At 40.7% G+C, this 144,179-nt stretch overlaps 3 protein-coding genes across 5 annotated transcripts; 2 read left to right on the plus strand and 1 right to left on the minus strand.

Moving 5' to 3' along the window:
* Positions 1-10,864: 10,864 nt before the first annotated feature.
* Positions 10,865-51,208, minus strand: pdgfc (platelet derived growth factor c). 2 transcript variants are annotated; one of them, XM_079268447.1, is made up of 6 exons: positions 50,540-51,208; positions 27,029-27,221; positions 22,609-22,789; positions 13,357-13,564; positions 12,941-13,158; positions 10,865-12,123 (listed from the first exon to the last, which is right to left on the minus strand). In XM_079268447.1, exons 1-6 carry the CDS (start codon positions 50,649-50,651, stop codon positions 12,010-12,012), a joined length of 1,026 nt encoding a protein of 341 aa, XP_079124573.1. In that variant the 5' UTR covers positions 50,652-51,208; the 3' UTR covers positions 10,865-12,009. The 2 variants fall into 2 exon arrangements, with proteins under 2 accessions (XP_079124573.1, XP_079124572.1); XM_079268446.1 differs by having other exon boundaries at positions 12,941-13,161.
* A 7,471-nt stretch (positions 51,209-58,679) lies between these two features.
* Positions 58,680-82,310, plus strand: glrbb (glycine receptor, beta b; the record flags this gene model as incomplete). The annotated part of the gene is made up of 10 exons (XM_079268489.1): positions 58,680-58,783; positions 61,992-62,130; positions 65,361-65,467; positions 66,829-66,896; positions 71,747-71,973; positions 73,224-73,306; positions 73,733-73,873; positions 76,351-76,503; positions 79,189-79,481; positions 82,014-82,310. Exons 2-10 carry the CDS (start codon positions 62,009-62,011, stop codon positions 82,308-82,310), a joined length of 1,491 nt encoding a protein of 496 aa, XP_079124615.1. The 5' UTR covers positions 58,680-58,783; positions 61,992-62,008.
* Positions 82,311-89,631: 7,321 nt separating this feature from the next.
* Positions 89,632-130,854, plus strand: gria2b (glutamate receptor, ionotropic, AMPA 2b; the record flags this gene model as incomplete). 2 transcript variants are annotated; one of them, XM_079269022.1, is made up of 14 exons in its annotated part: positions 89,632-89,734; positions 109,777-110,016; positions 117,274-117,470; positions 119,219-119,272; positions 119,377-119,535; positions 121,192-121,359; positions 122,948-123,052; positions 123,200-123,307; positions 123,702-123,908; positions 123,996-124,363; positions 126,112-126,310; positions 126,791-127,038; positions 128,343-128,457; positions 130,609-130,854. In XM_079269022.1, exons 1-14 carry the CDS (start codon positions 89,647-89,649, stop codon positions 130,852-130,854), a joined length of 2,502 nt encoding a protein of 833 aa, XP_079125148.1. In that variant the 5' UTR covers positions 89,632-89,646. The 2 variants fall into 2 exon arrangements, with proteins under 2 accessions (XP_079125148.1, XP_079125149.1); XM_079269023.1 differs by lacking the exon at positions 128,343-128,457 and adding an exon at positions 128,964-129,078.
* Between the last annotated feature and the right edge of the window lie 13,325 nt (positions 130,855-144,179).

Consider the following 144,179-nt stretch of genomic DNA (forward strand, 5'->3'; position numbering starts at 1 on the left):
AAGTGGCCCGGGAGTTTACTGTCAGACCGGCCCACTCAATGCATCGCACGTATCGATGTCAGTGGCCTACTTGGAAAAATACCCATACACTTAACATTATTTTTGATGATTACAAAGAAATTACATCATATATGGTTTTTTTTATAACATTTGGATCCACCAATTTGCCTGGATGGACACATTGAATAAAATAATACTCCAAGGTAGTAGTTTGCTCGATGAATATGCTGAACTTTGGGCTAGTATCAGATGGTTATACGTATAACTACAGAGCCTTAAGGAATGAATGTCAGCAGAGAAAGACCACACAATAAAGAAACTGGAATCAGAGGGTAGAATTAGTTTGAACTATATTGAAATGAACAGAACATACGATGGGGTGTGAACATCAGTGGTATCAGTAGTGTTGCATGCTGGGTGTGTGATTGTGTGTGTGTGTGTAGGGGTGTTGAAGGTGCATAACAAAACAATAAGTTAAGTAACAGAACCTAAACTAACTCTGCCAGCCCAGGTGCATTATAGTCACATAGTAATAAAAAACAATATCAGTATACTCATGTGTTATTATTACTTCAGTACACGAGTAGTTTTTGCAGCAGCTCACTCTTTTCTGCAACACCGTCTATGATTTTCTCACTGTCCAGCAGCTGCAAAACATCTGTCTGAGTAGCCAACATAAAAGCCTCCAGGTGCTGTTGAGAGCTGGTTAACTTAAACATTATTTGACATAAATTATTAGAAATGATAAGATTGCCCTCTTTACAACTACCACCATGGATAGCTTGCTCATCGATTGTAAGCAAGTAACTACGGCTAACATGTTAAATTAAATAATCTCGATGATGCGAACAGCGCCAGCTTGCTTATTTGACCAGATCATAACGGTCTCAATTTTGGACATTTATCATTTATCTAGCTAACGTTAGCTAGGCTAGCTTGTAGCCGAACACTACCTCATCTGTGAAAAGCAAGCTAACATTGGCCAAGTCAATGCCACAACTTACCATCATAACACTGTCACCAGTCGGTGGTTTCCCAAATAAGTCAGAGATTTTTAAATATTTTGATGCACCTTCCTCCAGATATCTCTTCTTTTTCTCCCTGAGCTTTTCAGCTCCACCTTTAAAGGATTTACGTTTTGGTACCGGTGCCATGCTGCTAGCTCGCACTCAAAACGGCTTGTCTCCGAGCGAGTGACGCAAGCTGCAGATACATGAATCCGTGACGGGACGCTACGTCAATAACTGACAACGCATGGACAAATCAACGTAATTAACACAATGACAGCCACAAAGTCATAAGAACCAGTCACATATATTCATATGACAACAAAGCACATCAATCCAGCAGACCTGCAGCGGATCCACGCATTCCACCACACAAGAGCACGAGCCATCAAATATTATTCATAAAAACGTTACTGCAGATGTAAAAAAACAAACGCAGTTTGTCACTTACCAAATTCTTTGTTGACAAAGAATTTAATCCCAGTACATCGTTTCAGTTCCAGTAAGAAGTCCTTCTCGATTCATGGACGCCGTGACAGTAAAGCCGCCCCTGTATTTCGCCGGTCTACAGCGGCCATTCGCACCTCCGCGGCCCCGCTCCGACCGTCGCCCGGCACGAGCGCACGGCGCAGACCGCGGTTATGGAGAAAAGTTTTTAAAAGCACCGTCGTGTCCAGCCGTGCTATGGCGTCTCAGATCGCGAGGAGTAGTATAATGTCAGTCTATACTGTTGATACAGTTTTCACTGATTATTGACTTTCGGTGTTAGAGTCAATTGAACGTGTTCTGTGAAGCATATAATATAGTCGGGGCCGGCGATGTCAGAGACCGGCCCAAACCCCGTCGGCCTACCGGGGATTCCCCCGGTATCCCCGATGGCCAGTCCGCCCCTGAATGAATGCAAACAACACTTGTCTCACCCTTTAATGAGCATAATAATATTAGGCTGATAGGTCCAGCAGTATGTGAGATCAGCAGTGTACAAACAAACAGACAGACACAGAGATGCACAAGCATGCACGCACACACACACTACCGAGCACATAATCTCCTCCGGTGATAATAATAACAAACCATCTGTACAAATTTAGATAATAGTCAAAGAACAACTAAAACGATTGACTTGGCTTTAAATCGGCACATGAATGAAGAGAGTGAGGTAAATGAGTTCACTCTACAGACTCCTCACAACCTTCAAATGATCACAGCTGAAGATACGTAACAAGTTTGTCTCCCCTGACAACTGCTTAGAGGAACACAGATGGGGATCAAAGTCAAGAGCACCCATCGGGACCAGACTGGGCATTTGTGGATAGAAATGCAACCAGAGAACATGATCTGAACAGGGACAATCTAAGCAAGCAAGAAGAAATAAGTGGTGGTAGTACTGAGTTAAAAAATGTAAAAACCCGAAAGAGGCTGAGTTAGTTTTAGAGATTGGCAGGAGAGCAAAACACTTGGCATCTAATGTTGTATTTGGTCTCCCTTCATAGTACATGTTGCCCACCATTATGTTTCAGAAATGGTGGTATGTTCAAACAGTGTTCTTCCCTCCTTAAAAGGACACTGGCCGGTCTATGTTTGTAAGGTTATGTGATGGGAGAGTTTACTTTAGCTTCACTCAGGACTTCATTTGGAATACTTGTCCACATTGTTAACAGAGAGAGGAAACACAGAGAAGCAGCAGAGCTCTCCTTCGGTGTGTGTGTCTCATTAAATAAAACTCAATATTTAAGGTCTGCCTTTAATTTCTAGATTGTACAGTGTGCTCGACTGATTGAAGCAGAGAAAACATTTGCTTCAGATCAGTGCTGCGCTGATGCTATCAGCACCGATGTTGGGTGTTCACCGGTACCTCGTATTATTGTGTTGAGATTTTCCAGAAGCCGAATGACTGGAAAGTCTGCAGGAAAGAAGACGCCCCATGTCATCAGCAGCCAAATGCTGGTTTCCTAAATTTGTACACCTTCGCTACCGGACGGAGTGTAAACTGACCCCGTCCGTTGTGGTGTTTTTTCCGAGTGACCACATCAGTCGGGTAGATTTTTAAGAACTGGCTCAGCAGTGCCTGGCCATGAATGGGACATTTAGAGGACTGCTGACTGGGACCTCTGTTGTGCCTCACATGTGGTCTGTGACCCTCATTTCAAACAGTGTCGAAAAAAGAAAACAGGATGCGTAAACCATTTGACTCGGCCCATTTCTGTGTGTGACTAAAAGTGAGGCAATGGGGCAAGTCCAGGCGTGTAGAAAAGAAAACAATTGGGTGATGGTCTCCAGTGCCTTTCCGCACTTGATCCATGATCTAACGCTCAGCTCCTGAAATGCAAAGCAAACTTTAAACTCAATCCTTCAAATCCTGTTTCTTTTACGACAAAATGTCCATGCCAGTTTCTCAAAGCCCAAGGTTATGTCTTTAAATCTCTTGTTTTGTCAGTCCAACACTCAAAGATATTCAGTTTACTTGGATATAAAAGAAAAGAAAAGCAGAACATCTCTACATTTGGATGACTGTAAACAGCATTCTCTGGCATTTTTGCATGAAAAATTGCTTGAACTGTTGGTCGATATATGTCAAGATAGTTGCAGATTAATCGGTCGACTAATCGATTACGCAAGTCATTGTTGCTTCTCTTTTGGATTATGAATGTATAGCTTACAAATAAAAGGAAAACTGTTACAAATAATCGGAAAAGAAAAACGCAACATTTTCAGGGACGAGGGGTTCTTATTACGGTGCATCTAAAACTAGAAATTGTACTTATATTATGATATGCTGCAATTAGAAACAGTTCCTCTTCATTTAACTTTGTATGTCATCTTTTTATGTCATCATTGTTATGCAAAACTTTTCTCACTTTCAAGAACTTTGTAGATAACAATGAAGATTAGTTCTACTAATGCTTTGTTTTATCCTCAAAAAAATTAAGGTTGTTATGTTGTAATGTTATTGTGCATATTTTTCTTGATTATGTCCTTTCCCCTCATATCTGTTTTCATGATCGAAATCAAGAAGTCCCCCATGCAATGCAGCTAAAGATACTCTTACACATCTCGAAAACAACACGACCTGGAAAAGTCTTGTTTACACATGCTACCATGTCACCCTTTCACCCTCAGGAAGAAACATGAAGTGTCATTAAAAACCATCCATCTATGTCTGCCGTGTGACAGAGAGCCCTTGTGTTTAGCTAATACTCAGATGTAAATGCTAACTCGGACAAGCAGTCAGTGCTCATGTCCTGTTAAAAAGACGTGACACTGTTGGAGCAGAACGACGAAACTCGTGGTTTTATTTTTGTGAACTAACTCTGTAAACGAAAGTTGTTGGATGAAATTACAAGGCATACATTTTTTTTTATTATTGGGACGGAAGAACGGATATCTAAATATGAACAACAGACTCAAGGTATTATGCTTGTCAACCGGGTACATCTTTGCCAAGTCAAACCTTGGTACGATGGCAGCTGAATCACACAAAGTGAGATTTGTGCATTGATGCAGAAGTTATGACCTTTTAATTTCGGGTGAAAACAGGTTGAAAATGACTGGACATCAAAAAAGAAAATAAATGTATATATACTACTTGTATAATGGGAGAATTCAGTTAACTAAAGCAGAGAACATATATACAAAATGATTCCCAATAACATAATAAGAATAATAAGAATCTTGTGCTGATTCCATTAATGTGTGCCTGACACATACCAGTAAATGCATGTGCTCAGCACCAGAGCCTGAGTCAAATTTTACACAATAAGAACTGTCTATTACCTTTATCAACATGAAAGGTTTATTGTAATAACTAATCTAAATTTGCATTTCAGTAATCACAAGGTTTCAGTGGACGGAAATCCTCCCCTCCTCATTCCCACTGCCTTTTGTGGTTGTTAGTATGAATATTTTTCCATTAACTCCAAGATATTATCTGTAAAACAACACAAATAACAACAACAACAACAACAAACATTACTTAAAAAAAATATTGAACACCACATTTCAGCTGCATGGAGATCACTAAATTCAGTGGCTGATGTTATTTAGTGGTCCAAGTCTTATTTACCAGTGTCAGGGAGAATCCACTCTATCTGTCAGTGTCAGGATTGTTGGGATCCAGGTCCCCTGGCAGTCACATCATGTGACCTACCACCTCAGGCCATGTGGAGCACACATGTGTCTCCTATGTGTCAACAACATATCAGTCACCTGCCATGTCCAATTCCAAAAGAGTAATCAGTGAAGCACTCTTATCTGATAAGGTAACTTCTCTGTTGCAGGCCCGTAAATTCAGGCTGATGAAAACTGTGTATTTTAACATTTAACAAAATTAGTACAACTGTATTGCTAAATTTTTTAATATTAATATATAATATTGGTAGCTGTATAGACTTATTTTCCACAGAAGAAGGTTTGACTTATCAGGAAAATCAAAGGTGTAATCAATACCATTAACAATGCCTGTCAATGGTCCAGCATGCACATAACACAATGCCTGTCAATGGTCCAGCATGCACATAACACAATGCCTGTCAATGGTCCAGCATGCACATAACACAATGCCTGTCAATGGTCCAGCATGCACATAACACAATGCCTGTCAATGGTCCAGCATGCACATAACACAATGCCTGTCAATGGTCCAGCATGCACATAACACAATGCCTGTCAGTGGTCCAGCATGCACATAACTTGGGCCCAGGCACTGGCAGCCATAATGATGTTATTAATTACACATGTGCTTTATCTGCCATGGCATCTAAAAATGTCTGCTGTGGCTTGTGCATAGTTGATGACAACTTCACCTTAATTACCACGTGTTAAGCTTTCTACTTCAATGTCAGTGATTCATACTTATTAACCATTCCCAAACCCTTTCCCATTCGGTTGCAAAGCCTACTGAGGACACAACGATTGCTGAATAGGAGAATCTGTGTTTATCCAAATACATTCTGCTTGAATGCTCAGGTTTGGAGATCAAGCATCTTACGTTTTACTCCAAAAACAGCCACATTGCTTTCATTCCCTGGAATTTTATTGAATGCTTTTATTTCTGCCCTTCAGAATATTAAAATAGCAAGCCGAAGACTAAAAACAGAACGAGCTGTATTCCCCTTTCGTTTGAATTCATCATCAGAGACCCACAAAGTGTTCCTCCAGGGTCAGCAAAACACACACTGCCAATTAACTGGATGAAACAGGAGTCCGTGACTTTTGACCTCGCTTCCTATTAAAGATGCATTTCCCTTATGGCCGTCAGCGGGGTCAGACGTCTGCGACTAATAGCGTCAGCTGTCAGAGGCTTGTCAGAGCTCATCAGTCCTGTTCCCTCGGCAATCTACAACACTGCCACCGTGTCGTGTGCGTGGATTGTAGGAGATATGCTATGACGTGAAAGCAGCTCACACACTATCACTGGCCCACATGTGCTCGGGGATAAAGTCTCAGTCTGATGGCATTTGCTGAGCGATTTAAATCAGGGGAGGGGACAACTTCGATCAAGTCATTCAGTCAACAGAATGTACACCTGATGACTTTGCTTTTAAAAATTGTTTATTGTTGCAATAGAATTTAAATGTTGAACCTTCTAGTAGATTCAATACACACATGTATAGTGCTCTACTTTGCCTGTGGTTTCTCTGTTTGGTAGAATTGCTGTGTACTGTACAGTTTCGTATGTGATTTATTGCAGGATGTGTAATGTATAGTGCATTATAGCGTTCAGAGTAAAAACCTTTCATGTTGGTGTGGTAACATGGAGTGGTTAAACGTTAGACGTAATGAGGAGATGAAGGCTGCAATGAGAGACATCTGTCAAATGATTCAACCTACAGTATATTTAATGTGGAGCTCTCCTCTGTTGGGCTGCGTAAATGATTTCCTGACCCAGGATTTATACTACACTAAAGTCAAGGACCTTACATTCCCAGCAACAACAGCCGCTTCCCAGAAAACCGCTACTGCAGCACCCTATAATTATCAAAACATAACATGCACTCGTCAATTTGGCCTTTCCCTCCATATACTGTGAACCAATTAGGGATGCTGGAGATGTCATCTCCATGGAGCTGTTATATTTCCCCCATCAGCCAGTGCTCCAAGACCCAGCACTGTTATAAATAACCTCAAGTTACGATCGATTCCCAGACCGCATGACGAAATTTATAGTCATTTGCCCGTTACCGGAGATGGATGGTTGCAAATGCGAAGGCTCTGTAAAGGCTGTAGTGAATCTTCCAAGATTTCCCTCTTGTAGATGCAACTATGTAACTTGAAGGAAAATAGGACGGGAGTGTAACACATCCTTTTCTAGATCACATCTACTTTTTTTCAATCATAGATGCAGCCCAGTTGCCAGGAAAAATGTTGGCAATATACGTTTATGCAAACCATGGATGTCTTGAATATGAACGTTTTTGCATTCGGTCAGAGCAAGTGACGTAGTACAGCGAGCGGTGCGTAACGTTTCGAACTGATTAAGTTTTGGCTGGGGAAAGAAAAGTTTCTTTATCTGTGCTTTATTCTTCTTAAAACGTCTAGTTGGCATTATTAGCATTCTACATACAGGCACAGCTAAATATGCACTTGCAGCAAGCTGTGACCCATGCTTGTATTGGGGGCATGCTAACAGCACTTCCAAGTCACTTCAGAGAAAACACTTGGAGATTAGATACAAAGACATACAAATGTCACAATATCCCTTGATTGTTAGAGGAGTGCGAATTGAAATGTCAGTTTTCTTTGAAGGTAAATTTAGATTCATATTTTTGGAGGTAGTGCATAACGCATATTTAGCAACAGAGTCTAGGAACAGTTTGCAGTGATGGGAAATGATGGAGATAAGTGAAAACTGCAAGACCATAAAGTTCTGGTGGCTGATATTTGAGACAGGGCCAGAATGATTTTTTTAACTCTTGGGAATAGACAAGTATGACAGATGGAGTTTATTCTCAATATTCTGCAAAACAAGCAGAAAAAAGTAAGTGAGCAAACTTGAATCTAAAAGGGATTTCCCCCTTAGGTCCATTTGCAAGTTCCCTATCAGAAATCACTGACTAGTCTTATGACAACAACTGTATGTGATGGAATACCGTCACAGCCTCCTTTCCAACTTTCTTTTTAGCAAAATGATTTATTCTTGAAATGCATATTGGTGCAAAAACTGTCCCTTTATGCTGTGAGATACAGTACAATTAGAACTGAAAAATAATATTATTATATTCTTGATCCGTGCAACACTTTTCTATATCTAACATTCACTTTGTAATATAGCAAAAGCAATACATGTATATTATTTGATTTCCAAATTGAGATCTGTTGGATCTGTTGTAGCAATATCTTCGAGTTTACTGGAACATTCACGGAAAAAATGTTCATGAGTTCATTGATCACCTCCCCACAGAATGTCTTAATGTTGTCACACTCCCAAATGTAGTGTATACATGTTTTTTGAGCACACACTTGAATACTGTGTTCAGTTTAAATTAAACTGTGACTGATGAATTCAAATTTGTACAAGCATAAATTAACCAGATCATATAAAAAAGCGATGCAATTTCAACACCTTCCATTGAAAAATAAATGTCGGGGACGACTCTTACACCTATGAAGCCTTGTGTTGAGTTTGGATTCACTTTATCCTTGTAGCCTTGTGATTTGAGTCTTTGTAGGAGGAGATGTTGGAGCTGAGTGTGTTGCGCCCCTTGTAGAGATGATTCATGCGAAGAGGAGTCAGAAAGAGACTGTCATTGTGCATCAGGCTTTGATCAGAGCAAGAGTCAAACTCCAAAAGCATTGACAGACTTCAACCAGTGAGATTCTGTGCTTTTTGTTGTATTGGCAACATCTGCTGTGCTGAACAACCACTGGCGTAGTGTCTCGGCTGTGAGATGTACTGCACAGTGACAGTGCAGGATGCATTTCTTGTTAGAAAGGTTTGAGTTTCTATTCACACTGCCTTTTCTTTGTCTATTCAGCCCGCAACTTAACCAACACTTCTGTGTTGGGTGCAGGTTAAGAGTTTATTTTTCCTCAGAGACAAAATGAATTAAAATCTAGTTTCTTGTGTTAAGAAAAGACATTTAAATTGCACCATGATGCTGTGGTTTAGTCTGACTGAGGCTGCCTTGGTTTCACAGAGGAGGCAATGAGCAGGGGGTGGGGGGTGGTGGACTGGAGTTGTGCACGTGCACGCACACACACACACACACACACACTCACTCACACACATACACAAGCACACTATGAACCAGACAAACTTCCCATGCTGTGTCACATCTTGTGCCAGAGCAGTGAGGTTTCCTCTGAAAAGAAACACTGCACCAACTGAGGAAGGCAGTCTGTTTAATCTTACAAAAACCACACTGGGAACTGGGAGCCGGTGGGTTTATGCAGTGGCATCTGGCGTCACCACACATGCCTGCCAGGGCGCACATTAGATCAGAATAATTGGCCAGGACAGCAGCGGGAGATGGACAAATGAGAACCTCCTCCTGGGCGACCTGATGGCCGATGGGGAGAAGGAACAACGCTGGTCAGTGTCTAATAAGGAGCTTGTGATATACAGAAATATATATAAGGTTTAATGGGGAAGTGCTGCCTCTTCAGGTTTTTATTACTTTTAATATTAGGCAATAATAGCAAGTGGAGTAATTCTCTCAGAATACTGTATCTTCACACACAAACTTTAACTTACAGGTTCACCCATTCACGCATAAATAGATAACTTTGTGTGCCAAGTCTCAACTTCTTCACCATCACACTGAAAAAACACTTTGGCAATCTAAAGGTTTCCTGATCTTTAAAAAACACTTCCTGGTGGTTCTTTTTTAGCTCATTGTATAAATGAGCTGAAGGCTGAGATTAATCTGTGACTGTGTGCGATGATGCAAAATCAGAGTCAAGTGGTTGAAGATTGGCACTTGCCCCTTTGTTGAGATCATCGTATACAACTGAAGCATTGAAGAGTCATATCACCATCAGAATAAACCTGGATAATTAATTCAGTGGGATACGCTGAATTGGAAACATCATACATTTTTGATGTATTTCTATGCAGATGATACCATTTTAAAAATGTACCTGGTGGCTGGTGACACACCGCCGATCAGCACCGAGTCGTTTTGCATGTTGTGCTGCTGCACTTACATGAACCAAAATAGAAGTTGCGCATGAAGATGTCCACGCACTCCGTACACCTACTACCGAACACTTGGCTATTAATATTACAATTTCAAGTCAGGGTGCAACATTTTAAACCTTGGAGGCAATGCAATCTCATGCATCCTCGTAGAACCGCACCAGTCTTTTCCTCTCCCTCAGGGCACAGTGAAGCACGCGCCCGAGGCGATATTCACCTCAAAGCTCAAAGTGAATTAAACACTGTTCACTCTCTGAGCACTGTTGCCGTTGTTTAGCCGTTGGTAGCTGCCAGCTCAGCCATCATCATGTTGCGTGGAGGCAATTCCTCAATCACAGATATGCTCAGATTTCTTAAATTCAGTACCTTCGAGGCATTGTTGTGGATTTTCTACACCTGTAAACTGCATTAGGCTATAAAGAGCAAATGTGTTACTGTTACGACATTCACTGTTTTTGTGTTTGTAGAAAATCTGATTTATAATTGAAGGCAACAACCATATGATCATTTTATGCTCTCCCACCGCTCAATCACTCAAACCTAATACAGTTAAGGCTAACTTTGTTGTTTTGCTGAGAGGAATATGTTAGTTTCACAGAGAACCCCTCAACCTTATTTATTTACCAATGTTCAGAATTTATCCCACATAACTTCCACTAATAGCATGCTGGAAACAATAATATTGTTTTTCCAAATACAACCATCATTTCTGTCATTGACGTCTTGACGCACATATCCATCTTTGGGTGTTTTCGCTTTAGGACTCTTGAAAAACAACCATTTGGAAAATGTTTGCTGTAGTTTTGGATTGTCTACATCTTCTCTGATGAGCTTAAGTACTGTACCTCCAATTAAAAATGGAAGCATTTATTTTTGATGTTCAGTACAATGATACACACAAACAGTTATTGCAAAGGTAGAGATAAATAACTTTGGCATACAGAAAATTGTAAAACATCCATGACACGATGGCAATCTAAAATAGCAAAGAATGAAAACTGGAGGCTAATACTACTGTACAGTGACACATGTAACAAACAAGCCATTTTGGACCTAAGTTTCCCTTTCGTTAAACAAATAAATATTGACTATGAACAATCTCAAACGGAGCAAGAAGTGCTTGATGCTAGGCATTCCAGAAGGCATTCCTGAAGCAAGCAGATTTGAGACAGAACGAAGAGTTGTAATGAACAAAACCCAACTGATTCTACATGTGCAACTTGTATCTTCTCCTTGAGAATCTTTGGTAGAAAAGACATGATAGTACAGAAAGAAAATGTAGATGACATATTTACACATAATACGGTCTCATCAGCAAGACGTTTCAGCATTACCGTGGCTGCTGATTAAATCTGTAATGAAACAAGAGCAAAGAAAAACTGCTGATGAAAAAGCACCTTTCTTTGCCTTGGTGGTAATAAAAGGAGGAGCAGAGGGAGTAAATCAGCTGGAGCCAGCTCTCGACATAAAAAAGTACTTGAACAAAGAGGCTCCCATTTTCCGTGACACTATCAGCCCCCACTGGCTTAAAGAAGAGGCAAAAAGACCGATATGTTCTGATCTGTGAGCTCAAGAAAAGAGTCTTAAGAGCACACAGGTAGTAGTCCAGATCTTCTCCAGTGCATTTGTGTCTTTCTAAAATGCACTCTGAGCACACTATTGCTATTTCACAGCAGTCCGATCAGTTTAGAAGATTTATTAGATTCCAGTCTGTTCCGCTTCATCCAATTAGCGTAAGGACAACAGGATAAAGGGGCGATCTAGTTTGCTCCGAAGCGGATGAGATACAGAACACTGCAACAGCGGCAGACGTTCATTTCAAACATCCTGTGTGATTCCAGTGGCAGGTATTACGCTTGTCTGAGGTCAGTCCAAGTCATCTTTGCACACACAGGCACACTCCTCATGGTGCTCCAAGGGCACATCCGCCATGGACTTCTGCAAGCCTCGAACACCGCTTCGGTGTTTCAACAGCAGAACCTGTCAAAGAGAAGGAGGCTTTAGTTAACAGCTGTGCTTCACCAAGGCTCAATCTCAATTTCTCAGCCGTACAGTTGACTGCCTTCACATTTCATCTGAAGACAAGTATGCAACCGACGAAGACATTAAAGTACATTAAAGTCCTCACCTCTTTAAGAAGGCCTTCCACTCAGCACTTACTTAGCATATATTGTATTCATACTAGCTTATTGCACTTATTGTATTCATATTAGTTTGTGGCACTTATTGCATTTGTTTGTTTGTGCACTGTACGTTGGCGCTGGTTTATGCTCTTAGATGCTTGTTTGAAGAAAGGAGATGCACTTATTTCGAAAACCGATGTTGAATACACTTATTGTAAGTTGCTTTGGATAAAAGCATCTGCGAAATGACTGTAATGTGATGTATAGTATATTGCGGTGTAGTGTGAAGATTGCTTTTCTGAGAGCCTTGCTACCACAGTAGGTGTGTGGTTAAAAATGTTAGGTCAGCCTGATTGTGGTCCATGAAATCACCAAATTGAAGTATGAATGTGCTCAGCAAATGTCATGTTTATGACATTATGCTGTATCTTGTGTACAATTGGAAATACTGTAAAGGGTGGAAATGATGAGGACAGCAAATTCAATGTTTTTTCATGAATACTTATCTCCTATATATAGTTGATCATTTGTCTGAGGTTGGTGCACAGGAAATATATTGAACCATATCATTTTTGCTGCTGGTTAATTTAAACTTAAATGTTCGATTTTTTTAATAATCCAAAGACTATACAGGTTACATGTTCCTCGCACTTCACAATCACGTGGATATTTACCTCATGGTATTTCTTCGTCACCCTGGCGGGAACACACTGGCAGTCGTAGCAGCGGTGAGAGCAGCAGGCACAGTTTCCACCGCAGCGCTTCACCAGTAGGCAGCTTGGCCAGAAAATGGCGTCTGTCCTCTTCAGCTCCTCACGCAAGGATACAGAGAAGTTACGAGGAGTGCAGCTGTACAGTCGAACTTCCTCCCTCAGCAGATTGAGATCAGCTCCTCCTCAAGAAAACACAGAGAAGTCATGATCAGAAAGACTTCCGATCGAAACAAACTCACATTTTATTTGTGACACAAATAATAAAGTTAGAGTTCATATTCAGTGGCTTTGCTAATACGACATGTTTACGTTAAAAAATTCATGATCACTGTAAATGATCATGTTTTCTAAAATGTACGAGTTGAAAAGCGTCCTACCTCTGGCCTTCTTTTTGTGGATAAAGGATTTCCCCAGCAGATGCCATGTAGGTTTGTACAACTCCTCCATATCCAGCTGCCATCGCTCCGGCTCCAGGTACTTCATGACCTCCTCCATGGTGCCCAGCCCTGCCACGGCATCTGACAACTCCTCAATACCATGCTGGGATTGGGGCAGAACTGTAGGGACTTGGGTTTCTGATACACTCTGTGGGAAAAACAGCAGATGAGATGGAGAGAGAAAGGGAAAGGAAAGGTCATTTACTCAGTAAATACAGTATTTATCTATAAAGTTACAACAGGGAAATGTATCACTTTCATATGCTTCATTTTTTGATGGAGCTGTACACTGGGAAAGTCTTCTTGAACCCTGCCAGAGCAATACAATGCTTGTGTCACAGACACATATTCTAGCTTCCACACCCAAAACCGCCTCATTGCACAAACTGCCTCAGGATACTTACAGAGCAGACACTTTCCGTGACATTTAAGACCTCTCTTGGTTACGAATACTTGAACAGGAAAACAACACAGAAGGAACAAATTTATCAGCAGTGACAAGATGTGCTTTATTTCTACTGTGTGAATATAGAAAGACGGGGAGTTTGACTCTGCTGCGGTGCATTGTATGTCATGGTTTAAATTGGATCCGGGCTCATTAAATGCTACAGTGGTTTGGACTTTCGTTAAGTTAAACAGAAACAATGACTGTCCAGGCCAGCTGGAATGTAACTCAAGCACTATGTGCTAGAGCTGATAGTGTAAAGAAGAGTTGTGTAAAGCTCCTGACGATTACAGACACACCGATGTATTTTGCAAAGCATTCCCACAGCGGCTTTGGACAAACACTTTGCCACCCAGCTGATTCTGTGAACTGATGGGAAAGTAGAAAACTTCCACAGAAATGTGTATCTATCAATAAATATGCATTTGATATCTGTTAATAATGTTCCATCCTTGATATAAGACAAACACAGTAGGAATGTTGGGCGTGTACCTGCCTCAGCTAAAGTCTTGTCCTGCATATAAGGCTGGGACTCCAATGGGAAACAATGTGCACTCCAACAAGACACAAATGATAATAACTGTATCCAAACTGTTCAATGCACGGTTCAGTTGAGAAGCAAATGTCAATTGATGGCATCATTTGTTTACGTTGTCAAATGTGATCACATCTCCGTCAACTCCTCTGCCCACTTTGCACAACAACATTTGTCCTTTTGGCTCCCGCAGTAGTATTCGTTTCAAGCTCCCAGTCACAGAGAAGATTGATACCTGGAGTGTTGGTCTTCCCAAGAGAGAAGAGGCTAATCTGTGGAACCTTTCAGTCCTGTGACGCTACGTTTGTCCAACATGTCAGCTCGCTGGTCTCTCTAATCTTTTGTGACTGACAGGTAGAAGACAACATTGTGACACTTACTAAAGAAAAAAAGAAGCTTGTGGAGCATTGAAAACATCGGCTGCTGGCAGCTGTGCGTCTTTAAGCTTCTTGAGAGGCAGAAATATTTGAAAAGAAAAAAAATGATTCCAGGAATCTGCCTCATCTTGCCTTTGATGACTTATAGGGCTGAATTAGGAAGGAATTCAGTAAGAAATAGGGGCTAGAGGAGGAAAAGTTTTCCTTTCGACAGAGACCTTGGCACCAACAATGCAAGGATTTGTGGTTTTGATTCTTATTTATTACTTATGCAAGAAACATTTGCATATTTATGGAGCTGTAAAACCACCTAGACAAAAGTTATCCATCCAGAGGCTTATATAATTGTATTCCAACGGGTTTATTCATACCAACCACCAGTAGAGCCAACAGATAGAGATATATATATATATATATATATATATATATATATATATATATATATATATATATATATATATATATATATATATGTGTGTGTGCGTGTGTGTATGTGTGTGTGTGTATATATATACACACATATACATCATACATCGAATACACCAGTGGTCCCTTTTCAACTGACAACCCCTATTTTCAATTGATGACAATAACAGTACAGAACAAGTGATGAACTGTACAATTAATCAAAAAAGTTAAAAAGGAATAACTGCAGGAAGATTTCAAATGAGTGATTGGGCTGAATTTAGAGCAGAATAATTCTTGTAAATATCGTATGAGATGATTTCTAATACAACTCTCTTCCTGCACGATGTACTTTGTTCAATTTTTAACAATCATGCAGAGTGGGAAGGCTCTGTGACTATAGCTATTCAGGTCTTCACCGTGATTTTATCCTGTGTGATTACATCTTTTATAATAATCAAAATACAAAAACAGTTCAGTCTAGTTTTCTTCACAGCAATAAATGAAATGCTGAGGTATAAGCCAGCTGAATATTATTCGTTTTCCAACCCCTTAAAATCAAAAAGGCCTTGCGACCCCCCTTGTGAAGCTTTAGTGACCCCTTAGAGGGGTCGTGACCCTAAGGTTGTGAACCAGTGGACACAACAGACAAACAATTAATAAGTCAACCAGACCAGCAAGTGTATTGGTAGTTTTACACTGAATACAATGTGTAAGACAGGAAAAACCCATATGATTTGTTGAAAGGATAAATCTGCGCAAGGCACTCAAGACTTCAACTCTGTTTGGCGTAGATTTAAAAATAAGATGCCAGTGGTTTGACATGGCTGCACCACAGGCTACGAAAATACAGCTGATGCACAGCTGTGTTCATGCCACAGATTAGACTCATTCTAACGAGGCTGCCTTCATAACCACGGACCATATCTTTGGGTCATTTGGCACCTATGATAAGCAGACACAAATGTGAAAGGAATGCTTGTGGAGAAAGGACCGGTCAAATAAAGAAAGACAACATAAAACAGGTCTGTCTCTGAGCAGAACTGTATTTCCAGACAATAGAGGGAAGCTGTGATTCTTATTAGTTTAGCCTTGGCAGTGGCTTCCAGCAAGCACTGGAAGCCATTAACACCTTGTGAATGTAGATGGTGCAACAATCCCCCAATTAGCGGCTCTCTGCGAGCACGGCTTCAGATAGAGTAGCCAAGCAATCCTTCAGAGACACATCAAGATGGTGTAAATGAAGCTATAAGTAGCAGATGAGAGCTCCTGTTTAAGACATTCACCAACAAAGGAATAAAAAGGACCACAAACTACAGTAGCTGGCATGAATTGCATGCACAGTGTCGCGTATCAAATATTATGACCCGATGCCAGTATTGGAGGAGTAATGAATTAAGTCAAATGAATTAGTGAATCTAGATCTATAATGGATGATTTTAACGCTATACATTTTTTCAGCAGAAAAAACATTTTCAATCAGCATATCTCAAAAGCTCTTCCCTTTTTTGCCAAACTTGCCAACAGTTCAAAGAACATATAAACAGCAAGGATTGAAACGAGTGAATGGAATGATGTAAGGCAAAGCTGTGGAATAGCCCGCACATAACATGTTGAGATGACAGATGTCACTGAGGCACCATGTCTGTCCAGGTCCTGTTGCAGGTGGTAGACATTCCAAAGGCATCATAAGCATGTGCAAAAATGTACTAAAAGATGAAACTGTCAAGAGAGGTACATAATGACGCTAGGTCATGAATCCAATAGTCCTTTATATGAATAAAGGCCATGATGACTCGTTAGTTTCTTGTATATTTCTGAACAAAACAGGCTCAAAATTAACTACGATTTTCAATTGTTATGTGAGTCACGGTGCAGGGAGCAGCACAGGCAGATAGGACCCAAATGCAGACTCAGACGGGCTGATCCAAAGAAAATACTTCAAAGTAGTGATGTTACGAGATGTGCCGACGCTTCGAAGCGTGTGTCGAGTAATGGAGGGGGCGTTTCCTTGAAGCGCGTATCGAGGCGTGCTTCATGTAGGGGAGGAGCCAAAAATGATGACGTCCGAAGCCTCGCTGCCCGGCGGTACCACGTGACTGCTTCGGGAAGTGGTTCAGAGTTTGCCGGGAGGTTCGACAGCTATATAAACCACTCAGGCTCCATTCAAAATGTGGGTTGTTCGTGGAGAGTTGCGGTCAGTTGAGAGTTTGGATAGTTTGGAGAGAGAGAGATAGTTTGGATAGCGTTTATATAGTTTGGAGAGTTTAGAGAGAGATAGTTTGGAGAGTTAGGAGAGTGAGGAGAGAAGGATAGGTGATGGAGCCAGCTAGGAAGAGGAGGGTTTCCCCTGTGTGGGAACACTTAGTAACATGATCTGTGGTTTCCTCTTAGGTAGCAAACTGTGGCATCGTTTAGACACCAGCGTCATGGAGGCACGGAAGACTCACAATGTAACAGCAGATACCACTGTGGAGGTCCAGCGCTACCTTTCCGAGCCAAATATAAGCAGGCTGGAAAAGCCTCTGGAGTACTGGGAGAGGCAAAAATTCCTATATGCAAATTTATATAGCCTTGCTCTTGCGTTTTTGTGCACGCCAGCATCTTCTGTACCCTGTGAAAGGGTGTTTTCAAAGGCCGGAGAGGTCGTGTCAAAAAAAGGAATCGTTTAAAACCAAACACTGTTGAGAAACTGTTATTTCTGAATAAAAATGAATAAAATGTCCCGTGTCCTGTACATCACTGTCCAAGTTCCACAAGCATATTCAGTCCCCTCTTCCTAGTTCCACAAGCACTTTCACTGTCCTCTGCCTGCTTAAGCCCATGCCATTTTCCTAAAGTGGCATAATAACATTATTACACAACCTGCCATAACATGATACTACCATTTTGGGAAAATGTACACACACAGAACACATTAAAAAAATATTTTATTATGCACATATGTCATAATTTATGTACAGAAATGATTTGGTCATACATTTTTGTAATTCAGTCATTCCCAACAGCCATAACAGACACAACAATTCAATGCATCACATTATGTGGTTCAGATACAGCTGCCTGTGATTATACACTTGGCCAGTAGGTGGTATCGTGTGCACATGAAGCATCGAGTAATGAACCCTTTCTCGAACCAATTGGCTAAAGTGTTACGAGGCCTCATGAGGCTTCATCTCGCCATCACTACTTCAAAGTAAAACACAGGCAGAAACGGATAAACAAAAGTATGTGTAGCAATGAAGACAAAGAAGACGAGCAGAAAAAAGACATGGTGAGCACAGAGACTACATGCACAAGAAAAGGAGGGAGACAAGGAGCGACAGGTGACACTATGGCTGACGAGCAACAGGTGAAATTCAAAATCAATCCCAAAGGCGGGAAACAAACAAAGGCAGGAAGTAAAACAAGACAAGACACACGAGAGGATTTTCAAACTAAAACAGGAAACACTAGAACAAACAATAGTTCATTTGTTAGCCTTAAAGAAAATGTGTGTTTACTTTGTTTCCAGCTTTCTTTGTTCGTACACTGCACAACCACATGCTCTTATTTCTGGTGACTAAAATGACAGGTTCAGCTAACTATGTTGAGATGAAACTTCTGAAATAGCATCTTGGGAGAGCTTTGGAAAACAATATCTTCTCTTTCACATGTCGTTGCAAACCACTTCCTTGCACAAGAGAGCTTCGAGTAAGCAACGAGGTCTGTTGTGCGTGAAGAAAGTGTTTTTTTCTGTCACTATACGCCACACACTGCAATTGAGGTTGGTGTATAAACAGACCTCACTTTGTCACGGCAACGGTAAGCATGTCTTTTGACGGTCATTGCCATCTGCTTTAACTTGCATTTTATTCCTTACTTCTTCTGTCCGATCGCCCTTCATTCAAGTCTGTGTGTGAAAAACTCTCTTCGATCTTAAAAGAAACAAAGCGGGTAGAGCGATCTTCAGTAGCAGTGGGGTTTAATTCTGGATTGGGACCTCACAGAGACAATGATGTAGGTTTTGTTTGCTCCTTTAACCCACCACTCAACACCCCTCATGCTCCCTTCAACAGACTCCTTCTCTTCTATATTTTAACAACCTCTTTGCCTCGGCCTTTTCGCTTTTCCTAAAATCTCTTCCTGTGAATTACAGACCGGGTCTTAATTTTTTCTCCCCCCTTCCATTCCATGGAAGTGGTGGGGAGGAATTATTGCTTGTTTAAATATAAACTAAAGTGCTGGTCCCTGCGTGGCACGAGGTTTCAAAAGCTGCTCGCTGACCACAGAGGAAACAGAGTGCTGCTGTTCTAGCGTGCTCCTCGGAGGAAAGTTCAAAGGGAAGCCAGTCTGAACGCGAGGAGGCCAAATAGCTTCCTTTCCCCCCCCCCCCTCATGGTTTCCACAGTATACTGTTGGAATAAGAGACCGGGACTTTCTTTCATATTCCATCATATGCTTAGTGACAGACATTTGAGCACCCCAGCAGAATAGTTTAATTCTACTGCAAAATAATCAAGTTTGACGTTTAAATTCAAAAACATCCATAGTTGATGGTGGTGGTGCGTTTTACTTTAAAATTGAAATATTTCAGAAAATGTCTTTTTTTTTTTAAGCTAATGCAGGAAAACCACCGGTCAACCTTATCTTCACTAAGCTACAAAACGTCCAAACTGATACCTGCACACTTGGATCACTGCAGTGCACACTTTATTTGAGCTTTCCGCTCAAAATCGTGGGCCCTCTACATCAGCAGTTTCTGTGGGCGCCCCCTCCGTCTTTTGGCATGCACACAATCTCTCAAAGTGCGTTATTAAACAGTTCTTAACCCGATTAAACAAAAAATAATTATATTATATGATTATGAAACACCACACTTTTTTTCAACACTACGTTTTTTGAAGATCAAATCTTATTTTTGCAAAGAAAATGATTAAATCCCACCGAAATGCACCAGTAACAGTAACACACTGTAAAGGAAACAAGGAAAGCTTCAATGGTAATTAAACTGCAGCCTACCATTAGGAATTCAAAGATCTTGGTTTACTTGGTATTAACACAATCGAGTTTTCAAGATCGCGCAATGACAGTGGACCTTGAGATGGTAATGAATCAGTTGATACCTAACCCGTAATGCTAGCCTACTGGGAAAGAGGCGAAATATTGCTCCGAATTTGATCTGTCTTTACTGTGAGGTCCACAACACTTCAATGTAAAATGTTTGCTTCTGCTTCATTACCTACTCCTTGTAACAGTGTCTTATTGGATTAATCCCTCTCTATTTGACAGAGCCAGGCCTTGGTTGTGGCTCTAACGTCACAATCTACTGCAGTCTATTGGTGTTAAATACACTGTAAAATGTGATGCAATTCATTCCCAAAATGAGTTATCATTACTGGAGATTAACCTGGTTTTCAGTGATTTATTTGACTCAGCAAAATGTATTGGCTCTACCACAGGGAGCTAGTACACATAATGACTGACTCTTCCCTCTTAACATCTCCGTTTGTTTTCTGAGAAATACAGCTCTGATACTCAGCTTGGCACTCAGTGTGTTTTCAGCATGTCAGTTGTTTTGGGTTTTAAGGGTGAAGAAAGAATGCTGTAATGACGTGTATGAAGCAAAAGAGACCAAAACAAAGCTTTTGATGCAGACAAAAAAAGTTAGACAGAACACAATGTGCCATCAGTGACCTCAGTTGCCTATTTGTGCTTGTCAGATTTCCCAGTGCTGCAGGCCATTAGGGATTAATGAGGAGTAGAACTGTTTACTGAAAGCAAGTGAACAGAACTAAAACATGACAGGTTAAAACATGGCGGTCGTCTCTTCAGTTTATCTCCGGGCTTTTGTCAGCGAAGGCAGCAGGGACTATTCTGTGTGTGTGGTCTCAAGACCAGGACAGAAAGAAGTGAGACAGTGAAAGAGAGTGAGGAATGGGGAGAGGATGGATCAAGACAAAGATGGCTCAGAAGTTTGAACATTTTTTTCGTGCAATTTTACAGAAGTTTTGCAAGCATTTTTGTGAAGGCAGAGCTATCTCTCTGATGAAGTTAAAATTCAAAGGATGCAGCCAAAAGCTGTAGTTTCTTTCTGGTAATGTAGTGCCCTCGACCTCTGAATCACTGCCCACACTTTCACTTTGTTCAGCAATTACATTTGACGTTGCTCATAGATGTTTACCTTGAAAAACAGATACGATAACAGAAGAGATTTGTCGACACAAATACGGTAAGCATGATGATGTTTTGTTCCCACAGAGCGAACTACTTAAGTGGCAATAAAACACGTTTGGGAGACTTCACATCTTCCCGATGGCCAGTCCGCCCCCGGGCTGAATGCATGAAGTATAGCAATTCACTCTGATTATCGGGCTGATCTCTGACTGAAGTCAATGAGAGGTCATGAGGCGTGAAAAGGAAGAAGCTGATAAGAATGCCCCTCTTTGCCATTCACTTTTTGTTCTCACAGAATACTCTGACAAATGTTGCTACTTTTGCTGCAGTTGTTGCTTGAGTCTTGAGCTCTTTACTGGTCTTTAGCAAAGCTTGCGATGTAGCGAATGAGTTCACGCTTATGCTATGCACACACTTGGATGGGTAAATATCTGCCAAAGATTAGCAAGGGATGGAACTAGTAATTAAAGTCTATGTTACGCATGAAGACAAGATAAAGAACATTGAAGAACAGAAAGGAGGTTGTTTTGTGCAAAGAGAACAGACAAGAGAACATGACAATTCTTCACACAAAAAGCACTTCTATCTCTTAATTCCTACTTTCATTTCAGGGGATTGAATGAATCCCCCCGCGGGTCAGAGGACCTCTTTGTGAATGTGACGCCACTTATTTTCTCCATCTCAATCTCAAGAAACAATGACATTGAGACACCTCGTCTGTCTGACTGGATCTACAGATACAGAGCAGGTTAACAGGGTTCATGGTTTTATATATACGGGTGATACGGAACACAACAGTTTGACGATTTAAAAGTGGAAACAATACGAGCCCCAGCAAATGAGAAAATTACAGAGTTTGAAACCATTTACAGTTCATTTATTTCGATTTGTTGTGTGCTTTCTAACATTTTAGAACGTTTCCAGGGTCCATTTCAAACCTTGAAGGACAACTTATGATATTGCTATATTCTCTCTCATTGCAGACATTGTGGACATTTTGTTTTGTTTGTGTATAAGTGTACATCATAAAATAAAAGATAGTACATGTGCCAGATGTTCTGAAGTGCTTAAACATAATGTTTCCCTTTGGGAACGCATAAGCAGAAATGGATGATTGCAAATTAAGACTGTGTTATGTATTATCTTAATTGTGCTTGCACGGAGAGGCATCGGTTACTGCCATGTGAGTGCAAGTTGGAGATGGAGGCAGAGAAATGCTATGACAGCCACAACTTAAAATGCACAACTGCTGACTATATTGACACTGTACGTACCACAGGGAGAATGGAGTAGTGGATGCAGAATCCCGGCTCAGAGGGGAAGTACTCATCAGAGATGAAGCGGATCCTGATCTGACTGCCTTTAGAAGTGTGACTAGCTGGTGCCGACTGTGACCCGCACCAGCGACCCAGGATGGTGTTCTCAGTCGGATCCTCTATCTCCACAAAGTCGTACCTGGTAGAGTGAATGAGACATAGTGCAGAAACTGTTAATGTTCGTCTCTAAGACATCACCGGTTATCGGCCCACTCTGAGACGGTGATTGATGATTCATGACATTGTTTTTGTCCAAGTTATTATAACACAGCTTTCAGCTACGATTGGCTTTGTTTGAGGTTTCACATGGTACATTTATATCTCTTGACATGCATGCTAACTTTAATTGTATTTTTTGCTTGTCGTAAGCTCGTCAGCACCTTTAATATTGGCCATGGTGCTTTCTCCTCAGCTCTGCCTTGCCCTTCTGAATGTGAGATTGTTAATATCAACAAAGCTGCCGAGGGAAATTTAACCTCTTTTGAAAAAAATAAAAAAGGTTACAATAGCCCAGCTGTGAGAGATGAGATTTGTTTCTTATTTACTGCCTGAATTTAAAAAATAAAAAATGAACAGAGGATTGCCAGTGTATTGAGGACAAATCTCAGGTTGGTTGACAGTGCAGCATTGGCAGCTGTTCACACTATTTAGCTGTTATTGCTGCTGATGCAGCCTTTTTACAGGCCTATTACACCGATGCTACGTGTTGATGTCAATGAAATACAGTTTTAATTAAACCTTGCGCTTATTACACGGTACTGTGTGTGGATTGTGGGAGACTGCAGGCCTCTTTACTTGGACTCAGTTGTTTGAAAACTCACTTGTAAATCATGAAATTTACATGATTGCTGATGGGTGCTGGATAAACAATTTTTTGGACATGAATATGAAAAAGGTACAGAATGCAACGCTCCATGAATATATTTTTCAAAATAATTCTTCAATAATGTGGATCTGGAACATGCATTTTTAAAATATATTTAACATGATGGGTTTAAATAGTTTAATTTAATTTAGTGTCGTTTCACAGAATAACATGATAATTTAAACTACAATTTTGTAAAATATGAACAAAATCAGCATTTTGCTCGTAGTGGGGATCAAACTTTGTGACCCTGTAGTTACGTGTCTCTCTCTGCACCGGCCGCCCTGCCAACCCATAATACCAGTAAACATGAAGCGCAGCAGCATATGGCCACGCTCCAGACTCCTTTGGTGTGCCAAGGCTAACATCAACCAACCTCAGCACTTAAGACACACAGTTCAGGAGTTCAGCCTTTATTATTTATACCTGTGTGTAACCAGTGGCTGCACTGCATTCAATACAGCCTTGTTTCACTGACTCTTTGCAGTCTGGGATTAATCACTTTGCCATTTGCGTCAACAGGCACGCTAACCTCTCATTCAATGCTGCCAATTTGGATATTTGGATTCCGACGACATTGTTTACATTTTGCATAGGCTTGACAGATTCAGTTCAAGCTGGTTTCAATAAAACAACATGGAGGGACATGAGCGAGACTACAAATGGATTTTCTGTGATGTTAAATAAACTGAAGGGGGGGGGGGGGGGGGTCAATAAATTCACTGACTCTGCTGCCTTTGATTTAGAAAGTTATACAGGAAGTTTGTAATCTGCACAAACAAACGTATTGGGTAAGGTAAAACTGAAAGTGTGCTTTTGAAAAATCATTTATTCAGGTTAAGTGCACCAATGTTAGACAACTGCATGAACTGTTAAACATTCCTTTAAATGAGTGCAAACCAGACTGGTGTGCAATGTTTTTTGGAGAGGGATAAAATATCAGTTTAGCTTCCCTCTGCCTGCTCGATGGAGGTCGGTGAAGAGAGAAGCCTTCCTCTCTGAAAATCCGCCCTCAGACAGCTCCAGAGCTTTGACAGATGGCTCATCAATAATGCAGGACGCACTGATCATTACATATCGCCATGTGTTCAGAATCACCATGTCAAATAGCGGTTTCCCAGATTTACAAATGCACTGACATACATACCAAACTGTACGTACAGTCACGGTGAAGAGGATGAGGATTAGAACGACAAAGGAATCTTACGCACAGTACCAGCAGAAAGGATTGCCTTCACGCACAACGCAGGGAAACAGTGTTTAATATTCACAAAGCTTTCTCCTACAATTTCTTCCTTGTACATTATTAATAAATACACCACGGCCATGACGCAGATCAGCAACACAAACACAGTTTCTTAGTCCTCTGCTTTTAGACTAAAGGCAGAGAGCAGCGACGCCTCTCTGAGAACAGTCCTGTCTGTGAGCCGTCGAGCACGACTCTGCTGCCATGCCAACCAGCAGCAAGACCAATCCCTCTCCAATATGCCTCTCCTCCAGTGGATTTGGTAAGAATGCTTTTCATCGCACCACAGACAAACAGAATAGCAGATGAGCATCTCGGCTACACAGCTTCCCTCTCATCTTAGCAAAGGCTCCAGGCTTGCTCCCAAAGCCGAACACATCTCCTACCGTTGTTTGTTTTATCCCCTGCCGTTGCTGTGAATCAGTGGACAGGAGATTACCAGTCACGTTTATTTGCATCACATTGTGCGGTGACACAAGGGTCAGAGCAGCGTATCAATAACACTGTTTTTTTTTGCCATAACAGTGGAATGAAGTTCAAAGGGGGCATTTTGTGAATCCATTTTTAAACACACATGAAAGATAAACTGGATATGAAGACTTGGCCAGAGGCTAGTGCATGTGAAAGTGTGCACGTGGGACAGACACAGATGTGTGTGTTTGAGAGAGAAAGCGGGAGAGAGGGTGAGAGGAAAGACAAGCACATACACTTGTGAATGTATGTCTGTTCCTGCTTGTGATTGCATGCTTCATTCATCCCGCTGCCAACCCTACCAAGAGTGTGTATCTTGGGATCCGATCAAAACCTTTTGGGCCTCAGTCTGGGGAAGGAGTGAAAAATGTGAAGGTGGGAGCGGTAGACGTGGCGATGCCCTGCATGACCCTTGAAAGGGATGTTGTCATTGTCTCTCGCCCCTCTCCCTGAGGACGCTGACGAGTGCAGTCTTGTACAAGCAGGATGGCACAAAAGTTGTCAATCCGCACCCTGCCCCACTCTCGAACCGTCCCTCTCGGGGTTTCAACAGAAACACGAACCTCATTCGTCAACATGCACAGTAGTGTGCTGAGGGGCTCAGATTACCTGCACTCACATACTGGGTTTTTTTTAGCTTTTATTTTTTTTTACAAAAGCAGGATACAGGAAGTATATTGTCAAACAGAGTCATGTATCCTGAATGGCAGCACCTTAGACATCCAAATCCATCTTTAACCAGATTCTGGACCAAAATCGGAGTCAAAATCTCAAACACCTCATTGATCAGTAAAAGTGGATGCATACTGATTCACATCCTCTTTTAATTCTCTGATATGTACGGTTGATTTCTCAAAAGATGCACGTTAATCTGTATCCAACATACAACTTTGCAGTGTCATTCACCCTGTCATCCATTAGGGGGCTCTCCAGGAATGACTAGCGAGGTCACCCTCCCCCAGCGATTCTCCAGCTTCCAGTGATTGGGCTCCTCCATGCTAACCAGTCAGTTGTGATATATTGGCAGCAGGGCACTGCACATAATGCACTGAGGGTGAATCGATCGCCGGGGCTCGGAATCCCTGTTTAAATTGAATGGCCACAGAGGCAAACCCAGACAGTAATTGAAAGTGAGCTCCTCAATAAAGGATGCATTGTATGTATGTGTGTGTCTATGTGTTGCTAGTCAGAAGGTGTGTTGCCTGTCTTTCGACCAATCACATGAGGAGCTAAAAGTATCGACTACATCAGGTAAAATATGCCGGTCTGAACCATGTCATCGTGACCATGTCTTGGGCGAAACAAATCACTCTGCTGCTTAGTTTTCAATATTCAATAGCTGCTATGGCAGACCAAAAGGCAATTTCACAAATGGACACACTCTAAATCGTTAAAGGTGGTCGACAAGACAGAGAGGACACGTTTTAACCACGGCCCCACATTGATATGGCCTGTCAACCTGTGAAGCCTATATCTTCCCTATCTTCTAAAAGGAGATCACTCATCAAGTTAAACAAAGAACATTTTCATTTAGAATGACATCCATAAACCATTTCAACAATACACTGAGCTTTTTGGAGGTTGGCACATTTGTCAAATCAGTGATAAGGACCCTGGCAGGAAAATTCCCCATGCGTCCCAATGTATTTAGTGCATGTTAACCTTTTAGCACACAATAGGCCCAAAAAAACAGCCAAGGTTCAAGAACAGTAAGAAAGAAATGACAGGAACTTCACTGAGACATATGTTGCTAATAATCAGAACGTTAGCATAGAGATAGTGAGACATATTCTTACTTGCATATGCCATCTTCTGGGTCCTCCAGACCAAATCTCTCATCAAAGGTGAGCTGGATCCTCATGTTGTTGGTCGCCACCAGTCTCCAGACCAACACAGTGTTCCTGGGATAAGTGTGGGGGAAGTCTGGGCTGTGAACCATTCCCTCTCCAGACACTGTAATGATCTTCTCCTGATGGGAGTCTTGCACTCCTAAAACAGAAATCAGATTGTGTTTTGTGCTTTGCAACTACTGTAGCCGTTTCATTGGTTCAGATTGAATACATCATAACCCAGGTGCATCATTTCACTGACGAGGCCTTGCTTTGGCATTTATTTTATGATTTTATTTTATTATGAGTATTGATAATCCCCGACGTTACTGGTGTTTGTATGAGTATTTTTTTATGTTTTAATGAAATTTAATATCACACTGCAGCTCACATTTGCTCTGCTCTCTCTGTCGGGCTGAGCTTCTCCAACTGCACACACACACACACACACACACAGGAAGTGAGAGCCAAGAGGCCGCTGCGGTAAAGTGAATACTTGAGTTGACGGAAAGTACACCTATACTGTACGTGCAATAAAATATGAATCAATACATCTGCAACAAGCACGGAAGTAATTACACAGATGTAATTGAAAGGGAAACGTAACTCAATCGGCTCTATCCGCAGTCTCATCCACTGCTGCCATGTTTACAAGAGCAAGAGCTTTTTTTTTTAAACAGTGTTTAGTTGGTTGCAGTCTGCTACACACCACGAGAAAAACTGTCGGGATGCGTCCACCTGAGCCTCACAACCACTTCGACGACAACACCGTGAAGCCTTGCATCAACGATTTCCATAATAACGAACCTTTTAGTACAATTCTCATGAATTAATTTGTATTTCAACACAGCCGAGACAATTTCAGAACACAAATACTATTTTCAATGCAATGTTTAGCCTAGCTTAGCACAAGCAACGGGTTTAGGTGGACAGCTACTCTTCGACATATGTGAAACATTACGCCTTTTGTCAACTTGTTAGCTAGCACATTGGTCACCAAGCTATAACACCGTTAGTCTGTTGTTCTATCTATCTATCTATCTATGTACAAACCAAGTAAGGGCCACCTTATTTGGACAAATCAAACTTATTGAAAAATAATACATGCACTCCTTGAGGATATAAAGTAGACATTATATGTAGCACTGGAGTATAAAACATCCTTAAAAGCTATATTTGGTGGTTCAGGACTACACCCTCTTAACAGGGTTACTAACGACCTGATCATATCAATCTAATTAATCGACCTAATTTTTTGCCCCAGAAGTCAATATTTATTTGATTTCTTTTGCAGAAAGTACTGAAATAAATGGCTGATTGCTCTTTGAATCTTTAGTGCAAGTAGAGGCAACACACTAGGTTTGATTGACTGTTTTTATATCCATTTGCTGGCTCAGCAGGAAACAAGCCGATATCTTTCATGCCATTAAAGCTTGGCCCTCCATCACAATGACATGTTTTTAATTACATCCCCATTACTGTGGGCTCCAACATACAGGCTGAAGTGAATAATGTGAAAAAAGTGATTATTTAATAGACAAGTCCAGATGTATTGCATTGCACGTGTGATAGCAGGTACATATGGTAATAATAGAAGTGGCAAAGACAAAAAAAAAATCGACTTGCACAATTATAAATAATATGTCTGCTCTTAAGGACTCTCTGTGCATAATTCATTGGGACAATCTGGTAAATGACTGGAATGTGAAAGGGAAATCCGAGGTGACTGTTGCAGAGAAAGGGGGGCAGAAATATATGCCTGGACATGAAAACAATAGGTCCTGATGAAAAGGTTTTCCAGAGATCTGCATGGATCAAATCATGCTTAATCCAAAGTGTCTTCATCCTCAATGCACTCATCACAAGTAATTGCAGTAGGTGAGGGAACAACGGCTTTGCATTCCTCTCTCGTTCAGGTCTTTGTGCATGAAGCTCAAGAATGAACTGTCCGTGTGATTCTTCGCTGTGGATCTTTTGTTCACATGCATCAAAGCAGAAACTCCATAAGAGCGTGCTCCTTCAGAGTACATCGGCAGCAAACCAATCTTTGATGAAGATCCATAAGGCCACAAACCAGCTTCCTTCCTATTTTTTCTCCTTCAGTTTTTCTTTATCTTTATCATGAACAATAGTCTTTTCATGCCTCTCTCTTTTCAAACTTCCCATTGATATCCTTCCACCTTTCCCTCCTCCTTTCACCACCTGTGTACTGCAAAATGCAAAGACACGCTACCAGTCGGATCCTGGGCGTAACTTTGACTTGAATATGACCTCACTCTCGTCTCGGGGTTAACCAATGTCATCTAATGATCAGAGTGGCGGTCCCCTAGAGTGAATTACCTCAAACATGACTTTTCCTTGACCTACTTTTTCCCCCTGTGAGGAAAGTAGAGCCGACTATTAAGGGAGGAAGTGACTCTGAATAAATAGGAGCCTATACAGTGCAGCCATTGTGCTTTGTTCACACGTTAGTGGGTGAACCATTCATGCTGTTAAACATTAACCTTTCCCCTGCCAAAACAACACTGGCGCATACATGAAGAGAACCATGTGCACACTGTTAAATTAGTGCACACAAGGATTGAACAATTATTATTATTTAATAAATAATGATTACAAATACTAGTGATGATCAGAGCAAAATTATAGAAGGATTAAAAGAGTAATACACATACTAATATACACAGAAGGCTGCACATACTGTGCTGTGCATTAGCAAATGCCCTCAAGCTAAGATGAACTAATGAGAACCTCTTGTCCAGACTGCTGCATGTTCCTCGTAAAAAAAAGAAGAGCGGAAGTCATGAGAACCATTCATTCTGGCTTCTGTTAGGCTCACTACATTCATCTTTCCTCACAGGATATCATTACAATGTCCCACTACTTAGCTTTGGAGTTTATGGTGGTCATACCGCATGATATAGTAGACATAACTATGCCTTTCTTCTGGAAGAGTATGAACATTTCAGCCTGAGAAAGCAATACATATCTCTGCCTGCCTCAAATATGAGGTCATATAAGATACTTTTAAAGGTGAACAGCTATTATTTACAACTTTAACTGGTACAGATTCAAATTGAAAAACACAAAAACAAGTCTACTACTACGGCCAAATCAAATTGGTATGGATTACACTGCCATTGGGGTTGTATTAGCCCAGTAAATGAGCCAAAATGTTATTTTCACACATCAAGGGCTAAAGATTGTTCCAGTACTACATCATGTTCTCCCAGCAGCCTCATGCATCATGGATAACCATTCACGACAGCTATTTCCTGTCCGGTAATCGACAGCCGAGTCACTGTGACACTAAATCCAGATTGTTTTTAACTTTAGCCCCGTTACCTGCTGATCAAAATGAATGCGAGGCCCTGAGTTGAAAACATTTGGTCAGGTGATGAAACTGTACCCAACAAAGAATTCCATTTTCTTTTGCTGCATGCCTCTCAGGCTCGATGCAATCACTCCAACATCTGTTGCTTATTAGGACGGTGCACTGGTAACTACAGGTGCAGTAAATTCCCCACCCTGCTTCGGCTATTTATTGCTTTTGGGTTTACAGTCAGTTGGGAAAAAAGGGGCTGAAACACGCCATGGGAATCTTTCATACCATTAAGGAATAGTTCGACTGCGTGGACCCTTCTGCAGCGGTTTTATCTGCCAGGCACATGCTCCTGTGTGTTGTACTGATGAGGAAGCAGGTGTGACAGGTTTGACACCCAAATTCCCTGCAGAGGTTGCTTGAATAAGGGCAGAAACGTAGCAGGAGCTCACAACAACAGGCACTTGTCTTAATAATCTAGTGATTGCTCAACGCATGTATGTTGGCATGAAGTACATTTCAATACACAATCCAAAAAATATTAGTATTGTACGTTTTTACAAATGACTGATACTTATGTTCTTTTTCTAAAGTACTTCTGCTGCCGAAACCAAACCAATCGTTCCATAACATTAAGGTGTTTTGTGTTTCTGTAAGCGTGATACAAAGTATTGTAAGTCACGTATTTTTAGTTCAGAAACGTTGATATTCAACGTATCCCGTGGTTTGCAGAAACCTACAATGCCAACATGTTTTCTGTGGTCTGGAATGCAAAACACTAAATATCCTCCTCCCCTGTGAAAGATCATGTATTCAGGTATTTAGTTTGATCCAAAGTTAATGTACTTTGCCAATTTATTTATCATATCAGTTATTCGAAAGTAAATATCAATGACCTCTACTGCTATTTTCAATCATTTACAATTCGTATAACTTTATATAAAATTAAACTCTAGTATTTGACATGATGCATATTATTATGTGTCATGAAAGCTCCAGTAACACAGCGATGGTATGTGCAAATGCAGGTTTGCAACCTCTAGGGGTCTCACCTACACCAACTGTCCTATCATCTGCAACTGCCCCACAATGCAAAATGTTTGCCACAGTATAAATAATACCTGTTCAATAAAAATATTGTTAAATGACTTAACATTTTGCCAGGATTTACAGCATTCAATGGACAGCAATGCAAAACAACCTTTTTTAACCTGCGTCGCCTCAAAAGAGAGAAACAGAGGTTTGTATGATGGAGGAGAAGAGTTTGTGTCTGTGCGTGATAAGACCCATGACAGATATATTACATCATCGGTCATAATGGAAGCTAAGAGCATGCCAGACAGCTTACCAGACCTGTGAAGATCCATCAAGACAAACAGTAGCAGGGCTCTTAGTCAGCTGTTTCCTCCCCTTTTTACACCGACAGAAAGTGGATCAAAAAAATGCAAACTTCACACTAATAATCTTGCATTTAATGGCCAGACTACATCTCCCTCTTATGTCGACTTCACTTTTTAAACCTCTAGAACTTCCAGTCCTGAATTCAACAGGTGGACAAATAGGACCCGTGAAAGCCCTTTAAGTGAGGATGTCAAAGGTCACAAGAAATGTAATCAGTCCCAGCCGTAAAAGGACTGAGCCCCTTGGTTTTGCGGTGTCGTAATGTAATAATGTGATACTTTATTGATCCCTGCTATGCAATGCTCCATTTCCGTGCCCCTTTATCTACAGGGATGCCAGACCAGTGACCCTGAAGGGGTCAGGGTGTTAATGACCCGCTCAGGAAGACCAGATTATTTCCAGCAGGGGTGCAGCCCTCAGAGGTTGCCTGACCGAAGGGTGGTCTCTTTTTAACCATGAGGTCAACCTGGCCCAGTAGACAGGACGGACATCTGCTGCACCTGCTGCAGAGGCAAAGCAAAACATCTGCAGGTCATATCAGATGTCCTCACCCCGATCCCACTCGTTTGTATGTGTGTGTTCCTAACATAGGCAACCTTAAGCGACACATTTCAGACCAAAGACCAGTTATTGGTGATGAAAAGCTGATTTTTGAGTCATTGGTAAAGGTTAGGGTTATTTTAAGGTTAGGGTAAGGAAATAAATGTAATGTCAAAAGTGATCTCAGTAAACGTGTGTGTGTGTGTGTGTGCGACTGTGTTTCACCTGTCTTGTGTGGACATATAACTGATTACACATTCACATTCTCTGGACTTGCTTTTTGGGACAAAATAGGAACTTCACGTCCTCATGATGTAAAGCATTACATTTTTTGGAAGACTTAGTTTAAGGTCAGTGTTAGGTTTAGGATTACAACATATTGTAAACTGTATTGTAATATGTGTAACAGTAAACCATATAGTGAAACACAAGCCAACATCGATTTTATTCTCTCGTCAAAAATAGCCAGAGTTGATTATCAGAAGCCCTCGAGCTCATGAAGGATTTAACTTCCATAACTGCTATGAAATGTACCCATAATGCAATGCACAATGTGTTATCTGACACATGATTACAAATTGTGATAAGATTTTGTAAAGTCACAGCTGCAGGCTGCAAATGATAGTGAATGCACAGAAGTGTGCAAGCACATGTGATGCTGTGTGAAAAGCAGACACACCAGAGCTAAACTGAAGTCTTTCAACTCCTCAGGCTTTGGCCCATTAAGCACAGCGACTGAAACTCGTCCCCACACAACAGCTTCTCCTCAGGTTACAATGCTTTCTTGCCCCTGAATGATTTCCCAGAGCCTCCAATTAGTGCCAACACTTGTGTTTTGGCATTAAGAGAAAGGAAGATTGAGTATCAGTCTTTTCACTAGAGCCGTCTATTTGAGTTGACCCTCTGGTATTCTGCGTCTTAGCCCTGAGCCTGGATTTAGACATAATATCAGCACCAAAATCAGAATGAAGAAAAAACCCATTCTACCTCAGTGTTTCTCCTTTTCATTTACGAATGAAAGTACAAAAAGCAAAAGTAGTTTTTCTTATTTGAAGTAAAAAATATCTGAAAATAATCTTTTGTTTTGATGTCACTCAGTTGCATTATTTATGAGACAGAATTTTAGCTGGCATCAAAAATCTATTTGTTTTAAAATGAGAAAATGGATAGGTGGCAAAAGAGCCATTGCTACCACAGAAAAAAGAAAAGCGTTGCACCAATTGGACATTTCATCACAATGCTACTGACCATGATAAACAAGTGATCTCTTGGCGATACGGTGCAGAAACACGAAAATAATGAGCAAGAAAACAAAAAGAGTGTAAGGCAGAGAATCAAAGCAGCTGCTGAAGCCTTCAATAAGGAGCAATAATCTTAAATGCACAAATATATTTAATTTGTTTGACTGTAGGTCCACGAAACAAGTTACAACAGTATATAGACTTGTGAGACTCTACAATCAAGGTCTCCACCCACATTACTGCAGGGTGCCCCATATCTATCTCAATTTCCTTGTCATCCATCAATATCAAAGTTAATTATTAAGCAGATGGAATGTTAGTTAAGCACGAAAAAAATAAAGTAAAACGGCTTTGAGATGTTTCTCACAAACACTGGAGACGGGCCTAACTTAGCTTCCCCTTCCGGCTGGGTACCAGGCGTTGACAGATGAACCACATCTTTTTTAAACTTCTCTCCACAGCTGTGGACGGACGCTCCAGGCTGCTTTGTAGTCACATCTGTGAGCTGGACAGCTGGATGTTTGGAGAAAATTACAGTTTGATCTGCGGCAGGCCAGATTGGAGGACAGCTTTGCCATACCAGATCCAGACACTGTGATTAGGACTGATCAAAGACGCAGGTTTTGCAATGACAGTAGCCGAGAGGATTGATAGCTGATCACGATCCACTTTGTAGCTTCATGGCTCCGAGACAGAAACAATCGAATCTGCAATGAAGTTTGGAAGAGGTCAAGAAGGTTTCCAGCTAATGGTTGCTAAAGTGATCTGGGGCTGCACATATCTGAGCTGGAATCTCAATAAAACCTGGGTTGTAACTTGGACAACGGCCAAATTCACACACTGAGTGAATCTGTTTTCCCACATCGTCCTACACTTGTTCTATTACTTTAATCTGATCTAAAATCCTGAAAATCCAAGTAACAGAGAAATCCTAATGCTTGCTGTACTACATTTTTTTTCCTCTTAAGAAATTAGAGCATTGTTGCCCCAAAGTAATATCTATCCAATCACAACAGCTGCCTGGAAACCCCCCCCCCCCCACCCACCCACCCCCATACACAGCAAACAACCTCTGAACCGCCTTTTAAAGACGCTTAGAGCAATACAAGCACATCTTATAAAGCCTTCAAAGGTCTAAGGAGGTTTTCAGCTGCAGCAAATTGAATGATTAATCCAAATAAAAGCGAGACAAGGAAAAGAACATTTTTATTGTGGCAGTTTAAGAGTAAAATTCTCCGGTATCTGGCTGTGCTTCCAGATACAGATCGATTTCTTTAAGCGGGTTGCCCTGGATCTCTAATTACTGCCACCCCACCAAGCCTTCGTAACCTTTTGGCCCAGCTGTCGAGAGAAGAGTTGCAGTGCAGAACTCAGGGTAATGAAAGTATATTCCTTTCAACCTCTTACCAAAGGAGTGTTTGCTGAGCACCACTGCACTTTTCCTTGTGCTCTCGCTCCCACAGACACAGGCATGTTGCTACCCACTACAGCACAGGTTTCTTGCTCTGGTCAAATGCACTGTGACGACAGCTGTTGAAAGAGGTGAGGAGTGTGTCGAATTCACTGCCCAAACAGTCTCACGGGATTCACACTGACGACCCCCTGGTCAAAAGCTTCCTTTGCTAATAATTCAGTGACCACCGTGCACCCACCCACTCCACCGCTTTCCAGCATCAATGCCAAAACCAAAAGCATGCCCTCCAAACTCCAGGGAAAAATGTCTGCGCATACATCTCAGCATAAAAACTTGCCAAAGGGCTGGCTTTGCTAAACCGAGCAAGTTTGTACCTGGATCTTCAGAGTTGACATAAGTAGCAATTTGAGGATTAGAAAATGAGAAAATTTATGTTTCTGAGGGAAACGTCTGGAGGCGAGGGCAGTGACTTAGAGTCTGCAGGTTAATTCCCATAAAAGAGGGGAATACAATTATTGTATAATTGCAATGTTGCTCACAGAGCAGCTCTCTATTGAGCTATTCATCCAAGGGCTTCCAAATGTTTCGTGTTTTAATAGCAACTGTTTACAGAAATACATCGGAGTGTGTACAAGTTTTAGAAAGCAAAGTTACGACCTCTGAAAATTGTAATCTTTCACTATTGCCTCATCTCTCCCTCTGCCTCTTTTCTCTCACTGATATTAGAAGTACTATGGCTTTGACCACTGCAGTCCTTCAGTGTCTTTCACAGAGGACAGGGTTTGTGCTGCGGCCATCGCTGGGTTCAGTGCACATCACGGTCATGGCAAAGCACAAGCCATTGGAAAAATTGTTGTTTTTCCAATGTTTCAGGGCACAGTCGTGCCGTTGTGTGAAAGGCCCTTTACAGATGGTTGCTTTGACATTTTTGTTGATTTACAGGACCTTAAACTCATTGAACTCTTTTAAGTTACTCTTGGTAAAAGGCATAGATGTGTAGAATGTGTAAAAGCTTAAAATGAGATACCATAGGACAATATCACTGATGATTGTGGGGGTACAAACCAAATAAGGCCTCTGAAATTAGTTTTTATCACATATTGTTTACTTCAAAAGTTGTTCATGAAGTTTTAAATCTAAACCAAATTCATGGCTCTAGAACTCTAAAGTGACATCCAAAATGTACCATTTTCAAATCTGTAATTTTGATATAGGCTTGGTGTTGAGAGCCGTTTTCCCCGAAACAACTGACCAACCAACTAAGCAAACAATTGACCAATCAGAGTTTAGGTGGGATTAAGACTAGGGGCATCATCTTCCGACATAGCTAGTTAGCTTCCTAGCTTCATTCATAAAAATTATCCGCAGAAAATCATTGCAATTGTTCACTCACGAACACCTTATACACCCAGTGGTATATGTAACCAGTTGGTCTAGATGTTATTGCAACTCATTAAACCATTAGTGTCTTATTAACGGGGGGAATTTAATCAAGTCACCTGAACTGCAAGTAGCCCGTTGTTTTTCCTCCGATCACCTTTACATCTTCCACACGCACTCGTCCCCATGACTAAAATCTGCCAACGACAGATGTGATGTTTTGAGAAATTACAAATGAATGGAGATGCTAAGCATTAAACTCCCAGTTTACCTTTTTAATAGTCTAAGTAATAGGTCATTAAGCCGCTGACTGTCCACCGTTTCCCACAAAGCCTCCAAGCCCTCATGAAGAAAGCCTTTTAATCATCTGTGTGTATTTGTCTCTAAACATAACCCCGCTGTACGATGCAATTGTCAGTAAAAACATTGACAACAAATGGGAAAACACAGCAAGCCACTGAAAGCCTTATTTTATCTTTGGAAACAATGAATACTCATGTAGCTGCACTTAAGGAACAACAGTCGTGTAATTACTTCCTGATAAATGGTTACAAAACACATGTCTTTCTGTCCAGTGCTTGTAAAGTGGATTTGTACATCTGGGTAAATATTTTAAACTGGGGCCAGGAGCAACTAATTAGCATCGATATGAGCAAAAGCTGAGTTTGTTTCTCATAAATCACAAATGCATTACTTACTGGTGAATTGTTGGGCGAATGATCAGGAAAAGCTGCTCTATATTAGACGACCAAGACTGAATATTTATAGACCCATCATACAAATGAATACGTATTATTACTGTACGGTGCTCCAATCAATATTTTGATATTAACAATGGATCAAGGTTGTAAGGAATCAGGACTCTACAAACAACGGACAGACAGACCTTAACCCTGAGCACAGACGAGCATTTAGCAGCGGCAACAGCAGCTATTTCTCTCAGGAGGTGGTGGAGACCAAAACAGAGATTAAAGAAGAGTGAAGATTGGGCTTTGCTAAGTAGCCAGAAACGATTCAAAATAAATTCTAATGTTTCTCCGTATTTTATACTGGATGTGGAAATAAGTAACTCTTTGCCAACATGTTTATGCTATATCTGCATTGTCTTTACATCTTGCTGCGCTGTCCCTAAGTCAGCCAGAAAACTATTTCTACTGTGAGAAATGTGAATGGTAATAAGCTGATCATTTTTGACCATTATTAATGCTTCTTTCTTTTACAATACCCATTTGATAATGCTGCAATTATTACTATAAATACAATATTTAGCAAGCAGTGACCTAAGGAGAAAGAGATCAATTGTCCTCTAATACCTACAAAATAGTTATTTCTGTCAATTATAAGCACTTTAAGTCGACTCATTTGTGTTGTGAATACATTAGATATATTTTTTATCCTCTTAGAAACAACACTGTATGTATTAATGGGTTATTATAACCACAGCCCTGAAATAATAACAATAGCCCATATTTGGCAATAAATGAGGATAATCACCTTTTTCATGTACCCCAAAATATTTCTCCTTCAAATTATATTCATATAATATATTCATTCATATAATCATGTGGTCGTCTTCAATGCATCATCATTTGTTTGATTCTATCAACAATCAAACATTTTTCAGGGCATTTTGAAAGAGTTATTTACATTTTTAATGACCACGTTTTGACGATGAAAGACCCCATTATTGTGAATTCAAGTTATGGTCTCATTATTACAAATGATTGGTCACAAAACCCTCGTGTTTGGGAATTTCCTAATATGCTTCAGTGCCCTCTTTGAAAAGGTAATGACATGTAAAACAATGAATGATATGCAACTACTGAGCTAATGAGGGTTTCTGTTCTCATCTGTATTTGTAAGCAAAAAAGGCTTCATAAGATCAGAGTGATGCATTGACTTTGTTCAGCATCATAGAAATACTGGCAGCAACAGAGTGGTGAAAAATGCTTCATGTCCACAGCATACAAACATGTCAATGATCTGCCTGAGAAAATCCATCGCCACGAGCATCCGATGCTGCAAACTGCGCCAAAAACAAACCAACTCGGTGACCCGCTTTAAGTCTTGGCTAAGGCCTGTCAACAGGTGTGAAGGCAGACAAAGTGTTGCGCAAACTTTGGCTGTCAAGGCAGAAAATGAAAGATAGATTTTGACAAATGGAGTCGTGCATGACAGATCTGCCTTGTCAATGGCATCTCATTAGTTGGCGTGGTTCCGGGGCCATTTTAATGCTGCCGTCTGTAAACGCCCTAATTAGAGGCTGCTGAACAGATGTAAGATATGGAGGGAAAAGAAAAAAGAGGGGGCAGAGGGGAGTTAACACCTTCTCTACTAACTGGTTGGTAACCTGTCATACTCTTCTGACGGAGTCTGTCTTTCTCTCAGCATTACTCATTCAGAAGGTGTCCTTTCAAGCTGTTATCACACAATCTTCCCTGTGAAGAAGAAAATGGAGTGAAAAAGTCTTGGAAAGATATGAAGAGAGCCAGTGACATGTTTTAAATTCTGCTCAGACCCCTTGCAAAGAGCTTTAAGGCGGTATTCTGTAGAAGAACATAGATATCTCTGTATATTATTGATTTAATCTGAGCAGATATTGCATGTTTGTACTGTACTTCTCACGGATGAAGTGTTAAACAAATGGTATTATCAGGTCTTTTTCCTTGATGTTTGAGGGTGTGAGCATGGCGCTCAAACAGGTTTGCTGTGTACACTGATGTGTTACAGCCCTGAATGTTTCGTGTGTGATTTAGGCCAGACAAAAGCTAATAACTCTGAAGACATCTGCTGACAGAACAGAAGACAGCAACCGTGTTTGCACATTGACATTCAGCAAATGTGCCAAGGATGGAAACACAATGAAGACACTAATGTTTTCCTTTTCCTAATGCCCAATGCAGACTTGAGTGTCGACCTGCCCAGTTTATGTCATGTTAATTATCACCTGGGCGGAAACATACACTCGCGCATTCCAGACCAAGAACACTTTCTTTGAAATTCAAGATCAAAGGCCTTGAATTTACACAGCATGATTTTCTTTAAAAAACATTTTGACTTTTTTTTTTTAAGGATTTCAAGACACTCTTGTTTCTACTTAAGTCTCCAGCTGTAACACAATTTTGTGTCACCAACAACACTGAATAGACCTTTGTCACAGTGAAACATTCCACTTGTCAATCGCACGTCCAACTAAAAACATGAATAAAGGCTGCGCCACATTTAGTTATGCCAGTTCTAGGACCCCTGTGTTGTGCATGCAGACCCATTGGCACGGCTTACTGGCACACCTAAATGGAGTTCAGCTGTAATTGAGATAATTAGTTACACCTGTGCTTTTCCCTGTTACGACAAGTCAAAATGTCTGCTGTGAGAAATGCCTATAGCTAGCCAAACGCCTTTAGGATTAAGATTCTCCATCGAATAATGTAACCCAAAACACACAGAGCGTCCATTACATTACAGCATGCCCAGTGCTGTTGAATGAATCAAGTGCATTCTTCCAGTAAATCAGTCAAGACTGCCAAGTTATTTTTTTTCGTCATACAAGGACAGCAGCTCCTCGTGCTGCAACAAAGTTACAGAATGCACGTCGTATCACATCTCCACAACAATTTCCGCAATGAACAGTTGAACAGAAAAGGCAAAGCCACGGGTCAGGATACTGTATATACCCCTGCCCTGAAAAAAACATTTAGAAAAATCCTTGAATGGTATTAAAGTATGTCCTCCCTCTATTACCCTTGGTATCAACTGCCCTTTTTTTTACTAAGTGTTATGGTAAAGTTCCAGATCACCAGCAGTAGAAGCTATACCAAGATAGTGGCTCCAAGACAAAACATTTTCCAGCACCACGGAAAATCCTGTATTATTGATGAGCTGGCTTGAGTAAGAGTCATTTCCTTCTTATTTTAATAAATGGAGATTGTTGCAGATCCTGTTCAATGTGCAGACAGCTACACACAAACACGCACACACACACAGTTGGCAAAATCATTCCAGTCAGTCAAAAGACGAGTAGCTAATGTGCATTTTCATTCCATAGAAATGGATACCCTCCCATGGGGACCCGAGTGTAAGCATGTGTGGCAGAGTGTATCCAGTCTGCACCGAAAAAACCTACTTGTGCTTTGGGAAAAGCCATACATTCTCAAAATAGTATGTGTGATTGGGTTACCGTCTCTGTACGCCACGGGCACAGTGTCGTATATCACATCTCACCATGTGCTAGGTGACATAATCCAGCCAGCATGGGAAGGAGCTATGCCGACCATTACTGGGACAGGTGTCCCCCCCCCCCCCCCACACACACACCCCCACACCCCCCGTAAAGACATTAGAGCTGGGATACTTCACATCTCCATTTAATAGCTTCTGGTGCTTTTCTCACTCTCCTCCGATGGCACATAAAGAAACAGTGGCTGTTTGACTGCCATTGGCGTGCATGACTTATGAGTTAGTATTGTAAGTATTTTAGCAAATGGAAAGTGAAAGGAACAAATCGGTCTCTCCACAAACATTATTTGAGTGATGATGCACTGCTGGGATGCACCGCATGCTACATGAGAAATGCATGAATAATAGAAGGAAATTCTATTGAGTTTTACATTTACTATGAATACATGAGCTCTAGCAAGCAAACAAGACCAGTGTCCCCAGTAGTATCTAGAACCTGAGGTACATGAGGCGGCAGTAAAATAGACATGTTGATTTGCTTAAGCATTGAGTCTAAAGTTTACTTACAGAAGAGGTTAAAACAATCAAAGTGAGTGTAGATCGAAAGCTTATTTATTATTGAGCTAGTCCTCTCTAAATGAGCCTTTACCTCTTCAGAGCCGGTGCACAATTTGAATACACACAAAAGTAAATAACAAACCAGCACTGACGTAAAAAAAAGAAAAATAGAAGCTAAACCAGCTGTGGAAAATCAAGACCGCATTGGCTGAGGGTTGATGTACAGGACCTGAAATGCCATCAACTGGACAGATGAGTGCACTGGTGGGTTTACAAGTTACTATTACGGACATTTACTAGAAATACATAGTCATGTATCAGTGTCATGTATCAAATCCCACATAAGGTGTTCAATTTTAAATAATAAGTATTCTGATTTGTTTTACATAAGTGAGATTATCATATCTTTGTAGCGTTGCTGTCCAGTGAGAAGCACATATCTCTAAAAACTAAACTTTTCATGAGCTCAGAAAAACAACTTTCTGACAATGCATATTCCAAGACTCTTTTTGAACAGTTTATTTAGCTTAAGATCTTGGCGAATTTTCCCAACAAAAAAGAAACGCTTCATTCAAAACATCTGGAGATACATGGTTTTCACTGGCCAGGAAGTAGCTAGGAACTAAAGCTGTCAGATAAATGTAGTGGAGTAAGAAGTACAATATTTCCCTCCTAGATGTCGTGGAGTAGAGTTACAGTGTTGCATAAAACGGATATACTCAAGGAAAGTACAAGTTCCTCATATTAGTACTTAGTAAATGTACTTAGTTACATCCCACCACTGAGTGAGGTGAGAAATAAGCAAACATTTGACAAGCAAGCCACCATCTGTACTTCCTTGAAAATCCTTTAAATCCTTGTAAATTTGAGCACAAACCTGAGCAGCAGTACAGTGTAAATACATTCAGTAACTGTGTGGAATACATGATGGGGTTTCAAATATGTTTTGGCATTAATTGTGTTATTAATTAAGCTTATTATCTTAGCTTAACTGAGCACATTCCAAGGAGCATTAAATGTACCATAAGGCATTCTATAAACACATCACACGCATTTTTATTTGCGCAATAACGTTTTGAAGTTATTAAAAAGCTGTAACTACAGTCACATTTTCATTTCATTCTCCTCCCAACGAGACATGCGTATCATATCTGCACTGAGGAGTGTGTGCTCTAACACTGTGTGAGGCTTCTCAAGCTTCAGTAACTCTCATTGCTGCTTTCTAAAATTAGCATCATTAATGATGGCGCTTGATAAGCGTGAAATGTCTCCGCTGCATCGGATGAATCTAGTAGCTCGGTTACAGACATAAGGAACGCTTTGTGTCATAATGAAGAGGAAGGGAGACTCGAGGAAGAGAGAGCGGTTGAGTTTGTTTCTGCCATATTGATGGATTTGCATACTATGACCTCGGAGACTCAAGCAATGTGGCGACATTGTCTACAGTGTTTCTGTGGAATTCCTGGAGAAATGCAACATGAACACCTGGTTATATTAGAAAATATGGTTCTGCAGGGGACAGACTGAAATACGTTTCGGTGGTTTACATAATCTGTATTTTGAATTAATGTTTACTTTGCACAGTTTGTTGCCAAAATACAGTTTCAGAATGAATGAATGTCTGGGGAATTATGAGGGATTTTATTTATATCATGACTAAGTTGTTCAATTAATGGAGTCATTCTTGAACAAATGCTGTATTACAGGTTAAAACATAGCTATAGGAAGAGAATGGACCACAAACAGTAGCTAATATGCACATAATAAGGACTTAATGGTTGGTTGTTGGGCACGTTTCATTTACCACCTTTATATGGAGCTTATCAGGGATGACACATTGGAAAGTGGCCAGTGAGTCATTAGACACTGGTTCATTAACATTGTGTCTAGCAGTCGGTTCTCAATTAACTTTTATAATTCAGCGCTTAATTCAGGAACTGTACCTCATTATAAAGTGGTAGCAAGAAGCTCTTATTCCATCATAAAAGACACAGCTGTGGGATTCTTCAGCACTTGATCTGGGTCAAGCTCCCTGTCAGTCAGTTGCGAGCTGATCCCCATGAAGCCCAATGAATTGAAGAGTTGAGCCATTACAGGACACTTTGAAAAACCTCTCTTATAGGAGGTGATGACATCTGCCAAGCAATGCAGACGTGCCCTCCAGAGACGATAACCGAGGTCAGCTCATCTCGCTGCCAAAATCTTTAGTCCAGTGGAATCTCAGTTGCCATAAGACAACCGGGCCTCACAGTACGACGAAGGGTTTGTGTAGAAACAGAGCTGTACTGGCAAAGTGTCAAACCCTCGCAGCCTCAAGTTGATCCAATTGCTTTGTCAATGGAAGCCTCTGTTTAAGGTTTTGTAACAACAAGAATGATAATCGTTGATGCCGGCATTTAGATCACACACCCTTTTAGGGCTCTTTCTTTTTTTCACACTATCATAGATTTATTATACTGTTTAGCTTCCAGATAAACACAGTTTGCTTTGTCTTGACAAGCCTTGGTTTAATTGCAAAATGCACATAATTCACAACTGTCTTACTCATTGTGTTACGCAAATTCTGATGCACCCCTTTAATGCAGATTATTGAACCAAAAATGGAAATGTGCTATGTTGTGCTGAATGTGTTTTTGAGGGATACATTGGTTGGGTTCGGGCGACTGTATAATTTCTCCAATTTTTAATGGAAATGGCTTCTGTTTTGAGTAAAGGTTCTGGACCCTTAAGTCCTTAAGAGCTGCTAAGAAAGTAAGCACATATTCTTTTGTGCTAGACGTGTTAGTAGGTCAGGTCGACAATCAGCCCAGGAAAAAAAAAGGAAGGGAGCTTGAGGAAACAATGTTAACTCACAGGGAATGACAGGTATTTGCTCTGACAAGTGAGTAATCTTGACTTTAGGCAGACATACTCCACCCTTCATGTTTAGACTGCACCAGGCAGACACTTCTCTCTGCCCGTATCAATGTTAGCATTGGGACTATTTACAGTGCTGTGTTTATGTGTCTGAATTTATAAACTCTACATGTTCTGCTCTGGGAGCTCTAAGAGGCATGCACTTGACTCGCAATTGCTCATTTTCTTCGTGCTTTGTTTTAGTCTGCTTCATGTGGGGCTGCTTTGCTCGGTGCCAGCTGGTCAGACTGTAGCTACTTGAAGCATTGTGCAGAAACAGCTGATAACATTCACCAAGTCCTTCCGCTAAGGAAGCTAAATTGCTTTTCGATTCAAGTAATTTCATTCCGTAGATAAGGGAAAAAAAAACATGATAGAAATGTTATCTGTATTTATTTAGCTGGAGAGAGAATGTGGTGATATCAAATCTGTACAACGTGCCAAAGAAATGGTGGCTTTCAGAAGAAGCATTTGCAATGAAACATTGACAAAGCCAAACGTTTAAAACGACATTGCAAAGCTGATGGTGTAACCCACAGCTGGCAATCCTTATCTGCAAACTGGTAATATTTCAGTGTGTATTTCTTATTGGAGGGCCGCCGATGGTGGCAGAACAATGAGAGCACAACAGAACTGGACCGATAAGAAACGGAAAGAGGAGAAACTCTCAACCACATCAAAGATTTCATTTCAGGACATTATTCATCCAGGCAATGTTTGCTGAGCATAAATGCGTTTCCTCACCAACACCCTGATTTCTATTCAGACTGTTTCAGACACACCTGGGAGCTACAAGTCCACCCACTGATACGGGCCACTCAGTAGCTTGGGGTTAAGGGCTTTGCGGAAGGGCACTTCAGTAGAAGCTAATAATGAGATCAGGGTGTGCCTTGTGGCATGAAGTGGATCTACTGAAATATGATTATATTATGTCTGTTGGTTTCAGATCTGTGAATAAGCAAATATTGACAAACATCTTTTTTCTACTGTCCAAATATTCTTGTCTGCCAAACAAAGTAGCCATTGTGCTGTCTGAGGCTAACATGTTGCTAATACAACATGCTATGTACCTGTGGTCTAACTGTTGATATTATATGTTATACTCTTTTTACTTTTACTCCAGCTGTATGCCTATTAGATTAAAGCTAGAGTGGGTCATGTAAATTATATTTGTTGAAATTTTCTTTACATACCGACAGCAAAATATCTGGTATCTGTGGCAGTCACACACTGTAATAGGCCGAATGAAATGATTGGACTACTTGCCCGTCTACAAACCTACCGTTCTACCTGCGTGCACTCTGCCTGTGCACTCATTGCACGTCAAGTCTTCCACATTATGCTAGCTTGACAACTGGGAGTAGCCACCTAACAATAGCCATGTTTGTTGTTTACGGGCTGTCAGTGTTGCCAACTTTACGTCCTTCTTGCTAGCTTTAGCAACTTTTGGAGCTGGTTAGCTGCTTTCAGTGGAGAAGATTTGGCAACACTGGGCTGGGTTTTTCGGTTGGATAATGTTTAAAATTGAACGTACACATACTGGTTTCTCCTAAGCTTTAATTACCTTGCTGTATAAGCCTATTCGGACTTAATGTTGATATTTTACTGGTTGACAGTGGAGGAAAGGGAATATTGTACCAAAGATTATCAGGTGGTCAGAAACACAACTACAAAACAATGTAAACATTGCAGCTGGATGTGTAACCTGTTGGCTAATGCTTTTCCCAATAAGGTAAGAATAGATCACTTTTGTGTTTTTAGCTTGTTGCGTTGCCCTCAAATGGTCAACAAATATGTTATTGCAGATTCACACCACACGCTGATCCACTTTTAAAGTATTTCTGCTTTTTTGACTCCAGTAGACCATCAATGGCCAAAGCATCGACTGTAAGTGAAGAAAACTTCACTAACATAAATTCAGGCGGGAGCAGACAAGACTCGGTGTCTGTGGAGTACATTTCTTCTCAAATAGAGCCTAAACCTGTGACCCAGATCCCTTGAAAGGTCTCTTGGCTGCTCGAGGAAGCGGGGGAGACGGTGCTCTTGCCGCCTGAAATGACAAACAGCAGGCAGGGGGTGGCATGCTTTGCTTGCCAAATACAGCAGTCCATGTTCAAAAAGTGCTGACAGCGAAAACACAGACACTGTTATCCAGGGTCCCCCTACTCTGCAGTGAGATGTTGAGGGGAAAACTCCTCCTGGCAGTAGACATAGGCCTGTCTGTATTCACTGGTCAGGGGTTTCTACTCCCGCTAACGTGGAAAAATCACATAACTGCAGATTTGGGGATTTTCTTTTTCTTATTTACACTTACGACTTTCTGGTTGGATGGGCCAAAACCGTTAAATAAAAAGCATTGGATTCATTGATAAATCATACAAACCATCTTGGCAAACCTTTTTTATATATATGCAGTTTCATCTTACAATAGTGACATACTCAATGTAGTTCCCTAGTGTCGTCCCCTTTCTCCGGTGGTTTTAATTCAGCCAAGAATACCGACTCAATAGCAGCCGGTATTCTTGGCTGCATTAAAAACGGCCCACTACAATGATGAACTGCAAAGGGCTGCATTCCTTCATTCAAAGTACAGACTCTTCCACCTTTCCCAGGGAAGCAGGCTCAGAAAAACATCTGACCTGTATTAAAGAACGCATGGAGATTCCAAGACCGGCTAGTTTTCTTTCACTGCTTTAAGAGGCGTATCGTAATTTCAAATTAAAAGTGAAGCGTTAAGCACGATGGAAACCAGTTCAAATAACAGTGGAAACCGGAATGCCAGCTGGCCACACTTGTAGCTGCCAGCACAAGAGGCATGCACCACAGTGTTTGGTCTCATCTGGGTAGATTTGGTAACTGAGAAGGAGAGAAACATTTGAATTCTTCTCAACTCTTCATGCATATATGATTTGAGGCAACATAATAATGCCTGACCTTGTTAATGTGAGAAAACTCTACAGCTAAAAGTGTCAATCAAGTGAAGTGGGAGGACCCTGTCCTTTGATCACAGTCTCCTGAGCAATTGAGTTATAGAATAGGTTTATGATAGAATCAGTATGTTTAATTATTTCAACTTTTGTGGAAGACGGCTCTAATAGAATACCCATGAGCTTCAGCTGCCATCTCTAAGGGGATTTGATGAAAAAAAACAGCTATTTTCTATTCCAGTTGCTCATCTTCAAGAGAGAGACTCGAGAAGTGTCAATCACCTCACATCGTCTTTGTACAAAATGAACGGGGCATTTACTTGCAAAACCCTGAATGACAAAAAAATAACTATCCGCACTTCACTACTTTTTAAGTTTGCTATTCACAAACGTTCTCAGCCATCTATGAATGAATGCGTGATGTAGGCTACACTTCACAGTGCACCTGAAAGGCCACCCAGAGTCTTTCCTGTTTTTAAGCCCCTACTTTAAACTGTTTGTCTGCATCATAATCGAATGAATGCACAATGCACCTCTGTGTCTTCAACCGTGCATGCATGTATACGTGGAAAGCTGCACACGTTCCCCATGGGCCTGTGACCCCCATAACCCCAGTTCTCCCCCTAATCTCGTAATCTTTAGCAGAACAGCAGCCTCTGTGATCATTGGCAGGTCTAGTGCGTTGCATACCTTCCTCCAGTGGCGCTCGGGGGGGATATGCGGGAATATCGGCAGGTAATCCGCATCTCCTACTAATATTTGCAGCCGGATTTTTCTAATAAGACCCGGGCCTGTGCTTATGGGTGGGCTAGGTGAGGGTGAAAACATGACCTTCTACGGGGAAGTGAAGCCAGGCCACGTGAATAAAACAGATGATATAAAGAGGAGCTCCTTGAGATGACCGGTACGATTGGGAAGCTGAGATGCGTCTTTAGCTGGGTGTGCAGTGTTATATAACTATCACCTCTGCCAGCGAATCACAGCATAACAGGAAAGGGACATTGTGAACACTACAAAGGCCATGTCAGTGCAATGAAACAAGCATTTATACTTCAGTTAATACGCCTGCAGACAAGGTGCAGCTACAGCTTTATTGTGATATGACTGAGTCTATTTGCTTAGATGGGAGAACAACATTTATTGAACGTACTCTAAAGAACGCCGCTCTATTTAATACACAGACTATAAAACCAGAAACAAATTACAACTCTATCTCCGACTAAATATATTTATAAATTGCTTTGATGAATGACTTTTGGAGGAAACACAATGCCGTCTGTGGTTCATGTCGCATGTTCGGCAACTTAAGACACTTTATTATTTGGGTTAAGTCAAAGCATTTGGGTCATAATTGACCTTTTCAATATTTAACCCAAACTAAAACGTAACATAGGCAACATTATGTTTCTTACAAAACATATTTGCTGAATATTTTCAACGAGTGTCATTTTTAGGGAACAGTGCTGTAACTGAAGGCTGCATTGGACTTTTACCTGTCATCATAATGAGTTTCATATCCTAAAATGCAACTCATATCCTCTGTAAAATAATTATGAGAGAAAAAAAGAGAAACAACTTGTAGTCACAACCAGAGACTGCGGTGGTGCATTTGCTTTCAACTCATTTCTGAAACCATACAATGCATTTTTTTGCAGTGAAACTGCAGATGCCATCTCTACCAATGGTTTTTCTTAATAACTGTGAAACCTTATATAAGCCATGTGGCAAACACATGAAAATGACATGTGCGATACATGTTATTGTAACATAATAGCCCTCAGAGGTGGAGGAAGGAAGTGTTCACATTATTCATGACCGCAACACACACAATGTACATTTCAGAGTTCGTGCCCATCCCGTTAGCCTTTTAGAGACTTTTGTCCGAATCATTTATTGTGACAGATGGTTACTTCACACAGCACTGGCCCTCACTGGGAGACAGCCCCCTCTGATATCTTATGGAATAATCAGCAGCCGCTTGCCAAGTTTAATACGACCGGGGACCATAACTCTCTCTGCAACTACGAAACATGCCAGACAGGTCTGGCCCCCCCCCCCCCCTCAGATCGATATCAAATTGTCTCGCAAAGCATCAGCAATCAAGCGCGCCAACGGTGAGCGCTCAGTCAAAGGTCACAGACGGCCTGGGTAACTTCGCCCTCAGCCAATGTGTGACCGCTCTTTCAAAGAGTTCTTTGACAAGTTCAACATCTCCCCACCCCGCACCGCCCCCCTCCACCTTCAACCCTCTCCCTCCCCTCTCTCCTCACTGTTGTTTTCCTTTCTCGGCCGTCCTGATTAAACCTGGAGATCCCGGCGGGAGGCTCTGATTTCCCAGCCCTGACTGTTACTGTAGTGAAGTCAGCGCTGCATGTCCTCACTCAAGGCCAGTCAAACCCACTGGCTATGGAAGGCTGAGTAATGAATGAAGTTTGAGCAGTGCAACGTCTGCAGGGTGCAGGCGTGTTGTTACTTTGAACCTGAGCCTCTAAGTTCCTGTTGTCTTTTCATGTTGTTGTATAAATATCTGTCAATATGTCAGTCTGATACAAATGTTTGACTGTTTACTGCCCTTCTCTGGCAGTTAATAAATAATGTACGAATGCTTTATAGATCACCTATAACACATTTATAAGAACAGCCTTTTTGCTTCCAAGATTAGGATAATCCTGCACAGCTCATGCTTTGTCTGTTTAGCTATAGCTCTTTACTCAACCAGGAAGACCCATCTGATGGATTGAGCTTCTACAAAAAAGTTGTTGGACATCTGGACCAAAATCCATTTATTAATAATTAACAACTTAATCACATGAACTTGTACAGTGGTTGAACAGTCCACTGGATCCTTCTGATGAATTGAAGAGTGTATAAGACAAAACAAGTGTCTGGAGAAGGATAGCAAGTTATTATTGCCTGATCTAGTAAGCATACATAGTTATTAGTATTATTAGTCGTATTGTTTTATTAATAATTAAGTAAAACAATGTATCTAACTGAGTGTGTTGCGAGTAGAAAGAAAAAACAATTCCATCGGGATGAGAAACCAACATGAGTCAGTGCATCAAGTGCATCATTGGAAAATCTATTGCTTTTTTCAAGTTTGAAAGATGACCCCATAGCTCCCCACTACACACGCTCGCGCCCACACACTCCAACAACAAAGAGCGTGATTGCCAAATTGCAAATGATGGCAAGACATCATCCGAGGATATATAATTATTAACTTAATGCAACTCAACTTCAGCCTAAGGTGGACATCACGTTAAACATTGATATAACTGGATTTCTGCAGCAAATTGCATCGCCCGGAGCTACTGCTGCATGAATGGAGCCTTTTTTTGTGATCACGGGGAAAACATCCCCCGGGGGACGTGGAATTCCAGAGGGTTTTCCCCCTTAAACGTACACGGGTACACTTTAAAAGGTAAAAGGTAATTTTGCACTTCCTATCCTGGATAGTGCAGTTTAAACTGAATGAAACGCTCCCATTCATTGCAGTTTGAACTCAAGCAAGATGTGCATTTAAAACGAATGTTTTCAAGCATTGTGTTACGTGTGTGAGAGAGTTTATGTTCAACGTCATGCCTTTTTCTAAATGTCGTAAAACAAACAATGACAACTCACCGTTTTGCTCCTTTACACTTGGGGGGTGAAATTTGCTGACATGACTTGATTCCGCTTCCGAGCCATATTGTTGGAGAAGCGATGCAAGAAGGAATATGAATGTTAGGATCATTTGGAATAGTGGTGGTTGGCGATCGCAAAGCGCTGTTGACGGGATGGTTTGTATCACCACACACGTGCGTCGTTGACGGGACACCAGTGCTGTTTCGGACACATTTGGAGAGGGTACAGGCAGAGTAGAATCCACATAATCTTTATCATCAGTCCTTCTGGAAAAAAGTGAAAGTTGTATCTCCCTAAATCAAGACAAATCCTCATCCAAAGCTCGCAGACCTCGCCGCTTCCGCGTAACGAAAGTGCGCACCTGTTGGTTCTGAGATAAATTGGTTACTGAGTTGGACAAAGCTTTGTTCTATGTAATTATAATCCTGGAATTAGTTGCAAAATCGCCCGTATGTAGACATGTCATCTATGGTACAAGATCCTTAGAAAAGCACAGATGCATTTTGGCTAAAGCGCGCGTCCACGGTGCGTTCTTGACTCCGTCTGAATAAATCCCCGTTGATCTTTACGCATTACAGCGAAAGCTCACACAGAGACAGCGAGAGAGTGCAGCAACCTGATACAGTCTGTACCCAGAAACCACGCAACACCGAGACGGGTTGTGTTGTCCTGCGAGGTCTTGAGTCATAACTTGGTGGACACTGAGCTAAAGTATCGCTGCTCGGTTGGGTTTGTGGAGACTGCCAACAGTCGGCACAACAGGTGCTGTACATAAAGTACAACTTCCCAGCCGAGGAAACTCCCCGGCGTGTTAACTATTCCGTTGCTGCTGCCTTGTCCAATGAGGTGTTTCACCCACTTTCAGTTACGAATTGTCAAATGCAGTTCCACGTGTTGCAAAGAGTTTTACATGTTTCCAGTCCAGGAAAAGTGTCTCCAGATAACTGAGCCGCTCAGCAGAGTCTGTTATGAATTAAGAAGGAAGTTGATACAATGGAATCATTAATGTAACTTTACAGACCGTTTCTTCCACACTGGGAAAGTAACTGTTCCACTCAAATTCCAGATAGGAGTGGACATTTTTGGAGCTCAATACAAAACAAATAAATAAAATAAAGGGTCTAATACTGTTCGAGTTTTTTTGTCTCATTCTGTTTTGTTTGCCAGAACAACTTCCCCATACATTCTGGAATCATTCAAAAATGATCAGTGAATGTTACACATTTTGTAAAGACTAAAGTAGAGAAGATATATTTGTATTCCATGTAGAATTATTCACTCTCTGTCTCACACAATACGACATGTTGATTAAGATGTACATAGTTTTCTAGAGTTTTCTAGTGACAGTGAGTGTTAACACTGTGGCCTATTGGAGGAAGGACAAACATGCACTCTTTACTGTGTGTGTCTCTTTTGTTCCCTCTGTGTTAGTGCTCCTACATATCCTTTTTGTACTCTTTCTATTGGGCGTCTTACATTTTTTTACCCAGTGCATCATGGTCCGTCAAATTCATAACATATACGTTAAACAATGAAGTCTGCAGTGCAGAATCACACCAGGAAGCTTCACCACTCAAAAAGGAAACGTTCCATAAGAAAATATGCATAAGTAAGCTTGTTGTACCCATGGAGTGATTGTTTAAAAGCCTTGATTCATTTTCCCCATAGAGAGATGAAAGATAGATGTGTGCCCACACTCCAGACTCTTCAGCACGCTGTTGTGCATTCTGCCGAAATGTTTCTGTGGAAGGAAATGTTTAAGAGCTTCTCAATTTGTCATATCAAAGCAGAGACACCGCTTGGAACAATACTCTCTCCTGTTCCAGAATTTCCTTTCTCCCCGGCACACTGTTGTACCTCATCAACTGCGTTTCATGTGGTTCCTCCCGTTCTATTGGGATGACAAACTCCGCATAGTATTCCCCCCCAGTGTATGGTATGTCTGGTCCAGCACAGACACAACAATCAAAGGGGAGCTGGAGACATATTGAACCCATTGAGCCAGACACATGATGTAATGCTGCAGCAATTTACCCCCCCCCCCCCCCCCCCCCCAGTCTCACATAGCTCAGAAACCACCACCTCAAAGAGAGTTGAAGAGCAGCCATCTCCCCAGCATCAAGGTATGAAGGGAGGTTTTGTGGTTTTAATCAGAGTTAATGTCTGGGAAAAGAAGGCACGGGGCATCGATCCAGTCATTTCATACGTGTGTTGCCCCCGTGGAGAGGGGCATATAGAGGTCTTCTTGTGCCTGCTGCAAGGGCCAAGGCCCTTTGTGTAAAGGAGGGTATCACATTCCAGCCCTGCAAGGGCCTGCAGCAGATGTCAGCACTTCACAATGTGGAATCCCTCTCTCTTTCGCACACTCATAACACACTCATTCACCCCTTGAGGTTTTGTCTGTAAAAGCTGGGTATTTTGTCTCGTTGTCCACATTTGATTGCTGCTTCCATGGTGGTCTTGGGAAGGCTTTGATACAAAGAAATATAATAAACAGAGGAAATTAGAAACAAGGCAGACCTTTTGGGTCACGGCTAACACACAGAGACATGCCAGCCAGGAGGGCTCTGCGTCCACCGGGCAGGCTGGAGATGGAAATGTATACAATGGAGAACTCACAGTTGTCGGCTCCCAGCTGAAGCCCATTGGACTTGCTTGCCTTTTCGGGACACATAACTGTCAAACAAACAAATGCGCTCTCCCAATCAGTCCGGGTTACACAACGCACCTGCCACTTTGTCTGCAAAACACCAGTTTTGTTCCAGGTGATATGAAGTAAAAATCAAGGGAGCGGACACGTTTGCCACATCCAGATCGCAGCTCATTATTACATCTTGAAGAAAGAAAAGGGGAGATGACTTCCTTTATATGGTCAAAAGCTCCTGCAGCAGCAGCAGGAGCTTTTGCTGTGTGGTCCTGCGTTGGAGGAGTTAAGGGAAATGTGCCAGCAGAGGAATTTAGAAAGAAATGACTCACATTTTCTCAGAATTTATAACAAATTGAAGTCTTTTACATTCATTGTTATGCCTGATGAGTTCTTATCATTGAATCACAGATACAAGGTTGTGCTAATGCACTAAGGGTGCTGTGTCCTTCAGCATGTGGCCACGCTTCTATATCAGTGAGCCATTCTATGAATATTAAAGTCTTCTGCTTAAGTTTGAGATCATGGTGATTGCTGTAATTGCCCCTGCTGCACTTGGCTTTGAAACCAGAGCCCCCTGGTGGTGCCCCTCAGAGCTACAGTCAGTCAGGCAGTTGCCCCTTGAACACTTGCTGAAGCCACTGTGGGAAACGTCTGTTCTGGACAAGACAACATTTGATTTTACTCTAGTCTCATTTTAAGGAAAGCACATTATCATGTGATTCAAATAAATTATATGGTAAAGTGTTATCATCCGGATGTGGACATAAAACAGTCTTTAATACTATTTTATGTCACTTTATGCTCTGCTAAATATGTTTTACCCCACCTGTTGCCTTTGTTGCATTAAATTGGTTACATTGTTCGTTGGTGGTCGTCTGTTATTGATATTCAACTGGTCTCAGTTACATAACCACCGATACGATCTAAGACATTTAATTGTTAGCAGTAGCCAGTGGCTCCTGGTGGGGCAAGTGAAGGTTTTCTAGCAGCAGCCTATATATGGCGCTACATCTTGTTTTCTCCTTTTAATGACACCTATTAGTACACTGCATCTACTTTTCTCCACCAGAAGGGCACCCTAGGGGGCACTTCATCATGTTTTATCTACCATAGGGACATCCAAGACGGCACAGTTGCTGTATTTCCTTCCAACATGGCGCCACCAAGAGGGCGGTAAAACCACTCCAAATACAACAACACACAAGAGGTGTTCTCAGCTAAATATACTAAATTATATTTAAATTAAAATGACCCAATATGCACATTATCACCTTTAACAGTGTCACTAATGCCATTATTTTTCATGTTATTGGTTTATTAGTGCTGATGCATTTACATGAAATCATCGATTTTATGTTTTAGCTGGTTAAGTTGGAGCCAATTGTAAGTATGTTTGATACCACTGGGGTGTTTATTCAGACATTGCATCATATCTTATCACCTGATCTTTTTTTGTTTTGCATATAAAATGTGAAAAGTAGCTGTCAAATGAATGTGATGGGGTAAAAAATATTTCATAAAGCATAAAGTGACATAAAATAGTATTAAAGCATGTTTTGTACCCACATCCTGGACACGTAATGGAAATTTAATTAAAGTTAAATTTAAATTCAAACATCCCCCTTCAGTTTTTAATCGTACATTAGATTCCAGTTTATTCGTTAAATATTCTCCTGAATCAAATCATTTATATACAAGACATGTAATGTGACAGAGTATGTTATGAAAAGCACTGTGACCGTGCTGTTAACAGAGCACAGAACCTACTGTACAGTAGTACGTGTGGCCCCAGTGGACCAGTACTCGCTGAATTCAGCGTGTCAGTGTTGTGCTCGACCCATTAATTACACCAAAACACGGATATTCTTGTCTGATGCATTTATCCTTTACATTTCTCTGCAGCCAGTGTTTCACAGCAGAACCTGAACTGCACTTGTTCATTTTAGGATGCTGTCTGACTCTATTTGTTATCGCTCCTGGATGCCCTGAAAATGAACCGGGAGTCTGAGTATGAAAGTACATGCTGGGAATAAAACAACACATTTATGTGTTTTATTATGATGTTGGAAAAATATAAACATTGAAGAAAGGAAAATAAATCACAAGATGTATTGTATTATAATATGTGTTCCCTGATAACAACAGAGGAGCCATTATGTGGCAAGCAAATCACTGTTTGTTTCAAATACATTTCATTTTTCATCCTCTTGCTCCTTGAGGAGTCTCCTCCTTCACCAGCCAAAAGTACTCCCACTGAGCATCTTTCTGGCTCCATGCCGCCATCACAATCTTGGTTCGTGTTGCACTTTAGAATGCACTGAGTCTGTGCAGTTTGGATAGAATGCACTGGTTTTTGTGGTTGCTAATGTTGTATATCTGCCTTATGTTAAAGTGCTTCAGTTGTACCACGTATAATATGGCTTTGTGTAACAGGAGTGAAAACTAAGCTAAACAGTAAATCTAAATGGTAAACCTTGTTTTATATAAAAAGTTCAAGAACATCAAAAATGTAATTCTGGGCATTGGGTGCTTGTAGAAAAAAACAACCTCATCTATAATTCATATGAAGGATGTGCTGACAAGGAAAAGCAGTTCATTGTTGAACTCCCCTTGAGGATCAAATCCCACGATCAACATTTTTACAGCACTATTTACAAATAACAAGCATACATCTCCACGTACGACTATTTTCTTTTTCATTCCTTTACCCGAAACAATGCATGATGTTAAAATTCATCAAATCCACTTTGCACACAAACCCCATCAGTCCTGCGGCTTTTTGTTCTATCTTTATCCCTCGTGATTTCCATTAAAGTCTCTTTCCCTTTGACAGCACGGATGACATCTGCTTCTTCCTCTTCCAAGGGATTTATCTTGTCTGATCTGCAGTTGTGTCCATGAACATTCTCTGGAAAAGAACGACCCATCACGTAGCAGCACAGTGAAAAAGATATTCAGTGGCAACGCTTGTGCGAGTCTCCCTCTGTAAAAAGCTTTTTCTTTTCGTTTGAATAAGAATCTGACAACACATATAACTCCCCTGAGCTACAATAGTGAAGTAGAAATGTGCTCTGCATGCCAGGTATAATACCACAACAGATTGGTTCAATCCAGCCCGACATATTTCTGGAACGGCACATGGTTGTCCATCAGACACATGGCTCGTAGCCAGCGAGTGAACATTTTTGTCGACAACACAAAAGGATCCTTGTGCTCCATCGCAAGCGTCTTGATTGTAACACCAGAACCATGCCCTGTGACATAAATCATTAATCTCCATGCATGTGGTGCTGATTAATTTGTGCACGCAAATGGAATGCCTTGTCAGGCAAAATTATACCACGGGGATCAATGTGGGAAAGGCCGCCCAAGTTGTTTGACATTAAGTGATGGATGGACGAGATACCGATCGAAAAATTGTGGGAAAAATTGCCTCAGTTTTGTTCTGCAATGAATTTCATTTTCACTGAGGGAACAAAATATCTGGCTTCCTGTTTTAAATCAACTCACAAAATGAATGAAAAATTACACAAACTGTTATGGCTTTTGGAAAAAGTAGAAACCACAAGCAAATCCAGGCGCATGCTGTGGTTTATACTAACTAATGCCAAATATTTTGAGGGAATTCTGTTTGTAACATAGACAATATCATTGCAATTTCTAGCACCACCATGGTAACCAACTCTATTTGGTACCAATTTAGGATTTTTATATGAGCCATATGGGCATCCAACGCTAAAACTGGAAAGCTAGATTCAATAATACACAGTGAGCGGCTGATTGCTGTTATATACTAATGACCATCCTTTCTTGTCCATTTCAGGTGAGGTAGCAGGAAGGGTAATCCACCTCAACGAGTTTTTCAAGATTAAATCGACAGCGTTTGGCTGCTCAAGGAGAAGAAACTCCATCATATTAGCAGTTGTCGACATTACTTTAAGCTGATCTAAGCCTTACACACACACACACACCATTTTGACAAGAATGAGCAGTATTTTACTGTTTTTTTTGGTTAGTCGAGCCTTGGGATTTTACCCACCACCAGCAGAAAGCTCAGCTCCCTACAGAATACTTTGCACTTCAGAGGAACATCAATCATGTGTCACATACAAAAAGTCTTTAACATGCTTCATAAACCCCAAGGCTTTATATAAAATCGATGATGATACCATTAGTCACCTTGGAATCCTGCAGAAAATAAGCTATGTGGCAAATACAAGTTGATGATACTTTCATGATTTGTTCAGCAAGATAAACTTCACAAATGAAAACCACTTTTTGTCATTTTTGAAGCATGAATGCAGTCGGCAGAAGAGGAAATGTTAGGCTTCACTGACATATTTTATTGTAAAAATCTTAGAATATCTTAAGTTTGTGTTAACCACAGTCACAGGCATCTAACAACTAACTTCCGGCTCATAGGTTAAATATATAGGTTAAATATATAGGTTAAAATAGTCTATATTAAGGCTGGTCTTTGAATACAACGGAAGGTATATGATTCAAATTCTTTTTTTTATTCAATTATCCCCAGATCACAAGTTAATTACGCAGAAAACAAGCTTTGTTGAGATAACCAGATAATTGATTTGTTATCACAAGAAAAAAAAAAGTTGCTTTTAAAAATCAGCAGACGGTAAATGTTTTTATGTTTCGTAAATAACATTGTTAACATCTTATTTTGAAAACCGGATGTAATCGCACGTGTATCCCTCCGCTAACTTCACCAAGTCAATCACTGTCAGCTCGATCAGTAAATCTTCTTATGTACAGTTTATGGGTTGAAAATATTTACCGTTGGGTGATGTGACCCAAACATTTTAAGAAATAACAGCAAACAACCTTTTCGTGCTCTCGTGACAACCAATTAGTTTTCTCGTGATCTCGAGAAAACAAGGCTTGTTTCCTCGAGATAATGGCATAAAAAAATGTGTGTCATGTCTGTTTATGGCTTCCTTAGAATTACCACGTAATAATTCATTACGATACTGGGCCTGAGCTTTATTGTGTCCTTAATTTGTCGTCAGTTTCTGCTTGTTGCTCCGCCCCTCTGTTCAAGTCCATCTGCCGCTAAATACCACACGGCCATAAATACTGAGGCGTTTGCACCCATCACGTAAACGAGAGCATTTATTTTCTTTCCCTTCCCGTCACGTCACGTTTCAGCGTTTAGCAGTGGCTGTGGATGATGAAGAGGAGGAGAGCTGCTGTCCGTGGTGCTGATGGGGGTGGGGGTGGGTGGGGAACTGATGCTTTCCTGCTCCGTGCAGCCGCTACTGCGCATGTTGCATGACAGGTACCACGCAAAAACCTCCATCTTGGGCTTCCCGAGCTGAGGCGAAAGGGCAGCAGCCATACACACACACACAGATTCCAAAACAACAACAAACCGGGCGCAGTGATAAATAAAGGAAAATTGGCAATTTGCCGAGATTTCACTTTTTTCTTTTACAACAAATTAATTCAGCGGAGAGAGCGGAGAACAAAATGGGTGATAAAGACAACGTCTGGTCTGGAAAGCTCCGTTAACGGCTGTTTGCACTGTCAGCATCACTGGGTGTAGTTTCCGAATTGACAGGTGACACGTCTAAACGGTAAGTGGCGGCATGATTTATGATGACCGACTTTCGTGTGATTAATGGTCGTAACGCGCGCTCATGTGATGCGTAATTGCATGCTCGTGTTCATATGTATTGCCATCCTCTTCCCCCCCGTCATGGTGGTCGCTGTGTGCTGTGTCCCTCTGCTCAGGCTGTGATCTAGTGTGAGCCTCTGTCACCTACCTTTCTCATGCTTTAAAAGAGACCCAATGCGACGAGCAGCCACAGGTTGTTAGCGCCCCGGTAGTCCGCGCGTATACTGGGGGCTTCGCATTGTTTTCCGTATGCACGTTGATAAAGCACAACACAGGCCTTTTCCTCGTGGGTGAAATATATTTGCAGTTAAAAAACACCACGTAGCCTATTGTATCATATTCTTTAAATAAATGGTAAATCATAAATATGATTTACACCAAATCACGTAGCTTTTGTTGTATTATTGTTGATATTAGTAGCAAATAAATAATTCTTTCTCATTTGCATATGTATTATCATCTTCTGACATTCATTATTTCCTATAGAATGACATAATTATGATATTCTAAAAAACTGTACAGCCTGTGTGAAAGATGTGGTCAGAGTGGAATTGCTTATTGACCTTGAACCCATGGGGCAGACTGTGTAAGCCTGCCTGAGTCACTGTCAGCCACTTTATGACAATGCCTCAGCAGTTTTAACATTGCCAGGAGTAAAACACAGCAAGGGTCATGTTCTTAAGTGGTGGCACAGTTGACTCAGGCAGTGCCGAGGCCAATTTATCGACTCGGCCTCGGTTGAACCCGCATTTCTCTGCACAGATATCCGTTTTGCATGGGTGTGCACGATGGCCTGGCTATCTCTTGAAATGTATTCAATTGTACACACAGCAAAGTGCACAAGGTCGACAAGTGCTGTAACGCGCATGCGCAAGTGCTTTGGCTCACACCGCTTCGACTACTTCGAAGGTAGCGCCGCCGAGAGACTCTTTCCGGGTGAACAAGCTGACGAAATAAACGTGAGGCGTCACGCGACCTACATACGTTGTAAGTACTTGGACTACTGTATTTCAATAAAGCAAACTGAAATTAGCACCATTGGTTTAAATTCAAGCGGCTCACAATGCATCATGGACCAACAGTAGGCTAAACATGCTGCCAGACTATTTACACTGCATGTTTGTGTGTGTGTGTGTGTGTGTGTGTGTGTGTAATGTTGGCTTGCTAATGCGACTGGCTTCATGGGATGTCTTGTAGGCTATAAAATTGAATTTTTCACTTGCACAAAGCGAGTGGAGCTATATATAGTTAGGATTGAATACTGTGGTGTACAAACAAGAAGAGGGTCAAAACAGCGTTTGAGTATGATACTGTGTAAAACAGAGAGGCTACCCTATGTTTGTCTTTAGTTGTGTATGTCAAATTGCAATGACAGAAACTCCAGTTATGCTTAATACTTGTTCTATTCACAGGTGTCCTCTCTCTGGCAGATCCTCTGAAGAAGGCTAATGGATGACTTTGACAAAAACATTTAAATAAGAAAAGGGAGTTTTTTTAATAGTTTGCACTGTAAACAATAATGTATTTTTCTTTTTTTGTCTAATGTATTTAAAGAACATTGTTCCTGTGATATTTAAATTGCTTAATAAATACAAATACATGTTTAGTCTGTGTTACATATGGTTTTCTTTGTCCTTTAAGTGGAAACTGTTGATTGGTTAGTATGACTATGTACTGTATATTAATTACTATTACTTTAACAGTGAGCATATTTAAGTTTAAAAGGTGTTTAACAAACATTTAAAAGTGAAGAAAGGAATGCGACAGTCTTTGGTAATCTGCTCACATATTAAAGACACGTTACCTGCGACCGAGGATTGGAATGGGACATTGCTTTATTAACTGCTATTGCCAGGTACAAGGCAAACAAAAAGTTGGGAAACAGTGCCACAATGTGAGGTTTGTTCATGCCAGTGGTCATATTTTGATGGGAGTTATCATGAGAAGAATTGCTCTAAGAAATATGGGGCATAGAAAGTGGTCACATAAGAAGTGGTTTCTGAGAAATGTGCTTGGTTGCCAAGTTAAACATTCCCCGTCACTCCAGCTGCTGCCATCGGATATGTGTGGGTTTCCACTTTCTCTTCCACAGTGGGACAACCCACATTCTGCAGAGCTCTTCCAAATGGATAACACTATGTAGAGTGAACTCATAGGCGAGGCAAGGTGTTTGCATGGACGCAAAAGGCGCCGAGCTGAGCGGTGGAAACGATTTCCGCTGGAGAAGATGATCAATGTGCAGACGAGGAGCAGTCAGGGAGTTACTGGGTCAAGGCGGTGGGAAAGTGAGGGAGAGCGTCTCTGTCTAGACAATAAACTGCTTCAGTTAATACACAGTCTTGCTGGCAGGATGGGGGATGAGACTGTTGGCTTAGCTTGAGGTCTCAGTGTCCATATGAAAGGGCTGCAGTTTCCTAGACGGGGAATGAATCACTCTGGTACTACGGCTGCTAGCTGATTAATGGCCTCTTATCAAGAAACGTAAAAGCGCGCTGCCTGTGCATAGAAGTGTCCATATACCGTTCTGTTTCGTCTTTTTCTAACAAAGAGATTCATGGCAAACAGCATCATATTATCTCCTACTATTTGTTGTGTGAGAATGGATTGAACTATAACACCACAGCTATCATTGATCAAACCCAATTATATAGTTCATAAATATCGTGAGAATCTACAGCTGCACGAAGAAACAGCATTTTTAAGGTTTTATTATCCTGCAGGTTGTAAACTGAAGCAGAGGATATTTCGGGGTCACATTCACCTCATGAGTCCTGAATGACCATTGTTATTCGGGTGCATGACTCCCGCTGATTGCATTCATGCTTGCAATACTTGATTAAACCATGTCCGATTGATTCATTTACATTTCAGACATTTACTGTAATGGGACATGCATCCTGAGTAAATGGGAATGCATTATGTCAGGAGAGTAAAAATAAAAGTCACGGTGTTCCGAAAATAGATAAATCACTCCAAAGCCGGACACTCCCACTGAGGGCAAAGCTTTATCAGCCACTGTCTTCTGTCACATGTTCAAATGAATGCTTAGATTTGATTGCACGTGACGAGAATACAATTAAGTGCGGCTTATTAAATTGCACACCGTGTCTGAGTCATTTAAATGCTGTGGCCCCTTATCTTTGTTTTGTTCTTTCGTCCTCCTAAAGGCTCATCTCACACCAGAATGGGCATGAAGAAGCTCGCCATCTTTCTCCTGGTCCTTTCTCTTTGTCTGGAGGGAGGTTCGGCCAAAGAAAAAGGAACAAAGAAGGGAAATAAAAAAGGGAAGCAGGTTTACTGTCCATCGTAAGTATGTGATAACCAACACCATGGGCTGTCATACTGTGCAGTGGAATTGACAACATGATATGCTTCAGGCAGCCATAATAGACGTACAACTATTGTCATTGGCTTGGTAGTACCCTGGCGACTAATGAACTGACCTTTATGTGTGAACATTTAAGGTTCCCATAGTGGTTGTTAAACTACAATGAGACCCGGTAGATCGTCTGCGATCCTGGCCGACATAACTGCCTTTAGTATATTCTATGACACCATATGAAACGAGGCAACCATAGGCGTCCATTGGTACCAACCATGTCATGCACGCTTGACGAGAATGAAGCTAATTAGCGATGCAAAGTTCGGCTGGATTTTGGGGAGGGAAAATATGGCATGGCCGTTTTTAAAGGGGTCCCCTGACTGGTTACCTCAAGATATGTTAATAAAAAAAAGGTTCTATGGGTACAAGTCTCCCCTTTACAGATACGTTGGGGGAAAAACCAAGCAGTTATTTTGGCATGCAGTACAAATGTGTTATTTTCACTTATTTTACAAATGTATACTGGAGTCCCTAAACAGACTTGGAATTGCACGAATTGGGTTTGACTGGAAAGCTGAGACTCTGGTGGATCCAATTACCCCAATTGTATTCATGTTAGTCCCCATAGTAGCCATTCCACAGCCTCATGGATCTTTTCAATCCCAAACTTGAGACCTAGGATATTCAGAGGACACATGGCTTTCCTATGTATATTAACAATGAGGGGGTTCTGAGGATTTTACTTGACAGAACTGCTCACCATCCTGTTGTGATTTTTGCAAATCCAACTGCAATTCTTGCAAAAGTCACATCATGGATTTTATAATGTGTTCCCTAAGGTGTTGGCGTCTTAATGTGGGATTTTGGAGGGATTTTGACAATTTGTATCACTTTTTGAGACGTCAAAAACTTTTACAAAAAATACTAAAATGGCTATATGAGGGTCTCTAAGGGTTAAAGCATAACTTTGTGTATTTTACACCTGAAGTGTCGTACTTTCCAGTCTTTATCCACCAGTCCATTTGTGACCAGATCTCATCAGCTGCTTCACTGCAGAGCTATTCAAGTATGATATGAACCTGTAACCCAGCCAACAAGGAACAATGAGTGTCCCAAAAATCAACACCAAATCTGACAAAAGCATGTGGTGTTAAAGATACTGAATACTTGCAAGGCAAAGGTCACACCTTTTTGTCCAACACTGATTCGGCCACTGCTTGAGCATTTCCTTATTTCTTATTTGCTGACCGTCTGCAACTGTCTGGTATTATGCCACTGGTTAAGACAGTATCAAATAAATAGGGAAGTTGTCAGATACATTCTCAATATGTCCTAATATGCCTTTTGACCGTGGTGAGCTGCACCCGCTTCTTCCTTAAATGGTAACAAATGGCTCAACAATGAAAAGTTCTTGAAATGAGGGAGAAACCGTTTGATGTAGTCCCAGTATTGGCAAGTGTAAGCTGTATGACATATTTTGAGTTTACTGCTGCGGATGCCTTTGTGGATCAAGGGAACCACTTGTTCCAGTTTAGCTGTTGTGCTGAGGTTGTCAGAGAGGTCTGTTAAAAAAAGAGGGAAAAAAGAGGTTTAGTGGATGGAATTATGTGTTTCACTTTGATCAGAGGAACCGCAGAACATACACACGCTGCGCAGCATTCCTGTGGAGCACTTTAACTCATCCTCAGTGCATGATAAGGTTTACAAAATGATTTGTAAAGTGCTTTGAGAAAGGGGAATTCTTCGGCAGGAGAATCATTGCCACCCACAAGGAGGCTTTCTTGTTCTCCTTTCTCTCCTGCCAGATCCTGTTCTCCCCTTCCCTTCACTCTGTCCCATTGTTTTCCCATCAGTCAACCTCAGACAGCAACTTATGTTTGGTTGAATGTCTCTGAAAGCCACCACTTTATGTTTTGGCAGCTTTTTTGTGTTGCTAATTTGCAGGATGGTTCGACGGGAAACTTTCACTTTGGGTTTCAATGAAAAGTGGAAATATACAGAAAACAAAATACTGTTTGTCTTGACAAGTCATGTGTACTCTTTGCCACCCACATTGCTGATTCATTGACTCAATTATTTAAAGACGTTTTACAAGGCACCTAAAGTTAAGTTGGGGAAAAATTGAGTTAAATGCTTCTTCACTTGTTTACTTTGCAAATGAAGTTGTTCCAAGAAAATTGCCGTTTTATTTTCTTTGGCCTTTTTCACCTTTTATTAAATAGATGACAGTGAAATGGGGACACAGCGATAAAGGTATAACATGCAACAAAGGTCCCAAGATCGGAATTGAACTTGCTGCTTTATGGCATGCACTGTACCACTCTGTCATTCCTCGATAATGTTGTAACATCAGTGGCGGCTGGTCAATAGAGGGCCATGGGGCATGGCCCCACCATGAGCCACACAAAAAAATAAAAATTATAATAATCATAAATTATACAAATTGTCAATATTTGTGTTTTTGAACTATGGAATGTACCCAGTAATGTGTGTAAAATATGATAACTGCGCAAAATATATGCTTTTCCTGCTCGTCTGCTCGTGCTCTCCGTCTGTGTGCACGACACTCTGAGAACGCGCAGCTTGGGGGGCCTAATCGTTTTGGCCCAAAAGAGGCGGGTCTATGAAGCAGTTTAGCCAATTGCTGATTCAAGATATAAATGAGTGACATACAATTTATTCTCTTTCTTCACATTTCCTCAGACAAACCAAAAATAACTTCCTTTCACAACCGAACCTCAACTGTACTGTGTTTGACGCTAATTAGCAAATGTTAGCATGGTAAACATACCTACGGCACTAAATACAAGCATGTGTAAGCACTGTAAACGTTAGCATGCTGACGTTAGCATTTAGCTGAAAGCACAGCTCAACCTCAGTACAGCTTTCACAGAGCTGGCGTACACGCATAGCTTTGCTATAAATAACATGCTAAATGACTTCACACATTGTTCTCAAAAGGTGTTACATAATTGTCCTAGAAGGCTGAAAAAATGTCCCCTATTAAGAATCATGCCAACTTCTTCGGTCAACATTGTCTGCGTGGACCAAATATTAAAAGCTAAATGAATCCCATTAACTGGTAGCTCTCTAAGGCTATAGTTTAATCAAAGAGTGTACAGAGTAGAAGTGTGTGTATGTGTGCATCTGCCAGGAATTTGACCTGCTAATGTAATCGTGCCTGCAGTTCCCTCTCTGTCTTATTTGTTTGCAGACAGCTGTCAGCTGAGGATCTGGCCCGAGTCCCCGAGAACACAACCAGTACCATCTTGAACAAGTTACTGGTCACATATGATCCCAGAATAAGGCCCAACTTCAAAGGCAAGTCTCATTTCCTCCTCATCTGTCTCCGTCTATTCTGAATTGACATGTTTGCTGCAGTGCCGTCATGCGAATTGAAGAAACAAGTATACTGTAAATATGTACCTCCATAAACCTGGTGCAGGGACAGCTATCTGCGTAAATGGTGCGTGAGGCATTCGTGAAAATGTTTTTCCTTTCCTACATACACTTGCATATTCAACATGTACTTCAACAGTGTAACTATAAGCCGGTGTTCTCGGGTTGGCTGCGTTGTTGATTGACACACACAAGCTGTTATGGGAAGGAAATCTGTGACTTAAGACACTCAAATCTTAAAAAAAGAACATAGAGTGTGAATTTTGTACAATATATTTAACTACTGTTATCTCGAATATCAAGCCTGAATCCGCCACTGTTCTTTTCATTATTTACTCTATTCTTCACAAGTATCCATCTTTACAGTGTTTACAGTGTAAATGTCACACTTTAGCGGCCTTCAGTGTCACAGAGACAGCCATAAAAATAACGTGAGCGGTGATTGACGACCTCTGCGTCTGACTGATGGTCTTCGCCAGTCTTCAGGTAGTTTCCAGCCTCTGGCACTTGGCAGCAGAAGCTGTATCTGGGATTCACTGTTTGATGTATTGTGAGCAGAATCAGCTCCCTTTCTGACTGCCTGCGACCGCTCCAGCAGCCAAACATCTGCTCTTGATTTCAGGTTGGGCTGAAAGCTCCCCGTCCATTAACATCCATGTCATAATCTTCCAAGCTACAAACTAAACTGTGCCTTTTGCATTGCTTTGCCCTGGCCTATAAAAATGGAGAGCTGCTTTTATAGGCCCTATAGAGAATGTTAAGCTCACAGCAGAGGTGTTTGTGGAATATTTTATGAGTTCACTTGGTTGCATTAATGCATGGAAGTTGTGAGCTGTAAGCCACCTTCATATTATGCACATTCATTTTGTGAATTGCATGATCAAATTTAGGCTGTGAAACTCCTGAGGCTCCAGTAAACACCTCAAAGGACATCATTTATTCAAAGGAGTGTGAGCAGTCTGCATTCATCAAGGATTTTATTGGTTTATGCTAAAGACTGAGTGGAGAGAGATGCCAGTATATATGTTTACAGCATTAACTTAGCTGAGGGGATATTTTATATTGCTTTGCAATGTTGACGTAGTCTTTCATAATGCCTGATCCGCAACACAATCAATTTAATTACCAGGTACAATATCTAGAAATATAGATTTACAGGGTTTCAAAGCACGCTGACACTTACTGTAAGCTACATCCACAGCGGAGCCCCACTCTCATTGCAAAGCAGCTGTAAAACACACGACTCGATACTACAAACTCTTCTTTCCTCTCTCGAAATCCAGGAATTCCTGTGGAAGACAGAGTGAACATTTTCATCAACAGTTTTGGCTCCATTCAAGAAACGACGATGGTAAGAATTTACTTCAATTCCACTTCAGCTTGACAGTATTGATAATCAATTCTGTCTGCCAATCAGATTCAGTGGGTCAGAGCTGAAAACTGCTCCGTCCTACAAGTTTTAAGAGGGATGCATGAGCATGTTTGCTGGACGATATCAGACCATTGAGCAGTAAATCATTTTGAAGGCCTGGGGTTTCCATGCTTCATTTATCTGATGGCTTAATTGCTGATAAAGAAGTGCAGTTTGAATTCAAATGAACAGATTGAACGTCAAGGACGGCACTGGGGTCGACTCTTGATCGCTTAGGAAACAATAAAGGGAAGATTATTGTAGGTTTCTAATGAGCCCGGCTTTCCGGCATATTTTAATTTAAAGCTGCTGGGAGGAGCCACTAAACATTAAGTGTTTCTTTCTCAGTAAATATGTTCAATAATGTGACAAGGTAATTTAAATTAATGCAGTGTGATAGAATTCACAATTTGGCTTGACCCTGTCTCACCTGACAGTGTCCTCTATGCAATGCAGATTTACAGTTTGCAATCCAGATGTTTTATTCCATTAGAAGGCCAACATTTCACAGAATAATTGATCGCAAAATACAAAATCTTCCCTTTAACATGTCTCATGCAGGCACTTTTTGGGCTCATGAGTGACAAGGTGAATCATCGAGCCAAATCTGACAAAACATCAGAATACAAGTCAAATGCTTAACATACCAAATAATAAACCTGAAGTAAGTTTGTTTTCAACAAAAAACGACCTGAACTTCAACTCTCCATCACATATTGTAGTCATCGCTTGACGGCGATGACTACAATATGTGATGGAGAGCAGACACAATTCGTATGCTCGTCAAACAAAAGAGCTAAAGATGAAATCATAGAAAAGCATACAAGTCTTAAAGACTGGCAAGAGATGCAACATTACTTTGCTGACAAGTTCAGCAGACCCGTGTATTGTGTAGCAGCTCAGTTACAATTCTGTGCCTTTTTTTGCTCAGAAACCTGCTATTGATTTGTATGATCAATTTTAGTTCTGGAATATACGGCCAGTCTGTCTTCACTGGAATGATATAGTGCTAGATTTTAGACCTTTGCTCCCAGAGTCCTGTTGCAGGTCTGGAAAGTGTCTCAGTCCAAAGCAGTGATCAGTGTTTTCCTACCCCATTTCATGACACTCTGAACAAAGCCTTAGATCTTACTGGAATTGGAGCTGCATGAAAATGTTCTCTGGAGATATGTCTTCTGGCTGCAGATCAGTAGTGTGTCCGCTTGTTAAATCTTCCAGTGGAGCGCTTTACACCAGGACCAATTACAGACCAGAGCTGAAAGGGAAGGGGGACAGAGAAAGAAGACAATACCAGACAATAAGAGACCAAAGATGAAAAAGAAGGCAATTGAGCAGGGGAAGATTGAGAGCAATGATACAGAGTGGAAAGGATAACATAAGGGAAAAACAGAGAAAAAGGAAAATTAGAATTAAAAGAAATTAAGGAAAAAGATATGATCGAGAAGGAACAAGTAAGAGCATAAGACTGAGACAGAGAAAGAAAGACAAGGGACTCAGATGGCGAATCTGTATTCCCTCTTCCCCTGGACGCCCAACGAACGACAGAGAGAAAATGAAATTGAGGACGGTTCAAAATGGATCCAGGGGGAGAAAGAAGGGACAGCTGGTCAACTCTTCCACTAAATGCATCACTCTGTGGGGTACCTGATCTCAGGAAAGCCTCTCTCATCATTTACAGCTCCCTAGGCCAAACACCACCTTGTCCACTGTAGTTAAAATATCTATTTTCACTTTGTGCTTGTAACCATCAGCAGAGGATGACTAATTTGATATTGTGAGGTGAAATAAATTGTGGTTGTGCATATACAGCTTGAGTTTTCCTCACTGAGCGGTTGTGTTAAATCTCTCCGGAATTGAATGCGGTACAGGCAGCTTGAAAGTGAGCCAGAGGGAAGATATATCTCCTTGTCTGGTTTTCAGGAAAGCGAAGGTGTGGGACTTGGCATGCATCTCTGTCAGACAGAGAAGAGCCAGCAGTCGCTTTTTGTGCTGTCGCTCGAGGACGAGTTGGTGTCTAAAATTAGGTTGTATAGAAATGACGGCTGGCTTTCCAAAATGAGGTATCAACAGTTTGACCACTGCTCCTTCTCCCAAAACTGTTTACTGGCAGGGAAATAAAGCACATTCTGGGTTATGGCTGAATTTATACACCGTAAGACCTCTGTGTATAAACTGGTGTTAGCTGACATTTTGAAATCCTGTCTATTTTTGAATGCATATACAACAGAGAAGAATGAAACCTTTCATTTGGTGTCTTGTCTCAAAGACATTGTGCATCAGCATGTAACACTCCGTTAATATCCGAAAATATTTGGTGTATGCACTGTGTATCCTGGATCAACCCCTTCTCCTAAAACCTACATTCCCGTTCAACTCAAGTAAAATGTTGTCCATTTTGAAGTTACTTTTCAGACATTTATTACCTGTGATCCGTACTTATGTGACGTCATTTATGTGTTTATTTTACTTAGTTTACATTCCTTCAAGCCCATTTGTGATGTTTTTTCCAAAACGAAGGGATTTTGCTGCCTAAATCTGTAACTCCGGTTGTTGCCGTTGTTTTATTGCCTAAACATAACCGCAACTGTTTCAAGTTCACAACGTAGGAATGCTTAAAGAAATGTCCATACAAATATCATGCCATTCATACTCCTTCCCATGAGGTCATATTGGTAAATACACAAATAGTTCAGTTCAGTGTACAGCAGGATACTAGAAGTCTTCATAGTGCTGAAAAAAAAAATCTTATTACCAAGGTGCTTTCATGAAGAACAGATGCATTATAAAACCACATTCATGTCAGCTGGCTGTCTCTCACTGTCAAACCTGGCTCTAACTAAAGTCGTTAAATATATACACACACACACACACACATATATAAAACTAATATTTGTCAGCATTGCACACTTTTCATCAGAAATGTGCAATTGCAAAGGGAGAATCACTGTAGCAACTGCGAGCCATGTGTTGTGAATGGAGGCAGGTGGTATCCCAGAGGTTGTGTTGAGATTGACTCCTCCAAACAAAAGAAAAGATGGAAGAACACCTGAAAAACCAAAAATGACGTTTTACAGAACTGAAGCCAAGATAAAGTTAACTCAGGGAGAGGTTCAACATGTTGCCAGGGATTCGAGCCAATGGATGGAGTTTGTTGCGGCCTTGTTTCCCACAAGGGTTGAAAGAGATGAAGTAAGCGAGTCAGAGGATCACTGAGTTTAAAGCAAGCCCAGAGAGAGGGGTTTGATAATGTGTGTCATGGTGGCCAAAGTTGGAATTGCAGGACATGTGACCCAAACATGTCCACGACAGAGGAAACAACAGCATCAGACTTTCTAAAACTCCGGACAAACTACGAACAATTTGAACTGTTAAGTAAATTTTTTTTTAAGGACCACCAACACATATATTAATATTTGAATTATTTTTTGTATGTCATCCACCAGAAGTTGGTCAGACTGAACCAGAGAAAGACAATAGCATGCTTGTGAAATGTGGACAGGCTGGTCCTTCAGAAGAAACTTCACAGCAACAACTGATGTCCTCATACCATGTTTTTCTTTTCTTTTCTTTTAATTCACAACGTTAAAAGCAAGTGACCGTAATCCAGTTGGAGACACGTTTCTGTCGAAACATAACGGAAAATGCAGTTCAGTTTTATGGGAAACCATGTTTATGAGACAGGGTTGCATTGCAATGAATGCACAACCATGTTCGACCAACTCGTAGTACGTGTGATTCAAAGGGATGCATTTCCTTGCACTGACTTACATTTGACTCTAGAAGGATTTGCCAAAGGAAAACCGACACCTACATAGTCTGTTGCAGAACTTTAACACGAGTCCCAATTTTTATCATTTCAACCAGGTGGAGAAATTTGGGATTGTAAAATATTCCCCTGTAAATGTTATCACGGTCTGTTATGGGTCCTGCTGCTGATTTTATGAACACCTACACAGTGTTCCCATGAGAACAATTGCACCATTTTAAATTCAAACGCCTGCGTGCCGAGCATAAAGCAATGATAAATGTTGCCATTTAGCCGACTCTGGATTCGCTACTGCATCAAACAAATGAAAAAAAGGCAACCAACATTATAAAACCTGGGAACAATGAAGGGATGGAAGGTGGAAGCTAACCTCTCACGCAGGAACACACACACACACTCATACAGCTGGTATTTTGGCGGCTTTATTTGACATCCGTCTTCACACTCAGCATTAACAGTCCTTCCCAACACCTGGTCCCAGAGCAGCTTGAGGCACGCCATCAAAGCATGCACAAAAACAAACGTCCAAAAGCCTCGCTGAGTGATACTTTCCCACCAACAAGAATGTGGACATTTCACTAATGAGCTCTCCAATGAGGCATTTGCTGGATCACATGTTGCTGTATTGATAACCTTTGACCCTTGCGTGGTGTTTTCTCTATGTTTACTGCGTTACAAGTAGATGTCACGCAAGCTTTCACTGCAGCTGTAAAATATCACTCGGCACATTCAAGTGGTCTGTTGAAGGTCTTGTTGAGATGTTTGCTGTGAGAAAATGTAACTTGTCAATAAGTTGGAACTTCTGTATCCTAAACAAAGTTACCACTGTCTTAAAAGTCATGTCGGAAAGGTGCTAATAATGTCACATTTTTTTCTTGTTTTTAACACAAATTATTGGTGTCAGAGAGAAGTGTCCAAAATGCTTCTTGAGACACATCTTGCAGTGTTATGGAGAGGGATCTCCCCAAAGATCATGAAATCCATTAGTACAGACATGAACCATGTCTGCTTGTCTGCTGTACAGGATTACAGAGTCAACATCTTCCTGCGGCAGCGATGGAACGACCCGAGGCTGAAGCTACCGCAGGACTTCAAGTCTGATTCTCTCACCGTCGATCCAAAGATGTTCAAATGTCTCTGGAAACCTGACCTGTTCTTCGCCAACGAGAAGAGCGCCAATTTTCACGACATTACCCAGGAGAACATTCTCCTCTTCATTTTCCGTAACGGAGACGTCCTCATCAGTATGAGGTAATGATCTTAAGATATTTTTCATACATTCAAGATAACAGTAGTTATTTGTTCCTGCTCCAACAGAATGTTTGGAACGTTTAAATTAAAAGCCTGATTCAATATTTTTCATTTGTTGTTTACAAAGTTTTATAATTGTTACATGAGGATGTCCCATCCCCTTTAGAGTGTTAGCGGAGTGTCTAATATTTAAAAATCATAAACACAGTGCAAGGTGGGCACCTTTGATTAATAAGTCAATAAATCTGATTGGCAGTTTCCACATTCATTTTTCCCCACTGCACCACTGTAACCTGATCTTACTGGGAATCCCCCACTGGAAGCGAAAAAATACAGTCTTTCATGAACGAAGAAATCAAAGTAGCATATATAGATTCATTGATTTTATTTCCCCGTCCACCGTAACGCGTGAGGGGAATCTGCCTCTTGTGAAGCAGACACAGAGTCAGTCTTGATCTGCCACACCTGTCAGGTTTGATGGATTATCTTAGCAAAGGATATGTGCTCACTAACACATATACCACTTATTGTGGTGATAAATTGAAGGACACTCGCTACACAAACTGAATGTCGGATGGGATAAATGAAGTGTAACAAAATAGCAATTCAATGGCATCACTAGGCTCAGTGCAAAGCTCGCCTAATGTAGCTTTAAATACGTGTGTACGCAAGACGAAACAAACATATGATTTAAGGCCTAGTTGGACTATTACCTGGATACCCTAATATGGTTATACAATAATTGGTCATTTGTATTCTTAATGCCCTGCAAATCTGCAATGATTATTTTATTCCTGCCTGCATATCAATCAGTTCGGGAAGACTTGTTTCCCTTATTTGCGAGGATTCCCTCGGGTTTCGTCATTTACTTTTCTTTCTGTGTCATTGAGGCTGCAGGCTGTGAGAGCAAAATTTGGAAAAGATAATGAGACTGTTGACATGCAAAGCATTGGGTAAAAAAAACAACAACATTTTTATCATTCAAGGGGCTCACTGTAAACTAGTTAGGGCTGCAGCTACACGCCGCTGTGTTTGGTTTCAGTCGTCTCCAGAGACAATGTAATCCTTGTGAATGTGTTTGTAATTTTGAGAGTAACATTTTGTTTATCCCATGCAAATACGGGTAAACCTTAAAATCCTTTGAAATCTCAAGGTAGTACGAGTGTCTGAAAAACAAGGCTTCTCTGTGAGTGGTGGATAGAAGAGGGTTACAAAAGCACATCAACTGAATTGTCTCTATGTCCCTCCAGGTTGTCCGTCACCCTTTCCTGTCCTCTGGACCTCGCATTGTTCCCTATGGACACACAGAGGTGTAAGATGCAACTTGAAAGCTGTGAGTTCTCCTGAAACAATATCACCATAAACCACCAGTTACAAACCACATCATTGCTTTGCAAATGTGATTTCAGTTTGTCTGCTTGTTTGTATTTGGGAGATACAGTATTATTTTGGGGTAAAATGGAAGCTTTTCGCTTGTGTTTAGAAGCCAATTTCAGTGGCGAACACTTAGAGAAGTGGAATGAATCATCATATTTTAAGGTTGTTGTGAAAGTCTCACAGCTAATTGAGCTTGACTGTGGTTATTGCATCTTGTTTACGAAGCAGTATAGACTTGAATGAGCAAAACAACTTCAAGCCATTACCCTCTAATGGCTTACCCGACTGGATATTTAAATATGTATTTATGTAACCACTACCGTGGTTTCAACAATGTACATGTGCTTTTGTGTTTTCCCATCGTGTACTCCTTTTCATCCAGTTGGCTACACCACAGACGACCTGCAGTTTGTGTGGCAGACAGGAGACCCAGTGCAAATGGAGGCCATCACTCTGCCACTGTTTGATATCAGACAAGAAGATATTGATTTTGGGAACTGCACCAAATTCTATACAGGAACAGGTATTGTCCTTGTCCATTTTTCTCACATATTTTTACACAGAAAAAAACATTTAACTTCTGTATAAAAAACGATGTTTTTAAGATAAGTCTTTTATTGTTTGTTCATGTCAACTAAAATCACAGAGTGGACGATATTAAGTGACCAGTAAGAAAAAAAAAATATATATATTTTTATATATATATATATATATATATATATATATATATATATATATATATATATATTCATAGTCTGAAAGTATAGATCCTCTTCATGGCAGACATTTTGACTTGGCAAAGCAGGAAAACCACAGGTGTCACTGATCATTGATTATGTCTCTATTCCATTCAGGTGTATCAGTGAGCCAGCATGCACAGCTCTGGCTCTGTTGCACAACTGAATGGAAAGAAGTATTCCATAAGTTGGTTACCCCTCTGTGACAAGTTCAATTGTTTGCTTTGAGGAATCTCCAGAGTTAGATCAATTTAGAATTTGTTTTGGGTTAACATCCCTTGGTAAAGCTGAAGCAGGATTTAGCTTATAAATAAAACGTAAAAAATAAAAACACATTACAAATCAAAACTTGGTTCTTCTGAGATACAATTGAATCAACATTTGAATGCTGCACACATATATTTATATTGTTTAAACTCAGTATTTCTGCACAGTTGCAGATAAAGATCGGGCTACACTAGTATTATACTATTTTGTAGAATTAGATTCCAAAGATGGCTGCGCAGGATGGTTTCCGACTTGTGTGATCCAAACATTTCCAATAACTCGAAAGCATTTTAAAGTCCAAAAGTCAAAATTGATTGAAAAATCCTATGTTTTTATCTGACAATATAAAATCACTTGCTCCCCTGCTTGCTGCACACAAAGGGAGGCATGCACTGACCAGTTATATTCATCAAAGAAAGGTGATCCATTGTAAAAAAGACAAACTCATTCAATTACAATGAATCACTTTATTAAAATTGAGGATTTTGTTCAAAGATGTTTTTAAGTTTGTTTTATGTTTTTTTAGTCAAATGTATTGACCTGTCCATCCCAACCCTTCGGTTGCTCCTTTAGTGTCAGTAGGCACAAGTTGTGTGTCTATACGTAGATATTTCCAAGATGTCGGGTCAGAGAAAAGCTATAATCAACTCTGACACACTCAGATGTACAACATGGCATTCTCCAAAAAAAAAAATACTGCGTATTCAAACGATAAAAAGAAGGTCCTGGCAGTGTGCCCTACGTGTATTCGGACATTCACAATGAAATGGAAAATCTCTATCAGCCAAAAGAGCGGGTATGACCTCGGCGCTCTCGCACACTGCTGGCAATGAGTCATCCTTTTTAACGGGTTGCCATGACAACCTGGCCAGCCACAAAGATCACCTCTGTGTACGACTGGTTCGAGCCTGCTCCGCGACACAGGCGGCCCTTATGATGCTGTATAAAGCTCACCCCAGAGATCCCCGGGCTAGTTAAATATTACTTCGGCCCGATCCGCTCTACCGTCCCGTTGGACCCACGAACCAGCCTCGAAGAGAGCAGGAACACAACGCTGCTGCAGGAGGTCTGAAGTCTGTTGATGCTTATTCCATACTGCCGAGAGCCCCAATAATGAAGGCCACGTTTCGAGATGGATCGGTTTGAATCGATCATTTGTGGATGGAAATTTATTCTGCACTGTTAAGAATGATAACCTTCAGAAAACAGGAATTAGTTCCTATCCACTAAGAATAAGAACTGGCAGAGAACAGATCTAGTTCTTCTTCATAATAGGTTATGAATTGGAAGCAGTGCTTTATGGAATGCTGCCCTGAGTGCTCAAACGGGTCCGAGCTTTAAGAAAGTTAGATGACATGATGTTAAATTCCTTATGCCCATTGACCTTTTTTATTTCCCCTCCTCTTGTGTTTTCTGTAATCCCAATGGTGCAGCTGTGCTTTGCTTTGTGTTGGAGCTAAAAGAGCCAGATCAACCGGACTTAACCTGGCAGCTCTCCTCTAAATGCCTAATGGGGTTTTAACAAAGTCAGCGTATGGCCATTTTGCTCACCTCCTCGGTTTCAATTCAGAGGAAGGAAGTTCACATTTCTGGAGTGAAATAAGCATCGATAGGCCAACATCTTCAAATTGACAATAAAGGTCTGATGCTGTGTTCACGTTCTATCGTTTAAACCGTAATTACGAGGAGCCGATTTGGAAAATACATTCACCTCAGCCACTTTGTGATTCCAAAGAGATATTGGGAATGTCTTAACAGTGACAATACATTCAACTTGCTGAAAAGAACCACTAAATCCAATGCCAACACTAACACAATGAATTATTTCGTATTTTAAAGGAGCTATATGCTGTTTGTATCTAACCCCGTTACCTTGTGTATGACGCCAGCAACCTATGGACTCTTTCTGCTTCTAATATTTGAATTTCAAGACAAGCTATGTTTCTTACTGAAGTTATTTAAGTCATATTTGACCATAATCTCCTTCCTCGTGCAGGGTACTACACTTGTGTGGAGGTTATCTTCACCCTAAGGCGACAGGTTGGCTTCTACATGATGGGCGTTTACGCCCCCACGCTGCTCATCGTAGTCCTCTCCTGGCTTTCCTTCTGGATCAACCCTGATGCGAGTGCCGCCAGGGTGCCTTTGGGTACGGATTATTTGATCAATCCCACCACCTTCCTCTGACATTTACCAATACACATGATGTGTAAATGTTCCTTGTGCTGTTCAACCAGGGTCGAGTGCATGGTTGGATGTTAGAGCAAAAAGAGGGCTGAGTGAGAGTGCTCATTGAGGTAATTAGGTGGGAAAGATCCATGGGGAAAATATTGTAGTTGATCAAATAAAACTCTGTGTTTATATATTTTTATGGATCACTGACATCGCCACCCCAATCACCTCAATCATGACAACATCAATCACTTTGACACCACAAAGGACTACCGGTATATTGATCAACCATGGTGCCATGTCCAGTGTTGTTCCATATGTGATAAATCACTGAATATAGCTGTAATTGACAGAAGGGACCCACCACAGCGGTGCTTTTAGGTACATTCGTGCTTTTAAGTAGCATTCATTGAGTTTACGTCTCAATGAATGGGGATTTGAGCCCCTGTTTATGTGTACTTACTGCACTTTTTTAGTGTAAAAGTCGCTAGTTTTTAGTCATTGGAAAGGTTTGATTTCCACATCTGTCATTGATCTGCCAACGCACTCAGTCACAACAAATGACCTAAATGACTAAAATCTCAAATATAACCCCACCAGTTACTTTCCCTGCTGATTTGATCCCTTTTGCCACAAACAATTTAACTACATTTACATTTTGGCTACTGGCTATAAGTTCAAAGTCTGCAGTTCCAAGGTTTAGCTGATGGCAGGAAACAATCACAGGCTCTTGTGTTTCTGTTAAATCTTTCTGTTAATCATTGTGGGAAACAAGAGTTTTTCAGGCGACAGAGAGAACCAGGACACTCAGCTGGCCAACGAGGTACACCTGATCTCTATTAACCCAAATTAATGAAGGGCTGTGGAGGGGCGTGACAGAACGGCGGTATATGACGCCCAGGAAATGAGAACTGGCTGAATTGACGCACGATATTAAGAATTCAGACAAAGCTTCTGTTTGCTGAACAATGGGCATTCCACTTCTTCACCTCTTACTTTGTACCCCTCCATAATTTCACCTGTGTGTGATATGTCAGTGTCACCCACAAACAAACAGTATCCCAGGGGCACCTCTGTGTGTGCAGGGCTGCATGGATGAGATAATCATTTTGTTATCTCACTCCAGTTGTCCACTCCCTCCTTTTCTCCATCCTCCCTCCAGTTGTTTATCACCACTTTCATCCCATCATCACTCCAACTCCTGCTGGATGCCTCCTCTGACTTCTCTCTAAATGGGATCAGTCCAGGTCGGTCACCATTTAGGTGTGGGACTACGCTCATTTACTGCTCGTCTGTGTGTGTTAGCCTTTAAGTGTGTGTCCATGTCTTTGTGTTGATGGGTTTTATTTAACCGTGCGTTTTTGTATATTTCCATCGACACACGGTGTGTTGTCTTTTCCCAAAGGGGGGTGTGAGTTAATGTTACAATTAAATGGCTTTACCTTTGCATTTCAGAAATATGTTTTTTTAGATTTTCTGTCTGATACACAGTCCAGGTTTACTTTGGACAGCTGAGCTGGCAGCTGAGTGTGTCATTGGGGAACAAGTCAAACAAAGCTATTTTCGAATCGCCACCACTTCTTTCTCCCTCTCTCTTCGTGGATAATAGTTTGGCTCCCATGATGACAAATGCCCCGTTTAACAGCTCGTTGCAGTGATGAAGGAGCAGTTTGATTAGAATCCTGAACCCTATACGGACTCTCCCTTGACGAGTGACCATAACGAGGCCTGGAGGCAAAATCCACCGGTCATTCCATTGTATTTATTACCTCTCTAAAGAATCATCACAGGAAGGGGAATTGGAGTAAAGCCATTCATTGTTGGTTATAATACCATCCTTAAAGAGTGGTTGTAATTATTTCTGCTGTGCACTGGGAATCTCTAACCTGTAATCTCGTTAGCTATCAGAGATACAAACTATTTAAAATGACTGCAATTAGAGGATGTCTGAGCTCTTGGAGACGTCCTAATGAAAGAGGTAAAGGAACGGTCATGAATTCACAATAGCAGTCGTGTTCTAAGAGACCCTGTGTGGATGTGAGGTTTGTATTACAGTGTACGTGCATAGTGGGAGATTCATTTGTTCAGTATTTTGTGCTTTGAAGAGCAAATGAATCAGTTTTGTTTCTCTCAGCAGTAGGTTGATAAAATGCTTTTCCGCAGTGGAAACAAGCATTTAGGCGGCACAAGCTGGACTGTCTTATGTAACCGGTGTTTCATTACTACATGGTTAAACTCTCAACATATGATTAACCGGAGCTGGGTATTGATCCTCAATAGTTTATCGGCCAAAATCAAAAAAAATTTTACCAGAAGTTGACATTAGCTGTGTTTCCGTTCAAATATTTTGATGTGCTTTTTGATGTATCGCATTAGAAAAGCTGTATGGAAACAGAAAACAAATCAATAAAACTTCCTCAATTGGGCAAAAAAAGTTGTACCTCACTTAGGTGTTTTTTGTTTTTTTCCTAAAATAGTTGATGCGCTAAATGTATTATGGAAGCACCAATTAAGTTCTGACACTCTTAACTCACATTGCTGATCAGCTAATCGTTACTGATTAGTCATCGTCGGTGAAAAAGTTCCAATTTTCTTTTTCTTTCATCCAACTTCTTCTCACTTTGCTGACTGACCAGGTTAATCGTCTTCCCTCTTTGTCTAGGCATCCTCTCGGTGCTCTCTCTGTCCTCCGAGTGCACCTCCCTGGCTTCGGAGCTGCCCAAAGTGTCCTACGTCAAGGCCATCGACATCTGGCTCATCGCTTGCCTGCTGTTTGGTTTCGCCTCGCTGGTGGAGTACGCCGTGGTCCAAGTGATGCTCAACAGCCCGAAGCACATCGAGGCCGAGAAGGCCAAGATAGCCGCCAAGGAGAAAGCTGCGGGAAAGAGCCCTGCAGCCAAGAACAACACGGTGAACGGGACAGGAGGGACGCCGCTTCATGTCAGCACCTTGCAAGTCAGTGGATCTCGTTTGATAACTTTGTTGTGTTTGTGTGTGTGCGTGTGTGTTTGTCACCATTCATGGATTTCAAGAGTATACTATGTATACTTTGTCACACCAGAATTAAACGTATTAAACTTACCTACATTAAACTCACACTGCTAAAATCAGCTGAACCTACTCTTAATAATAATGATGTATCTGGTATTATTTGAGATGTTGCCTTTCTTTGTATTTCCTGATGGCCCATTGATCAAGATGCATACCATATGATTGCAACATCTGACCAAGGACCATTCATCATAGCCCTTTCTATCTTTCCCTGTTTATTGTCTGTAGCCACACTGCTGCAGTCAAAAGAAAAAGTGAACTGCTTCAAAAATAACACTTGAGACCTTTTCTTCTTAATCAGAAGTCATCTTGCCTGTTGTTTGCATCCTTACAGGCAAAAAACAGTTTTGGGATCAGAGGCTAGTTCTGTTTTTCACTGACCTTGTTGATGTGAAATCATGCAATCATTCCTACTGACTTGACTTTGACTGCATCTTTCCTCGTCCTGTATATGTATCGGATTTAAATATGTGTATTGCATTCATATCCATAAGTATAAACAACGTCCCCTTGGGCATTGAAGCTGCAGTTAATCACCAAAACATATCAGTGATGGTGCTTTTTAGTTGCTTTGTGTGTGTGTGTTTTGCACACTACGTGTTTTATGTGTATGATTCCAAGTAACCTCCCACCTACAGCAACGACACACAGTACAATGAAAAAATGCACATTCCACATCAAACATCCTCAGGCAGGCCTGTACCATTGGGGCATAGAGAAACCCAATCATTGTACTCACAGCTTAGTCAGGACTCAAGTCTGACACTCGCATGCACATCAGGCATGCAGCATGTTGTATGGGTCTCTCAATTGTACGCCAAATTGAAATTAATTTACCTCTGAGTCTACGTTTGTCCAGACCTCATTTGCTTTCGAGAGGATTACACTATTCCATTGAGGTCTAATGGGTTTTCTTGTCAAAACCAAATCAAAATAATGAAGCTCTAATGAGCTTAATGCCTTCAGTGAGTAAGCATCCACAGTCTGATTAAATCCTGTTCACGCCGCAGGCCTTCAGAGAAGTTGATGAAAGGATTTTGTTGGACGACATCATAATGAAACTACGTCCTTCTGCTGATAGTTCTCATGCTGTTTGTCCGCTGTGAGAACACATGGCGGGTGTAGGGAGCACATGGTCAATCTAATCCTGGCTCCAAAACTCTTTGTTTTTCATCAGCAGCATGAGTTCTGTCCAAGCTTCAGGATCAAACAGGCTCCTTTTATTGGGTTTTCAAAGTAGAGTTTGTTTTCAATCGAGTCCAACAGCCCACAACAAGCCTCATTTAAATGTTCTTCACAGTTGAGATGAAATGACTTCTCAGAGACATCGTTGCCACTTTATGATGACAACACTGTTTTTGTTTTTCTGTTGTCAACACAGAGAGATAGGGAGGGGACAAAATGGATGTGGTGTGAATTACAGAAACCAATGCCAACATTTCTGTTTTATTCCGCGATGCAGAATGGTGTCGTTATACCAGTAAACAGAGCTTCAAAGAGCTTTGAATGTTTGATGTCACGTATATTTTAAAGACGGAACAATTAAGAATACGTGGATTGCATACGGACATAACCCCCTGTTGATCTAATTGACGTGTTTTATAAAGTGTATCTGGCATTACAGTTGCATTAGACTCAAAAGCAGAAGTCAGACATAGATCGGGTGAAATAAAAAAATCATAAAAATGTTTAGGCTTCAGGTTTTGGAGCAACGGTTTGGAACAGAAAAACAAACAAGCAGTAGGCGGGTGTCATAAACAGGAAGGCAGGTAACGGGACAAGGGCTAGAGTACTATAGTCACTTTTTAGTAAAAAAATCAGTGAAACTGCATTGCCAATTATGTGTCGGGATCACAAACGCATATCACAAATACATTTCTCATCATTGTCTGCGGTGGGTGGAGGTGGAAATGGATAGGTGGGATGGTCAGTGTCCCCTTATTTCAATTCATGATCGTAACTTAAGTTACATCACAAACATGATTAGATTAGGCCAAACCTAACCAAGTCGGTTTTTGAGCCGAAACATTTGTTGCAATTTTTTGTTTTGTTTTCAAAACGGCAACCATCATCCAGGAGAAAATGAGTTTTCCTTGGAACGTAGTTGAGAATGCATTTGTTTGGGAACCTTAATTTGTAGGTGGCATATTTGCTGCTAGTGTACGGTAGAGAGGAGTTGCACTGGATAATAGTTGCAATAGATGTAAGAACTACTGTATGTAATCACTATTTTTAAGAATATTCATTCTGCAGGATGGAATAGAACCAAGAGTCATCCCAGTCTCCTGCTCAGTCGCTCTTTGGACTGATTGAACAGCCTCAGGGGCTGCCGGCAGCACATTCAGATTATTAATATTGTCTTATCTTGGTTAGAAGAAAAGGTTCAAAATGTAACAATCAATTCTGTTTTCCCTCATGTCGTTCTCGTACACCCAGGTGGCGGAGACTCGCTGTAAGAAGGTGTGCACCTCCAAATCAGACCTGCGGACCAACGACTTCAGCATCGTGGGCTCGCTCCCGCGGGACTTTGAGCTGTCAAACTTTGACTGCTACGGGAAACCCATCAATAACGCCGGCGCTCACGGCAAATCCCAGGCCAAGAACAAAAAGAGACCTCCTCCCCCGAAACCGGTCATCCCCTCTGCTGCCAAAAGAGTCGACCTGTACGCCCGAGCCCTCTTCCCTTTCTCCTTCCTCTTCTTCAATGTGGTTTATTGGTCCGTATACTTGTGATTATTTTGAAAATGTCTCATATCGTAAAACCCCCACAACTTCTTTGTTGGTCTGACTATCTTCGAAAAATTCCAAAGTGTATGCGTTTACATGCTACTGTCCTGGTTTTCAGTCTTATCCTGTGTTTGATCGTATTCAGGATATGGCCTTTATATGGAAAATGAAAACCCTTTCTATTCATATCCCCGTACACACGATCATTACAGAATCCAGGTATCTGATCGTCGGCCTGCAGGTATTCTCACCATCTCAGCCTCTATGTTCTGCATTCACAAATAATTCTCAGAAACTTGGATATGGCCGAGGTATCCTGTTTTCGATCGGAATACTCCAGCCAGCGTATCCAGGTTTCCGAAACCAGAATATGATGTTTACATGACTAACGGATAACAGGGATACTCCAAAAACCACATGATACCCAGGATGCACATGAGTGCACAAATACTTTTTAATGAATCTTAACCATACAAGGTAATTGCTGAAAATAAAATAAAACAATGTATTATTCAATTTATATTTACATGAAAACCGACAACTATTGTGATTTGTGTATTAAACAATGATTCTAATTTAATATTTCTTCAACTAAAATGTATATACAGCATCTTGTATTGAAATACTTAATTTATTGATAATGGTACTTGAGCGGTTACTACAGGTTGTGAAGTCCACAAAGACCGATTGCGTAAGAACCAATCACAAAATGCACAGATCTATAAAAGAGCATTTGTAAATAGCAAATGAATTTCACCTTTGCAAAATGGGAGTCTGCCCCAAAGTTTAATACGTTTACATATTTGTGTAGTATTCTAATTGCATGTTTAAAAAAAAAGAAATTGCATGTATGTGAAGATAGAATCTAAATATCTATTATTAAAGTATTTGTTACATTTTCTTATTCTTATGATTTGCTCTTGAGAAGATAATCAGATGTGCGAAACACTTTGTTCCTGTTCAGATGCTTATGTGACACTGCCACCTTTACAAAAAGTGTAATGTTTGATATCACCCACTTGTAGCGTCTGTAAATGGGTCACGACCGAGCTGTGACCATGTGTTCGTGAAATTTACAAGCAAAAGACAATTAAATGACCAAAACACTTTTTACCACTTGCTGTGATTAAAATGAGCACACTGACTTGAACACTGTGTGCTCCTTCTTCTGGCGACAGTAATTCCTGTTATTTTATTGTATTTTTAATCCTGAATGGATTTAGGAAGAAACAAGTCTGTATGCGTCTCCCTTTTGTTGTGCCGACATGTATCGCACAACAACACAGCTGTTTTTCCACCGAGGTTTGACCTATTTTAATCAACCATCACCATCTATTATGCAAGCGAACCTGCCTGGAAAAATGACCCCTGACTGTCATTTGCCAGATTTTTCAAATGCAATCAGTCTCCAGCTTAATGAAGCAAGATAGATGCTGACCTTATGTCATGACAACAGAGTTAATGGAGTTTGAGGACCAGAATTGCTCACGTAAAGGAAGCCCGTTGCAGGGATCTGTTTTTAAAATTAGAAAACACGCTTATTTTTCGCTCTCTCTCTCTTCATGGCTGCCATGGTTACAGACGTGGAAAAGGGTTTTTGTCTGTCACTACAAATAATCCTGCCTGAGACACAGTATGGGAGTCAGACTGTAACTACACGCACACTCAAGTGAAGAAGCCTCTAAAATCACAGATGGATCTTGAATCACCAAGAGACTCATTGTGTTTTCACAGACTAATGAAATATTTAGTTGTGATTAGTTTTGAATCATCTGAGGACTAATTTAGGCTCTGAATGAATCTAAAATGAGAAGGATTCTGCATTGCAGTGCCCTCCAATGGTCAAATCTATATTTGTTTAATGTGATGAGATGAAATGCTCTCCTGGGAGAAAAAACACATGTTGTGCTTAGAGTATGATAAAAACGAAGGTGGGTTTCCACTTCATGTTAAAATACAGGCGGAAGGTTTTCAGTTTGGTACATAAACCGTAATATAAGAGATAAAATAAAATATATAAGATATGTTCAGTGGTGAGACTACACTAAATTATTCATGTAAAAACCTTTAGAAGAGCTGAAGTGAGGTTTTTGCATGTCAGCAGTTGCTTTTCTTAAAACATGTTTAACATTTTACAATCCTGGTCATTAGCTCAGGCTGTTACCTGCAGTAAACAACGATTATTACAATATGCAAATAGAGCAGATGACAAGGACACGATATTAAGGGGTCCTCGACACCAGGACAGTAGATGTATCAAGTAGTCCTTGTGACTCATGCGCATCTTTGTGTGTGTGCACACCCCCGCACCCCAGCAGCCTGCTAAGCATCACAGTGCAGTAACCTATATCACACAAGGTGCTTTCTAATCCAACACGACCTCTCACCAGGCTGCCACCCGGGCCACCAAGAAAGCCGCCATGACAGTTAGGCAATGATTAGTGGAGGAACAGTGGGGGAGGAGAGGCCACAGGGCTTATTGGAAGCTCGTTTACTGTGAAGAAGGCTCTCTCACATCAGTGTTGTGCTTTTACAAAACTACCCTATAGCCACAAAAATATTGAAATACAGAGTAAGCGTTGTATTTTTATTCAAAAGAAGTAGGGTTTGTACCTGCGATGTAATGATACCTTCAGTGTTGTAAATCGTTTTCTACCAAAATATCATATCCTAGAATCAAGGGTGTATTTTAATATACTTTAACTGACCACCATTACAATAGTCTAGTGGCATCTGTCACTTCTGTTACTTTCTTTCTTTGTTTACGTATTCTCACAGTGTATAGGGAATAGCCATGGTTTTCTATGAAACCTGAGACATAATAGGCTATTTTCAAAATGCCACAGTGGATTTCAGGTCAGCCACAATTTCCCATTCCCTCACAGGCTGTTTGGCAGCAGCCTTCTGGCAGCGCTCAAAATGTGGAGGTCTGGAAAGTGTGGAGGATTCCATTTGCTGTCAGAGGGCAACGTAGCGAGGAGCTCAGTTCCAGCCAGATTCGACCAATCTCGAAAATAGCCATGACTGTGGGTCCCTACATTAGTTAGTTCTGCCCAAAGCAGAGAAAGGATAGGGGGAAGTCTGAAAAGCCCGACAGTAGAGGCAACAGAGGATGGCTAGACAATGTGCCACTCTCAAATTAGAATGCTGTGTCTTTAATTTGAATTACACTTTCAAATATTGAAAACAATTCACTGTTTTAAAAACAGATATTTTGAATGGGTGTTCATGACCGTCGGGTCATAAAACGACGACTGCTCAGCTGAAAAGCATCAAGCAGCAAGAGGTTCAGGAGGATGCATCATTAGCAAAAGGCAAAGGGAAATAAAACAAATGGATGCAAGAGATGAAATACACAATGCAGACAGCTGGAAACTATTAGTCGTGTTGATGAGCCAATGAATGCTGATTATCAGCACCGCACCGCTTCACATTTGCACGTCTTCATATCTCGGAGCCCAGTTTGAGCTCAAAGTGATTAAGTCTGCGCTTTTTTTGTGAGTAAATATGACATTTGACATCTGACAATATGGAATGAAACACAATGTTTGGAATAAAAGTTATGCATTATTCTTAAAACAACTTGTGAACATAACTATTTCCCGTAATAACACCCTTTAAATGTAGAACTTTGATATAATTTCTATAAGGATTAAATGGGTCTAAGTTTTGAACCTCTCATCTGATCCGAGGCTGAGGCAGTGTTTCAGAGGTCAAACTATAAGAGTGCTCAGCGCAACATTGGTACGGATTGAATGGTATTGACGTAAGCTGATGCAGTCAAAGTGTCCAGTCTCAGCACTCTTTCTGACCTTGGAACCGATTCCCTGCAGGTTTAACTCCCCAGAACTGTTCTAATGGCAGTAAATGCTTGGCTTAGCAACTTCGGTGGGTCCAAAGGCCCTGTTATTTATTCACATCACCTTTACTGTGACCTTTACTCTGTCACTGTCACATCAGCAGCAACTCTACTATAAGTCACAGAGGCACTGCCTGTTTCAAATTATCTTTGTTCAACTCATTTTTGAAGGTGAGGCCAAACATTATTATAAAATATTTTTTAAAAAACACATCGGAGAGAAGAAAGTAATTTAGAAAACAGGAGTCCTTTTAGGCTCCTAATGGACTTCCAGAGAATATTTGCACAAACACTTATCCATTGTTTCTGTGCATTGCAGCGAATGATGGCAAGGGATTCATTAAAATCATTAAACTCTGTTACCAAAAGTTCATGTGTCAGATCCCCGCAGTAACAGCCAGCGTTTGTCCATCACAAGCTAAGAGTCTCATTGCAGAGCCCTTGAGTGAGACACTAAAATGCTACCCATTGTGAGCCTGTCGAGATAAGAGCAACAACTAAATGCCAGAAATGTAAATGCTTTCCAGGAGACAGTCAGGATTTCTGGGACACAGAAGACGGTGGTTAAACATTTCTCAAAAGGTCACTGACTTGGTTTGAACAGCTATAAAGTGCTGGATTCTCCAGAAGGTCCAAACATTTTCATTAGCACGTGCAAAACGCCCATCTCACTCTTAAGGTTTACTTGTGTAAATTGACTCGATGGTAAACATTCTCACACAGTCAGCGGGCTCATGATTTGATTATGAGTTGCTCTCATTTCATTCCAAAAAACTCATTAGAACGCGCCTCAGCGGTGCAACAGTTAAATCGTCTGGCAGGCTGCAAATTTAGCGAATTGTGTCGTAAGATAATCAAACTGAAATTGCATATCAGTCAAGCAGCAGCAGAGTGAATCCATGCATGACAGACCCTCCAGACAAGGTCAAACAGATGAGCATATGTGAAACACAAGCAGCTGAGCATGCAATGTAATCTGCCATAAGTAGGATATACAGTAGATACGTACGGGGGGATTTCTTGTGCCATTCAACTTGAGTCTTATTTTCATAGTTTTGCCCATCGTCTCTATTGCTGATATACATATTGTGCCTCCCAAGTTATTTGCTGACATCCATAGACTGTATTTAAGAAGTGGACTTAGTCACCATGATGTCTCCCATTGGCTTGTGGACTAAGTTTTTGAAGCCTCGAAATCTGCATTTTGGCCGTCACCATCTTGGTTTATCGCCGCCACCATCTTGGCTTTCTGCAACCAGAGGTAATTGCACTGATTGATCGTTGTTGATTGTTAAATGTTACGCATCTCCCGTCATGTCAAATTCCTTGTATGTTCAACATACCATGGCAATAAACGATTCTGATTCTGAATACGAGAGAGTAGAGCTAAGTGCAATTTTTAGTTGATCAAAATGTACAAATTAACTTTCACAAACAGAAAACACACTGTTAAAAGGTTAAAGTTGTGAGACAAAAACACAGACAACTCCCAGGCTCTCTTTCCTTTTCAGTTGTATTTCCAAATAAAATGGTTGAGATAATCTGACTGAACAGTTGACTTGTTTGCAACCTCCATTAGCCTCCGATGACTTGTTTGTCTTGTGTTGTATCCAAAAGAAATGATGGCCAAAACCAAGAAAATAGGACCCAAGTTATCACAAACCTAACATGTCCTTTAACATTCCCAGCCCTACATTTACTCATAGCTTAATGAAGACGGTGTTATATGTGATGTGCTGTCCATGGTGCTGAAATATGATACACACTGTTGCTTCTAACTGCCACCACCCTGAGCTCCTACCTCATTAGTTTGCTCCCATACTACCGTCCAATGATTAACATACATCTGTCTGTGCGGGCTGAGATATGCATATTATAAAAGAAGGGGACAGGGATGCCATTTATTTCCTGTTAGCTGTGAAGCAGCTCTCCTCCATTGAACCCTGTTCTAAATGGCAGTTACAACCAGCCACAGATTTACATTGCATTGATTTGTATGCAGATGGTGGAAATAAGCGCTAGATCAAAGTTAAAGAGGAGATTCATTCCTGGAGGGCATGAGTGATGGCCTCCAGCTGATGCGCTTGATGAGTTTTCTCAGTGTGAAACGTTGGCCTTTAACGTGCCGTAGAGGAGACTTGTTTTTCAAGTGACCGAAAAACATTTGCCGGCCTCAAATCAAATTGTCTGTTCAATTGCTTTTCTGACATTTTGTCAATTATACAAAACAGCTCTTAAGGTTGAAAATATTGAGCTATATTCCATTGTGCATTCTGCAACTAGCAGGGAAGAAAGGATTCGATGGTTAAAATCTGTAGGCTAAAGATATGCAGCACATTGAGCCATGCATGCATCTTCAGTGTAACTGTTGAAATGGTATACTCCTCCGGTCAGGAGTGTGATCCCTGCAAGAGTGAAGTGATCTCTAGAGCAACCTTTATCAGACCGGCAGGTCTCTCCTCTCTCCCTATCGGCTTCATTGAGAGGAAGTGCTGCACCTTGTGCCAACATTAGAAGATACACTATGCTGCTGATGTGTCAACATTTTAAAATGATCCTCAACACATTTAAGTCTGTTTGTTTGTCGATTGACTTTTACATTAAATCCAATGGGTTAGTAAAGAAGGGAAGTTCAGTTAACTCATGCTTGGTGAGGAAGAGGTTCTGTGTGTTGGGTTAGAAAGCCTTTTGACTTTCGCACGACTTGTTGAAAAACCCATACAGTGACCCTAGGAGGTTATGGAATTAACAATGCACCATGTGTTAATGCCTAATAACTCCAACTGAAGCTTGTCATATAAAACAGACCGGAGTTCTGTGTTCACTCTGTAGTGTTCACTCTTGTCACAAAGTGGTTGCCGCTCGGCTCTTTTCGTCTCTGTCCGCCTTCTCATTAACGTTCCTCACTTGTGGGTGTGATGTTGAAAGGATCTCCGGCGCGCCAAGCGGAGACGCGCAGTGTCCCTGTGCGCTTAGAGGAGGTATCAGCTGCCGACAGGAGCGGAAGAACAGACAGCAGACTTACAGTGCAGGCGACCATTCCTTCACTGCTGGCGTCCTTTCACAGCGAGCCACCTGCCGAAAAAAACGGTCCTTTTCTGCAGATTTGAATTGTTTTCAGAAGGTCTCCAATATATGTGGGATCTAACAGCTCCGGAGACATCGAGGAATATCAAACTCCCCTGGTGGATGTGGACACCTAAACTGTGGACATGGAAACGACAGTGAATTTATCCGTGTCAGTTCTGCTGGTTTTATGGGGATGCGCGCTTGGAGGCTCGCCCAGTGTTCAAATCGGTACGTATCCATTAGTTTGAACATAACAACCATTTGGATTGAAGCGACGATTTTGTGCGTAAAATGCTGAGAATTGTTTTAATTACCAGAGAACAATGTGCGCGTGAAGCTCATATTTGCATTTGGGTTTCAGGGGGACTCTTTCCAAGGGGCGCGGATCAAGAGTACAGCGCATTTCGAATAGGGATGGTTCAGTTTGGCACCTCGGAATTCAGATTGACGCCCCACATTGACAATCTGGAAGTGGCGAACAGTTTTGCTGTAACCAACTGCTGTAAGTGACAAAATATCCCACTTTGTTTTAATGAAACATCTTTCCTACAAGTGTGCATGTCAAGCAATGTTAAATGATTTATTGTGCGTTTTATGAGATGAGTTTGGATAAATGTATCAGCTATTATGATGGATATGGAAATAATTTGTGCTGTCAGCAAACACACTGAGACTGTGAGGTGTGTGTGTGTGTGGGGGGGGGGGGCGAACGAGCATCGTGTAGGCAGGGGAAAGTTGGTTTCCACAGTAACAGTCAGTCACATCCATCCCATTCCTTCAATTCAGAGATCAAACAAAGCTATGCTGCAGAAATATCGATCCTCCTGCTTCTTTTCATCCAAATGCCTTTTAAACCGAATGATTCTTACCAAAGCGAGTGGAGGAACGAGAGTTTAGCCGGACTGCACTTGATTCTATTAACATCAACCTGTTTCTCATTTCGATTGGCTACATCTCGAGATCTGACTTTTATTTCTCCCTTATTCCCTGAAAAAAGAAAACCAGCACTTGAAACAAAGCAGGGTCAATCTGTATCGCCATATTGATAGTTTTTTTTTTCTTCTCTCCCACGTTTTTTGAAGCAAAAAGCGCGATGTGACATGTTGAGATGGACATTTCTTGCAGTGTGAAGCGATGTCACGTCTTGCCTAGGCTCAGAATAAGCAGTGTTCATCCATTACTGGCTCATATAGACATTATACACAGATTTACATTGAGCGACGCTGTAACGTACATCGAGGGTAATAATAGGGTGGGTTGAGACGCTTGAAGGGCCCTTCAAGCGTCAGTTCCTCGGGGAAAATGCAGAGGATAATTGACCAAATCACGATTCAAAACACAGCTTGTCTCACACCCAACTCCTTATTGCTGTCGATTAGACAGCGGGGAGTTTTTTGTTGTTGTCCGAATCAGTTGAAATCGTGACTCCCTTGCATCAAAAGAACCATGCTGAGTATTTTCTTTGAAATGTCGGCAAACAAAAGGCAGCAAATTAAGTTCGAAGGTCGCGATTTTTTTAATAGGCACAGCTCGTACATTTCATTAGGCGGTTGCCAAGCGACTACTCCTCTCAACAGTCCCCCAAACATAAATCACAGCTTCTGATTGGTGCGCGCATCGGTCCAATCGATTTCAGTGCCATATAATAGCGTCCTGCTTGGAGAGCCTCGTTGTATCCGACAGATCACAGCGCGAGCCATGTTGATGTCCAACATACAAATATCATTGGCCCCTGTTTGAAAACATTGTATGCCTTTCTGAAAAGGAGCCTTGAGGATTTGTTGGCGGGCTCCGGACATATTGGTTACTTATTTACTCTTGACAGCAAGCTACGTTAATCTATAATACATTATTGTAACTTACTGTTTTTACCATTTTTTTTGATTTGTTTTAGATTTATCTCACATATTCAAAAGTGCATATGAAACCCAATTTGTTTCCTTCCACACCTAATGTGTGTGGTGTTACATCAACTCTGTTAAACATGAGTTGCTTATAAACAGCTAACTTGGTTGTCTTAATCAATTATGATCAAAGTCGTAGCATTTGATTTAGGCTAGTTGAAGTTTTAAGTCCGTCTGGTGGACTATAATGAATAACTTCAGTCTGATTTCTTATCATGTTTTTATGATATGCTCGAGAAAGGTCAGGGAGTGAACCTAATGCAACTAATGCCGAGCTGAGTGAATGGCTGTCACATTAAATATAAAAAGGCTGCTAATAGTCTGAGTTTGTTTTTTGTCTCTCAACACAGCACCCAGGCTAAATGTGGAGCACATACTTGTTTTTTCCCAAAATGTGCACGCATGAACACTATATACCTCCTCTAATCTACTTGAGTGGGAGTGGAGGGGGGTGGGGTGAAGCCAGTAGATGGCAGTCTGCCTCACAATCAACCTCTGTGTGTAATTATAGTGTATTAATGCCACCACTTTGCCTTTTGTTAAAATGTACTTTATGAGGCTGCACGCAGTGGAGAATAAAGGGAGGAATATTGCATGTGACGTGGCATATTGAAAGCTCAAAAAAATCATAGACTTTTGTGAGCTTGTTGTTGAGCTGCTCACACACTTCCATTACCAGAGAGCTGCTGCATACTGTGGCTGTGTGTCAGGTGTGAGCTTTCATTTTGGATCAAACAAAAGCACTTTTGTCTTCAATGAAGAGGGAGACATGAGGGAAAATCTGGAGCTACATCACATGTTATTGAAGTGGACCACAAGAACTGAAGCACAATATGGTAATCCTGGTCAAACTGTGTATGGAGCACAATGTTTTGGAAACGTCTCAGGAGAAAATGTAGGTGCAGAACTCTTTTTTTACATCTTTTTTTAATCAGATATTTCCTAACTTGTCATAATTGAATGAATTGTATTTATTGTTCTTATAAAGTGTATTTGTCTTTTATTTTCTTGACAGTCCAATATAATACAAAGACATTATCTAAGATTATTAAATACGATTTTGACAAAAGGGATCTGTAACCCACAGACATATCACAATGTGGTTGTACTTGGCCTGCTCAGCAGCATGCTTCACCAATGCAGTGTGTCAGAGACAGTGGGAGGCAGGATGATACATTCCTCGCTCAATAACAGTTCATCTGGACAGGCGTGCATCTGCTGCCAAGACCAGGGGAATCATTGGGACTGAGTGTGTGCATGTAAAGTGTGTGTGTGTGTGTGTGTGTGTGCAGTGGTGTGCTGTCCACCCAGAGCAATACATTGAAACTAACTGCTGTTAGAAATAACATATATGTATATATATGTATATATATATGTACATGTATATACGTAAATATACATATATATATATATATACATATGTATATATACATGTATATATACATGTATATATACGTATATATACATATATATACACATGTATATATACATGTATATATACACACATGTATATATACACGTATATATATATACATATATACATGTATATATATGTATACATATATACATATACATAAATATATATACATATATATATACTTATGTATATATATATATATACATATACATATATATACATATATATTCATATATATATACATATATATACATATATACACATATATATATATCTATATATCTATATAGATATATATATATATATGTATATATATGGTGGATTCTGGGGCCATGATGCTGTTTGGTTTTGTGTTTTTCAACTAATAGTTTATAAATGCTTCATAGGTCAGCGATAATCTCTTAAGGACAACATTTTGGTTGCCAGGTTATGATCTATAATTCATCAATGCATTATTTTCCGACCATTAATAAATGCATTAGATGCACACTGCCTCTTATAGAGAACTCCGTGTTCGAAAGTGGTACTTTCGTATTTTTCCGTGGACAAACTGTCAAAACAGACATAATGGATCATACTGGAATATTCCCTGCACAGTTGCACCGAAGACTAAATGGGGACTGCACCAATTTACACATGGGTGGGGTCAATGTACTCATCATGAAGAATCCAATTCAGCCTGTGATAAGTGGTATGGTGTCTTGTGTGGCTCAGGAGGGAAGAATGAGAAAATAACCCTGGATGATGTCATCGGGGTTATCTCAGCTTGGTGTATAGGAAATGAAGAAATTTGTGTTTTAAGAGCTTGACACATACTACAAGTCAGGATATATCTGTTGTGACTTTGACTATTCTTTCAAGTCCCCCAGCTATATAGAGGAGAAATAATAAATAGGAGAATAGCTCTAATGAGATTACATATTTCAGACGTGTTAAACCATCAACAGAAAACAGTAGACACGACCCCTCCACAAGACGACGGGGTATTTTGCAACACAAAGTGATGCTTGTTTGTCAGTCTTCTCTCTCATCGTTGCATTGTTTCAGTGAACTACTAAAATACTCCTGAACTCATAGTTATGCACCCACTGATGACGGTTCACAAATAGACATTGCTTTGTATAAAGAGGTCATGATCATGAATGGTCGGGAACTCTCTAAAGCCTAAATTCTGCATGAACTTCCAATAATCAGTCTCTACAGTAGAGAGCAACACAGCTACATATTGCACTTTTGTCATCGGCAGTGCAAAGTACTATATGACACCTTTTCTGACAAATTTTGCGACGAAGGCTCAGTTATGTCCTCGCACTGTTTTTTCTAATTGAACAAACCACCTACACAACTGCAGCACATGATCATTGTAAGGCATTCTGGGTATCATCGCAAATTGTTAAATTATGGACATCACCAACTCATGATAATTAGCAGTGTACGCTTAGGAATGACCTTTTCCTTTAATGCCGTGAAAAGCATTTAACTCACTCTGTCCACCTGGCTATGTGCACATGTGTTTGCCTGCCAAATCAAACATCATGCTATAGCATGCTCCCGTGCTTTTATTTCTCACTCCCTTCAAAGCAAACCACTCTTCCTCCTCGGAGAGCAGCAGAGCAGTTTGAGGTCACTGACAGCCGGCCAGCGATTTCACACTTCAAAGTTCGAGTTTGTCATGGTTGAACCGCGTCACACTGTAATGTCATGCATCTGCATTGCACATAGCATCTCAGGGGCGCGTGCATTCAGGAACCTTGCTGTATGATCAAAAGCTTAAAGTGACCGTATATGTGCAGCGGAGCATTGGTTATGGCCAATTTATTGTTCACACTTAATTAAGTGTATTCTCCTCCATTTCAGAGGAAGCCGTTAAATATTAAATAGGCCTGGGAGCTGGCTGGTCAGAAAATGAGGCTAAAGAACCCTCTGTGGATCTTTGCTTGCCCTGAATACAGCCCTCAACCAAGCCCGTATCACTCTGTTCTCGTAAAACACAAGACTGAGACAGCATCACTTACAGCGAGATTCAAAGGCTCCCAGCTGGAAGTCCCTTCCTGTCTCGTATCCAATGACTTACTTTGCTCTGTGCCTTTGAGGAAGGTGGCTCGACAGCAGCTTTTGCCCGAGGCTAGGCAGGAAACTAACTTTTTTTGTCCTCCAGCGAAAGTGGCTCGTGCGTCGCACAATTCACTAGACACACAGAAGACATGTTTTTCCTCCTGGCTTTAAGAGAGACACCAGAGATTCATTTCAAAATACATACATATTTAACATAATAATGGGTGGTATATCTAGTAAGTGGAACTTAAGTTAAGATCATTTTAAGAATTCATTTTTATGCTCATTTTAACAAATGTTTCTCCATTTGGTTGTTGCTAGTTTTTTATTATTTGGGATTTACATACATGCAAATGAGTTTCCAGTTCATCCACTGTTTAGTCACAATGAATCACAGCCAATTGATTGTGAACACCAGTGCAGTTCATGATGCACAACTTATGCAATACGGAGTCACCTAATAGGCTTTCGTTGCCAGATGGGGGGTCCCATCCTTTGGCTGAGCAAGCATGCGGCAGAAAAAGGTGACTTCAGTTCCTGGGACTTGGGTTTCATTCATTCATTCACAATGTGAGAGGAAACCAACTCCTCTCCTGTCTACCAGCACGACGTGTCTCTGCACCAGTGCGACATTACTTGTTTTTTTGCATTTGTTTCGACGGCAAAAAGAGATCCAGAGATTGTCTCCTCAGAACAGAGATCCTTATCCTAAAAAGATGTAACCGAGGCTTTATCCTTGGCCGACGATCGAGATGTTCCCTCCCATATCTTTCCTTTAAAAAAATAAAAACAACTTGTTCATTGTTCTGCAGCCTTTTATCAAGCTCTAACAGCTTGTACAGCGACAGCAGCATCGACAGCAACAACCATTTACTCGGACTGTTTCAGTATGTGAATAAGTGAGGTTTCAGAGTAGGGCTGTCGACGCGCCAGAAGCTTAATCTATCATAAGAGTCAGGCACTGTGCCCTGGAGAGGCAGGCTGGCTAGAATGACGAACGATCAGCTGTCATCTCGAACTCATCACTGATATGATGAAGAGCATCATTTCACAACTGCATCCACAAGCCTGCGGTTGAATGGAGATTCAGCAGCAGCTTAGAGGCATGGAAACATAAGCAGCTGGTCACGTTTGAGTCATTTAGGCATCAACTTAGAACATATAAATTAATTAATAGCAAAGCGAGGTTATATGACAGATACAAATACTCAGAAATACAACACATTCAAGCACATTTCCTTCATTAACATTAACTTGGGCTTGTTTTTCCACAAGTGTTTAGCAATTTCACAAAGCGTTTCTAAAGAGCTATGGATATGAATCTGACTGTCTTAAGCTTCACTTAAATAAGACTGAGTTTAATTCACCGACTGACCTTTTCTGCTGAAGTGCTCATTAGCAGAAGGGAATCTGCCTTGTCTGGTCTTACAGGTGTTCTTGTGAAACTTATTAAGATTTGAGTGTAGAGAGAGAGAGCGAGAGCGAGAGCGAGAGCGAGAGAGAGAGAGAGAGAGAGAGAGAGAGAGAATTGGAAATACTAAATGAAAATGACAGGACAGAATGACTTTAAAGTATGATCAGCGGAGCAAGAGTGCAGTGAGCAGACAGACTTTACTTTATTCACAAAAAGCAAATGTTTGCATCCTGACAGCGCTTTATATATGATTCCACATTTTCTAATTGTGAGCATAATGCATCTTCATGCTGTGTAATGTTGACTTCAGCTGTTTTCTCACCAGCTGAACCTTTCTTTAAAGAGTGTGTCTCTGAACAACCTAGTGTCGTTCATGCCTCAGAACAACCCAATGAATCAACATGGAGGGCTGATGAGTACGTTTCCTCGAAGGTGCGCTCTTTTTTTCAGCCCAGTCTCGAAACTTAATTTAGAGCCTAGATCCACTTGAAACATTACTTTATGTTGTCGGCGGCGCTGCTAAGCACTGTCGATTTTGCAGACAGTGCTTTTGTGCACTTGTAAGAACTTGTCCCCTGATGATTTGGCTTCAACAAAAGGTCTCATCTGGACTCTATCCAATGTATCTCAGCAGCTGTTGGCCTGTCAGTTGCATTTCATTCAATCGCAAAGATTTCTTCTCACGCATCAGAAGGTGCAAGCTGTGAAAGTCTATGTTCCCTGCGCTTCCAGAACATATGAAAGAAAAAAAAAACTTGAACTGATTTCTTCGAATTAATATTACACTGATGTCTGAGTCTTTTACAATATAGGAATCAAAAAATGTCTGTTTTTTATTTTTAGGCACCTAAAAAAAATGGTCAACAAAGTTAAAAAAGCATCCAAATGCAGAGAACTGTTTATTATGGTCACAAAGTTGTGTGTGTGTGTGTGTGTGTGTGTGTGTGTTGACTCACAGGGAGCATTGATTTGGTTTTCAGCCACGTATCCACCTGTTTTGCTCCTCTAAGGCCTGGCTCTGAGATGATGTTTGTCCCCATTAAAAGGAGCCATGGATGTTTCACCATGAAGGCCACAGTCTGCGGGCAGTTTTCCCCAACTCACAAGATTAATATGAAATAATTTCAAATTAGACAAAGCAAAATTGATAGCAGGTGGCAGAAAGGATTCCAAAAAAGGTTTCCAGAGAAAAACAACAGCTGCAGGTTAAACTGCGAAATGATGCCCTAAAATAACACACCTCTGTTTTCTCCTTCAAATCTGTTTCGGTTATGTAAACAGCATGTTTATCTCGTATATTTGATCTTGGCGAAACATTCCTGTGCATTAGAATAACTAAATCGGAATGACATTATTTCCTGTTTGACAGATAGATGATTTCACTTCATTATGCCAATTAAATCAATTCATTTGCACACAAAAAATGTTACAATTTTATTATTGATTAATGAGGAAAGCAGCCTGATGCAAACAGCCACAGACTTTAAACTGTTAGCTTTTTAGCTAATGTGTCCTTCTTAACATACCTGATTGGTCATTTTAAAAGTTAAATGGCATGCTCTTTCTTTTTTACCCAACAAAATACTGTCTGTCCTTGGCTGGTAAGCTACAGTTAGCGGTGAAATGTGTTTACTTTTTCACGCTGTAATAGGGTATTTAGTAGCTCTTTACATTTGTAGTAGTTGTAGTCAGCAGAAATGGCAGCAATGCTAACAGGAAAGCACTTAATGGAATCAGGATTTCTGTCAGAGCAACTGAATCAATCACAAACAATATAGTGCTCTGTGTTAAAAAAAAAAGGCCCGAAAAGCTAAACATTACAAAAAAGTAGAGATTGAAAACCATCATTTCTAACTGAATGTCGTGCACTGTCACCCTCAAACACTCAGATGAGGTTAAATTCCCAACAATAAAATCAATTCTGACAGCTATAAACCCCAAGGACAGACAAGAATACGAGGTACTGGGACAAAACCTTTAAATGGACAATGACATGGAGAGTTAAGATAAGAAAACAAATACAAGTGAAATATGACAGTGACAGAATAAGGCCAGAGGCGGGCCGACAAAAGCGAGGTCAGCACCAGCACCACTGGCAGGTGAGATCGGGCAGCAGGTGTCTGAAAGAGAGGGCAAACAAACAGACACGTACAGACACACTCTCAGAGCAGATCTATTCAGCCGCGCACACACTCAGGCAGCAGACCGGCAGAGAGTGTTCTGCTGCAGCAGGCAAGAGGCAGCTCCAGACTGACTCCCAACTGTCGTCTCCAATTGTAACACAGTGAAAGTAGAGTAAGAGTAATGTCGCTCTGAGTTTGGAACATGATGGGTTTGGACCTACAGTATGATGTGGCAGTCCAATCCAGCCGAAACATTTAGAGATTACGCATGCTGAAAAAACAGCCTTCAGAGCGCTTAGCAGCTCCACATCTGACCTGCTGTGATGAAACAGCAGGAGAAACACTGGTAAAAGAGGGCAGCTGCATGCATTATATGACATTTTCTGATTTTACCTTTTTCTGGCTGGAGAGAAAACAAAGTAACAGCATTACATCCAATCAAATGTATTCAGATGATGACCTTTTATTGTCTTTGTCTGCCTTCGGGGCTTTCATGTGAAAATAAAACAGGTTTTCAGATTTGTATAGTATTGCTCATGCTTGTATCCTGGTTATATTAATGCCGCCTTTACAGATGAACAAAAATGAACAATGAACAAAATCTTGGAAAATTTCTCAAAGGAAGGTAAAAAACGTGGAAAAAAGAACGAATAGCAGCCAGTACACAGTTCATTGCTTAGTTAGGTTTGATTAAGCCCAATGGGAATATGGCGTGAAGTAATTGGACTGTATTTTACCACTAATAGTTGTCTTTTTGGGAACATTCGATGATAGATAATACTGTTTACCAGGAAAATATTGACCGCAATAATTAAAATATCAATACAGGCCCATCCCTAGTCTGAACCAGATGTCAGGTGCCAGGTGGCAATCTTACTGAAAACCACAGATGTCAACCTCATTGTAGTGCTAGAGGAAAAATCAGGAGTCATTAAGATCGAACATCTGGCAACTATGAATGTCTTTACATCGTTTTATGCCAATGAAACATTTGACCCGCAGCTGTAAAAGTCATAGTAAGTGTGCTTCATCCTCTGGGGACCATGAACATTGCATGATCATCTATCCAATCGTTGTAGATACATTCTGGACCAAAGTGTCGGACCATCTGACAGAGAGTGCTGTCCGCAGGCTGATAACTAAGCAGATGAAGCAGATGATAATACTTCTCAGTAGATGTTACACTCTGATCCATGCTCCGGTCCAATATTATGTCAATGAAGAATTACAAGATATTTATTTCAAAGACAACGAAACAAGAGGATCATTACAATGACAATTCAGTATCCAGACTTCATTTCAGATACTTTGTTCAGTTTATCATCAACTCACCCACATTAAGCTGCTTAATCAAGGAAAGTTTGATTGAAAAGAGTAAGGCAAATACCTATTTCTGTCCATAATCCTAACAATTTCCACCAAAGTACTATCCTAATCACATTTAATACCTTAATACACCGCTACACTGTACATGCTATTTCATTTTCAGCCATGGAAAAAGATTACTGCTGAGGAAGTATTACCATGTCATGGTGCATTGTTCTCCGAACATAACGAGTTATGTTTTGTCGAGTGCCTGCACAACAAAGCAGCCTTCTGCACAACAGAGTTGTCTGATTTGTATGAAAATCCCTCACAGTGAGGTCAAATCACACGAAAGGGCCACAGCTGCAACCCCAAGCTTACTTTTTAATGCTCACTTCATGGTTGAAAACCGAAGCCTCCGGAAGGTCACAACTCTGTTATTTTCCTTTTGAAGTACTACTGTAATCGCCACCTTTTTCTACGGAACTTTTCACCGCCACGTTTTCAAAGCTTTGACAAAGATACAATGCCAAAAGTGTTTTAAGCACACATTCTCAGTCCCTGAGAATCAAAAACAGAATCGTCCAAAACAGAGGCCCTATCAGTCCCGACATTTGACAATAAATACCCCTCTCGTGTCAGATTTGATAGCCGGCGGGGACGTCGTGTCAGTTTCCGCTTGTTACATGCATCGTGTCATTTCAATAATAAACGCCCCTCATCAAAGGAAGCTAAGTTTAGGCAACAAAACCATTTAGTTCGGATTAGAAAAGATCGTGGTTATAGTTAACTCGACCAACTAGCAACTAAGGACTAAGGACTCACGTGATTAGCGAGTGGCTTATGAATCAGTTGCTCTGACAGTCTATGGAAAATAAATTCATGATTCAGGAGTTGCTGTCTTCTACAGTCAGTTTCCATTTCCTCATCTCCTTTTATTCATAAGAAGTGTTTCATGATGTCATATTCTCTGTTAGCATTATAGTATAGAGTAGCATACATTTCCAAATAGTACATTGTATTTGATTGACCTGATTCAAGGCTAATATAAGATGCAGTCCTTTATTTCAAATGTATGTGTTTATCTCATAATATTTCAGGAAGAAGTTTTCTCTTCTGTTCCCATTTTAGTGAGCAGTTGATGCTGTGCTGTAAATGCAAACTTTAAACTTTAATACTTGATTTTGATAACCACACAGCCTCATGTGTTGAAGTAGAAGTAATGTGTAAGACTGTCTTACCTTGTCACACTGAATGTATTCATTCAAATATTAAAATAAATAGCTGCTGGATGGTTGTGGGAAGGTCAGGGGCAGAGGGAGGAGCTAAGGGCCATGAAAGAGGGGAAATGAGAGACAAATAAGAGGGAAAGGGTACCGTTCACATACTTTTTACAATGTTTCTGAAAACATTTAGATTCAGCTTACCTATGATATAAAAAGTAATTTGACCAGGAGCCATCTAAGACAGGATCATGTGCGTTGCCTCTTTGCTTTGCTCCATCTCGTTGATTCTGTGTCTGGTTTCTATGGCAGCTGCTCCCTCAGATGCCGTGTTTTTTTTTTTATAGATGTAACAAATTTTGCTCGGACAAGTTCCAAGATCATTAGAACATAGAACAGCAAATCTCAACTCTGCTTTGGCATTTCCGCTAAAGGTCAGTGGACGTACACTATGTTTTATTACAGGACGCAGACGGAATGCGAACAAAGTAGCTGCGCGTGATGAATGGGCCGACTTCACAGAATCAATAAGGCTGCAGAATTCTGTATTGTGCATAGTGGGATGGATGTTGCACAGCAACACAACGCAGTGCTTCTCTTTCTTAAGATCTAAGACTTGTCCGTGTTTCTGATAGGTAATACAAAAAAAATATATTGTCAAAGCACTGCATAATTATAGTGTGATAGCTACGAATAAGCCCTTTATAGGCTGCTGCTTGTTGGATTTTGTTTAAACCTTTTTGCAAGATTAAGTGTTATTTAATCTGACGTTTGAGAATCCCCTTTGGACCAACAATGTAATGTAATAGTGTTTCTTTGAAATGTGCGGTGTTTAAAAGTTCCAATCCAGATCAGTGTTTAAAACAGGTCTTGCATGACTGAACAGGGAATTACTACACAATTGTTTCGGCTAGCAGATCAATCTGAGGGCAGCACACACACTCACACACCTTTAGTGACATCCCGCTGTGTTTAACGGTGAAAGGGCCATCCTGCCTTCATTGGAGGGGATCAGGAAAGTTAGCTCATATCAAAATGATACTGCCGTTACCTTAAAGCTGGCAAGAGACGGATTAAGTGTGGGTTTCAATAGCTCAGAGGACACTGTTATCAAGCTCCAAAAGGATCACACCAATGCAACTTGATGGCATCTTTTTGTCTTGAGTCTATTGCAGAGGATGTTGTAAAAGATTTTTCCAAGCTGAGATAACCCTGGTTGCATCACTTGGATTCTTTTTTTCAGACTTGAAAAAGCTCATCCAGAGCCACAGAATTCTATTCACTGGCTGAGTATGAATAAACTGACTTTCATGTATAACATCAGCGGAGCTCTTTGGATGTTGTTTATGATATTGATTTAAAATTCACAGGAGAAATGCTGGCACGAACGGTACATTGTTCGTTCGTGGTAAGTGACGCCAATAACTGGCATATACGAGCTGTTCTGTCAGCTTCCAAGGCTCTGCACACAGTCGCTACTTACCCCATCCCTACTGGTGAAGCATTCAAAAGTGCCCAGATAACAACAAAAGGCAGAGCTGAAAGGACGATTGGGACTTTGGGGAAGCTGTTCAACGACAGCATATTGTGCCTATAGTATGGAAAACATTCATCAGACTCTTGTTCTTGTGAAAGCTACATCCTCCATCCACAGCCTCAGTCAGAAAGCCTCCAGGAAACAGGTCAGTGAACAAAGCGAAAGAGGGAGAAAGAGACAGAGAGAAATAGGATGGGAGGGGGGGGGGCAGTCAGAAGTTGATAAGAACTGAGCTGTAATGTTCTTCTCGAGACCAGCTGCCGGAAGAGCTGCTCGAAGGCAGACAAAAACACCTCCCAGTGCGCCTCGCTGGCCCACAGTGACACCTCCCAGAAGTCTTCCTATCGGCCACTCAAGAGCGCCACTGAGATCTGCCAAGGCAGCAGCCTGCAGTGCATATATGCCTCTCTTACCAGAGAAAGATTTCACAATGACAAGATTCTCAGAAGTTGAGCTGTGGAGCAGGAATCTAACCCATTTGGCTCATTTCTTCAGTTGCTTTCAGAAAAGTTGACATTCAAAGCCTCAAAACGACATGAAATGACGTGCAGCGATGAATGGTTTCTGCAGTGTAGCGGGGGAACATGGCTGAAATATGTTACCCTGGCAACAGTCTACAGAGGGAATGAAAGCAGATCATGTTGTTATGGGCTGCAAACAAAGCTCTTTGAAGTTATAAAACACTGCCTGTACTCCTACAATTCGACAGGTTATTGATGCATGTTTTATTTCCCACAAGAGTTGCAGGTCCTAATATGGTGAAGCATATACAGTCTTTTATGAATCAATCAGTTCAATCAAAGGTCGTTTAACCTCTTCGGGAATGGTGTGAAGCAGATTTCAGCTGAGAGCTGAAACATCTCTGTCTGAGGTGTGGTGATCAGGAAGGAAATACTCTGAAATTACAAAAGGAAGACAGCGATGATTTTTGTTTTGAAAGCATCCTTGAGTTGCTTCAGTGCAAGACAGACAGGAGGGCTCTGAAAGGCCTTAAAAGTGGTAAAAAATCATGAATTATTATTATTGTATTTACAATAATACCTTTTGATAAGTAAAGTAGTTATCATGCACATGTAAAATAGTGAGCTTTAGAGGTGCTGGTAGGCAGATTGTGTTGACTTTGAGCAGAGCCATGCTGGCCGATTCCCCTAATCTAACTCTAGGTAAGACAGTGAAATCGTATATTTCCCAAAATGTCCAACCTTCTATTCGATCACAAGGTTTGAGTTGCCTGAACATAACTGTAATAACATTACATCGCGATTTACTTACCAGGAGCAGATATGGCAAGATTAACAAATGAGATAAATTGACAGTGAAAATTTGGCAGATTGGTTCAAAATAGAAATGTAGTGAGCCGTATGAATACTTTAAAACTATTTGCTGATGACAATGTCTTGTACATGACTAAGATTTTTATGGGACAAGGATGCCTTTTTGGTGTACACTCCATAATTTTAAAATAACCAATATATTTTCATTTAATATCAAAGGCTGAAAAACCATGACAATATACTGCTGCAAAGCGCTTAAAGGAGAAGTCTGGAGATGTGGTCGGGTATCGAAAGCATACGTATGACTCGGACACTGGGGATTATGGTTCCCATCCTGTTTCTCACCAAAAGTCAACGTATTGTTTCATTGAATTCTGATGGTGATATTTTTCCTAACCTTACCCAAGCAGTTTAGTTGCCTAAACCATACCATAAACATCGGGTAGCAGCCAGCTTAGCAAGTTGTTTTGGTCATAATTCGTCGTTTTGAAGGACCGACAAACCAACTAGTTTGTACAGTTTTTTTGGAGGCATACAAGGTCAAAATCTAGCCGTGCAGCAATATATCAGTGACAAATGTGCTTTGGTTTCTCTCACAGAAGGAGTGGTGGCTCAAAGCTTTCTCTTCAACTGGTGACAGATCAGATTTACATAAAAGTCCCACAGCCCAGAGGCCCTTTCTCTGGTGAGAACAGGAGTGTTGGAGAGAGTGCGATATCTCGCTGATGATCATCACCACAGTGACGTGGTCTGTGTGTGTGTGTCTGTGTGTGTGTCTGTGTGTGTGTCTGTGTGAGTGTTAAACTGATTCATAGTTGTGCTGATGCAGTGGGCCTCTGGGGGTCTTCCATTAAATATCACAGTGGTGTCCACTGCTAATTAAATGAATCTCTGATCATTAGAGCTGGATAAAAAATGACTGTAAAGCCTGCAATTAAATTGTATTGCTCCTTCTATTTCTTTTTTTACCATTATTTTTCAAACTAATTATGAATTAAAAAGATGTAATGTATGCATAACATCTCCCCATAACATTGAGTTACCAGTCTAAATGTTGTTTTAGGTATTTTACAGTATGAAAAAAGGTGGATGCCTTGAAGCCTAAGTATGGGAAGATACCAATCATATTTAAACATGCAGAAAATATTAATATAATAATGTCTTTATTATCAAACCTTGGTGTACTCATATGTCTGTTTCGGGGTCTCATTTGAGATGATCAAACTAACTTAATTTGCAAAGAAGTGAACACAGAATTATAAAAGCTGGCTTAAAGACGAAATAAATTACCAGTTTATGCAAATGTAGTCTCTGATCAGTGACCGAGCACCAATGTAAACAGTGGTGGAGCGGTGGAGATGCCTTCAGTGCCATGGTGGTGAAAATGAGGTCAGCTAATTGGAACGGCTAAATATATTTCACAGGGCGCACTTTCTCCTTTGAAGGTGAAACACAGATCCAGAGTCACAGCTGATGATAATGAGGTGATGAGCACCTTTTGATGACCACAGAGTGCCACTTGTACATCTCTGGTACAAGTAATGTACAGGAACTACTGCAGGAACAACGGATGCAGTTGGTACAAAGAGAGTCCAGCCGTTGATCCAACCCAAACTTTAGACAACACAATTAAAACTAACATAATTGCAAATGACAAATGTTGTTTTCTGTTAAATGCTGCGGTACTGTCTACACTGAGCATACTGCACACCCATGAAGTCAGTCATTTTAAAAACTGTTATTTCAGTGTTACTTTGGATCAGACAGTTACCATTACATTTTGGTTACTTATTTACCAATTTCAACATACTAACTTCATTAACAATGTATTTTCCTAAATTAATAAACCATTTTCCTGAATTAATAATCATAAATTAGGTAAATAAATGAATGAATAAGTAAAATCCTAGTCCACTCTCTATTGCCATAATGTTTGCTTTCTCCGTGGAAGTAAGAGTAGTCACTTTGCACATTTGTTGATAGTGTAAATTCATTAGGAATGTTAAAGGTTTGAATTTGCCTTGTAAAGCTGCCTCCGATAACTACATAAGCTAAAATACATTTTATCAAGCCCAACAATCTCACAGATAACTTACTAAAAGTCCCAAAACCTCACAACAGCAAATTGGGTCCTCCACTTTCAACCAGACAAACAATTTCACTTGTGGTGTGAATGTCTTTGTGCTTGCTACACAGTGAGGACCTGAAGACGTTTTCACCAACTGAGCGAGGACATCTTTGGAAAGTGAGGACATTTTGGCCATTCCTCACTTCTTCAAAGACCCATTTCCTTTGTTATTACTGGTTCACTGATGAAAGAATTAACAACCCTCCAAAGGAATTCTTAGACCAACACAGCAACAACCAAATACAGAAAAATCAGTCTGTTATGCTCTATGCACTATTGTCTGTAACTACAATGTATTACAAGTCCCCAAGTCGACAGTGTCTTTATCTTACTGAGATTAAACATTCCCAGATTACGTGAGAACTGCATTTACCACAGCGTACAGACCCTGCAAAAGAGCAGTAAGAGTTGTTTCAACATTTTGCTCTTGGTGACGAATAAGGGTGACCTCATCAACACGGGGAAAAAGAAAATAGGCAGTAACTTGTTTTTTTTCAGTGTTCGGACGAGGATTTCTGTGAGCAAGCCTCCGTGGTTTTATTTGACAGTGGTCGCATGTGACAGAAGGCTTAATGGCTTTTTCCACAACCCTCACTGTTTTTAAATGTGCCTTTCATTTCTTCCTTGATTAAACATTTCTAAGTTCCCTATTGAAGAGGCACACGTAGATGTCTCGCCCATTAAAAACCTTTTGCTCCTCATTCTATTGCTGTCACATTCCAATGCCAGCAAAAACAGCCGCTCCATGGAGAAACGGGTATCGTGCTTTGGCTTCTGGATGTGAATTACCATATTTGGTAATAAAGTAACATGTTGTCAAACTGTTCGCTCTGGCATAAGCTGCAGACCAGTCATGGAGGATATCCAGTCTCTAAGCATGAGCTCAGAGAGTTTTAATCCTGGGCAAACTCAGCAAGCTCACCAGCGAGTGTGCCAGGAAAGAAAGCCTTTGAAACATGACAATGGACATGACACAGGGACAGGCAGAATCTCTACAGCTGTATCAGCTTCAGGGGGTGCATGGCAATGAGGGCTGCTAGAATAAATGATTTCTGTTCCATGATGCCATAATGTGATAGGATGCTTTTTATTTTTAAGAGCAGATGTGAGCTGTGTTTGTCAAATGTAGCAGATAGAACATTAATAAAGTAATTCGAATTAATGGAGACAACATTTGGAGGCAAATCGGTCCTAAAAACTATGCAAAATATAACCAAATTGAAATTGTTCCCATTTGTAACCCATGAACAGAGTGCCATGGCTTGTTTAACATGTAACCTAACATCTCCTCTGAGCAATCTGTCATCGCCTTCACTGAATTATGCAGAATCATTTCCAATTAGATTGCCACGGTTAAACAGACGACACACTTTGGGTTCTTTTAGCTCCCAGTTAGACACAAGTGAAATTAGATTAGCGAGGTCCGATCTCTCTGTGGCCACACTGTCGTCTGCTAAAAAGATTAGGAACGGTGCCACGGACTGATGGAGGTGGTCGGACCGCCGTTAGCTGTTCGTCCCGGACGACGTCGATGAACATTTCTATTGCTCGAGTCGATGGATCGGTAAAGATTTGGGGCAGCACATGGATTCTGGCAGTGGATGAAAGCTGGCCTTGCCCCCGTTTATTTTTGGCCCATTCTTGATGAGCTCTGCATGTTTTGGGACTCGGGGGTACAAAGACAGTGCAGGTTGAAGTAGCCTTAATGATTCTGACTGTGGAACAATGTGTTTGTTTTATGAATAGAGGCGCAACTCAACCCGTTCTGCACAACGTGATTGAATTGTCCTGAGAAATAAAACTTTTCACTTTTGTTGCCACGTAGTATTCACGTTCTGTGTGAAAGTACTCATGCCATTGCGTCCGTGATATAGAAGTGTACACAGTGATGTGTCAGCACGTCATGACATCACTGGTGTGGTTACAGGTGCAAAAAAGAGCACACCTCAGAGGTGAAACAGACTTGAAACTGTCAACCAAAGACACAGTGAGACATTTTTTTAGCATTACTGTTTGATGTTACATTTTATGATTATATGTCACAATCCCGCAATTTTAGAATACCCCTTCATGTACAGTAGTGTAGAGTTGCTGGTTACGGAAGTATTTTTACCCACTCTGAATTCCCACTTCAGAAGTAAATCCTTCAATCATATCCCGAGTGCCCTTTAAAATAGAAATGCATGTATCTCCTGGAAAATGTATCCTGTTTCTGGTCACCAGTTTAAATCATTTTTAACCAATTTTTCTTTTGAGAAATAATATTTTTTACATCACCTTGGTATGGCAAATGGCTTTAAATACTACAATACCAATGAGATTCAGCTGCCGTTGTTGAAGAGAAGAGATGTGAATCAGAACTACTTCAGTTTTCTAACAACTGTGCTTTTTCACTATCTAACCGTCGTTACATCGTGTATCAGAATCATCACGTTCAACCAAAGTGCATGTTGGGAGTAATACAGTCGTTAACCAAAGGCCTGTACATTTGACTTTTTATCAAAGAAGCAGATATTTTCTAACGCCGATGCTTGTCTTCTTTTTATTGATTTTTAAAGCAGAGACTGTCTATCCAGGCTGTTGAAGTGCTCTGTCACTGTCTATGAAGGAAATAAATTGGACTTCTACTTTAGGAACCCTGAGTCCCCGAAATACCATCTCCAACTTCAACCTCAAAACTCTATTGGCAACAGAAAGTTTAAGTTGAATTTAAGTTTTTCATGATCCAAGTGAGTCTGTCTTTTTCAGCCGAATAGACAAAGACCAAATGCTCAGGCTGCTTGATTCGTTCGCCAGAGACACATTTTAATGAGCTGCTGTTCATTTTGACCCAAACTTCACTCATGAACCTGCTCAGTGTTTAAAAGTGCACGAAAGTGGCTGTAAAGAGTACTCACTGAACATTAAAGCAGGGAATTGAATAAACCTTTCCGAAACATCCTGTTTTAACATAAAAGCGGAAGAGCAAAGCTTTTATGAGAATCTGTTGATAACATTCCCTCATTCCCGTGTTGCTAAGCCCACGGCACGCACTCTTTATGCTGCCCAGCATGTTTCAATTCATCAACGATAGCTGCCACAGCCAGTGCAGAAGTGGCAGGAAGCCTACAGTATTTAAACCAAGCCAGCTAATATATGATGTATGGACTCCACTTCCCTTTGTCAGCAAGTCATCCCAGTTACATTGTAGCGAGGGAAATTACATTGGAAGACATATATGTACAAGTCAATGAGCCTGATTAACTTACATTTGATCAATACACATTTACAAGCAACATGCCAAACTGCTGACCCTGGAAAAATAGCCTGCAATCTCAGGTTTACTAAGACACGCAGTTTATCTTCAGTGCACAGTGCCCTTTTCCGGTCTGTGCATAATGGATGTTGGCGGCCAGCGTAGGTACTATACTGTATGTACCTGAGCATGGGTCATGAATTATTGAACAAAGGTGATTTTGCAGAGTCAACAAGATGAGGTCCCAATACAAATAATCGGATGCAAACACAAAGTCATCATGAATGCTGGTGGCATACCCTAAAAGGATCTTAACAAAGGGGATCGTTTAGGTCTAATAGGCTCTAAAGAAGATGCATTCAGCACTCGTCTACCGTGGGCACATGCATTGCTGGTAGGTGGTGGTGAAGCTGTGCACTGTCACATATCTGCCCTGCCACATGTTCTCATAGGAGCAGCCTAAAATGGTTTTCTGCATGAGCAGAAATCAAACAGCAGACAGCACCATTTCAGAATATCATGGTACAGCACAGATGGATATCCCATATGAAGAATGAATGTGCAATTTTGCTGAATGATTGATAAACATCACTTACTCCCACTGTTTCAAAACGTCATAGGGCAACTCATAAAAGTTTCACACAGTGACTGGCGTACAGTGGATCTCTTACTGTTGAATACAAGCACTCCCCTGGCAAAGCTTATGGAAAGCTATCTATAAATCAGCAGGAAGACAAACAGAAAGAGGCGACCCTTAATAGTAGTGTGCGGCCCTGATGTGCTCTAAAGGACTGTGATACGATGTGAAAGCATCGCGAATGAATGTCTGCAGTTGGTATCACAGAGGAAAAGTGTCATTGTTCCGATGCAAGGGATGTGTGCTAAACAGCGAGCGACACACCTTAACAAACCTCTTTCCTCTGCTTCAGTCTGTTCACAGTTCTCAAGAGGAGTGTACGCCATTTTCGGCTTCTACGACAAGAAGTCCGTGAACACCATCACGTCATTTTGTGGGACGCTCCATGTCTCCTTCATTACGCCCAGCTTCCCTCTGGATGGGAATCAGCAGTTCATCATCCAGATGAGACCCGATATCAAGGGGCCTCTCCTCAGCCTCATCGAGTACTACAAGTGGGACAAGTTTGCCTACCTGTACGACAGTGACCGAGGTAAGTCATGGACACCATTTTTGAAAGGATCTTTTCACAATCGTTGGCATCATAAAATGACCATAATAATGACAGAGTCAAATGGAATACATGTGGCTACGCAAGACAACTCGTGAAATACCAACGCTTGTTCAGTGACGCTCTAGGTAAATGGTCACATAACAAAGTTTAAAAAGTAAACTTTGATTTGGTTCCACACAGAGATGAACAGCAGTCTGCTGGTTGAAATCCCTGTTTGGCCCTGGACAGACTTTCAAGCTCTTTATATGTCACTTGCTCTGACCATTTAATAACGACGCAGAAGGGTTTAAGTTGACTAAAGGGTTCCCACAGCCCCACTGAGTCATATCAGGCAGAGCTGCACTGACTAAGCTGCTGTATTCGACGAGTTGCGAGTGGGAACAGGTTGAGCTAAATATTTAGTGCTGGCAATTATTTATACCTTGATTAAAAACTACATTGCCCTTTGGAAATGACTTTTTTTCTCATTTTAAAGTGACATCGTCCATTGCCCTTTGCTTAAACGATGTGATTAGGTCTCTTTCAAAAAAAGATTGCAACGGTTTGACCTCATACGATTGTGTTCAAACCGCTTCTTTCAGCACAAACACAATACATGCAAAACACACTGACTGTAAGCATGTGACACAGCACAGGTAAATCCAGATAAAGGGCATTCTTGGTTTATGACAAAGAGCTTGTCAATCAACTACAGCACCTCCTGTGTTTGGGAGTGTGTTTTACGTAACATCAAGGGGAGGGGAGGCAGTCATCTTTGACGTACAGTGAAGGTGATGTGCCCTGCAGTTGTGGACTTCCACACGCGTTCTACCAAGTCATTTGTTTGCCTTATGCGTTCATGCTGTGAACACTTACGACTGAAACAAAGTTATATCTGGCTTCAGAGCTAAAAGTGTGTGCCCATTATAGTGGTAGACAGAGGAGAAATCTATATTCGGATAGTTAGTTGTTCAATATTAGTGAGTAGTACCAAATGAGAATATGCAAAACAGGATCCGTCATTACTTTCTTTTGATCGTGTTTCTGTATCATTTAAGTATATATAATAATCGTATATATATATAAGATATACAAATATATTACAGAAAACGCCCATAACTGCCCCCCCCCCCCCCCAATGAAAACAAGTTGTTTCATAATAAGTTGTTTGTGGGAGGCAGAATATCAGATTTTGAAGCAATTGCAAATCACAAATTTGTAAAAATTTTGTTATTTGTGAAAAACAGTCGTGGTGTTATGTGGGATTTGGGGAGTTGAAGTTTTCAAATAACTTTATGTGCAATTTCCAAAAAGAATGACACTGTTCCAAACAGGTAGGCTATTGTTTAAGTGCTACCATTTAAATCTTCAAAGATAAGTTCATTGTTGCTCTTTACATTTGCATATTAGAGGAGGGCATTACTGTATTCGTCACAAAAGCCATACAGGAAGTGATACCGGTGGAATGTTTTACTTACAGTTATCTCTTTTACACATCTGACACTACACACACACACACACACACACTGGTTAGTAGATGGTGATTATGTGGTCACTACCTCAAACTCAATGTCAAGCTTCACCAACCTCCTGATCTGCTAATTGGTTAGTATCATTATTGCACTAACTACTTGTCAGTCTGCACATTTAAGAAAAATCATAATTTTGCAGTTTCCTTCTCTACTCAGCCTGTGAGAGCACCTGTGATAGCGATCCCAATGAAGATCACGGACTGATTTAATGCAAGATGGAAATGATCCACCCTCAAACTGTAATATCCAGACTTACTTCATACTCAAATCTATTCCAACTCTATTCTTTGATCCCTTTCGTCAGTGATTCAGTGATTGAATTTTAATTTGGCAGATGTTTAGCTGTCTGAATGGTTCATTCACATCAGTCTTCAAATGTTAGCTTTTTTTCCCACTTACATCTGGTGTCTGAATACCACACATGGTGTGTAAAGCGTAAAGATGATAACGCCAAATGAGGCTAAATAACACACAATAGCTCTTTGTGTGTTATCTCTCTTTGCTGTGTCGTGTCACTCATTTCGTTGTGTCATCTGCTAATTGTGATTCAGTGACTTGTAATCTCTCTGCGGCACAGAGGGACTGTCCAGCACTGAAAAGGAAATCTCCTCCAAATATCGTGTTCCATTGTATTTAAATAGCTTCTTCAGTGAAAGAACACAATTAAAACCTCAATCGTATCCAGTTACAGTGGAATTACACTGTCAAGTCTTTCCTTTTTTCTTTCATTCTTATAGGGATATTCGGCTTTCAGGTTACACTTCTTAAGCCCCTTTTTTACTTCTCATTTCAGAATGAAAATCATTCATTATTTGTATTTTCTGCACACTAAAAGGAAAGAGTTTTGGGATAACTTCCAAAAAGCACTTTGCAGGTGTTGACTGATTCTTGATGAAACCCCACAGATGGCTTACCAGAAATCTGACGAATATACAGAATGTCTGAATGTAACAGGAAGTGGGATCTCTGTCTATACACTCGTTTCTAGGCTGAGTGTAGTACCAATGGTTTAGGAGGGATTCAGTGCATTTCTGCTCTGTATTAACTTTAACTTATTGTTTGACATCACTTACAGTCTTACCACACATGATCTAGCTACAGCATCCCCCTTATGATATCCCTTCATTCCCTACAGTATCCCCCTCATGCTATACCTTCATTCTCTACAGTATCTCCCTTATGATATCCCTTCATTCTCTACAGTATCCCCCTCATGCTATACCTTCATTCTCTACAGCATCTCCCTTATGATATCCCTTCATTCTCTACAGTATCCCCCTCATGCTATACCTTCATTCTCTACAGTATCTCCCTCATGCTATACCTTCATTCTCTACAGTATCTCCCTCATGCTATACCTTCATTCTCAGCATCCCCCTTATGATATCCCTTCATTCTCTACAGTATCCCCCTCATGCTATACCTTCATTCTCTACAGCATCCCCCTTATGATATCCCTTCATTCTCTACAGTATCCCCCTCATGCTATACCTTCATTCTCATCTTTTTTCAACATGCTTTTCGTCCTCTTCTCCCAGAATCCATTGCTCATCCTCCCAGTCAGCCTTGCCCTGACTGACTGTCCCTCTCCAAAATCCAACCTGCTGATTTAGATTGTCCTCATGCTAATGCTAGTCCTGACCCGCTGTCGCTACTGTACGTCCGCTGTGGCACTAAAGGGCCTGTTGTGCATATTTCATCATTGCATGGCTGTCTAATTAGGTCAATGTGATCCACTCATTCCCATGGCAACAGAAGTGTGGAGAGAGACACTGAGCGAGATCGTAAGTCACTGAGCGAGTCAAAGACGGAGCCGAGGAAGACGAGGCAATAGAGTTGCCTCTGGTTATGATGAATTCTATTTGCACATTGAGACTATTGGCTGAAGCAACACTACTGTTGTCAGCTGTTGTCAGTCATTCAGCTTAGATAATGGATGTACTGTATGTGGCACAACTGAGCGTTGTGTTTTGCATTCCTTAGGCTCACTGAATGCCTACATGTTCTCTTTGATCATTTAGCACTGTCACTTAGAATAATAGCTAATAAACAAAGAAAGGGAAAGAAAGAAAGAAGAGAAAAGGACTTTTTTTACAGTCTGAGTCTTTGATCAACATTCCTATAAGGAATTGTGTTTGATTCTGCATTTGACCATTTACACCCAATTTCAATGTTTAATGCCCTTTAAGTAGTGAGTGTGAGACCCCTCACAGACAAACTGTGTCTTTCATCCATAACCTGGATTTATGTTTGGTTTTGGGCTTAAATAGACACTCCATTTAAATTAACAGTGGATCAAATTACTTTGTGTTGGTGAAAGCTTTTGAGAGTTTGGGTGGGCCGCCTTTAACTGTGCCTTTTAGTTTTTGCTGTTCCAGCTCAGTTGTGTTTCAGCATCTTACCTGTACCCATCCCAGGATCCCGGTACAGCCAGCAGCTTGCCTCATTTGAATAGTTTTCCATCATATTTTGCATAATCATACAGTCACATCCATCAACTCATGGAGGTGCTGTTGATCAAGGAGTATTGAGTTAAGCTGTGTGAGCATGTGTGATCACTAGGAAAGAAATAATCTTCTCACTCGGATAGATTAAGTTATGGTTTATTGTTGTTGTGATTATCTCTATGCTTTATCAAATTGCTGAATTTAAAAAATGCCATTTTGCATACAGTTCATGGATTTCTCCCCCGACCTTTTAAATTCAGTGCAACTTAGTGGCAAATGGGCAATCACATCAGTACAATGGTAGCGCTCTGCCTGTTTGAATGGGTGGCATAATGTTGGCTGCAAGCCAAGACACAACATATGTCTCATTCTAAAGAGGAGTGATAACAAACCATTCTAACCCAAGGGGAATATGCTGCATGCAGCAGTCTTTGCACTGCAGGGGAAACCAGCGAAGCCAAGTCTCCGCTTGAGTTCTGTATTTAGAGGAGCAACAAAGGTTTTTATTATTTATCATTATATCACAAGGTTCATTGTACGGATGGACTGATAATATCTAGAATAAACTGATGCGCAGCAGATTGGAGAAAGAAATCCATAACATTTGAATTGTATAAGCAATGGCGTAGTGGTCTAGTGGCCTTTTGATTGTTTTGGGGCTGATAACTCAGTGGTAAAGACACTTATGGAATTGTTGTTGGATATTAAACTGGTAACACACCAAAATGTGCCGTAGTTCATTTTTGTTAAGTACAGTAGTTACGGCGTGTAAGTCTGAACGCACCTTTGAAGGAGCTGGACTGGAATATAACAAATGATGCGTACAAATAATATTGCCAATGAGTAATTAATAAAAACGTGTCGCTTCAGTTACCTTGTGCCCTTATTTAGAATACTGGTTACACTGTGGTATAACTGTCTAGTTATTCAGTTTTACTGAACACCTGCCAGCCAAACATATACATACAGCATATAGCCAACATAAACATTTTCTGTGACGATTATATAAGTGAGGGAGTTATCAAATAATAATGCACACAACGCAAGATGCAAAGACTGTGGCTGATGTGAAGCTCTGGGGAATTTCCCTCTGTAGCATGCATTTTTAATAATCTCTTTAGATCATTTTTTGGACCTCATTATGTAAACAGATTACATCATGAAAATAAATAAATGTCTATTTATATTTTGACCAATACACAGTTTTCCTTCAATCAAACTGTGTTGGCACGACTTTTTCAAACATTTCTCAACATTACTCTCTTGCTGTGAGCAGGAGAAGCTGTGGCTTTGTAACAGTTAAAATGAGTCGCCTTCCAGCTATGAGTATTAATTCATTTACAATTGTGATGAGGCTGCTACATAAGAGCCAATCGAAAAATAATGATTCAAGGATGGCCCCGCTCTCATATGGCCCAATGGTCAAAGACACTAGAGAGAATTAACTGTAACCATCATTAATGTAGAATCAAGCTTTACGCTTACATTTTGCTTTTGTCCTCTATGTATCATCTCTTTAAATCACTCTAAATTCAAATGATCTCATTTAATAAGCATTGATGAAACAGTCAAATTTAACCACACTATAATGACCTTACTGTAATTATGATGTATAGTTCATTCAGATAAAACTGCAAGTCCCCATTTTCCTCCCCACCATCATAAAACCATTGCTGCATCGCATGCAATTGATTTAATCTGTAATTCACCCCACTCTAGCAAGGAAACGCTCAACCTTTTTATCAAACCTGTCTCCAACGGCCCGCTGCAGACCAGGGATCAATGGCAGAGAGATTTGCAGCTGTGAAACTAGATAGAAAAGGTGATACGAACATAGGTTTGACTGGAGACTCTATAGTCTTGGCCTTTAATAGACTTTGCTTCAGATTGATGGAAAGGTGCTACATGTAATTGATTTGAAAAACTACAGCATGTTCTTTCATGTATCCTTTTGTTTTCTTGGTTTTGGAGTAAAGAATGAAACAGTTGAGCTCATAAGATGGTATTGATGTAAAGATTGTTGAATAAAAACACTCAACCGCTTCGACAGAGGACAGGGATAAGTTGCAGGCACATTAAAGACATTCAGTAATTTCTACTGGTGGGAAGCCAGTGAGGGATGAGGGAGGGATGGAGAACGCCACACACTTGTCTACACCTCCCCTAAAGGCCAAGAGAAGGGTGGGGAAAGGGAATGGACACATGTCAGTCCATTCTGGACTTTAATCTCCATTAAAGGTCTGTTTACTTGCTTGGACTGGAGCTTTCAACCATAGTATACACTCTATATCTGCAGAAGAATATGGAAACTGACTATGACTAGTTGTCATGGAAATGTAACTCCTCATGATTTCGACACCCATTTATTGGCATGTGTTTATAACCGCTGATAATACAATTTCAGTTGGCTGATAACATTCAAAGCAGGTGATCCTGAGAACGTTTAGTAGTTTTACACCATGTTGGTTTAAACATTGAGCTTGACAGTTCATACTTGACTTTGTAAACAGTGAACATCTTATGAATTACGAGAAGTGATGAAAATAATGGACGGATTATGGAAGGCTTGAACATCTAAAAATCTCCATCTGCTGATAAAGGATGTGGTATATGGTGAAAAGCTTAAGTGGACCTTGAGTCAAAATCTAGAAAGAAAAATACTCCAATTTCTTTTTACTTTTGGTATTGGAGCAATGTAGTGTATTGTCAGACTCATTTGCCTCCCACATGTTGGTCAGGTTCATACCAGAACACCTGTGAGTCATCCTGGTGAGCTCCTTACATAAGGCATTCAGTCTGTAAAACATCCAAAGGGTTTAAATAAGCAGACAGCCAATAGTCTGAATTGAAGGAACTATGTTTACCCATGCTTTTGAATCAGTCTTGTCTGACACATTTGTTTTGAGTTTATTTTCACATCTTTTCTACGTCCGCCACTGGTGTTTGTGCTCTATTGCTATGACTTTCCTTCTTTGTGGCCACTTCTAAAGTTTGTATGTGACTGTGCCCTTACAACAGGACACACAGAAAATAATATACAACCAAAAATACCCCATTACCAGAAAGCTGGTTTCAAATGAATGGGAATGGGCAACAAAGAAGAGACAATGATACTGTGCAGAAACACAATGCATGCAAACCTTTTTATTCCTACTTTCCATTGGTTCCATTTGTAGAAGGATCCCTCTGAAACCAAAAACTCCAATTGTCTTCACTCCCAAAGAATACAACGGATAAGAGGGCTTGAAAAATGTTTCAACTCCACTTTCCATCCTCAGGCCTAACAACGCTGCAGATTGTTCTGGACACAGCAGCAGAGAGGAAGTGGCATGTGACAGCAATCAACGTGGGAAACCTGAAAGACGAGGGGAAGGATGAGGCCTACCGCACTCTGTTCCAAGATTTGGAGAACAAGAAAGAGAGGAGGGTGATCCTGGACTGTGAACAGGACAAAGTCAAAGACATCATGGAGCAGGTAAAGAGTGTCTCGTATCATTCTGTTCACGTTCATTGAGAACCTACAGAAGGAGTTTTCTTGACGTGATTTAGACTGCTTGGTTGTCCAAATTTAACAACATTAGCACAGGGATTTTGGTGTTGTTGTGTTGTCTGTCTTTGATATGTCAAAGTGAAGTGTCAGTGAAGCAGTTTTGTATTTCCCTGCTGACACCAGACTTTCAAGCGAGTTAGGTGTCCTGGGATTCAGGTAAAGGAATATGGGATGCTCCTGCCTGTTGTCAGCTGTTGGAACAAATAATGCTCTCAGGAGACAGACTGTAGCTCAGTTTGTCTTTTTTTTAACTTTCCAATTCCATATTTGACGTGTGAATGGAATTTAAGATTGCATAGACCTGGGTGAGGCCGGCCTCTGGTTTGATGGTAACTCAAGGAGGCTAGTATCTTTTCTTCTCTTATGATCCTGTCTTGACTGTCAGAAACATGGAGGGACACAATGGAGGGAACAATAGTTCACATGCTGCCTTTTGTCTGCTTCAATACTACTCCAACAATCTATTAGCATCTCACTTTTTTTAAAAGATATGATTTTGATTCCACTGCTGACCATAAAGGCCTCTGGTTGGGTTGCTTCTGATATCATATACTGAGTGGTGCCTCAATATATTTTGGAGATATCCCATTTCTGAAGATATCAGAATGCAAATATTAACCAATGCATTGGTACACAAGTCGAAATACCTCATTATGTTCGAATATAATCAAGAAGTGTAAATGATCTGCAGTATTTTTTTATTAATTTTATGCAGGAAATTGTCCTTTAATTTCTCCTGCAGGACAAAAGTGTTTTTTAGCCAACATATGTGCATTTGATACAGCCTTTATAAAAACAACATTGCCACATGGACCCGGCAGCCCAGCAGATGTTGAAAGGCACTGTAACAATTGCACTAATTGTTCATTCAGGCTGTAAACAAAACTGCAATTAAAGGCAAAACAGATGCACATAAACAAGTTATATTAACTTCACTTTTTACCCAGGAGAGAGGCTTATCGATTGGCATTTAAAGCATGCCAACGTCTGTTTAACCAAATGCGGAATGAAATCAATGCCCTCAGCCTCTGTGCCTGTTTATCTGGGAAAAACTGAATCCGTTCAGGTGGATGTTTTTTGCTTCATGTCAAAGACATTTACGTTGGAGATACAAGACGTTATTATTCAAATCTGCTTCAAGTAGCGGCCCTGACGAACGGAGGTGCCAGTCAAGCAGCGGGATTAGTTTCAGGTGTGCCATTTATAAGAGGTACAGCAATGCAACACAGCTGATATATTTCTGTTATTTTCTGCTTTTCTGCTCCAGTGATAAGGAAAGTGTATTCACAATTGGATACCTCTGTCTAGCAGTATTTGTGACTGTGAACACCACCGTTTTTTTTCATTCAGTGATAATACCCTGGACTGACAGCCATGTTAGGGTTGCAATGTCTGAATATAATGGTTGATTTGTTTTCATTACATTTATGATTGCCTTATCTCTGATTATCAAACTCCTGGTCCATTAAAGAATTGCAATGCAAATTTTCCAAAAATAATCATGACAACATACAGCTTTGAAATGGCTATTAATCATATTGTGAGTCATTTAGAAAAAAGCCAAAATTGTCTAAAATAACTTCAAAAACCTTTATAATGCTATCTTGTTTGCCCAAGACGTGTTTCTTTATTCCAGTGGGAGCTTATACTCTGTGTGTCTCGTAACCCCACAGGTCATCACAATTGGCCGACATGTTAAAGGCTACCACTACATCATAGCCAATCTGGTAAGTTGTCACAGCTTCTACATTTGTTCAAAGATTGTGTCATCACTTTGTATGTTTCCAAAAATGTTTCTCATAGAACAATAACTTCATTTTATGTTTTTCAGGGTTTCATTGATGGGGATCTAACCAAAATCCAGTATGGCGGTGCCAACGTGTCAGGCTTTCAGATTGTTGATTTTGATGATCCTTTGGTGTCGAAGTTTGACCAGAGATGGGAGGCCCTAGAAGAAAAGGAATATCCCGGTGCCGACGATAAAATAAAGGTGAGTTTTCTTCCCATTGACATATTGGCGGGCTGGGATTTTTGACTGAAAATATCTTCTTAAGCACTTAAAAGTGGCTCATTTGCTCTAATGTAAGTAAAAGTCCATCAGCATCACCCAACTTCACCACTGTAAGTACACACTGTGTGCATTATTAAACACCTCTCGAAGTAAAGATTCTTATGCACTGTTACACTTACACACGCAAACATTTTCCCATGAGCTGAGTTTTGGCATGTATACTACATTTATCACTCTATTTGCATGCAATGTAATTGAAATCAGGATGTTATGATAGTTACCGCCTCTCCTTGTCCCTTGATGTCACTAATATAGTACCAGCGCTCTCTCGCCTCCCACTCTTTGTCTCTAAACTACTCACTGTAAACTTCTCACATTGAAACATGAGCCATCGGCAACAATATTCTCCCACAGTCTGTCTGCAAAATTGTCAAAGTTCAAGATCTGTTTTATAGCCACACAGCTATGGCTGCTGCAAGTGGTTCAAGTCTGGGTGAAAAATCACTCTGACATTTACAGCTCAGAACAAACTAGTGCAGCTCATACCATAAATACAGCAGGAAAAATAAAAGACCACCAGACATAGGCTGTAAAATACACTCTAATTAGGACACGATGCTTAAATGCCAAGGAGGATGAACAGAGGGTGTGTTGTTTGTGTGTTTAGAACTTCAGAGGAGGATATTCATGTTGGTCCACACTGGTTGGCAAGTTGAATTTAATGGCACAACTTGGAGTTAAAGCCTCTTTTGTCAACTCATTATTCAAACCCTAAAAAATTGATGAGGCGAGGTTGTGTTCAAGATCCATGCTTTGACTTGAGGCACAGACGTGACACGTCCTATGTAGTTTGCCTCAAGACATTGAATACTAATATTTAGAAGCATGGATGCAGTTGAGAGAAGTCACAAAGCCATCTGCAGTGAAGTGTCTCATTCCTGCTAATTGAGACCCCACAGATTTGTTCTTTTTGCCCAAATGGAATGAAGTTGTTGGGAAATCTGCCCGGCCATAACAAGAGACAAAAAATAACTATGTCCTGGAGGCTCTCACCCAACACCAGTGTTAGATCTTTTGCTTCTCATCTATTTGGTATCCTTTGGTACTAAGCAACCTTCGGCTGCACTGGTAAACATGAGCTGCCTGCCTGTCTGCAGTTTACTGACATCCATTTTGTGATTTCTTGGTCTTAAAGTTCCAATTTAACTCAGGCACTGCTGTATTAAATGTATTGAAGTGAATCTTGAAAGGATAAGACTGAAAATAAATTCCAAATCCTAAAAGGCCAAAACAAATAACATTTGCTTTAGGTTTTAGCAAAGGTTACTAAATCAGGAGACAAATTTTGTGTTTTTTTGTTGTGGACTATTTCCAGTTGTGGATTTGATGCTCTTTTGGCGTATTTATGGTAGCAGGACATGTGTGACTTCAACTCAAACTAAACTACAGAGCCCATAAATATTACATGATGAAAGAACATGTCATCTGTTGCGACAGAATGGCTGATTGATGAGTTTTAACAGTTCTCGAACAACACAGGAATAAGCTCTATCACGCATAGGAGAGAGTCAACTTAATTCCTACCTCTCTGACAACCTCATTCCTCACTTCTTTTTCCCCATTGTTCTGCTCTAGTACACATCAGCGTTGACGTACGACGCCGTGCAGGTGATGACGGAGGCCTTCCGCTACCTGCACAAACAGCGCATCGACTTCACCAGGAGAGCCAACAATGGTGACTGCCTGGCCAATCCTGCTGTTCCGTGGGCCCAGGGAATGGAGATCGAACGCGCGCTGAAACAGGTAACACATTACACGTATACACACACATCCTTTTGTTGGTGAAGTCGTGTTGCCGTGGTAACAGCAGATCTCTCTCAGGAAATGCACAAAACACCCACAGAAAGTACTTCACATTGAAAGACTGAGGCTTTCACCATGCTCAGATATGCTGACAGCTATTCTTCAGAAGAGACACAGAGGTCTACCCAGAGACTGTCTTCTGAGCGTTGAATCAAGATTAGCGTCACTCCTGCTGATAAATCAAGCTTCACAGACAAAGTGAAGCCAAAGTGTTTTTTTGGTTGTAGTTACAGGATCTGAACTGTGCCTTTTAAGCCAGGAGCAAGTGATAAAAGATCTCACGAGAAAATCTGTCAAAAACATAAAAGATATTTCATGAAGAAAAAATGCCTCTGATTTTGCACCAAGGGTTCAGGATCATCATTGGATTTCGATAAGAGCGATCAACCAACTGACCAACCGTGTTTCCTACAAAATGACTTTCCCATACAACTAAACTGCGCTCTGAATTACGCTTCGAAAGGGAAACTTTTTTAGTTCGGTGTTGGCAACAAATCTACTTACTTGGTTCGATGTAGTAAAAAACGTGATGGTTTGTCTGAAAATGACTACAAAATCAAAAACAAACAAAAACGGGTTTTTTGATCCTTCATCGGTGCGAGACAGCGGACACAGGGTCGGTATCAATCATATCCGATGATAAGCACATATATTATGCTCATGTGTTATGAGAAATTAAATCCATTCAACATGTTTTTCAGGTTTTGGTAAAAACACTGCATTTAAACTGATTTAACACAAAAACTCGACAGGATACCTATAAGCTTCCTTCTGGTCCTTCCTGTTTTGGCCCATTTATTATTTAAGTTAATAAGAGAAGAGATGCAAAATATTTTCCAAGTTTCTCAACACACTCATGACTTCCTGCTGCTTTGTAGCTGGGCATGAAACACCATTTGAAGTAATTTTGGATCTTGGCACTAAGGATGCAATCACATCAAAACAGGTGTTACGGCAATATAGCGCAGGGTTGTGTGGAAGTCTCACTTAGTTGCCCGTTGACCCCAATCTACTGCACAACAATTAACGTCTTCCGTTTCCTCATGGCTGGGTTGTACAGATTTGGATCACTAGTTACGCAGCAACATCAGCATGATGTAGGGTTGCATTTCTCCAAAAGGTTATTGTGTTTCAACTTTTTGCTGCAGGCCGCGGCATTTTCTTTTTTGCCGGTACTCCCTGCAGTCCCTCGAGCCGATGTTAAACGCTCTTTCATTCAGATTATTGGGAGGATTGGCATTTTCGCCGCAACCCCAGATTTGGTAGCCTAACTTTGTAGAAGATTAGAGAATAACCAAACACACTTTACCTCTTGGACAATAGGAAGAGTGCACAGACTTCTCGCATGCTTACATGCCTCCTTCTACTTCAACTTACATCCAACTAAATTTCTCAAGAAGAATGCAGTGTGATGAATTATGCAAAACACAAAAAAATGTTTTCATGCGACTGAGCAATCATTGTGTACATGCTGTGTTAGCCAGGTTGCAGATGTCATGTTGTAAAGGTTTGATTTTCTGTCTCTAAGGTTCGTGTGGAAGGCCTGACAGGAAACATTCAGTTCGATCAGCATGGCAAGCGAGTCAACTACTCAGTGAACATAATGGAATTAAAGACCAACGGTCCCGTAAAGGTCGGCATCTGGATGGTTAAATACGTATCTAATTTAATATAACTTTTCTTTTCATCTTGTGGATGGTTTAAATTTGAGGATCAGATTATGTAAAGCTTAAAGTAGCACTCACACGTTACATGGATGTTATTTTTTTCCTCCCAACAGATTGGATACTGGAATGAAGTTGACAGAATGGCTGTCACCAAAGTGGATGCGGTAGCTAATGACTCAACAGGAATGGAAAACAAAACAGTTATTGTCACCACCATCTTGGTAAATATCAGAATATATGATTGTATAACTTAGTTGAAGCTTCTTTAATTGTCTTTCCAGTGTCTCCCTTCTGGTGGAGCTGGGGAAACAGTTGGAAACCTTATTTGATTTTGACTGAATTTGCCGACTATGGAAGTATTTTTAACCTCACATTTCGTTTTAATGAGAGGTTAGGCTTCATGAATCTTGTCTTCAGAATGACAACCAGAATACCAGGCTACTAATCTCTTGCGACAAGTATTTGTTTTGTGGTAGACTAGTGCCCTCTGTATTATGTTCTCATGATGACGTGTCAGCCTGATCTGAAACCCTTGTTTTTGAAGCTGTGCTTAACATTGTAATCTCAAACCTCTTGTGCTGAGTCCTGTTTTCTGTTTTTGTCTCTGTCCTCTAGGAAGCTCCGTATGTAATGCTGAAAAAGAACTCTGACCTTTTTGTAGACAATGAGCGCTACGAGGGTTACTGTGTAGATCTGGCTGCGGAGATAGCGAAGCACTGCGGCTTCAAATATCAACTGAAAATAGTGGGGGATGGGAAATACGGAGCCAGAGATGCAGAGACCAAAATATGGAATGGGATGGTTGGAGAGTTAGTGTACGGGGTGAGTTGTCTTCATCAAGAGGTCACTTAAGTCCTAATTAATACCGCATGCCACTTACTCTGGTTATTTTGTCCTTTGGTTTGATAGAAAGCAGACATCGCAGTGGCTCCTCTGACCATCACGTTGGTCCGAGAGGAGGTGATTGACTTCTCCAAACCCTTCATGTCTCTGGGAATCTCTATCATGATAAAGAAGCCTCAGAAATCCAAACCAGGAGTCTTCTCTTTCCTGGACCCGCTGGCCTACGAGATCTGGATGTGTATCGTTTTTGCCTACATCGGTGTCAGCGTGGTGCTGTTCCTCGTCAGCCGCTTCAGCCCATATGAGTGGCACACTGAGGAATATGAGGACGGGCAGATCCAGACCAATGAGTCGACGAACGAGTTTGGCATATTTAACAGCCTCTGGTTCTCCCTTGGAGCCTTCATGCGCCAAGGCTGTGACATCTCACCTAGGTAGGTCAGAAACATCATTGACTGCCATGTTATTCTCTGTTTAATTAACCAAAAATAATGTGACTTCATGCATTTATAATTTGGAATGTAAGTGTGCTTTGTCACGTTTCCCAGCAACTGCTTAAAGAGATTAATCTGTAACCTTGCAAATTGCGAGTCAACAAAGTGTATATTTTTGCTTTGCTAGCGGTCTGTTGGTCCAACACTTTAGTTCACTTGAGTGAAGTATCAGTATATTTGTAATGGACGTACTAGAATCAATTGGCAAAGATTAACTTTGACAATTCACTCACATTTCTATTCTCGCCAACGGGTCTAATTTTCAACTTTACAACACTTTAGTCAAATAAAGGATTTCTAAACCTACTTACTGTCAGCCACATCTGTAACTACTCTCAAAGTACTGTTTACAAGCTAATTTGAGCGATAATTACATGCTAGATAGCATATCATACTAAAATGCTAAATTTTAGCATGTTAGCATGACAAATGTGTTACACACAGTAGTTTTTAACAGACATGTTGACATTCTAGCTGTATGTTAACAAGGTACTGTTAACACATTGCCATATGTAGCTTTGCCACTGCACATCAAATAAACTTCTTTGATTCAGCTGACAATAACTTTTTTTTTTCTGCTGCTACACAAAAGACAAACCTTTTTCTCATTTCTGGAAGATTTCTTCAGAAATAAAGAAAAATAGTCCTTTCAGTATTTATCCATCCATGTTGTTTTCTGGTTGGTAATGACCTTTTCAAAATGTTAGGGCCACTGGCAGTACTGAGGATATTTCAGCATGTGTAGGGTCAGTGCTGGAAGGAGATGTCCTGCTTTGTATTTATTTATTCATAGGTGGCAATATATATATATATATATATATATATATATATATATATATATATTATCTCATCTCTAGATTTACTCTTTTCACTCTTTTATTTTGTATTTTCTTCATACACATCCTGTAGGTCGCGTTGGGGTAATGGTGCTTCTTTATATATTTAGTGTCAGATGAACTTTTGTACATATAGATTTAATAACTTGTGAGAGGAGGCACTTGTAAGTGCCTCCTAATCCTAAGACACAACGTGTCTTCTACATCTCATCCCGGTGATGTGAGCGGTGTCAGCATGACTCCAAATCAGGAGACAGTGTTATATAGTGCTATATAATGTGAGTTTATTTATTCAACTGAAGCAAGGCTGTCCTCCTTTGTTTAACATATTTGTCGAGCTTAGAGCCATGTTATTAAACCCTAGACAGAACTTCAACATATTACTTTAAGCATAGATGTTGTATTATTGCACACTGCAAAGGGTGAATCATCTTCAAGGCTTTGTCTTTATTTGTGAACGCATTCTTTAGGATTTCAAGAAAACTCACAGAAATCAAGCATCTGACCACTACAATGAAACGTTTTGACAAAACTAATGAGGTGTTCATTGAAGCGGTAAATCGAGATGACGTTGATCATTGATTGGGTCATAGGGTGGCTTCATTTTTAGGCCATCATGTTTACTGTTAAACCTTTGTCTTTCACTTATTCATTCACTTGCTTCACAATGTTCTTTAAGAAAAGTGTTTTAACATACGGTACATGAAACTAAAGTGGAATCACGTCCACTCACTGACTACAGTTGTAGAATATTTTGTTAATAATCAATGATTTGATAAAAACAGGCCGTGTCAAGTTCTCTGAAACGATAACAAACACAAGTGAATGTTTCTTCTTTTGTTTTTCCAATAGATCTCTGTCTGGACGCATTGTTGGTGGCGTTTGGTGGTTCTTCACTTTAATCATTATCTCCTCCTACACCGCTAACCTGGCCGCTTTCCTAACTGTCGAGAGGATGGTGTCTCCCATTGAAAGTGCAGAAGACCTGGCAAAACAGACTGAGATAGCCTATGGGACCCTGGACTCTGGCTCTACGAAAGAGTTTTTCAGGGTAAGAGATACTGTCTTTGTATTCTACACCTCTGGAAACAAGGCTGTAGGTTTTAGCCTTAGTAGCTGAAATGCTACTTACTTCACCTCTTGATGAAGCGTGCTCCTCTGCTGAAAATCGGATAGTGCGTGACCACATGAAAGTCTGCGCTGGAAGTCTCAATCATCCCTCGATGTATGCAAGTGTAAACGTACCTCAAATTCATGTTTGAGGGCCCTCTCCCCCTAAACGGTGTGAGTAATGCAGCCTCCGGAGGCTTGCGCTCAGCCCTTTGAGTGATCAATTCTCAATTGGATCTCAATGTGAGCACTGTAGACACAATCATCAATACCAGAGGTAAATGTAATCAGGTTGAATCATATCTAAAAACAAGACAAATTATAATGTCAGGTGTAAAGAAGTCAATGTGCTTGGAAGCTCTTATGACCTGATCGTACTAACAGCAGGTGCTTCTACCGTTGTCTTTTTTTCCCAAAACAGCGCTCAAAAATTGCCCTCTTTGACAAAATGTGGACATACATGCGCAGTGCGGAACCCTCTGTGTTTGTGAAAACCACAGCCGAGGGGGTTGTGAGGGTCCGCAAGTCCAAGGGGAAGTATGCCTACCTGCTGGAGTCCACCATGAACGAGTACATCGAGCAGCGAAAACCCTGCGACACCATGAAGGTGGGAGGCAACCTGGACTCCAAAGGCTACGGGATCGCCACGCCGAAAGGATCCTCATTAAGGTGGGTGGAATAGTATAACAATGTGTCCAATGTTGTTATAGTATCCCACCTACCCTGATGTAGCTTTGCTTATTTGTCTCTGGTTTGTATCAGGAGATGAGGTAAAGCCCCTTCCCCTTCAAATTCTTTAAAAACCATTGCAATTTATTGTAAGTCGATAAATTGCAAAAAAAATGTTTTTTTTAAATATATATGTATATATATACATATATATATTTGAATAATTGACAAATTTGCTGCAATAGTTTCCCAAATTGTTATTGTTAATGATTTAGAGTGTCTTATCCAGGCTGGATTTCAGCTGGTTATTTAATTAAGACGTATTATAAATAATTGAATTTTGATTTGAAACTTTTCTATTGCTTCACCCATTTAATCTAAATTTATATTTCTCTCCTATAGTCTTCATGTCTAGTACTGTCCTAGCTTATGTCTTTTTACATGTTTCTATATGCTTAACATGTTGCCTTGTTGTTCTGCCCTTCTTCTCATTTGATTGACTTTGAATGATTGATGAGTTTGTGTATTTCTGATAAGATATTTTAGGAATGTAAAGTTAAATGTCTGTGTTTTGCGAAACCCTTGCAGTACACTTGTTTTATTTAATGACTTAATGAACATTTCCTTTGTGGAAAGAAATTGGAAGTTACTAAAAATGGTTTACCACCCGTTAATTGTGGCACTGCTTGGGTTTCAATATGTATTTTATATGCATTTGATAATGTTGAATATTGAAACCATTTAGATAAGTATTAAGATAGCAATAGTCTTTTACTAAGTGTGCCCCTCAATTGGATCAGTTGCACTAAAAACTCCCTCCATCTCTAAAGATAGTATAGATATAGATATATTTTAATGGGTTAGTTGGGTTAGGTGGTGATTTATTTTCGAAATGTTGCATGTTTTTGACATATTTCCATGAGGTCTAACCATTTCTTCCCCATTACTGCTGTTTTGCTGTCTCTCTTTTAGTGGAGTCACTTGCCAGACACTGTTATATGTATGTTGTGGATGTGAGTACGTTGCTGTATCCACTAGTCCCCCTAGTCTTAGCACTCTGTCCTCACTGTTGTGTTACGGCTAAGCTCTGCCACCTTTGACAAACATTCATGTTGCACTCACATTTGATCCTGATTACATGAGATAAGCTATTTTTGTGATAGAACTACCCAAATACCATGAGAGGGGAGGGGGGGTTAATATATGTAAATCAATTTGTTTTAATCTCTAAAAATGAGGGAGTGGTAGACAGACAATTGATAAGTGGCTCACCCTGTCTTACAAGTATGTTTTATCGTTTCAAGAAATGCGGTTAACCTCGCAGTACTAAAACTGAATGAGCAAGGCCTGTTGGACAAATTGAAAAACAAATGGTGGTACGACAAAGGAGAGTGCGGCAGCGGGGGAGGTGATTCCAAGGTCAGCCCCAGTGAGCAAAGTGATGGGTAACTCAATGCAACTCCCAAAAGTAAGCAGCAAACCAGCACAGGGTCCAAATCCACACTGACAGCAGGTCAAGTCACCTGCTGAATCGGCTACACAGCCAGCCAGCCTCAGCAACGTGAATCATCGGCACGTACACATGCTGTAGCTGACAATCAGGTTCCCGAAAGAAAGTGCAAGACATGAACCACGAGTTCAGTAGTTTGGCCTGTTCCCATTGGCTCACTGTACTTGGAGATACAGTACATCTGTTGCCCTTGCTGCTTACTTCAAGGCGATACGTTAATGCACATTTGGCTCTGCAAAACTCGCTTTTGCTTAGGCCAAATGGCGCATCAACGTCTATCGCCACTGCAACGGAAAGAAGAGAAAGAAATGTAAGAAAGAGAATCAAAGACAGAAAAAAAAGTTGAATCAGTGTAAATGTAATAATAACATAAAATAACATTGATAATGTTATTTATGTTATTTTCCACGTGAAGAACGCCAGTAAACCTTGCAGTATTGAAACTCAGTGAGCAAGGAGTCTTAGACAAGCTGAAAAACAAATGGTGGTACGATAAGGGTGAATGTGGAGCCAAGGACTCTGGAAGTAAGGTTAGTCGCTGCAGGTTCTATGTGATTCAAGCACACTCATAATTATTAGTGGGAATGACCCCATTTAAAGTAATGATAAATCATTTCAAGCAAATGCACAAACAAAGCATGAGATGCCTTGGTAAGATGTAATTTACTAATGCCTGCAGACCTACTAATGATTAATACCATTTATATTATTTTATAATACAGTAATGCATGCAATGTCATTCTTGAAATGTGCACTTCTTTATCAAAATGACCCGTTAAATCCTCTTTTTCCAGCCCCCCCCCCCCCCCCCCCAAATTTCCAAAGACAAATGAAATACAAAGTTTTTTTCTTCCAAAAAAGCTTTCATGAGTATTTATGAATTTTTTAAATGTGGACACAGCTACACAAAGGAAATGCTCACAGCACAGAATACTGAAATCTGACAGTGATTGGCTAATCTCTGGACCATCTATTAAGGGTGTCCAATGGTGTTAAATGTCCTCTGTTGTATTTGTATCACTGTCTTCCACTGTGTACTACTCTGTGAGTCTTGTGTTTATTTTTATGTTTCGTTTTTTTGCGTGGCCTCGTGTTGATCTTCGTGTGTTATTAATGGAGTTCACACTCATTTCACAGACAACAGTTGCCGCTCACTCCTGTCACTTAAACTATATCACAAATGATGAGAAATCCACCATTTTTTTTAAATTCAAATTAATAGCAAACCGCTCCTTCACCTACCCTTTTTTCCAATGTTAAGCTTCATGAAATCAACGACATCAATTATTAATGAAATGATCCGTGTGAAAAAAAAGGACTTTGTTCTGAGTGATTCTCTTTCCTCAGTCGGCACTTGTTTCTTTTCCTTGATAATTGATACTCACCTCTGTCTTGTCACTTAAATACTCCCAACTTTAAAACATGTAACTGTAACTGTGTTGTCTATGGCTGTCATGTTGTCACTTTTCCACACACAGTTATATTGTGCACCACTTTGACAAGGTAGAGCCCTGTGTATCCATTTGGCGTCCACCTTAAATGAATACATGGGTGTTTTTATAAGCGAAAGAAAACTCACTGTACTGTATGTGTCAGACCCCAATTGGTTTATCACTAAGCTGTCTTCCTTCTTGTCTCTGTCTATAAGTAAAGGTCGTTGAGCACGTTTGTAACAGCTTAGCCCTTTGTAATGGGCAGCCCATGTAAATGGTCCTTGTACAGTACAAATTTCGGATGTAGATCCACAACACATAGACTTTATATGCACTGCATACAAACTGCTGCTGCATTTCATTATGATTACAGTACTAACCCTACCCCACTACATTGCTTCAAATTTACCCAAAATGAAAAAGCACCTGTGTGTTATGTCTTGTTATTTACTGTGCTTTTTAGATATTATTGGCTGTCAAAACTTGTATTGTCATTATTAAATATAGTGGTGCATTTTTGTGCATTTTTGTCGTGGTTGTGACCGTTTTATTCATGTGCATTTTGAAATCTTTCAACCTTTTCACCCCTGCCATGCCGCTGACCTCTGTCTCGTGTGCACTTCGCAGGAGAAGACGAGCGCTCTCAGCCTGAGCAACGTGGCTGGCGTCTTCTACATTCTGGTCGGAGGACTCGGCTTGGCCATGCTGGTGGCCTTGATCGAGTTCTGTTACAAGTCCCGAGCCGAGGCGAAACGAATGAAGGTGGCAAAGAATGCACAGAATATTAACCCAACTTCCTCGCAGAATTCACAGAATTTTGCAACTTATAAGGAAGGTTACAACGTATATGGGATCGAAAGTGTAAAAATTTAGGGGGTAGGGAACGAGGTTTTAATAAATTCCCCCCAAATGCACGCTTTTATGGCTCCATCCGTCCCATCCTTCAGTGTTAGTGAATGAAGAGGTTGGCCAAAGGATCGTATGTACTGGTGATTTATGATTTAATGAGAGAGAAAGAGCTATCCCCCTTTTTAAAGATTAAAACTGTGTTTGTTCATTTAAGTTTCCTTGCTATTTGAAACCATTTTCATGTATGACTGTTGATGGCCATGCTTGTTAATACCTCTGTCCCAGTAACACATTTCAACAATAATGCTTGCAATGACCATGCTTAAGCCTTTTCGTGATCATTTAAATCGTGCATTGTGTTACCCATTGAGATCATGTTAAGTTCTCATCGACATTCTCATGTTTTGAACATTTATGAACTTTTAAGCTTTCAGATGTGGCGATGCTCTAACCTAACATGTTGCCTCCTTGTTTGTGTATGGGATTCTCGTGTGTGTGAATGTGGTAATGTTCGTGATTGCTTGTGTCTGTGCGTACACGTGACTTTTGTGTGTTTAGATGACCTTTGGGAACGCCATGAGGAACAAAGCAAGACTTTCCGTCACTGGGAGTACTGGGGAGAATGGTCGGGTGATGACTCCAGAGTTTCCTAAAGCTGTCCACGCTGTCCCGTACGCGAGACCTGACATGGGACTAAACGTCAGCCTCACAGATCTGTCCTGATCAATGAGAAACTTCTGAGTGCCTTACAATGGTTTCAACAGAGCGATTTTTTTTTTCTGTCCTTCCCTCCCTCCTTCTGTTCTGGCGCTTTTTTATGTTTCTGTCTGGTGAAAAAGGAAAAGTGGGAGATGGAGGCTTCATTTTGTGTCTCACAAAGACTTGTATTGTTGCTCTCTGTCTCTATTTCTCACCGTATAAAACACCTCTCTCTCTCTCGGGTTGGAATTACATCTCGGAATTTAAAAGGGAGGCTCTTTTTTTCTAAACTGACGACACCACGCTTTCCTATCTAACTGCCTGGACTGGACTGAGATGGAAATGAGGGCTTGATTGACGACAGGGGTTGCTTCTGGGTTTAAGAGTTTCAGTCATCTCAACTGCGTGAGTGGGTGTGTGTGTGTGCAGAGTGTGGGGTTGTGTGTGTCAGGGGAAATATGTCGTCATAAACACACCGTTTCTGTAGCCACCACCGCCAAACAGGATTTTCAAGCACACTTGATATCATCTGCATTAAGATGTGAAATTATCCTTTTTTTTATAAGAAAATCTAGAAAAAAGTTTATTGAAAAAAAATATTTTTATGTATTTTCACAAAATAGCTTTTAAATAAACGTGCTTACATACTGGTTGGATATAAACATCTTGATGTGTGAGTATTAAGACAGAAAAAAAATACTAAACAGCTTCTAGTTCCATATTTTTAAAGCCAAATACATTGCATATGGGGCTGAGATGTGAAAATCATGTAATTAATTCCTACTCTAAACTTTCCTGTATATTTTATTCTTTAACATTTGGTGTTGATATGAAATATATGTCAATGCTTGACATTTGGAATCAATCCTTCTCTGTTTTTGTTGTTGGAGCAGTTTTGGGTTCTACTTTTGTTTCTTTGTTTGCTTCAGTGCTTTTGTTGTTTGTGTTTCTTTCTGACGAGTACCAGGCTTGTTTTAGTTTGAAGAGGAAATTGAACTGTTTACACGCCATCAATGCAAAACGAAAAGAACGATAGTGTGGTCTGGTATTATCGCATCACATTTTGAAGTGACATCAAAAAGAGGCATCGACATCCACATGGTTTAAGTGGTGGTTTAAAATGCCAAATAAGTAAGAGTGCCAAACTCTAGTGCCAGTAGACATGAATATAGTCTTATTATAATCAATCACTGTCATCTCAGTGAATGTAAATGATACATTCTGTAACTTTTGTAACTAGATGTACAGTTGGTGGCAATGACAGTGCTAATACAATAGCCTTTGCGCTTTGTTTTCCAGTCTCCATGTATTTTGCATTGATCTGACAAAGTAGCACCAGTTGCATGTTGTTGCCGCAAATACTACATACGTTTATTTCATTACTGCCAAACATGCGTTTTCATTTTAATGTTGAAGTTGTGAGGTTAATTGTTTGAAATTGAAAATACAATGTCAGACATATATACAATATATATATACATATATACATATATTTTATATAAAAAGGTTGAATATGAAAAGTATATCCCCTTTTCACTGTGGCCTCAAAGCTACTCTGCTTCCATTAAATACTAAATTTGGTTACTTATTCAGAAAATACAGGATTCTTTTTTTCAGTCTTACTTAGAAAACTTACATAGAAAAACCCCTCTAATTATAAGACACTTTTTATTTGAACCTCTTTTCTGAAACTGACCAATGAAGAGTCCTCCACTGCAGCACGCAGGGAGGTGAACTGTACTATTATTATCACTGTTGTTTTTGTAATCGACAATAGAAACATATACCGTAGTCGCTTATCAATTCCATCGCATATTCAGGCTATTCTCACTGACATTTTGTATATGGAATGTATGCTAACTTGTTTATTTTTTGGGACTCTTTCTAAATAAAAGTGGCTGATCTCTTGTTATCTCTGTCTGTGCGATTTATTCAGGATGAGTTGCTGTTAATCCTGACGAAGGCCTTACAGATCAAGTGATGTACTGTTTTTGCTGGTAATTAAATGTCTTAAATGAGATGGAACATGATTAGTAAACTTATTTCAATACAAACAATGGTTAGTGCTGTCTGTCTTTTAGACAATTTGAGCAACGAGTGCCAGAGTCTTAACAGTAGAAGACTTTATCAGTTCATTAAACTCATTTAGGTGATTAATAATTACTTTAATCATTATGCCAATAGATGTCAGTACAGTTCAATGACGCCGTCATACGTTCTATTGTTTACGGAAAAGGTGACCCTTTAGTGAAAGTCCATCCAAAAAATAAAGTTAAAGATTAATATTTTTTGATGGAATACTACATTTCTTTAGCCATTATGAATTAAGTTGCCAACTGGCTGTGGAGTTAAAAACACAAAAAACTGAGCATTATTTGGCTGATGTAAATTGGTTTAGTACACACAAAACCACGGTGCAATCACAAATGTGTCAGTTATTTTCCCTGATTAGACCTCTCCTCGGGATTGTGTGCAGATGTGCTTGATTGACTCCTGTTACACCCACATGTTTCCAATTTCTCTGGCTGATTAGCCCTCTGCTCAGGTTGAGGCTGTGTGAAGCATGGGAGTTATGTGACATCACCGAACTCTGTGAGCTAAGGCGGCAGCCACTCCACAAAGTGACATTCCATTTTTTCAATGGCATGAATCTGTGGGTCAAAGTTCGCGAGAGTTGATCTGGATGTGTGTCATTTGCGCGTATTTATTTTTGCCTCCTTGATACAATCCTGTGAAGGGATTTGTCATTTCAAATCCCGGCATGAATGAAAACACCTGAGTTAGACTACTCATGTGAAGGGGCTTAAAGGGCTTCCAACAGTTTGCAATTTATTAAGCAGTCCCAAATGGTGACTTTGAACATCAACGGCCCTCGATACAAGGACCACCAATTACCCATGTGGGTCAAACAAGATAACTGAAAACACCTGTGTCGGTAAGCACAGCCCTAATTTGTACAATAGTTAACAATTAATGTTGTTGTTTTGTTAATTTATATTGAAACAGTTTTCTACCCAAAGTCATGTCATTATATCAAAATATATATTTTTTAAATAAGGAACACTACTTTATAGTATTTCAAAAGGTCAATGTAAATATTTTCCAGCTCTTGTGACATTTCAAACCATGTCATTTGTGTAAAAACACAATAAATTAATATTTATTTTACTCTTTTTTTGTAAATACAGAATTCTGTCCATTAACAGCAGCACGGTAACTCAAGACAAAGCCTTTGTAGAACTTTACAATGCATGGAGGCGAATACATCTCCTTTCATGGATTTAAAGCAGTTTAAAGCAAAGAGTGATGAGGTGCCTTATTCAGTCCACCCTCCTTCTGCTGAGTGGTAATGCATGTCACATATCTCCATGCAGATGGTTGACTCCCCTCTGCTCCAAAAAGATAATCTCTCTTTTCTCCACATGTCCTGCTCCAGTTCTTTGTATTCATTTTCCATCACACCTTGAAGTTAATTACATCATATTAAAATCATCAATCATGTTTGTCCACATGAACTCTCTCACCAACTGTTCTCTTGGTAGTCATCCTTTTATGCAGACAGGCTTGTACACTTTGACTCGTTTTTTCAAAGGCAGTTGCTCTTCTTTTGAACAGAGGACTCCACCTTGAGGGTTGTACTGTATCTCCATCCAAGCCATGAACGTTCCTCACCCATGGCATTACTGTCTTTAATGAACCAGACTTAACCCTGGCTGCCCAAAATAAGTCCCACTTCCTCTTTACAATTCCATAGAGAATGCAAGTATGTATAATTCCTGCTGTCCAGGTCTGGCATGCAATTGCTGTTGTTGTCACACCCAGGGGGAAACCTGCTCCATGTCTGTTCAGTCAAATGTGGGAAGCCATGGCTCCCAGCTAAAACACTTTTGTGCAGGAAGGTTCCTAATTGAGTGAAATGACCCGGAAGTATCGCAAAGACTGCTATGATATGAGCTGGTCCTGATGCACGGAACGCCTGCAAAGGGCCGTGTCTGTTGGTGTGACGTCATTTTTGCCTTGCCGATACTCACGACCCTTGTGGATGCGGCTTTACTTGGATTGTTCAGCATTGAATTTGTCACGGTGGCCTCCTAATATTACAAATAAAGTGGCCAGCAAACTACAAAACCATGGTCTTAACTTCAAGACCTTTGACAAGCTATGTGACCCTCTGAAATTGATGTCTACCAAAGCTCATGAGCAGTGAGGACATTGATGCTATAACCTTATACCGCGTCTTAGATATAATTAGGATTTATTGAGTGTTTAGCCAGGGTTATGATATGCAAGAGATTTGTCGACATTTAGGTTACATCTAAAGATCAACATAATTCTATTGGCCCTTGGGAGTTTTTTGCGAACAAGAAAAAGGCAAGAAGATGATTAGCTTGAATATGAAACTATCTCATGAGATGAAATTAAATGAGAAAAGTCTTTAATTTGGAAGATGAAGTGTGTGAGAGTTACTGTCCCTCCACAGCTTAAGGGTGTTGAAGAATTAAGCCTTCCTGTTTTATGTCTTCTTGATCCTTATTCCTTTAAAGACAGAAGGATTTAGTAGCGAAATTAGATATAGTTTGAAAGAAAGTCATACACTCACAAACAAGTATTTTGCCTATAAAACTGAATAATATATGCTTTTTAAAGTTGAATACAAACACAAGCAGATTGTATTATTTCGGTTTTAGACAATCTTTCCCTGTATTTCCATGTTCCAAGTTTCTTTCCTGTTCAAGCACCATAATGTTGTTTGACTTTCAACTACAATAAATAGATTTGCATTACTTTAATACGTCCAGCTTTTTGTCGTTTCAGCCTTTACTTAAAGACCAATGACTTTATAAAGGTTAGTACTGTCCCATAGGTACATTGCAAACATGTTCTCTATCAGCGTAGCCGCAGCCTGAGGTTTTTTGCCATTTATTGCTTTTGAACTTGTCTTATTATCGGTACTACTATAGTTCTGCAAATATTAGAAACATCTTGTTGATGCCTGACTTTCGAAAGTGAATCAACCTTCTATTTTGTTTTTTCTTCGATGTGGAAATGACTGATTGAAGTTACATTCCCCATGAGCGATGCTATCATTCCACCAATCAGTCTCACCACCTTTGTGCAATTAAGTGTGCTCATGGGCCATTAGTTCAGCCAATCATGACAGGAAGGGATGGTTAACCAAAATGAATCTTCACTCAGCCTGAGATGCATGCTCTCTCTCTCTCTCTCTCTCTCTCTCTCTCGCTCTCTCTCTCTCTCTCTCTCTCTCTCTCTCTCTCTCTCTCTCTCTCTCTCCCTCTCTCCCTCTCTCCATGGTTGCTCTGATAGGATCCTCCCTGGGCCGAAGCTAATGATGACAGAAGGCACACGGAATGGCCTGAATCTGCCACCTCGTATAGGAGACATCAATAGCACGCACAGCCAGGGCAATGTTTCATCTTAAGGTTTATTAACTAAGGCCTGACTTCCTGCGGTGGCCTCATTAAAATGTAGCAATGGCACAGGAATGCTCACACAGCAATGATGGCGCAGATTTAAGATGAAAGAGCTTCATGCAACCAGAAGTGATTACAAATGTAATCAACTCACAGCAAATTGAAAGAATGTCATTTGTCTACAGTTAAAAATAAAGAATAAGTTATGAGCAATAGATCTGGTGTCATTCATTTTCATATTGATCCACATTTCCAGTGACATTTGTGGTTTGTCTCGCAGCTTAGTAGTCCGTCCACCAGCTAAGCTTAATGAAGGCGACGCCTCTCCTAAATGTCACCAGAATACAATCAAGGTGACAATCTACATCAAGTTGTCGTGGTTTTTACGAAGCCAATGGAGCAATGACATTCTATATGACAGGACTCAACGCCATCTACTACAGCAGTTCAGGAGTACTTTCATAGGGGATGAAAGGCAGAGGACGGCAGTGTACAGACCTCTTAGAACCTGAGCGGGTAAGACAGGAATGCTAATTCAGGATCAGATTAATTTACATCACAATGATTCAGAAGGCCATGGACAGGGATTTGTTTGTGCTTGCAAACCCCCATCAGTAATGTGTTGGTTACAACAGAGCACGATTACAAAATGCATTGCCCAGTGTTTGCTTTGATTTAATTATGTTTGATGAATAGGTCACAAATAATTGTTTAACATAATTAATTGGAATCTTGTTTCATCTTAGGGATCAGTAGAATACATTTTATCCCATGAGAAGAAGCCTGGAGATGTGAAATTATTTTTTTTTTCTCAAATTAAGATCTTGTCAGAATGAATGTTTAAATTATTATTTCATTCTCATGCCATGAGAAAATATGACCTTAAACCAGCATTGAGCAGAATAACTTCTGTTGGTGTGTTGTACTCATGCATGAGCAATTTCTGAATTTGTAGATTAACTGTTGAGATGGATGATAATTGATTAGCCCTTTGAGTCAGTTAACCCAAAATGTCTCCTCATGCTAGCGAATCAATTATCTTGTTGTCAGGGAGAATATGCACATTAATTAGTGTTTTGACAAGAAGGATTATATGAAAACCATGAAATCTGTGCTGAGATACAGGATTTAGACTCATAATTACATCAATACTACCACAACTGATAATATAATGAGACAAAAAAGAGGAAGAATTTAAAAAAGATTTACCTGTGGTGCTCTTTCCAGAAATCATGACCCGGCTACTGAAGATAATCCACAGACCTTGTTATGTAGGAACTATGGTTGAAAGAAAATAGTTCCTCTCGTAATGATTTGATGGAAGAAACAATGCTGTTGAGTTTTTCAAATGTGTTTTTCTACAACCGATATTTCCAACACAACGATAATCTACAACAGATTTTGGGGTGAGCTGTCCCTTAAGCCTTTTATAAATAAGAAATTATTTTTATATTTCTATTGTTGAGGTAGCTAGATGACAATGTCTCTTGTCAAATATTGACATCATAAACCATAGCCATGTTCTTTAAATGGTAAACTAAAGAACAAATATAATGTTAAGAGTTGGGGTACACCTCTTTAAAACCAATGACATTTTCAATGCAGATGTGACATTTTCAATTCATTTCCGCTTGAGTTATGCACAGCAAACAGTGGAATGGTTCATGAGTGTTTTGCTCCGCTCATTTGTCTATATAGCTGTAATGGGTTGAAGAATATACTCTTACTAATAACCACAGTCGGTGATTAGAAACCCAGAGTTACTACCAGAGCATCTCACATCTCAGTGCCATACAGGGCAAAGACGAGCAACATATTCCTGCGAGCAGCCACGGTGGTGGGCGGTGTTTGATGCTGTAAAACAGTTATCCTCTGGCTGGGTTGTCATGGCAACAGTGTTAGCTAGGTTTCTCATGTTCCAGTACAGCGTGTCATCCCTGTAGCTGTGAGGCGGGGGTGGGGGGGGTGTCTGCTCCTCCATGCATACCACCATTTAAAGCCACCCATGAGGATAAAACAAACAGCCGTTAGGTTTTATCTGTACAGCGGGTCTGTGATCATGTGTGATTCGGGGGATAGAGTGACAGTGAGCGGCCGTTCAAAATGAACCGAGAGCTTCTCTGTTGAACGAGATTGAAAACATTACCATGGTAACGGACCACGGAAAGCTGTTGTGCTGTTGTTTGTCTATCGCTTCCAGCACGTCGGAGGTGTGCGAGCTGCTTCGAGGTGCCATTTCTTCTGCAAATGTCACAGATGCAACTTTGCAGACGTGGCAGCTGTGTTTAATGGCAGTGACATTCAAGAGGAAGCAAACTGGAGATTTGCACTTTGATCACATTTGTTTAATTTATGGGTTTCCTCTGCGGTGTGACAGGTTAAGTAATGTATGTGCTGCAGTCAATCAGAGGTCTGCATGTGTGTCCAAAGACAAAACCAAACACAGATCTAGCTTCATTTCCGTTTTCCTCGACTGAGAGTAAGCAATCACAATTTATTGGTGGATAATTTTTCCCTGTCCTCTTACAATTTTTCGCATTGTTCCCGCTCACTAGCTTGCCATTGCTGACTGAGCAATAAACTAACGGTCTGTCTCATAACGTCATAGGACATACAAGGATGTACAGAGAGAGGCCATCGTTAGATGTGTGCTCTCAAGAAAATGGATCATTCCAACAGATTAGAGAAATGTACTGTATGGATATGCACATTGACAAATCATGAACGTACAGAACAAAAGCTCAAGGAAATCACCTCCCATGTCCCAAATCACACTAATCAGACAGACAATCTGTTTTCCTCATGAATATTTGCCAAATTGAAAAGCCACGGCAAAATAAAACTTCTCCATGAAGCAACTAATGGTCCTTGGCTTTTAGTCAAGTGAGGTGTTAGTATGTCAGATGTTTAATATGCATGTATATCCTTAAAAAGACACTTTGTAGATTTCAATCGGTTTTGTATTGTTGCAGTGTGGATGGTATGTGAACATGACGGCTTCTTTCCGTGTTACCAGGACCAGGAGCTCCCTGCTCATTCGACAAACATTGTTCATTTGCATCTATTTGCACCGATACTAGGCTGGTTGAAAAACGGCAACGTTTATTTTGGTTTCAACAAGATATTCTCAAACCCTTCTTCTTCTTCTTCTTTGACAAACATGGAAGTATCTTGGGCCTGAACTGTAGCATTACACTGCACAGAGTAAACACTCTTGTTTTCTAAATGTCTGATGTCATTGTAGGTCAAACCTCATCCTCATCATTCAATAATGACCAAAATAATGTACATTCCTTTAAGATGTAATCGATGAAAATCCATTTTCAGCATATTTTAAGGAATTCTTGTGAATTTGCATGCACACGTTTTTCACAATTAGTGAGATTCATGCCTAGGTTTATAATAAATATTTCTGATTATTAAATACAGGAGGCATGGAAACATCAAATTTCACGTGTCACAACAAAATCCTAATTCAGCAAAATGCCACCATGGGTCGATCCACTATAAATGATATATGAAGGAAGCTTAAAAATAATGATGACTGTGATAGGAAATTGGTAAACAACATTGCATCTCATCTGACGAAGGACAAATTATGCAGCAGCTGCATGGGGTGTGTCTAAGTGAGTTGCCATCTGTGCAAAAAAGTCTTGAGCTGTAAAACTCAGTCCCTTAATGCTGTTTCCAGTCCACCTTTATTAAAAACACGGAGTTCTATTGATAATGACCTGTGATTTGAATTCAGATCTTTGGTTTAATTGGATAGACTCGTTTTTTCTTATGCTGTGTTCATGTCATGGTTTCTCCTGGAAAGAAAATCATGAATCTTCCTTTCAATTTTAATAAATGAAATGGTAACCAGAGATCTGAGGCGTTAGCTTCAGTGAATTTTTAGAAATTGGACTCATTTGGTTATCAAAGGAATATTCCACTCTCAGACAGACACCATTCGACTTCGAATGTCTAGGTTGCCGATGGAGCTGGCATTGTCACGGACGTTAGAGGAAATGGGCCTCTCGTGTGGGAAGATGGATCTTCCATGTCCACTGAAGACCACCGAGATTAAATCTTTCATCACACTGGCTTGCCTTGATTTATGTAACCTATGTAGATTGCAGTGCTATTCACATGAGCAAACTGCTTTTCAGCTATGCATGAGCGGAGGCCCATACTGCTCTTGATCGGCAGCTGAGTGTGTGTGAGAATAAGGGTGAGGGATTGGGTGAATGTGTATGTGTGTGTTTGCTGTAGTACCTGCATCTTTGCGAGGACCATTTAGAGTTTTAGATCTTAAGAGTGAGGACGTGTTCAGAAAGCGAAGGCACTCTGGAGTTTACTCATGACTTCTAAAGGCTGTTTACGGCTCAAGCTCACAATTAGGTTTAGATTCTGTTTAGATTACGATTAAAATAAGGGGATAGGCAAGGCCAACCCTGTCTCACCCAAACTCGTCAAATACCACAACACGTCCAGTGCCAAACCACCCCACCAGCCCATTCTCATTCCCAGGGCATCAAATACTGACGTCTGTCGACGCCTAAGGCGCCCTTTAGTGTCTGTATGAGACGCACTGAGCTTTCAAATAACTGCAATGTAAACCCATCTGCGTCATCACTAGACGTACAGAGAAAATGCTTCGGGGGTATGATGATGTACTAGATCAAAAAACCCATAGGGGGGGAGTGAGGGGAGGTGGATGAATAAAAAAAAGCTAAAAAGCAGACTTTCGTCCAAGAGACAGCTGTTTGTGTTCCGTGAAACCAACAGAAAGACCATGTGGTCTTTCTGTCTTCACAACGTTAAGTTTCACTTTTACTTTCCCTCCTCAACCTTACTAAGTGGTTTTGTTGGCCAAACCTAAGCAAGTGTTTTGGTTGAATTCACCATGTTACGTGTTTTGAATTTCATCGTTGGATGAGCTGACACGTGACAAAGTGTTTGAATTAGTCGCGTTGAGATGACAACAGGTTGGATGCATCAGGCTATAGAACCTGCAATAAATATCTAATCTGCATTTAAAGTAAATTTCTCAAGTGCATTTATTTGCTTAAGTAGTAAAAGTTCCTTGTGGCAGTAAAAAGTTAAATCTATTGTATGTCTAACAACTGAGTTCTGAAAGGTTATCCTAGAGACCGAATCCACTTAACAATCCCTTACGGTTTTGGAAGTAATCCTAGCCGTTAAAACCTAACCTGGCATTTACCAAGAGCACAGATCCAGAAGAGGGAAGCTGCCATAACTGACGCGACTGTAGGAGTGCCCGGGGTCAGGGTGGCCTCTCGGCCGAGTGCACTCAGACCGGAGGAAGCAGGGTAGACGTCGGCAGTGACGGCAGTTAGCAGAGCCAGGCGGGTTCCCTCGCAAGAACACCAGCTCGACAATCTTTTAATAGAGAGCTGAGTCAGTAAGTAGCCCCGTATCGGGCCAGAAGTACCCCAGGATCTAACAGTATGCAAGATCATTTGGTAACCATGGTAACATATATCCATATCAGCAAGCAAGGATGTAATCTCACCAGCCAAAAGTGTGTCACACTTGTGTACCACAAATCTTTTCTGTGTGTTGTCATTCATGATATGAGGTCTAGATGTAGTCTCCGCTAAAAATACGAATTATTTCTAAATAATCAATTATTTCTTTCGAGCAATTTGTGACTGAAATAATGAAAAGAAACCAGCTATTTTGGACCATTTCACTCTGATGACCAAGGATAACACCAAAACTTGTCAATAAACTTTGTTTTCCTTCGTGGTCTGGGACAAATGTGAAGGGACTTGGTTCATTACAGATTCTCGATTGTTTACTAATTTCATCCTGATTTAATTCTTTATTTATTTAGATAACCGGAGTGGCGACCAGGCCTGATCAGAAATGCTGTTAAATTGTATCTTTCACTTGCTGGTTTGCAACACATTCATCTCCAGTCCACACAGATACCATTGAAATACCTATAAACTGCGTCCGTGAGGGTTAAACTTTGAATCTTCTTCGTGACAGACGTACAAACACCCACACAGATTCAAGGTAGTCCAGACGGCAAGACAGCCCCACCTTATGTGAAGCCTGGCACTCAGTAGATTTCCGTTTGCCAGTGATGTCCCCCTCACACACCACCCTCTCCAAAATCTACAAACACACACATGCACACAGTTCCCCAGAGGGTGATGGATCTCAGCAGCTTCTCTCCTCTGTCAGGCTGTAATAAGGCTCCCCATGCCTGCAGCCTTCGTCTATTTGGCCCCTGATCTATCAAGCCCATGCCAAGGTGTCGGAACCTATTAACCAGGAGACCCAGGGGCCACGCCCATCAATATTATGTTTACGCTCATCGCTCCAGATAAACTTCATCCATCAACATTTTTCAAGGACAATGCGAAATGACACACATGCACAGGATAACAGAGGTTGATAAAAAGGGGGCACGGATGACCTCGTACAATGCGACCAGCCCTGTCCTTGAAAATGGCACATACGAGTGCTCTTCGTTAGTGTCATCCATCGATCATTAAGAAAGAGCGAGACATAAACATAGCTGTGTTGTGCTACATGAGAAGATATAGAATAGATGCTTCAAAGAGAAAGACGGAGAGTGAGATGGTTGTGTGAGAAGGAGCTGCAGTTGTAATGAGACACAGAGAAGCAGAGATACGGATCGACATCAAACATTTCAACCGAATACCACAACCACAGATTTGAAGCAGCCGCTGTCTGTGCAGACTTGCAGAGCGACAGTGTGGCGGTGAACAGATTATGACGACAGGTGCTCCTCAGCAGTTATCTGTTTCTGAATGGAAACCCACGCCAACCCCAACCCATCACTTTATTCCTGATCTAGCCCAGCATTTAGACTTAGACCTCTCTCTCTGTCGATATCTCTCTGTACAAAACCAACATGTAGACATAAAACGATCTTTTTACGTTTCCATGTTACCTGAAGGCCACCGTAGCTCTCCAAGACGGGTGAGCACAGTTGGTTGCAATCTGCAAACTCACCATGCCACTAAATCATACTCACTCGACTTTTAAGTACAGCTGCAATTTATTTTGCGGAGCACGTTTACTGCGGCATATAACCAAACGGCTATAGCCTTACAGTTATCACAGCCATATGAGGTCATCCCAGTGTTCAGTCTATCAGCTCAGCAAGACAAAGCAAGTGGGGCCAGGGAGAGAGACATAGATCCACATCCACAGCCAATGCCCACTGCCAAATCG

The sequence above is a fragment of the Melanostigma gelatinosum genome (assembly GCF_949748355.1).
Source record: "Melanostigma gelatinosum genome assembly, chromosome: 5".
NCBI lineage: Eukaryota > Metazoa > Chordata > Actinopteri > Perciformes > Zoarcidae > Melanostigma > Melanostigma gelatinosum.

Coding starts and splice junctions, on each gene's coding strand:
- pdgfc (XM_079268446.1), bottom strand. CDS start 50,651: ATGATCCTAACATTCATATTCCTTCTTGCATCGCTTCTCCAACAATAT. Junction 22,790..27,028: donor CCAGAAGATGGCATATGCAA/GTAAGAATATGT, acceptor TCACTCTACCAG/GTACGACTTTGTGGAGATAG. Junction 12,124..12,940: donor TGACGAAGAAATACCATGAG/GTAAATATCCAC, acceptor TCTCTTTGACAG/GTTCTGCTGTTGAAACACCG.